The sequence below is a fragment of the Cibotium barometz genome, chromosome 43 (genome assembly GCF_041138505.1).
Source record: "Cibotium barometz isolate CiBa-2024 chromosome 43, ASM4113850v1, whole genome shotgun sequence".
Classification (NCBI taxonomy): Eukaryota; Viridiplantae; Streptophyta; class Polypodiopsida; order Cyatheales; family Cibotiaceae; genus Cibotium; species Cibotium barometz.
Window position 1 is genome coordinate 36,219,769 of NC_141088.1, and position 144,179 is coordinate 36,363,947.

The 144,179-nt window shown below is 40.8% G+C and overlaps 1 protein-coding gene across 3 annotated transcripts; it reads right to left on the bottom strand.

Annotated features, from left to right (window-relative positions):
- Nucleotides 1–41,466: 41,466 nt before the first annotated feature.
- On the bottom strand, nt 41,467–88,761 carry LSD1 (LSD1 zinc finger family protein). 3 transcript variants are annotated; one of them, XM_086781859.1, is made up of 8 exons: nt 88,293–88,758; nt 87,526–87,642; nt 68,294–68,407; nt 68,083–68,192; nt 67,482–67,562; nt 66,144–66,182; nt 41,978–42,043; nt 41,467–41,891 (listed from the first exon to the last, which is right to left on the bottom strand). In XM_086781859.1, exons 1-8 carry the CDS (start codon nt 88,309–88,311, stop codon nt 41,850–41,852), a joined length of 588 nt encoding a protein of 195 aa, XP_086637985.1. In that variant the 5' UTR covers nt 88,312–88,758; the 3' UTR covers nt 41,467–41,849. The 3 variants fall into 3 exon arrangements, with proteins under 3 accessions (XP_086637985.1, XP_086637987.1, XP_086637986.1); XM_086781861.1 differs by lacking the exon at nt 87,526–87,642 and having other exon boundaries at nt 88,293–88,761; XM_086781860.1 differs by lacking the exon at nt 66,144–66,182 and having other exon boundaries at nt 41,741–41,891; nt 88,293–88,751.
- Nucleotides 88,762–144,179: the final 55,418 nt, after the last annotated feature.

Genomic DNA, 144,179 nt, shown 5'->3' on the forward strand with positions numbered 1-144,179 from the left:
GCCATAATGCGTATGACACCATCTCAACCCAATGCTTATCAAATGATGATACAACCTATTGTAAGGGAGATCTATAATGTGCAAAATGTGTCATTACCTCCACCAATTTTGGGACCGTAACCTATTGTAAGGGGGATTTACAATGTGCAAAATGTATCGTTACCTCCACCAGTTTTGGGACCTAAACCTCCACCCTCAAGGATCATGCCTCTTAATCAAGTAAGCTTAGAGTAGTCTATTGATTACCAAGAATACAAGGTAGATGTCAAACCCACCCCCACCTCTTTGAGGACCCCACAGAGCGTCATCTGGACTATTATGTAGTGGATGGCAAAGGGGAGTCAAGCCAGTTTACCAACTTGCTGCCGATTGGATAAGGGCCAAAACATTAATGCCACAACTAGAAGAATGCCTCTTTAATATTACCATTGTCAAGGTCCCCATTGAGTTTCAAAACACCCTCTGAAGTTTCCTCATCTTAACCAAGCAGTGCCCTCAACCATGCCACTAACTACTTCTTGTAACCAAGCAGGTTTCCTCATACTCAACCCCAACAAGCAGTGCCATCAAACATGCCACTGACTACTTCTTCTAACCATTATGTCATAAATCATTAGATTAAAGATTGCCCCAACAAGATCATGGTGACAACCCCACAAATAGGACCCATTATCATGCCCCTAAACATGATTGGGGTAAGTGATCAAACTCAAAGGCATATCCTAAAAAAATTAGATCACACACCATTGAATGTTATCACCTAACCACAAGACCAAAACAAAGATGTTCTCAAGAAACAATCTGTGGCCTCGATAGTGGAATCTAATAATAAGAAGAAAAATAGGAGAAAAAAGTCGGTTAAGAATGGGAAAATAAAGGAAACCAAAAAGATAAATCTTGGGACACCTCAAGAGTCAGTCTTCATTAGGGACCTAGATGAGGACTCATATTCCTTGGACACAAGAGCTAATTCTGCATAGGGTAGGGAAATACTCTCCAAAACAAAGATCACGAGGAAGGAGACCACATGTGAAATGCGACTCTTGAAACTAGATCACACATGACAAAATTTGGCTCTTATCCTGACCCTCGAAGGAGATTGAGCAACTCCAAGATTTTGGTGATTTAGTTATGAAAACCTAAGAGGATCTTGAACCAAAAGCCAAGCAAGTGAGAGTCTTAGATACTGTACACCCTAGTACCTTAATGCCCTACTATTGAGATTCGCAAACCTATAGATGTGCCAAGTGTTATCATGGAAGAGATTGAGGCCTTCCACCTCCATAGTTTGCCCTGGTTCAAGGGACAACTACCATATGAAAACCCTAAGCCCATCTCGGAAATGGATTTTCCAGTCTTACCCCGGCACCTACTTGTGGGAAATGAGGTCATGAACACACCACAAAATATCCCCAAATTGTTAGACTTTATGGCCTCACAAACCAATACAACTATAACCTCTTGATTGTTAGAATTTCGTGGTGCTCATGCTAGATCAAAGATGTGGAGGAGAAAGACTCACAAAATACAAGAAAATATCTTGCTTATTAAGTTGCTCAAAATACAACTAGGCTTCTTACTCAATACAATGCCTTCTAGCTCCACCTTTAAATAGGTGAGCTAGTGGACCATAAGTCCATTCACACACACACACCCTTCTCCTCCCCTTTTACTAAACCTTAGTCTCTTAATATTGATTAACTGGAGATCCTAACTTGTTTGAAGCAATTAGAGCTCTCCTTAATGGGAAACTCAATGTCATATTACCACCATTTTCTGAAATTCATAAAGCGCATCCCCAATATACAATGGAGACACCTCGAGTTGTACCCGAATCAATAGTCCCATTGGAAGAAGAAAATACCAATTAAAATTTCACTTAACAAACTGGGTCAATATTTTGAAGGTGATGAGTCTAACACACTACTACCAGGCGGCCAAGGGCTCACAATAATGGGAGTCCTAGATGGCGAGAGTCAGTATAATCACCAAGAAATGCTGGGAGAAGATGGCCAAGCCACGTCTAGAAGTCTCGGACATTATTTCAAGATGGTTGACGGGACTGTTGCTACACCTATTGGGATGCTACAAGATTTAAAGATTAAGGTTCTTAAATATCGGGTTAAACATACCTTCATTGTTGTGATGGAATTTCCCAAACAACAAGAATCATGTGAAATGATCTTAGGATGCCCATTCATGAGAGAAGAAAAGATGGTACATGACTGGTCTAAGAACCATGTCTACCTCCAATTTGATGATTCTATCATCAGGGTTGATCTTGTGATTAGCTACGTACATTCTATGGGTAGTGGAGGACTTTTTATAAACCATTCAGACACCACCACTCATTCAACCCCATTGCAATATTGCTATACTTGTAGAGAAGAGACTAAGGCAGGGAAGGATCCAACCCACAAGGATGCTGTGACAAACAAGCTATTGAGCCTGAAGATGATCTATATACTAGATACATATGATGGCTACAATCAATAGCTAGGGAGCTAAAGGATCTACAATGGTTACACCTGATGGTAAGAAGATCCCTAAGGTCATGCTCCTATGATTCATGCTCAACCTTCTGATACCAAGGGGATAGGTTATAGTGAACTTGACTCCACATAGGATGACTTAAGCTCAACCAATAGTGATGAGGGGTCTAACATAGAGATTAAAAGTGACACCAACTCCTCAGTCACACACTCAACGAGAAAAACAAAGCCCACAACATTCATAGAAACTTCAGGGAGTAGCTTCAAATCTGATATGGATTCCCAATCTGAAGGAAGGGATGAAGTTTGTTAAGACGCTAAGAAGCATCTCTGAAAATGGTGGAGACGTAAATGCTATGCAGTGAATCATCATCATAAAAGGCTGCAAAGAAAGAGCCACTACCGCCCAATGGCTCTAGTACATGGGTGCAATTGACTTACATCAAAAGTTTATATAGACGATTGGGGAGAGGAGTTACAAAAGTTCAAGTACTATAGACCACCCCCAATTGATATAGCTAAGGTGGAAGTCTATGATGAACCAAAACCGAGTCACTTAGCTAGAAGGAAACAAAATCATGAACTTGCACAGAAGGAATGACAGGCTAAGGCTATAGTTAAAGAAGATGATGAAGGAAAGGAAATTGAGCCGAATTTGCGCCTAGAACCTGAGGAACGACAGGCTAAGGCTATAGTTAAAGAAGATGATGAAGGAAAGGAAATTGAGCCGGATTTGCGCCTAGAACCTGAGCATTACAAGTCATACACCATAGGGGAGTGCAAGTTAATGTTATATAATACCAAATGTAACCCCACAAGTGAAAGTGGAGGAGTCTATGATGATGGGCCTACAGAGGTCAAAGAAGTAGACTTGGCTGTGAACGAGGAGAAGATCCTAAGCCTATCTACATAGCCAAGGACTTAAATAAGGTCGAGGATCTTGTATCTCTCCTCAAGGAGTATAGGGATTTCTTTGCGTGGTCATACCATGATATGAAGGGAGTTCCCGTAGTAGTAGAAGTGGTACAACACACCATCCCCATGGTACCTGAAGTTAAACCAGTCCAACATTGACCCTATCCAGTGAATCCTAAATATGCAAGCATTGTTAAGAAAGAGATTAATAAACTCATTGAGTGTGGATTCATCTATGAGATTGAACACTTAGAATGGGTCTCACCCATTGTGGTTGTGCCCAAGAAGAATGGAAAACTTAGAGTCTGTGTTGATCTCAAGAAAGTGAATGGTGCCACATGCAAGGATCACTATCCCTTGCCATATTAAGAACATGTGCTCGAACAAGTTGCAGGAAAGGAGGCTTATAGATTTTTTAGATGGATACTCAGGATCTAATCAAATTTTGATCACACTTGACAAAACTTGTCATTGAGCATGGTGTATATGCTTATAGAGTTATGCTATTCGGTCTAACCAACGCACCAGCCATGTTCCAAAGGCTTATGAGAATACTGCTTTTAAGGACTTCTTAAAAAAGTTTCTCGAAGATTTCTTGGATTATTTTTGTATTCATTCGTCTTGGAAAGAGCATCTAGCGTGCCTAAAAAAGGTGTTTGAAAGGTGTTGATTTTATTGCATATCCTTAAACCCATACAAATGCCATTTTTTGGGTGAAACACGGAGTTATTCTTGGGCATATAGTGTTAAAAAATGGGATTTCCACTAATGAGAGAAAAATCAAGGTCATCTTGGAATTACTTCCACCAACAAACTACAAGGGACTCCAGAGATTCATGGGCCATGTCGGTTACTACCATCGGTTTATTCTTTTCTATGCAGAAATAGCTCATCCTTTGTATCCTTTGTACAAGCTATTGACTGTATTTATATGGACCAAAGAGTGTCAACAAGCTTATGATGCATTGAAGCAAGCCTTGGCCAAGTGCTCCAATCTTTTGAACATCTAACTGGGTTCTCATCTTCCATGTGCACATTGATGCCTTTAATTTTGCACTTGGATGTGTCTTAGCACAACTAGGGGAACACAAATTGGACTATTCTATTAGTTTTGCAAGTCGGCAACTAGATGAGGCTAAAATCAACTACACACTAAGTGTGAAGGGTTAGCAATGGTTCATGTTGTAAAGAAATTTCGGCATTACCTTCTTGCTAACAAATTTGTTTTCTATGTTGACCACCATCAGGACTTATTGTATCTAGTAAAAACAAACCATGCTCCATGGGGAAAGGATCACAAGGTGGTTGTTGATTTTTCTGGAGTTGGCAAGAAAAATGTCATGGCAGATCATCTACCTGCCATACCTAATGGGTGAAGCACCAATCGGGGGTGACAAGTTAGCTAAAGTATTCAAGGTTGTGGCTATTCCAGAATGGAGTGAGAAAATCGTTAACTTTTTAGCTACTAATGGTTTTCCAGAAGGAAAGGAACTAAGGAGATTTAGCAAGAAAGTTGCTAAAAGAGAGTTCACCTTACCAACTTATTGCCGGAACTCTTTATAGATGAGGTAAGGAGATGACATACTAAGGAGGATGAATACTTATACATCATCGAACAAGCACACCAAGGGCAGCTTGTGGACACTTCGCAGGTGACATTACAACAAGAAAAATACTCCAACCAGGGTATTAGTAGTGGTCCATGCTCTTCAAATATTTTTCACTATTTGTCAAGGGATATGACGAGTGCCAATGATGCGCAAAGGCATAGAAGAAGGACATGATGGGCCACTACATCTTGTCAGAGTCAACCAACCTTTGAAATATGGGGCTTAGATTTCATTGGTTCTATTAGTCATGTTGCACATGGCACACAAGCACACTTCATCATTGTTGCCATAGATTATGTAACCAAATGGGCTGAAGCAAGAGCTTCACGAAAAGCGGATGCCATGGAGATTGTTAAGTTTCTCTATGAGAACATCATTACATGCTTTGGATGTCCATTTGAGCTAGTAAGTGATCAAGGTAAGCATTTCATCAATGATGTAATTGAAAATCTCACTAAAACATTCATTATCGCTCATCGTAAGTCAACGTCATATTACCCAGAGGCAAATGGCCAAGTGTAGAGCACCAACAAGGTTCTTATATCAATACTAACAAAGACCGTTGAAGCTCGACGCATTGACTTCTGGGAGTCTAAGCTCACAGAAGCTTTATGGGCCTACCCCACATCATACAAAGTTGCAATTGGTTGCACGCCTTTTAAGATTGAATTGGCTGACCGGTTATTTTTTTTAGAACAACTCACCGAGGATAGACAAATTGCAGTGCAAAACATGCTACAGAGAAGGACTGAAAAGAAGTGGTTTAACAGAAGTCTTAAGGACAAGGAGATAGAGGTAGGAGATCTTGTACTTATGTATGGGATCTGCAGTGAGGAGATAGAGGTAGGAGATCTTGTACTTATGTATGGGGTCTGCAGTGAAGAGAAAAAGCTACCATTTAGAGTTTGTGAAGTTACTCCACGTGTTGAGACTTTTACAGAGTTGAAATTGTTGGTTTCCTTAATGGTGGTAAGTTTAAAAAATACTATGGATCTCTTACCAAAGAATCCTTACATGCTAATCATGACAAGAAAGCCACCAAGGATAGGCCCCCTCAAAAGAAGACCCAAGCCCAAGAGGAGGCAAGGGAAAGATAATCCAAATTGTAACAATGTCGTGAAGGAAACCTTAGACCTACTGCACAAGCCTTTATGGGAGAGGTTGAAGGGTACATAGAGGAACACATAGCACCTCTACAAACATCCATTCAATTGCCTAGCCCTTATGGTAATTTATAATGCATTACTTGATACAGGGGCTAGTAACAATCTAATTTCCTTCAATGCATGGAACCAGTTAGGAAAACCCCAACTCATAGATACTTGATGGTAATTTATAATGCATTACTTGATACAGGGGCTAGTAACAATCTAATTTCCTTCAATGCATGGAACCAGTTACGAAAACCCCAACTCATAGATACATCCTTAAAGGTGAAAGGTATCCTTGGTAGAAATACCAAGGTTCTTGGGATATTTCATGTACAACCAAGTAGTATTGGTTCAGGTAATGTTCTGGTAGGCACGACTAGGAAGTCTCCCACCAGTTGCACTGTTGACTTCCATCACAGTATATTTTTTTATATGGATGAAGGCTGCAGGATGTATGATTGACTGTTCAACATGGTTTCTCTATGGGTGAAACCACAACTAAACAATCTACTCTCATAAACCCCTGCCACCTATCAACAATTGCAAAGAGGAAAAAGCTTCAACATCCACAAAATCTATGGTGGGAACCCCCTCCACTTCAGCGTCCAATATTCAAAAAACTCTCGATTCTTCTACCTCCACATAGCAGCATATCAAAAGAACAAGCTACAAAGTGGCAACCCAAATATACCTTGAAATGGGTTCCCAAGTTTTCTCAATCCATACCACATCAATCAACCAATAAAGGAGAACCTTAACATAAGAATCAAGCAGGAAGTCCAAGTTACAAGCTACCCCAAAATGGTTACCCAAACTATTATTAAAAGCTCAAGGCTCTACGAGGGTAACCATTGTATTTGGATACCAAAACATAAAAGTATACTACTAGTCTCACTGTCACCACTTAAAAATTCCCAAACCTCCTCATCAATGATGGATAAATGCTTCAATAGCTCAAATGCCAACAAAGGAAAATCTATTGTAAAAGAACATTCACCACCAACGCGCCAAGAAAAGTCTGGATCCCAAAGAGAAACCCTATCACACGAGACATGGTGATTGATGGTGAAGCCTCTACATCACTAAAGGTTACAAAACCATTGTTGTCTATCCAAGCCCCAACCCCATTGGTCTCCCTAGAGTGCCCCACTATGCAAGTGTTAACTCCATTACTCATCTATAAGGATAAAACCATAAACTCCATCCGGTCCTATGAGAGATCTTTGTCACCATTAAAGCTGGAAGTTGACCTGCCACACAACAAGGAACAAAGAGCGCTCCTACACAATATAGCAACTATACACATACTAAAAATATGACTAACCATACGAATTTCAATTTTTTTTTTAAAAGATGATGAGAAGGAGCACATATGAAATAGAACAATGAAGTACGACTCTGCTATGACTACATGCCATGAGCATGGACTTTTCGTGGACCGACACGAGTTACCCTATCCTGGACCCAGATTGCTAAGAATGGTACTATCAAGGGCAGCTAGGTATTTCTCCTTTCTAGACCCGCTCATGCTATTTTTATGCACCATTAGCGGAGAGATGTTGTGGAGCCACCTTTGTTGACTTGTTCTACTTATAGTTTCATCCCTTTGCACCATGCCTTACTTGTTAGGCATCTCATGCTGTATGCCGCATCCTACTTATTTTGGCAATGTAGAACTTATTTTAAGCGCTATGGGACAAGACTATCACAGTCTATGGTAGGAGAGACACCACAACGACAAGATAAGCATCACCATGTGTGATCTAGGTAGGACTTTTGGCTCTTAGTGATGCAACCTTGGGACCGTAGCCTTGATCTCTAAAAACCTATCAATAAAGGGCTTCAAACAAAAAAAAAACAATCGATGTGGAGGTACTTGTGGCTAAAAACCTATCAATAAAGGGCTTCAAACAAAAAAAAAACCAATTGATGTGGAGGTACTTAGCAATTCTTAGATACTCTATGAGGTCTTTGGACCATTGCTTGGGTCTCTACAAGGTGGTTTCCTATTTTTATATTTTTAGAATCAAAATGAACACTTATAATAACCACTTAGCAGTTTCATTTATGAGGCTAGATAATAGCTAGAGATGGTTTCACCAGAAGATAGTGCGTCGAGACTAAGGTCATAACCCGAGGCATGTTTTTTTAACTTAATCTTAGTTTAGATTGAATTTGGACCAATCTTAATATTACCCTTGTCTTAACTAGAAAATTTGACCAATCATAAATATCTTTCTCATCACACTGCTTGATTGGTGTTTGCATTATGCTTAAATGCACCTTACTCATGGTACCATGTTGCCTTGTAGACATTTCAGGACCACCGACATTTCATGCATCCAGTAGCATTGAGACCAATCTTCATCGACATATCTGAGGACGGAATCTACATCAAGAGGGGGGCATGTTAACCCTCGTTGAAAACCTCTCCAGCGTCATTGTATATTTTACGTGTGCATTCGTCGCTTGTTTATGAAAGGCTTGCCATGGGATTAATTATGGAGATTGTTTGCGCAAGCCTTGGCGGTAGTGGATAGCCATGGACCTATTTTCTAAGTATGGTCGCCCAAGGTGTGAAGGCTAGGAGAGCCAAGATAAGGGTCATTTTGTAGTCTCACCACTCATTCTCTTATGCTAATTCAATAGAGTGCTCTTTTCTCTACTCTCCTATGCTATTGCTTTCTTGCTTGCCTCTTGCTTATTTGAGCTCTTGTGTGCTTGCTTGCATGTATGTGAGAGAGTGAGTGTGTGTGATTGAGTGAGAGGAGGGTCGAGCTTCCATTCGAGTGTGGCGGCGCATTGGACTGTGGTTTCATGACAACATTTTCTCCTACGAGAATCTGAGCACAAGCATTCACAACGTGAGTGATACATCTTGCTTATGCAATTTTGGGCTAGGTTATGGTAGATTAACTTTTCAGTTTGAGCTGTTTTATGCACCCAAGTGCGGTTAGGCAAAGCCCCATGACCTTGGCTAGTTCTGGCACTCTTTCTATGGTCAAAGGGCTTCCCACATGTACATCCCCTACATAAGCATTGGATATGATGGTCAAAGGGCTTCCCACATGTACATCCCCTACATAAGCATTGGATATGATGGTGTTAACCCCACCACCTATTGAAACTTTTAGAATATAACCAATATGGAAAAATGCATTGAAGAATATGGTTGAATTTACATGCATAATGAAATACTAGTGCTGAGGGTTGACCCTACATATATGCACATCAAAAAGAAGATACACTCTACTAGAGTTTCAAGGTAAGAAAGAAAGGGATTCAGCTCTTTGCTATATAATTTTCCATATTTTCAACCAGAATTTTTCAACACAGTAGAGAATCAGAGGTAACATATGCTATTATGGATTAGAGTAAGGATACCAGATTCAGTAGTAAGTGGTCACAACAATCATATAGTTAAGAGTTTTAGGCACCCAAGTGTGAATAATGAGGGCTAGTTGTAGTTGTATATAAGGCATTATCTCATAATGAGGACATTATCACCCTTTATGTTAAAGGATTTGCTTAAGATATCTACTTGCTCTTTTCCCTTATGTGTGTGTGTGTGTGTGTGTGTGTGTGTGTGTGTGTGTGTGAGAGAGAGAGAGAGAGAGAGAGAGCTGAGAGAAGAGGCTAGTTTGCTTCTTAGTACATGTTCTTAGTAAAGGAGTTGCCTAAGGTATCTACTTGCTCTTTTCTCTTATCTGTGTATGACAGTGAGAGAGAGATAGAGAGAGATAGAGAGAGGGCTAGTTTGCTTCTTAGTACATGTTCCTATCTATGATTTATGTGTGAGAGAGTAGACAAGGAGAGGAGAGTGAGTCTTTTTAGTATGTGAGTAAGGAAGAGACCTTGAAGGAGAGGAGCTAGAACCACTAGTCAAGCTTGGATGGTTTCAAGAGATCTGAGCTTGGAGGCAAGGTAAGTTCCCACGATAGCTATTGCTTGTTTTATGCTCTTTGTATGTGAATAAACAAGATCTAGAGAGAGTTGAAATGGGCGGTAAAATTTTTGGCTGCAAGAGACCCAAGCTTGGAGGCAAGGTAAGTTCCCCATGATGGTTGTTGTTTGTTTTGAGATCTTAAAACTATTTAAATGAAGGTAGTATATTGATATAGCCATTAACATTGCAACACTACTGTATTAATTATAAATCTCTTTATTGATGTGAAATTTGAGTACACCATCCAAATAGCTCTAAGCACATTGTAGGAGGAAAGTTATAACCTGCCACCACCTAAGGAAACATGAGATTAGAAATTCATAAAAACCTTAGGAAGGCATATGTCAATGTCTTCCTCTACTTGTTATTATGGTTTAAAGAGCTTAATATAGAACCTCGTACCAAGTGATAATGCTCAATATGAATCCATATTTGATTACCAAAATTTTTAAATTAAATATAGTTGATACTATTATTCAATCAACGTGCATTCATGTAATCTTGCATGTGCAAACTTATGCAATATATTAATGAATTTTATGAAAATTTGCACAACACTACAGATAGAAGTATTTGCACAAGCACAAGATATTCATAATCTATTATTAACTAGAAGAAAAATGTGGTTGTAAATAAAAAAATTCAATGTCTTAGCATACCAACCCACATTTAGGTTATCTAATACCCATGATTGGCCATATTAAGTATACCCCATAATTAATCATTATGAAACTTACCTTAGGGATATTGTAGTGATAAAATTAGAGGGATAAATTCATTACCTTAGGGATATTGTAGTGATAAAATTAGAGGGATAAATTCATTACCTTAGGGATATTGTAGTGATAAAATTAGAGGGATAAATTCATTAGCTCATTGATAAAAACTTAAATTTGATAATAGTAGTTAATGAAGCAAGTGTATGTATAAACTTGACTATGATAGTGATAAAGGTAGAGATAAACTCCATTGTCTCTAAAAAAAGCCATTAATAGCTTATTAGGTAAAAACTTAAATTTGAAAAATAGTTAATGAAGAAAGTACATGTATAATGGTAGGAGTAAGGGCTTGTAGTAGTCAAAAGTCATTAATAAGGGCTTATAGTCAAGAATATAAGGCTTCAAATATCATTGTGTATTATTATTTAGAAAAGTAAGTATAAATAGTTAGAGACTTAGCTTTATTATGATTCTCCAAGAGAAATTTTATAGGTGATTTAGGATAGGATTAGGTTAGGAAAAACCATAATTAATGGGATGTATAGACCTTACATGATGTCAATCCACCATTTCATGGATAGAAACATTTAGATGGGGGAAGAATTTTCTAGTTTGGTCACACTCGCTTCAGGCCTCATGAATTTCTTTATATCCATTGCTAAAGAAAGAAACTATCTATAAATATATCCTTTATAATGTTAAATTGTTTATGTGATTCTTGGATCTCCATAAATACCTTGGCCTTTGGAGACTGTAGAGCCCAAGGATGACAACAAAGAAGTCATCTACTTAATAAAAACCAATGTTGAGGAGCTTTATACAAAAAAGTAAGTGGACCTCCATAATAATGTCCGCTTAATAATTTGTACAAAGGATACTTTATTGGATGTCAATGCTCCATCCTCATATTTTATTTAGGAATTGTCTCTAATTCATGTTTGTATGGCTACCATCATGATGAGTAGCCATGGTTGAGTAGCCTAGGCACTCAACATCCTCATATTCACATGAAAAGGTGGCCTAGGAGGCCAAGTGGTATACATATATCTTGGATTAGATTTAGCACACTGCCAACTAGGCTACATGCTAGACTAGACCATTATCTCATAACGGTTCACACATGGAGTAGGTAGTTTTTACTCTTGGACACCATATCTTGACATTGTGGGGCCCAAATGGGGACCCAAGATGAGCATGGATGTATGTGGGAGGTGGGGAGATTGCTACATTTTCTAGTATATCTTTACAGGTCATGTGTCTACACTATAAATGGTGGCATTGGCTATGATTGCAAACCTACATGGTCATGCCATGGCCAGCCTATAAAGATACACATCACACAATTTAGGAGGAGACACTACAAGTTTACTCCCTAGATTCTACTCGCATATAACCTCCGTCTTAGCAGTTCTAGATTAGCCCATCAAATCTCCCTTCATCGGAACACATGAGTGTGGGGCTTTTCCTTCTATTGTATCCCTTCACAATAATACAATATTCTTCTCTATCTATGTTATTGTACAATTTAAGTTTTAAAGTTTTGTGTTGTGAAAGATCCTACTTCTTGTGAGTCTTCTCTTCTATATGTTGCATGTTGTATCCTCTTACATAATTCTCAAGGTTCTTCTTAATGTAACTTTTTAACTTATTTTTTTGGTACGAAGGTTGTGTTCATGATTCTTTAGGGACCTATTGTGCAAAAAACTTACTAGATGCCATAGGGAGCCTTCAACAACCAGGTTGGTGGATGAAGGCTAGAATTTGGAGACTCTTTTCAAAGAGATTCCAAATTCCAGCTGAATTTGGAGACTCTTTTCAAAGAGAACATGAGCCAAAAAGTGCTCCCCCTCCAGTTGGCTGCAAAGTTTTTACCCATAGCCTCTCTTTCTTGCTAGATCCTTGCACATTGAGTTTCAATTCATTTTGAGAATTTCATGTTTTCTTTTTCACGGCTTTTCAAAGATGGGCTATTTTGGTTGTTTCTTTGTCATGACACTTCAAAGACTTGCTATTTTATCTTCTTTAAAAGGGAGATGCATGTTTACTTGCATCATCCAATCATTTTCTTTGAAAAAGTAAAACTATTTTGTTAAAGGGTGTGCACATGTCATTGGACCCTACTAATTCATTAAGGAAAAAATGGTTGACTTGGTTAGGCAAGTTATTGGATGAATAGGTAGCCATGATATCCATGAAAAAGCTAAAGGTCATTAATTATGGAAGACAAAATGGTAATAAGAAATTTTTAAAGAGTATAGAAAGAAGAGGCATCCTAGCATCGAGATGAAATATAATTGAGTCACTTTACTGCATCCTAATATTTTTATTTTCTTTGATTGAAATACCAAAAGTTACAACACATCTCCAAAATGTTTGTAGAAAAATATAGAGAAGCACATAAAAGGTAAATCTTCGACGATAGATTTAGGGATACATTAAAAAAACACAAACAAGTACACTTTAAAAAGCATGAACAAAAGGTTAGTCTATTGAAACCGATGCTTGGGAGTAATCATTAATTAAGCCAACTAGGAGGCTTTAATTAAAAAAACTTAAGTAGAGTTCTAATTTCCACTCTATCTAAGATACTATTGTAAAACAATGCATGCTTGTAAATCAAAACATCCTTAAAACAAGGAAAAGGCATTGATGTCCATGTGCAATATTGATATATTAAATTCTTAATTGCTTAGGGTTTAAGTTTAAAGACCACCTTTATCTTATTTCTAGTATATAAGCTAAGCTTGTAGCCCCTATTCTGGAGGAGCATCATTTGGAGCTAGAAACTAGGAGCATGTAGGTGTAAGAACCTCCCCTTCTGATCTTATAATTATTCCCCTCTCTGAAATAAAAGAAAGATCCTATTTTATCCTATTTTGGCCTGCAAAGAGAAAATGTCTAGAGGGAGGTAATTCAAAATTTAGATATTTTTGGATATAAAAATCCTCCTAGTGTCTAAAATGGTTTCCCCTGAAACAAAAATTCAAAAAGAACTTTCCAATGTGCAGCAACAGTGGACAAAATTAAAAATAGGTATAAAGGACCTTAGCCTAAGGATCTAGATTTTTAGAAATTTTTAGATTATGGTCCAATTAAGGTTCCTATGGACCAATAAGATTAATGCAAATATAGGGAGGAGATAAATTGAAGAATAAAAGAAAAACCCCCCAAAAATGAGTAAAAGCTCACATAAGATGAAGAGTGGACTAAGGACCAAAGAGAAGAATTAAAAAACTAAATTTTGACACCTCAGTGTGGGGATCTCCCCTCATGAAGTAGGCGCCTTTTTCTCATCATTACCCCCAATTTTTAATCAATAAAATGAGATATTTTTATCTCTCCTCTCTCCTATTTCAACTAGATCCAAAAAGTAAGCTAAACTGACCCAAAAATGGTCAAAAATTGACCAAACTGATCTGGAAAATTCTAGAATCAGTTTGTTTCATTAGAAGCTCACTTTTTCCTATGAATAGAAGCCTCCCCCTTTGTAAAAGCTTAATGGTATTTATGCACTGTTACTCTGCTCCTGTCCTGAGCCATCTACATTGATTTTTTTAATAATTCAATTGTTTTTGGCCTAATTCTCTCCAAAGTGAATTGGTGGCCACTCTTGCCTCAAACAAGAGTAGAACCCTCAATTCCTCAAGCTAAAGGAGAGCTTACAAGCTCCATGTAAGCTAATTTTTGTTTAAGGAAGAATCTATGGTTTTTTTTATTTTATGTTTTGCAGATGTTGAACTAAATTCAAATGCTATGCCTTTGATAAAAAGGCCACCCCCTTCTCCTCTTTACATTCCAACCTTTCTCAATCCTAGAAAGATTAACTAAAGGATTAATTAAACTCTTCTTATTGTTTACTCTCTTGAATTTAGAAATTCGTGTAGATTAGAGTTCTATAGATCTAATTTGGGTTAATTTAAGTTAAATAAAGAATGATAAAAATGAGAAATGGTCAGCCATACAAAGGAGGTTATGGCAAAATTTTCTAGAATTTTAAGAAAAAGAAAGTTTGTTTTTATGTTATTCCAAAAGAGCAATTCCCACCATTTTTGCATCTAAAAGAAATATTCTAATTTCTCCATGTACATATTCACCTATGAATATGCATGGATATCACTGATATTAATCATTAAAATTGATTTCTATGCATAGAAAGATGCATAAAGAAATTTTTTATTACAAAAGTGTTATTCGTGTAGATTAGAGTTCTATAGATCTAATTTGGGTTAATTTAAGTTAAATAAAGAATGATAAAAATGAGAAATGGTCAGCCATACAAAGGAGGTTATGGCAAAATTTTCTAGAATTTTAAGAAAAAGAAAGTTTGTTTTTATGTTATTCCAAAAGAGCAATTCCCACCATTTTTGCATCTAAAAGAAATATTCTAATTTCTCCATGTACATATTCACCTATGAATATGCATGGATATCACTGATATTAATCATTAAAATTGATTTCTATGCATAGAAAGATGCATAAAGAAATTTTTTATTACAAAAGTGTTATTCTCATTAAAATTGATTTCTATGCATAGAAAGATGCATAAAGGAATTTTTTTCATAACAAAAGTGTTTTTCTCATTAAAATTAATTTCTATGCATAGAAAGATGCATAAAGGAATTTTTTTATTACAAAAGTGTTATTCTCATTAAATTTGATTTTTATGCATAGAAAGATGCATAAAGGATTTTTTTATTACAAAAGTGTTATTCTCATTAAATTTGATTTTTATGCATAGAAAGATGCATAAAGGATTTTTTTATTACAAAAGTGTCATTAAATTTGATTTTTATGCATAAAAAGATGCATAAAGGAAATTTTTTTATTACAAAAGTGTTATTCTCATTAAATTGATTTTTATGCATAGAAAGATGCATAAAGGTATTTTTTTATTACAAAAGTGTTATTCTTATTAAATTTGATTTTTATGCATAGAAAGATGCATAAAGAAAATTTTTTATTATAAAAGCCTTATTCTGATAAAAATTGATTTTTATGCATAAATAGATGCATAAAGAAATTCTTTTTCTTTTAAAAGTGTTATTCCTATTAAATTTGATTTTACGCATAAATAGATACATAAAAGGATTTTTTTATAAAAGAGTTATTCCCATTGAAGTTGATTTTTATGCATAAATAGATGCATAAAGAATTTTTATATCAAAATTAGAATTCTCTTAAATTCTATGTTTAAATTCTATGAGTATTTGATAAATGAATAATTAAATACTCTAAGAGATAAATTTCTATCGTTTTATTTTCACACGGATTGTAAAAAGAGAATTCAGGAAATCTATCGAGATCGAAATATGCACATAAATGATTAATCTACTCCTCATTGGAATTCATAACTAATTTAGAAATCAATTAAGTGAATATTCAAAGAAAGAAATTCAGTAAAATAGTAACTGAATTATCAAACCTTTTCGAGAAAGATAGATCAGGAAAAATCTTATCCGACTCGAACCTTGAATCAAACTATGACCAAGATTAAACTCTTTCGTCAGTTTTGAGGAAAGAAGGTGTGACCAGTTTAGAAAAATACACTCAAAACTCCTACCAAATCTGAAACTAAGTTTGAGACCCTTCGAATTGATCTGTGGATCAAGGTTATAGAATTCGAGGAATTCTGGTATGAAATTCAAAATTTTGATCAACATGTTTTGGGGATACTAAGTCAAGAAATACTCCTTGTATTCAAAAGAAAATCAAACTGAAAACTTACATAGAAATGAGATTGATGTGAATAGATGTGATGAGATGCGATGTGAATCAGATAGATGTGAATGAATGGATGGATGCAATGTGAAGTGAATAGATGTAATGAGATGTGAATTAATGAATGTGATGTGATGGATGTAAATGGATGTGATGTAAACGAATGTGATGGACGTGAATTAATGTGATGGATGTAAATGAATGTGATGGATGTAAATGTAAATGAATGTGATGTTAAATTAAATTCAAATGCTATGCCTTTGATAAAAAGGCCACCCCCTTCTCCTCTTTACATTCCAACCTTTCTCAATCCTAGAAAGATTAACTAAAGGATTAATTAAACTCTTCTTATTGTTTACTCTCTTGAATTTAGAAATTCGTGTAGATTAGAGTTCTATAAATCTAATTTGGGTTAATTTAAGTTAAATAAAGAATGATAAGAATGGGTTATTGTTTACTCTCTTGAATTTAGAAATTCGTGTATATTAGAGTTCTATAAATCTAATTTGGGTTAATTTAAGTTAAATAAAGAATGATAAAAATGAGAAATGGTCAACCAGACAAAGGAGGTTATGGCAAAATTTTCCAGAATTTTGTGAAAAAGAAAGTTTGTTTTTATGTTATTCCAAAAGAGTAATATCCACCATTTTTGCATCTAAAAGAAATATTCTAATTACTCCATGTACATATTCACCTATGAATATGCATGGATATCACTGATATTAATCATTAAAATTGATTTCTATGCATAGAAAGATGCATAAAGAAATTTTTTCTATTACAAAAGTGTTATTCTCATTAAAATTGATTTCTATGCATAGAAAGATGCATAAAGGATTTTTTTTATTACAAAAGTGTTATTCTCATTTAATTTGATTTTTATGCATAGAAAGATGCATAAAGGATTTTTTTTATTACAAAAGTGTTATTCTCATTAAATTTGATTTTTATGCATAGAAAGATGCATAAAGGAATCTTTTTTATTACAAAAGTGTTATTCTCATTAAATTTGATTTTTATGCATAGAAAGATGCATAAAGGAATCTTTTTTATTACAAAAGTGTTATTCTCATTAAATTTGATTTTTATGCATAGAAAGATGCATAAAGAAATTTTTTTATTACAAAAGTATTATTCTCATTAAATTGATTTTTATGTATAGAAAGATGCATAAAGGAATTTTTTTTATTACAAAAGTGTTATTCTTATTAAATTTGATTTTTATGCATAAAAAGATGCATAAAGAAAATTTTTTATTATAAAAGAGTTATTCTTATAAAAATTTTGATTTTTATGCATAAATAGATGCATAAAGAAATTCTTTTTATTTTAAATTTGTTATTCCTATTAAATTTAATTTTATGCATAAATAGATGCATAAAAGGATTTTTTTATAAAAGAGCTATTCCCACTGAAGTTGATTTTTATGCATAAATAGATGCATAAAGAATTTTTATATCAAAATTAGAATTCTCTTAAATTCTATGTTTAAATTCTATGAGTATTTGATAAATGAATAATTAAATACTCTAAGAGAGAAATTTCTATCGTTTTATATTCACACGGATTGTAAAAAGAGAATTCAGAAAATCTATCGAGATCAAAATATACAGATAAATGATTAATCTATTCCTCATTGGAATTTGTAACTAATTTAAAAATCAGTTAAGTGAATATTCAAAGAAAGAAATTCATTAAAATAGTAACTGAATTATCAAACCTTTTCGACAAAGATAGATCAGGAAAAATCTTATCCGGCTCGAACCTTAAATCAGACTATGACCAAGACCAAACTCTTTCGTCAGTTTTGAGGAAAGAAGGTGTGACCAGTTTAGAAACATACACTCAAAACTCCCGCCAAATCTAAAACTAAATTTGAGACCCTTCCAATTGATCTATGGATCAAGGTTATAGAATTCAAGGAACTCTGGTATGAAATTCAAAATTTCGATCAAGAAGTTTTGGGGATACCGACTCAAGAAATACTCCTTGTATTCAAAAGAAAATCAAACTAAAAACTTGCATAGAAATGAGATATGATGTGAATAGATGTGATGAGATGTGATGTGAATCAGATAGATGTGAATAAATGGATGGATGTAATGTGAAGTGGATAGATGTGATGAGATGTGATGTAAATAGATGTGATGAGAGGTGATGTGAATCAGATAGATGTGAATGAATGGATGGATGTGGATGTGTATGTGAAGAATGGATATGGATGTGTATGTGAAGAATGGATGTGGATGTGTATGTGAAGAATGGATGTGGATGTATGTGAAAGAATGAATGTGGATGTATGTGAAAGAATGGATGTGGATGTGTATGTGAAAGAAGATGATGTGACATGAATATATGTGGATGTGTATGTGAAAGAAGATGATGTGACATGAATATATGTGGATGTGAAGTGAAGATGATGTGACATGAATATATGTGGATGTGAAGTGATAGATATGAATCCCGGGGGGTTCACCATAGATGTTGTATGGTATCACGTGAGGGGGGTTTTTGGAAGGGGACACTTAAGCATATACATTAGAGGCTTAATTTCCTATATTGAACTTAAATTTAAGGAGGGGATAGAGGGAAGATGATGTGACATGAATATATGTGGATGTGAAGTGATAGATATGAATCCCGGGGGGTTCACCATAGATGTTGTATGGTATCACGTGCTTTCCTGCATAAGTAGGGTAGCAATAGGGCCAAAGAATCCATCTTGCATGATCTTCTCTCTTGCTTCATTATTCAATGGATTTGACACCACTATGATTGCAAGCAAGGAGGCTTTTCTGCTGAGGGCATCTGCTACCACATTTTCTTTTCCTCGGCAGTACTTGATTTCAAAATCAAATTCCTACACGGTCTGCATCCACCTTTCTTGGCGCATGTTGAGATCCTTTTGAGTGAAGATCCACTTTAAGCTCTGATGATATGTCATCAAAGTGAATCTTGACCCAGTAGGTAATGTCTCCACAACTTCAGGGCATAGACTACTGAAAGTAGCTCCAGGTCGGGGGACATTGAAACGGGGTATTCTTCTTGAGAAGATTAGTTAGGGGGGAAGCTATGAGAGCATACTTAGGTATAAAAATTCTATACCAACCAGTTAATCCCAAGAATCCCTTGACTTCTTTCACTATCTTTGGTTCATGCCAATCTATGACTGCTTGGACTTTTGCAGAATCTGGAGAAATTCCATCCGAGAACTGGCACTCCCCCCAAGGTGAAACACTGGGTCTTACAAACCCTTGTTCTAAACGGCTGCCTAAGCTATTCCTTGAGTTCAATGGCTTCAAGGACTGGCATTTTTTACATGCGCTAGGCTACTGGTGGCTAAGCTCCGAGGGTCAATTCTATCTCATGATCTACTTCCCGAATCATCGGAGGCATCTCAGTTAGCTTTGTTGGGAATAAATCATCATACTCACTTAACCATTCTGGTCCTTTAGCCTTTAACTTTGTGTCTACCGGGTTCATTTTGACAACATAAATGAGCTGCTTCTTTCTAAGTCCTTTCAATAACCTAGAAGCTTTTACTAATTGCAAATTTGGGGATCTGGAAATTCCACTTCCTTGAACTTTGCTCCCGTGAAGGTCACGGAAGGAAATGGTTCCATTGTGACAGTGAATGTCAGCTTGATTTTTGTGGAGCCAATCCATTCCAAGGATTCCGTCAAAAACTCCCAAAGGTAAGACTCTGAACTGGCAGTCAGTTATATTCCCATCTAGATTAAACTGAGTACGATCTGTCTCATGATGAGTGAAAAGAATCTTCCCACTGGCCAATTCAGCTTGCATAGGTTTCCCTTATTTCTATTCTAAGACTAGCTTACGCAAGCATCCTGGGGAAATAAATGAATGAGTATTGCTTGAACGGCTTACCCTTATACTCAGCTAGATCATGGATGAATGAGTATTGCTTGAATGGCTTACCCTTATACTCAGCTGGATCATGGATGACAATTGAGGGTACAGGCTTCGGCGGGACCTTAACAACAAATGCTTTGGCAAAGTCCTTTGCCATTCTGACAGGTTCTGCCATTGAGACTGGTTTGGCATTTTTCACTAAAGTGTCCAATGGCTCGTTCACCCTCGAATGAATCTGGCCATCATCTGCTCTTCATCCAAAGTAGAATCTAAATATGTGAGGTCCGACAAATTTGGAGTTCGTTTGCAAAAATTTTATCCAGTGCCCCTTTTTGGAGGGAATATTCCGGTCAAACTTCCTTACAGGGCCCCAAAATGAGCTCAAAAATTTCCTAATGATTTTTCAACCATACCGAGACTGGTCAAGACCTGGGCATGCTTTGCCGCGTGAGCTGTTCTTTGAACACTCCCCGCCAGCTGTTGCAACCGAACTTCCCTTAGAAAAACATATACCAAATGCTCCCTCTAGCATTCTGGCATAAGATAGTCCTTTAAGAAAACAGGGTTTCTAAGTAAGTTTTCAGTTTAATTTTCTTTTGAATACAAGGAGTATTTCTTGAATCAGTATCCCCAAAACTTCATGATCGGAATTTTGAATTTCATACCAGAATTCCTCGAATTCTATAACCTTGATCCACACATCAATTCGAAGGGTCTCAAACTTAGTTTCAGATTTGGCGAGAGTTTTGAGTGTATTTTTCTAAACTGGTCACTCTTTCTTTCCTCGAAACTGACAAAGGAGTTTGGTCTTGGTCATAGTCTGATTCAAGGTTCGAGTCGGATAAGATTTTTCCTAAACTATCTTTCTCAAAAAGGTTTAATAATTCAGTTACTTTCGATCTCGATAGATTTCCTGAATTTTCTTTTTACAATCCGTGTAAATATAAAATGATAAAAATTTCTCTCTTAGAGTATTTAATTATTCATTTATCAAATACTCATAGAATTTAAGAGAATTCTAATTTTGATATAAAATTTCTTTATGCATCTATTTATGCATACAAATCAACTTCAATGGGAATAACACTTTTATAATAAAAAATCCTTGTATGCATCTATTTATGCATAAAATCAAATTTAATAGGAATAACACTTTTGTAATCAAATAAATTCCTTTATGCATCTTTCTATGCATAGAAATCAAATTTAATAAGAATAACACTTTTATAATTTAAAAAAATTCTTTATTCATCTTTCTATGCATAGAAATCAAATTCAATAAGAATAACACTTTTGTAATAAAAAAATTCCTTTATGCATCTTTCTATGCATAGAAATCAAATTTAATAAGAATAACACTTTTATAATAATAAAAAATTACATTATACATCTTTCTATGCGTAGAAATCAAATTTAATAACAATAACTTTTATAAAAAAAATCCATTATGCATCTTTCTATGGATAGAAATCAAATTTAATAAGAATAACACTTTCATAATAAAAAAAGTCCTTTATGCATCTTTCTATGCATAGAAATCAAATTTCATTATACATCTTTCTATGCATAGAAATCAAATTTAATAAGAATAATATTTTTATAACAAAAATAATTCCTTTATGCATCTTTCTATGCATAGAAATCAAATTTAATGACAATAACACTTTTGTAATAATAAGAATTTCCTTTATGCATCTTTCTATGCATAGAAATCAAATTTAATAAGAATAACACTTTTGTAATAAAAAAATTCCTTTATGCATATTTCTATTTAATAGAAATCAAATTTAATAAGAATAACACTTTTATAATAAAAAAAATTCCATTATGCATCTTTCTACGCATAGAAATCAAATTTAATAAGAATAACACTTTTATAAAAAAATTCCTTTATGCATCTTTCTATGCATAGAAATCAAATTTAATAAGAATAACACTTTTATAATAAAAAAATTCCTTAATGCATCTTTCTATGCATAGAAATCAAATTTAATAAGAATAACACTTTTATAAAAAAATTCCATTATGCATCTTTCCTCTTCCTTGCATCTTAAGAGAGATTGAGAGAGATTAAGAGAGAGCATTCTAGCATTGTTCCTCTTCTATGCTTGTATGATTCATGCTTGTGTGGGAGAGTGAGAGAGAGTGATTGCCTTATGCGACGATGCGAGCGACTCTACGGTGACAGCGTGGAGGTGGAGCTTGGAGGTTGGAGCTTAACAAGTGAGCTTGGAGGCCTCAAGGGACTCAAGTTCCAAGCATTGGTAAGTGCCCTACAACAGTTGAATCGATTGCTCATCCTTTAGGTGAAGGCATTGAGTTCCCTCTTGGAGGTGTGGTAGCCTATAACAAGTGCCTATGTGTCTATTACATGTAGAGCCCATGGATATATTGTGCATGGGCATTGGGAAAAGGTGGGCCTATGTAGAAGTTTTCCCAGGGTTAAAACTCCAATACTCTGCTTTCTTTTACACTTTTCATTATGTATTCTTCCACTCTTACAGATTATTTGAGATATGGAATTTGTTGTTGATGTGTAATAGAATTTTTCATTGCTACGTAATGAGGTTGGCCAATAAGGCATGTGTAAATGAGGTTGGCCAATAAGGCATGTGTAAATAAGGTTGGCCAGTAAGGCGGTTGTGAATGAGGTTGGCCAATAAGGCGGGTGTGAATGAGGTTGCATTGTCCATGAGAATAGAAGAATTTAGGTCATCCAATTTGGCAAGTATACTGGTAAACCGTGAACTATGGGTTGTTTATTTTCTTGTTGAATCCCACCGAATGTTTTCATGTGTTTCTTGTGAAACGTTGGTGGCTATTCAACCTGCTTGCTTGAAGCGTGGTGATGTTAGTAGAAAGAAGGGAAGCATTACAGAGCTTCCATGGTTGGGGGTGAAATTTGGAATTGCCGAACCATGGTAACCTTGGCCATGTGGTGTTTATGTGTTCTACCTTGCCTGATTAGCGCATATGTATGCAAGTTTTGTGTCGTGGAGGGAGTGGTTGATTAAATCACCATATTATGTGAAGATCACCATTTGGCTACATGGATACGACGGCTCCATAGATTGTAATTGGGATGCCAATCTATTTGGGAAAGGTGTAGGATTCTCTGGTGGGCATCTTCACAAAGTCCAAGCGTGTCATGCATGGGTGAAAGGCTAGTAACCCTTGTGAGTGTGCAGACATTAGAATTTTGATTCATGGAAGGAAAGAGGGTGGGATTGAGCAAGACAACTAGATCAAAGGTAAGTATGCAAAGTGTTGGCAAGGGGCATGGATGATGTATACAAGAATGGGATTTGATGTTGGAGTGCCGTGATAAGGTGCAATCAAAACCATAGGGTGCGATCGGTGTGGAAGACATGGGTGCATGGATGTGTGACTACAAGGTAGGAAAGAATTCCTAGGTGATGTCCCTAAGTCTATGAGTATGAGTGAATGTGTTGGCATCAAATGTGTCAGTGCTTTGAATGTGCCAGAGGATATGGTTTGCTAATTGTAGGCTTCCCCGCCATGCTGGTGGCTTTCTCCTTCAAATCTTTGGTTTGGATTCCAAGTTGTTATTGAAGATGTTGGGGCTCAGTGATGGTGTTGAAGGGGTCAATTGGCTTGTTTTAGTATGTCGTTAGTGTTGCTGGTGTAGGGTTTGGTGAAGAGGTACCAAGTGTAGGGGTTGGTGTAGAGGTGTAGCCTTGCTTGCTCTCTCTCTCACTCACTTTCTCTCTCTCTCTCTCTCTCTCTCTCTCTCTCTCTCTCTCTCTCTCTCTCTCACACACACACACCTTCTCTCCTATTCTCTCAACATCTATTTCCCACTCACTTTCACACTCACACACACACACACACACACACCCCTACTCTCTCCTTCTCTCAACATATATTTCCCATGCAAGATCTGTGTCCCCTTCTCTCTCTCAATTTCTTTCAAGAGCTCTCTCTCTCTCTTAAAGCTCACTCACACTACAACAAAAGCTTTACCCACACCCCGAGCCTCATTGGATCCCCAACCATCAAAATGTTAGAAGCTCAAGGCTTCTACGATAGAAACCTTTCTATTTGGGTCTCAAAAAACTTACATAGCAGATCGCACCCCAATCTCCAAATCTAACGAGAGTCAAGGGAAAGCCTCAAACGTGCCAGTTTGAGCCCGGTAGAAATTTCATTGGATCCCAAATAGGCTATTATAAGCACAAGGATTTACAAAGGGAACACCTGTACAAGTCAAATAATACCTACACCACAAGCCTCTATAACAATGCTAGAACAAAGATGGAGTGGAGACAAAAAGCAATGCCTCCTGAGATGATAAGTGTAAAGCTTATGCAGGAATAGAGAGCAGTGGTTTTCACATCAACTCATGTGTGTTGACACCACCTTCAAAGAAGTTGAAAAAAGATATGGACTCCGAGCAGCAAGAGGTAACACCTAGGCCATGAGTAGTGGCCCTACCCGTCCCTAGCCCCATCAAAGACGAGCCACCCATGTCCCGAACCATGCACACACTTCTCTGGCACCACCGAGCAACCTCACGGCTCAAAAAGATCACCAAGATCCCATAACACGTGTGTACCACGCCAACTCACAAGCTAGAACTGAAAAGACAAAGCTCAATCAAGTGCGCTAGAAAAGCTGACCGTGGTGACATTCTGATTTGTAGGTGAACACACATTTTCACCACACATTCACATTTGCACGTACACACACCTTTGCACACTTACATTGCACGTACACACTTGCATACGTGTAAATGTATATGCACACTTGCATGTGCATACTCCTACCCATGCACACACACTCACATGCACTCACCTACTACATATGCATGCACGTGCACATGAATACCCATGCGCATGCACACCCACACAATACATACACTCGCTTGTGCATACATAGGTTCACACCTCGCCTACCCGTGTATGCACACACGTGCATGTGCATGCACCTATCCTCTGGAGTTAGCAAATCTAGAAGAGATATTTTATCTGCCAACAAGCCAACTTTTGAAAAAGAAAGACCTCATGGCGTAATCTCGGTTCCACATGTGCTCAAACTAGTCTATACACAGCCACAAGTTAGGTGCAATTATGAGAACATATTATAAAGTGAGTAATTGAAGAAGTAAGTGCAAATAATATCATACTCGTTTGTCGACTTCAATGCAAGTAGTAACACTTGACGCGTATATGTTGAGTTTCCATAATCTCATAACCTATAAATGCAAAAAGATTCACTCTCTAGGTACACAACACCAATAGATAACATAATAGACACATAATAGATACATGTAGTTTCTAAAAGCCTTACCCTCTCTAATTCTTGCAAAAACCTTGCCTTCAAGTGATGGTTTTCATCCCACACTAAGAACTTTTTCCCCTTCAAATCCTGCCACACTCCTCATTTAATTCGTTATCAAATTCGTCACTCTTTAAGTTCTAAATTGGCCCCCATTCTTGACGATCAAGGTCAATGACATATAAGAATTGGTCATTGCTTGGCCTCCACATTGAGACTAGGAAAGAAGGACTATTAGAATTATATCTCTTAGTATCAAATCTTTGGATCAACTAATTAACTTCAGAAGAGGCTGTGTGGACTTGGGACTAGCCTACAAAGTGGGATGGGAGGGGGCTCACTCCTCCTCTTCATGTGGAAACCATCACGCACCTCTTGTAGGCGGCAAATGGATATCTCTTTGCCAAGGACTCTTAGATGAGCTGCTTCCTTTTTCGTGCTCTTCTCCTTGCCTTTCATGGTAATGTTAGGGGCCTCACCCTGCTCCTCTCCTTGTTCTTCCTCTGTTTGACCATTATCATCATGCCCTTCATCCTTGTACCTCTATTTGTTCTTACACCGCTACTCTAAGATCATTCTCTTGAGTGACATTGGCCATTGTGTGTGTTTGTGTTTAGATGTGCTAACGTTACCTCCTCACTCATATCTAATACTGTTGTTCTTCCCCTTACAACCCATAGCTTTTAGTAAATACAAATGAAAATGATATCACATTTAGTCAACACATTACATCAAATTCTATGCCAAAATACTTTTAGATTACCTTTTAGACCACTAGCTCTAATGATATACCAACATATTTGAGTAAGTATATGAGATATCTCTCTCTCTCTCTCTCTCTCTCTCTCTCTCTCTCTCTCTCTCTCTCTCTCTCTCTCTCTCTCTCTCTCTCTCTCTCTGTTGAAAAGGGACTCTGTGCAAACCCAAAATGGTGGACAATGCCATGCTTTGGAGCACGGGCCCATAGTCCATCATCCATGTGGCCCATGATCCACCTGGGGAGCTGGAGCAAGCCATGTTAAGATTTATGAATCAAGCTCTCCTAATAATGAAAAGATATCTACCTAATCATAAACTAATCTTATACTAATGATAACACTAATCTAAGGTGGATATGTGTGAGTAGCATTCATCACATGACTATAGTGGTAACTAGCTAGATTCATGTTAATTAGGTTGCAAGATAGATTAACTTGCACTCATAAGAAACTTAGGAATGTCCTCCATATTACATTGCTTGAAATGTCCCTCTTTTACATGAGGGATGTACAACTTGCTTTGTTAGCCCACGATGCAGGATATTTCATACTTACTCATGTGGTTGTTGCTGGACTGACTCTCGCTTCCTACCTTCCGTATGCTCCATGGCACCATATTTCTCAACACCCCCCTTGGTGCCATTTTCTTTAGCCTACTGCAAGGTGGTCGGATGGGAGTTACAAAAGATCCATCACCCCTCCTTAGGGCAACATGCTACTTAAGGTGATCGAGTGTAGTATTACAACATGTCATCACCCCCCCCTTGTGCCAACATAGCTACTTAAGGTGATAAGGTGTGATTGAAACAACAACAACAATTTAGGTCTACTCATCTGTTGACCTTTGTTTATTACAATATTTAAGATAAACATTGGCTTGGGTAGTGGTAAGTGTTGCTATATATATATAGGCAGTGATGTGTGTGAACACACTTAGGACCGTCGGGGCACTTTTCCCCTCTTTAGGAGGTTTTTTCCCCCGGCTTGTATATACGCCCATCCTTCTAGGGCTAACTTATCTTTTGTACATTGACACAATCTAATACACTTTGTGTTGTGTGCATTCTTGCTTCTTCTTCTCCAAGCTTTGTGTGCTTTCCTGCAACCCTAATTCCAACAATTGGTATCAGAGCAGGCATCGGCTCCGAGGGCTACGCCGCCAGCACCCTCCGACTCACGTTTCGGGCTCCGTTTTTGCATTTCAAGTTCTGCACAGGTGTTTTCGTCATTTTCTGCAGAAATTTCGACAGTGCAGTTTTCTGCAAAACAGGCATACGTACTCTATTGTGGACCGTGCTACATAGCACGAGTTGTTTTCTGTTCAGTCTTTGCTTCATTACAGGTGGCTTTTGCATCAGTTTCAGTCAGTGGCCATAGCTGATAACAACAATGATGTATTTCGCATGTTATCTGCTGATGACAAATTGGATGGAGACAACAACTACCCACTTTGGGCATACATGATGCATGAAGGAGCAAGAAACCAAACGTGAAAGCCATATGGCCTCCTTGCAAGCCTCAGTGGTTGCGATATACTCTGCCTCCGTGGTGGTAGACAATGCTGTGCATCTCTGCAACCTGGATATCCATGAAATAGCACCACCTGTGAAAGTAAACACGTAGCCCGTGTGGTGGACTTACATGCCCTGCATAATCTGAATCTGTGTATCCATGTAGTTCTGCATCTTGCTTGCCAAAGCATATGCACACATCTTGAGACCCCTTAAGGTATCTCAATATACTCTTAATTGCCTCCCAATGCCTCTTACCGGGATTAGCCATATACCTACTGACCACTCCCACTGCAAAAGCAATATCTGGTCTAGTAGCAACCATAGCATACATCAGACTGCCACATGCAGAAGCATAAGGAATCTTGGCCATCTGAGCCCTTTCATCATCTGACTGAGGGCTGTCCTCTTGGCTGAGTTTCAAATATGGTGGCAAGGGTGTGCTCAAAGCCTTCCCCTTCTCCATATTGAACCTCTCCAGGACTTTGCCAATGTACTCTTTTTGTGAAAGATAGAGTAAACCCTTTGACCTGTTCCTCACAATCCGCATACCAAGAATGTGATTTGCATCACCAAGATCCTTCATGTCGAAGGTTTTGTGCAGTCCTGATTTCAATGCATTCATATCAATAGATGACTTCCCAGCAATAAGCATATCATCCACATAAAGAATGAGTATAAGAAGACTACCATCTCTTGCCTTCTTAGTGTAGAGACAATGATCATGATCAGACCGTCTGAATCCTTGTGCTTTCATGAAAGCATCAAACTTGTGATACCACTCTCTGGGTGCCTGCTTGAGCCCATAAAGACTCTTTTGCAATTTGCATACAAGTCTCTCTTTCCCCTTGACTTGATACCCCTCTGGTTGCTACATATAAATATCCTCGTGAAGGTCGCCATGAAGAAAAGCCGTCTTCACGTCCATCTGGACAAGATCCATGTCCTGACAAGCAACCAAAGCTAAAACAGTCCTCAATGTAGTCATCTTGACTACTACAGGAGAAAAGATTTCATCAAAATCAACTCCCTTTTCCTGCTTGAACCCCTTTGCAACTAATCTTGCTTTGTACTTGGGCTTAGCATCCCCTGGAGTGATCTTCAACCTATAAACCCACTTGCATGGTAGGACTTTCTGTCCTGCAGGCAACTGCACTAGATTCCATGTCTGATTCTTCTCAAGAGATTGCATCTCTGAAACCATGGCTTTCTGCCAATTCTTTGCGTCCTCCCTTTTCATGGCTTCTTTAAAGCACGAGGGTTCACCACAATCTGTCACCATGATGTAATCATCAAGTGCATTCACTCCTGGAACAAACCTGTCAGGCATCCCGGGACACCCTGGTGCTCCGCCTAACCAAAACATCTCGATTAGGTGGCTGATTTGCTTGCTGTTCCTGCATATTTTGGGGCTGTACAGCCTGCTCTGGAAGCACATCTTGCTGAATTTCAGGCTACATTTGTGGCTCTTCCTGTGGAGGATAATATGGGGCTTTAAAAGCCGGAGGTGGCTGCTGATTTTGACCATTTTGGACAGCATTTTGATTGGCATTTTGTGGCTGTCCTGGAGGTCCTTCCTCCTCAAAAATGACTCTTCTCACTCCAATGGTATTGATAGGCTATTTTTGCATCCTTTCTTCTCAAAAAATCACATCATTGCTCCTCACAATCTTGTGAGATTCAGGGTCCCACAACCTGTAACCCATCTCTCCATTGTCACCATACCCAAGAAAGATACACTTGCGTGACTTTGGGTCTAATTTGCTGTGTATTTCCCTTCTGACATGCATAAAGGCCTCGCAACCAAACCCCCTGAGATGTTTGTAAGAGGGTGGCTTTCCTGACCACACCTCCTCAGGCACCTTCAAATCCAAGGCCCTGTTGGGTGACCTATTGATGAGATGTACTGCTGTCTTAACAGCTTCTGCCCAAAAACCATGGGTCAATCCTGCTTGTGAGAGCATGCTAAGAGTCCTCTCCTGAATGGTCCTATTTGCCCTTTCAGCCACGCCATTTTGTGGAGGATTGTAGGGAGCGGGCAACTCCCTCTTTATCCCCTTCTCCTCACAAAATGTAGTAAATTCCCTTGAGAGGTATTCCCCTCCATTATCAGACCTGAGGCATTTAAGCTTCTTTCTTGTCTGATTCTCAACAAGTGCCAACCAAGTCTTGAAGACTTTGAACACATCACTCTTATGCTTAATGGGATAGACCCATATCTTCCTGGATGCATCATCAATAAAAGTGACAAAATAATTGGCACCGCCCAAAGAAAGGTTGGGCATTTCACACACATCTGTATGTACCAAAGTTAGGACTTCCTGCCTAACATTTCCAACCTTTTTATGGGCTGATTGCTTATGTTTGCCATAAATACAATGATCACATGCTGAAAAATCAGAAAAATTAAGTCTCGGCAAGTAACCCAAAGAAGACAGTACTTTCATTCCTTTCTGGCTCATATGGCCCAACCGGCTATGCCACAATGAAGTGTGTGGCTGCTCGGTCACATGGATTACATTAGCATCAACACCCTCAACATACAATGGATACAAGGTGCCTGATTTGCAGCCCTTGGCCACAACCATATTTCCCTTAAGCACCTTCCACATGGAATGACCAAATTGGGTGAGATACCCTGCATCATCAAGCTGCCCAGTGGATATCAAGCTCTTCCTGAGCTGTGGCACATGTCTCACATTGTGCAAGACAAATTCAGAACCATTTGGGAATTTTAGATGCACATCCCCAATGCCAACAATGTCACAGGCAGAATCATTCCCAAGTTTCACGCATCCTCTTTTTCCTGCATCATACGAAGCAAAACCACTGCTCATGAGGAGTAACATGATAGGATGCACCTGAGTCCAATAGCCAATCGTGTGCATACGAGCCATCATTGGCCACAAGAAAAGAACTATCACCAGAGGAGGCAACAAGTATGACATCGTCATTATCTTCATCACTGCTAATCACTGCATTGAGCTCCTCAATTTTAGCCTTGCCCTTGGTGTCTTTAGCATCTCTTTTAGCATCTTTGTCCTCTTCTTTTCCTTCCTTATCCTTGCATTTGTTTTTCAGCTGAAAACAGTCCTTTTTGATATGCCCCTTTTTATGGCAATAGTGGCATTCAAGGTCCTTCCTAGGACGTGACTTACTGCGAGATTTCCCTTTATGACTTTCCCCTCTATTTTGCTGCCTACCTCTGCCCACAGCCAATGCACTTGCATTCTTATTTTCACTGCTATTCTTACGCCTTACCTCTTCCTGCAGAAGAGCGCTCTCCACATCTTGGCATGACAATCCTGTGAAGGCAGGGGCTGAATTGCTTATGGCTGTAGCAAAAGTATCCCAACTGTCAGGGAGGGTACTCAAGAGGAAAATGGCCTTCACCTCATCATCAAAATTCATTTTCTGATTTGTGAGTTGGCTGAATATAGAGTGAAACTCATTGAGGTGAAGTGAGAGGGCTGTCCCCTCTTTCATGCTTAGTTTCATGAGCCTCTTCAACCAAAACACTTTACTAGCTGCACTCTGACTCTCGAAAAGGGACTCAAGTTTTTGCCATATGCTGTAAGCGGTGGCTTCATTCTCTACATTGAAGTAGATCTTCTTAGAGATGGTCAAAAGAATGGTACTCTTGGCCTTCTCATCCATGGTTTCCCACTGAAAGTCACTCACCTACTGTTCTTGATGCTTTACCTTAGACATCTCAGACTTTTGCTTCCACGTGGAGACTTCTTAATGAGGACAGACCTAATGCTGTCAAGTATGATACTTTAGTCAAAAAGCTCTTGCAACAAGAAGCGCAGCCAGGCAAAACAGGGCCAGGCAGCGTGCAGTTGATCAAGCATTTATTGCTGCCCAGCAGCAGAGAAGAAGTGGTAAGGCAGTCCCTTCCACTGTTTCTTCTCCTATTAGTAGGTCTGCAACTTCTTCTCCTTCCACAGGTAGCAACAATAAGTCTGAGAAGGCTCTTGATAAAGGCAAGAAAAAGACCAGGTGCAACTATTGTAAGGCAAATGATCATGTCATTAAGAATTGCCCTAAGCTAAAGGCTAAAGAGGCAAAGAAGAAAGAGTCAAATGCAACCACAATAGCGGATGCTTCTACAAATGCAGATTCTGCAAATGTTGTGCAGGATACAGAATGGGCATTTAGCGTGTATTGCCAGTATGACCCATCTGTACATGATGCATGTTTGGCAGTTTCTATTGACTCTCATGTATGGTATTTTGACAATGGTGCTACAAAGCACATTACCTCGCATCGTGATATGTTCACTTCTCTTGAGGCTGTCCCTAATGGGAATACTGTCACATGTGCCAATAATGCTTCTTACCCAATGAAGGGCATTGGTAAAATTATACTTACAACTGCAAATGGCAGCGCTTTCACACTTTCAGATGCTTTGTATGTGCCAGGGATAAAGAAGAATCTATTGTCTGTCTCTGCGCTTGCTAGACTTGGACTTGTAGTCAAATTTGTGGATGACAGATGTACTGTTCATGATTGGACTTCTAGTGATACGATTATTGTATCTGGCACCTTGTTTCGTGGGCTGTATAGGCTCAATTCTTATGACAAGTGTGTGGAAGATTCAGCAAATGCAGTTTCTGATGAAAAGGCAGTTTCAGATGCAAAACTATGGCCTGCTCGTTTTGGTCATCTGAACTTTGCTAGTTTGCTGCGTTTGCAGAAATTTGATATGGTTGCTTCATTGCCCCCTCTTGAGGCACCATTGAAACATGTTTGTGAAGGCTGTATTTTGGGCAAAATGCAGCGTTCTGCGTTTCCAAAGGATGGTTTTGTGCGGGCCACTCGCAAATTGCAACTAGTACATAGTGATGTATGTGGGCCTATGCAAACTCCGTCATTTGGTAAACACTTGTACTTCGTGACTTTCATTGATGATTACACAAGGCATGCATGGGTATATCCACTGAAGGCAAAGTCCGAAGTGTTTTTGTGCTTCAAACAGTTTTTTCTTATAGTTGAAAATGTATCCAATTGTACTGTGGGCACCCTCCGTTCTGATCGAGGGGGGAGTACATGTCTAAAGAGTTTGATGCATTTCTGGCTAGTCGTGGGATAAAACACCAATGTACAGTTCCGTATACCCCTCAGCAAAATGGTGTTGCTGAGAGGAAGAACATGTCACTTATGGAGATGGCACGATGTACGGTCAAGAGCCAAGCTTTGCCACATGCGTTTTGGCTTGAGGCTGTCATGTGTGCTGCATATGTACTCAACAGGTGTCCCACTAAGGCCTTGCAGTCTATTACTCCATACGAAGCTTAGCATGGTAGGAAGCCTTCTATTGGTCACTTGCGTGTCTTTGGTTGCTTGGCCTATGCTTTAGTGCCTGTGCAACAACGCAGAAAATTGGATGATAAAGCTGTCAAATGCATTTTTGTTGGTTACAGTGCTGAAAGCAAGGGTTATAGATTGTATCATCCGCAGTCAAAGCGTATCTTGATTAGTCAAGATGTTGTTTTTGTGGAAGATGCTGTGCAGCCCTTGTTATCATGTACCAAAGAGACAGGTGTAAGCTCACGGGATGTATTTGATACGCTGTTGCCTCTCTTTACAGGTGGGAATTCAAATGTAAGTCCTAATGAGGCAAATATTCAGCCTATGCAGATTTCAAACGACATCATAGGTCAGCCTATTTCTGATGCAGATTTACAGGATGTAATGCATGAGGATAGGGCTGAAAATGAGCAGGCTAGAGGTATGCCTAAATGGCTAGTGCAAACCTTACGTGATAGTAAGATTGATGCACCTATGACTAGTCGTACTCGTTCAGGTTTTCAGCATGCCTCTTATGCATCAGATTGTTATGTTTTGGCTGTGTCTAGTATGTGTGAAGAGGAAGAACCTCTTTCATTTGATGAGGCACAAAATTCAGAAAATTGGTTGGCTGCAATGCAAAGTGAATATGATGCTATAATGAAGAATGGTACATGGTCTTTGTGTGATTTACCTATTGGTAAAAAGGCCATTGGATGTAAGTGGGTTTTTTAAGTTGAAACGAAAGCCAGATGGCAGTGTTGATCGCTATAAGGCTAGACTTGTTGTAAAGGGTTATGCTCAAGAAAAGGGCATTGATTTTGATGAGACCTTTGCTCCCACTTGTCGTATGACTACCATTCGTAGCATTTGTGCATTGGCAGCTCATAATGGTTGGAATGTACATCAGTTGGACATAAAGACTGCATTCTTGAATGGAGATTTGCATGAGGAGGTGTATGTATCGCAGCCTCGTGGTTTTGTTCAAAGAGGGCAGGAAAACAAAGTGTGCAGGTTAAAAAAGGCTTTATATGGTTTAAAGCAAGCTCCACGAGCTTGGTATGAAAAGATACATGCATATTTGACTGCACATGGTTTTCAGAATAGTCCAATAGAAAGCACTTTGTATGTTAAACGTGTGGATGATGTACATCTAATCATTGCTCTCTATGTCGATGACATGCTGCTCACAGGACCAAATGAGAGTCATATTGCTGATTTTAAGGCTGACTTGAATGCCTCTTTTGAGATGTCAGATTTGGGGCATTTGCATCATTATTTGGGGATACAATTTAAGCAGTGTGATGGAGGTATTGCTTTGTGTCAGACAAAGTATATTGAGACATTGTTGCGGAGATTTGGCCTTGAAGACTGCAAGCCTATTGCTACTCCAATGGAGACAGGTTTGAAGTTGAGTCTTCATGATGCTGGAGATCACTTTGATGTCACACTCTATTAGACAGCTGTTGGTTGCCTCATTTATGTATGCATTACGAGGCCGGACATTCAGTTTGCAGTCTCACAGGTGAGCAGGTTTATGCATAGCCCAGGGTCTCAACATTGGAAGGCAGTTAAACGCATCTTTCGCTACTTGAGTGGCACCATACATCTTGGGTTGTTTTATCCCAAGGGGGGATCGTTGTCGCCAGATTTACATGCTTTTTTGGACTCAGATTGAGCTGGTTGCTATGATACGAGTGTCCACAAGTGGTTTTTGTTTCATGCTCGGTAGCTCATGCATATCTTGGTTGAGCAAGAAGCAACCTACTGTGGCCACTTCTAGTTGTGAAGCTGAGTACAGGGCAGCTTTCACATCTACGGTTGAGTGTGTGTGGCTCAGACGGCTTATGGGCTGACTTGGGTGTTGGACAGGAGTCTGCCACCTCTATCTTCACTGACAGTCAGAGTGCATTGACAGTTGCGAGAAACCCAGTTTTTCATGCTCGCACAAAGCACATTGAGGTGCATTATCACTATGTCAGGGAGAGACTCTCAGCAGGAGAGATCAGCTTGGCCTATGTGCCAACACAGGACAACCTCGCCGATCTTTTCACAAAGGCGCTTCCTCGTGAGAAGTTCGAAGCTTTCCGCAAAGCTTTGGGCTTGCTCCCCTTTGTGGACTGATCTTCTTCGGGCATGGCACTCCCCTATACATGAGTGCCAGCTCTCGTTCACACCATCACTCCCAGGGGGAATTTGTTGCTATATATATATAGGCAGTGATGTGTGTGAACACACTTAGGACCGCCGGGGCACTTTTTCCCTCTTTAGGAGGTTTTTTCCCCCGGCTTGTATATACGCCCATCCTTCTAGGGCTAACTTATCTTTTGTACATTGACACAATCTAATACACTTTGTGTTGTGTGCATTCTTGCTTCTTCATCTCCAAGCTTTGTGTGCTTTCCTGCAACCCTAATTCCAACAGTAAGTTTACATTACTTCTTTGCTTTAGTTATGTGAGTCACTAGATTCCCCTCTTTGCTCGATGAAGGCTCCTCAGTGCTAACTTCATGCTTCTTCCTACTTTGTTGATGGCATCCTAGCTTTGTGTCTCGTCCTTTATCTTTTTGGGTGCTTCTTTCTCAACACTTGATACTTGGTCTTTGGCTTGCCTCTTGATGGACTCTTTTTCAGCTCCTTTGATTCTCCTTATGTGTCTTTGATGCATTATGTGTGGATGCCAAGCTATGTGCTATGGTCATGCACTTGTGCTTTGAGCATGCATAGGAGGATAATGTTTTGTGCAATCATGCAATGCTTTGTGAGGTGCTTGATATGCCTAAGATATATCCCTTCCCTAATGAACTTTCCCTTAATGCTCAATTCGGGTCATAATGTGAGATGATGATAATATTAGAGATGTTTTTCAGAGGAAAACTGCACGCAAGACTACTTTGACTGAATGGTTTACTTGTAATCAACAACATCCCGAAGCAAATGATACATTGTGTGTTGATTTCCCTCAACAATGGGTTTGGAACTCCGAGTTGAAGAAATGGACCAAAAGAAAGTTTGGAAACACTATAGGACGCATGTACTTTGTAGCTCCTTCACCAGGTGAGGCATACTATGTTTGCCTACTTCTTACAATATACAAAGGATCTAAGTCATTTGAAGATTTTTTTTCGCTCAATGGTTACGTCTATCCTTTCTTCAAGGAAACTTGCATTGCCAAATGGATACTCGAAGATGAGGTTCCATATATGGAGGAAGCATCATCCATGAAAAATTTTCCTACAAGTAGGATCATTCCTCTGTCTCAAAATACACTCTGTATTGTAAGGTGGTGATCCGTCTCTCACTTGCTCTATTGTTGATGAATGAAAAGGACTAGCATAAACGATAAATAAAATATAAAAAAATCATATAATAGAAAAACATAATCAAGATTACCTCGTATAATAAAACATTGAGTCGATGGTACCTGAGGAGCTCTAATATGAAACTCATAATGAATACTAACGATGACAGTGGTGGATGTAAGAAACACCCAACTATTGGGTACTGAATATCCTTTAAAAGATACAAAGAATCTCTCCATCTCTCTCCAAAATAAATAAATGTCCCTATTTATTCGGAATACTAATTCCATATATCACTAGGTCCTCATTGACAACTCTCACAATAGAGGTATCAACATCAAGCAACTATTGGGTACTAAATATCCCTTAAAAGATACAAAGAATCTCTCCATCTCTCTCCAAAATAAATAAATGTCCCTATTTATTCGGAATACTAATTCCATATATCACTAGGTCCTCATTGACAACTCTCACAATAGAGGTATCAACATCAAGCAATACCCTAAAATCAAAGTATAACAACTAAGTTATACAATTATTTATACATAAGTTCAATAAATATTTATACAATGTCTCTCTTTCCTAATAATTACACTTATATTTATCCATCCATATAGGCATCAATCATAATCTCTCCTATGTGACCTGTAGTAATAGGAGTTGACCATAGAGGTGGCTTTGTAAAAAACATCATATAGTATAAATTGTCATGTTTCATATTTTGTAATCAAGAAAAGTTATGTAATAGAGAATGACTAATCTATTATCTTTGACGAAGGCATGTCCAATGTAAAGATAACCTCAGACATATTTGTCGAAACATGAACAATAAAAATAAGTACTTTTACCATGGACAGATACATATAAAAAAGCAATCACAACAAAATTAATCAAAACGCACAATAACCTAACTTGTCACTCTGAAGTCTTCAAGATCTTCTTATAGACAATGTTTTTTGTCGTAAGCGTATAACTTTAAAGATCATCAAATGATGACTTTACATCAACATTATTCTCAAAAAACACCTTCACAACATGAGGAGACCATGGTCGTGATAACACAACGTACAATTACCCATGAGTAAACACTGGAGTCACTAAATACAACCCCAAGACATTTAGAGTTTGTCCTTGTGATTTGTTTATTGACATGCCAAATGCCCTCATAGGAAACTGTCTCCGTCTCATTGTGAATGATAGTTGGGTCTCTATGCATATAAAGGTAATCTGTGAAAGAAATACTCTTTCACCACCAACTTTAGTACTAGTGATGATTTCAATCTCCAAGACTTTAGAGTGGAAGGACTTACATATCATCTGTGTACCGTTATAGAGCCCACATCTTGGATCCAAGTTATGAAGCAAAATAACAAGAGCTTCCAACATTATAACTAAGCAATGAGGTGGATATCCACCCCGAACATTGATTGAATTCAGTTTGCTGATTAAGGTCTAAGCATTAGAAAAATTATGGCATTGCTAACTTATATGGATATATATATTGTTGACTTAGATAATTTTATGTGATGCATTTTGAGAATCTATGATATTGGTTCTTTTTTACGTCTTTGTATGTTATATTACTATGATATTTATTCTTACTGCAAATCTATGTGCGACGTGGATGTAATTTTGAGATATGTATATGTCAGGTCACTTAACATTGTGTACCATGTTTGTTTAAAACATAGCCTAAAGTCTAGAGAAACCATGCATGTGTTTTTCTCCGGTTCTTGAAGGTGGTTCTATGTTGAAGCGAATTGGGTTTTTTTTAACCCTGGCCACCGTAGCAACACGCAAGTCCATTTCTAACAATGTAAGTGACTAAAGTGCTCTAAAAAATCTTTGTCAAAATTTAAAAATATATGTTATTATCTTTATTATTTATTTTTTTAGACAATCCCCTTTCAAGGGGATGTGGCCGAACTAGAAGCTACCCCACTCACACACAACCCTCTTATGTCAAGACTCGAACCATGACTTCTTGGTTAGAGTGGATCGTGATGATGAGCTGAGCCACTCAAGCAAGTGCTTTTGCTGACCTTGTCTTCATATTTTAGGAACATAAATTATATGTTTTAGTTATAATTTATGGCTAGTGCTAAGGCCTATTGATTGGTGAAAAATAAGTTTTTCGAACACTAGCTAGCATTGTACCATGATTTTAGGCATGTACGCTTAGTACTTCAAAGTTTGCTTATGTTAGTTATTATTATTATTATTAGCATTACCAAAAAAACCCAAGGTTTTAGTGTCGGATGAATTACAATTTCTAAATTTTCATTGAAAAATTAACACTAAAACATGATTTTCACGAATTACAAATTTCAAAGGTATACAAGTTTCTGATCGAGAATCAATAAAACCAAACATTTTTCAAAGTTGATGTTAGAAGGGTATAAACATTCTTTAAATTTTATAGACATTTTGTAATCTCTTGCAATAAGGTCAAGGGGTGTGTATAGAGTCATATACATGTGTATATGACTCTATACATGTATAGAGTCATATACATGTATAGAGTCATATACATGTATATATGACTCTATATATGTATAGTCATATGTAATGTATAGTCATATGTATACATATGAGGATTATAGATGGGGCTTAGGAATTATCATAGTGCCCACATGGCCACAACGCCCTAGTAATTGAGTTTCCTCTTCCAACTTATGGTTGAATTTTTTCATGTTCCTTCTTTTCATTCCCTTCTCCAATTCTCAAAATAAATAAAAGATTTTGTGGTGAATTATTGTTCTCTCTCCTTTCATTTTGTATTTTAGGTATTCAAACATTAAAAAGTGCACCTTAATTTTTGCTCCCTTTACCATTTGTTTCCTCAAGCTAAGAAATTTACTTGTGCCCAACCCTGAAGGTAGAGAGAGAGAGAGAGAGAGAGAGAGTATTGTCAAAAATTTTAAATATTTCATGCAAATTTTTTTTGTTGTGAGAAAAAAATTATCCAACAATGGAAGTACATACATCAATGAGTTCATATAAGCTCTAGTACTAAATAACCTTTTAAGAAATGGATAGTTCCATTATAAATACCCTACCCTTTTAAGAAAATGGACAATTCCAATATTAAATACACTATCTTCAATGACATCAACGCTCTAAAAGTGATACCTAAAAGTAGCCAAGATTTGGTATTGAAAACTAAAATTGTCAAGATTGTAAATAAAATGTACAAGTCTCGACTCGAGTAATAAACAATACCAAATTTCAACAAAAATTTTCAAATATTAGCTAGGAAAAATACACTACAAATTGGGTTTCAAGCACTAATCTCCATTGGATTCACAATGACCATGTCAAGAGTGAGCCATAGCCTTTCTATTGGTGCTTCCAAAAAACAATGTATTTACACAACCCACCAAACATGCTAAGGTAATCAAAGGTCTCTCCCACAAACTAAGAATTGAAGGTAAAAGAATAAGTTCACCTAAGAACCTAACTTTCTTTCACCCCAAACACTTTAGTAAAAGAATCAACAAGGTTAAGCAAGAACAAACTTTTCTTGACATATTACAGGAGAAAACTTGTGCACTATTATTATGAACTGATGGCCTACCATCTTCAAGCCTTTCTTTAGAGATGACGTTGGGTCCTCTTGCAATGTCATAATTTTCTCATCGATAATCCCATTGCTAGCCATTGCAATAAAAACGCTATATTCACTGTATATGAAATACGATGGTTAAAGATACTTCACTTGCAAGACCAACAAAAATTCCATAACTCAAAGTGAGCAGTTGTAAGTACTTACAAGTGTTTCAAATCATTTTTTGTATCTTATAAGTGACTACTCAATTGCAAGTACTTCCAAATGCTTTAAATCAATTTTTCCCATCTTAATTCAATATATATTCCAAAGTTGTCTTCCCAACAAATCTTGATTGTGCAAGTAATTAAGCAAACTACAAATCAGAGAGTGATGCAACTAAGTCGTCATGAGCATGCAAAACCACATCTTCAACTAACAAGTACAAGGCAACACCTGACAAAAATATTACCCAATTTCTACACTTATTTTCTTTAGTATCCATAACCCTATCCCCACAATTAATCAATCATATTTGTAGCAATATTCTTTTTATCAACTATGGCCATGAATCATCACGTCAACAAGTGCAATGCATCAATCTAGTGAAATTCAAGCACATGCAATTACAACCAAACTTTGGGGTTCAAGATTTTGTAGTTTTGGTCCATTTTTCTGAGCGTGATTTTGTAGGTTCATGCAAAATCACAATAACAACAATTTTAGTTCATGGGCATGTGAGGTTCCAAAGGAGTTTATGATGCATATTGTAGGGATCATTTATGGCTCCCCAAATGGATTTAGGCAAATATGGTGTAACATGATTCTGGGGCCAAGAATCACAGACAAACGAAAATAGAAATCCATTATGATGTCCCATGACAAGCCTTTCGAGAGAACATACTCGACTTGAAACAAGGATTAGTGTTGCTCAGGGCCACAATTAGTGTTGGTAAGGCGTAGATCGCTGCCTGTAGAAGGGTGAGGGAGAGTTGTGCTTGGAAGTGGGCATGTACCATAATTCATAAAATCTGGAAGAATATATTTATTTCTATGGGTTGCATATAAAAGTTTCTCACTGCATAACCTTCTAGAGATTATACTTCTGCATGCATTGACGCTCTCTGGTCTCTACACACATGAACCATTCGTGTATATCTTCATTATCTGAAGCTGTTTCTAAAGATTTATTTTCTTTGGCAGTACTTATGACTTTGTATTTTGAAAGTGAATCATTTTTGGGACGCTCTTTGTAGGCAGACTTATTTTGCAGATGCAGACAGCAACATGCAATGCCAACACACACCTTGTAGGCAGTCTTATTTTACCCCATATGGAACAAGGATTTACAATTATATAAATAAAAAATACACTGCCTTTCTGGAAGTGGTAGCAAAATGCATGATAGTAATGCCCATACTTGAGTGTGTTTCCCTGCCAGCTTTGAAGAGGATCTCAGGAGATACATAGAAGCCCCGATACTTACTTTTATATACATACAAATAATTGCATAAATAGAGATTACTTACCGAGGAGGTGAAAAACAAAGACCACCAGGCATGGAAAGGTACCCACCAGACATTGTAACATGAGACGGACACTATCATAGAAAGATAAGTGAATACATTTAGCTCTATGCTTCTAACCAGGCAGCTTCGTTTTCAAGTGCACTGACAGCAGCCAGCACTCTTCCACATATATTGCAACCACGAATTATTCATTTCTTCTCAGTGGTCACACCCACAGCCACATTGCTTACCTATTAACCAGAAAATTGTTAGTAACAGTCTCCTCAACCAACCCAGTCATCTTATGAAAATGCAATAACATCCAAAAATGCTTTACCAGCTTGCCGCTTTCATCAAGGGTCATTGGATTCTCTACTACGACAGTCTGAGTCTGGAGTGTTGGCTGCATGATGAGCAAGAAGAAACAAGTTTTTAGGCCTCAAAACTCCTAAACCTGACCCAAGCAGCCCCAAGTTCACTGACCTTCATCAGAAATTTGTCACTTAGTTCAAGTACTTGTAAACTTGTTATACTAACAAAGCCAATTTACAAAGCTCTCCTTTACATGAGCTCTAATCACATGAAGTGAGTGTAATGCATGAGGTAAGACATCAACTTATCAACTATATCTCTCACCATTGGTCCAATCTATTGTAACTTTTTCTCTTCAACAAGAGCTTTCTAGAGAACCACTAAGTGTTGTTCAGAAACTACAAGGAAGCAAGTGAAATTTCAGCTCTTCTCCCATCTATAACAATCTAAAAGCCGAGTATCTACCATCTCAGGACAGACTATTGGTAAACAAGTGTACATCTGTAACAAAAAAATATTAAGCCGTCCAGAGAGGAAAGGAAATACATGAGAAGAGGGAGATACTCTCTCATGGCTGGCCACCTCTTGGGGGGGGGGGGGGAGACTACATCAGAGATAGAGGAGGAAATGCATATGCCAGCTAATGCTGAGAAAATCTGGATACAGTGGAAGGCTACAAGTTGCCCTGCGGCAAATGTTGTTGACAAGTTTACACAGCTACTCAGTGGAAGTCAAGGAAGCATAGTTACCGCGGAACGGCGTTCCGCCTTCCTGGAACGCCGGAACGTGTGACTTGCCGGGGAACGTGGCGGAACGGCGATCCGAACGCCGGAACGTAGGGCGGAACACCCGTTCCAGGCGTTCCGACATGTGCGCATATGCGCGGCGGCGGCGGCAGGTTTTATCCTGCGTTCGGGTTTATTTCGCTGCTGCGCCTGTTTTGTTGGCTGCGCCTGCTGCTTGAGTGCTCTCCCTACCACTCCACCCTTCCTCTTGGCTGCCCCACACTCTCCATTCCACCTACTACCCCACCCTTCCTCTTGGCTGCCCCACACTCTCCCTACCTCGTTGAGGCTTGAGCCTTGGCTGCCCCACACTCTCCCTACCTCCTCTTGGCCCCTCCTCTTGGGCCTTGGCAAGTTGGCCCCTTCTTTTGCTCGGTTGGCACTCGAGTCTTGAGCAGGTAAAATTTAAAATTTGACGCAATGAACATTGGATTTTGGAGATTCTAGTTTGCTGCGTTTTTTTCCACTTTGTGGACACTTTACTTATGTCTCATGCAAGGGCATTTTGCATGTTTTTTTAATTTTCAGCCATTTATCAATTTCAATGGCACCTCCTCGTGGTATAGATGCAGAAAACAGATCCCCTTGGTGGAATGATGTGGATCTTGTGTCCAGATATGATAGTGCAAGAGGAGGAGGGTCACGCAAGTGGAAGTGCCACTTCTGTGGATCCATTAAGACTGGAGGCACGGATCGTGTGCGAGCCCATTTGTTGGGGGTTAGAGGCAAAGGCATTTCTGTTTGCCCTACAGTGTCAGGAGCAGATATCATACGATTGCAAGCACTTGCAGATAGACTTCATGCAACAGGGAGTCGACCCTCTGTTCTTGATCCTCGAGGTACATCATCATCAGCTACACCTGCAGGCGCGGCATCTTCAGCGAGTGCATCTACCCCATTATTTGGGGCTGCTCCACAGCCATCCGCACATGGAACAAATGCGTCCCGGACCCAGGCTCCACGAGGTCCAGTGCAGGCTAGTCTTGTGGCATCATGGCACCCTGGGAGGAGGGCACAAGTAGATGCAGCAGTGGCACGGTTTTTTTATGCTGCAGATGTTCCTTTGGTAAAGGCCCGCAACCCATACTTTGCAGATATGGTGAAGGAGATTGCTTCTTTCGGACCTGGCTATGCTCCACCCTCATCCGAGGCATTGCACACTACACTTCTAGCCACAAAGAGGACGGCCATAGAGGATGCCTTGGGACCCATTCAGAATGTATGGCGTAGATGTGGCGTCACTATCATGGGTGATGGTTGGAGTGACACTAGGAGCCGCTCCATCCAGGGTATCCTTGCGTACTCCAGAGGATGTAGCTTTTTTATTAAAGCTATTGACAATTCAGAGGCGGGCAAAACTGCAGAGAGATTGGCAAATATTTGGAGTGAAGCCATTGATTACGTGGGTCCCAATAATGTCATCCAGTTTGTTTCTGATGGAGAGAACTCAAACAGGGCAGCAGGGAGAATCAATGAGGATAGGTACCCACATATTTGCTTCACTCCTTGCATGTCACATGGGCTCAACAATCTCCTCAAAGATATTGGTAAGATGCAGTGGGTGGAGCCTTTTATTGAAATGGGCAATCACGTTGTTTCATTTATCACTCGCCACCACTACATTTTGGCTGTATTTCGACAGAGATCCCCAAAGGATCTCTTAAAGTATTCCGATACACGCTTTGGATATAATTTCCTTATGCTAAAGCGTCTTTTTGAAGTGAAGACTCATTTGAGGCAGCTTGTAGTTTGTGAGGAGTGGAGTGCATGGCGAGAGCGTACCTCAGTGGGGCAGGTATTCGATGCAGGTCCATAGTTCTTGATGACACTTTTTGGGACACTGTTGAGGTATTGTTGCAGGTTGTGCGGCCAATCATTCTTATGTTGAGGCTTCTTGATGGAGATGAGCCTTGCATTGGCAAGGTGTACGAGGGGATGGACAGGATGATTGAGAGAATCCTATCTCTACAGACTTTGGATGGGAGTAGGAGACAGGAGCTATCTCGTCTTGCGAGACAGGCAGGTGGACAGAGTATCACTCTGCATTAGAGGCTGCTGCATTTGTGGTGGATCCAGAATTTCAAGGCAAAGGACAAGAGACAGATGCAGAGGTTGTGCAGGGTTGGGAGGATATCTTGAGGAAGCTTGTACCCAGTGCAGATGATAGGAGGAGGGTTCGTGAAGACCTTTCCTTCTATCGACAAAAGAGAGGCCTCTTTGCTTTGCAGGATGCACAAAATGATAGGTTCAAGATATCCAGTGCACGGTGGTGGGAGGATTATGGGACAGATACACCATTGCTGCAAAGATTGGCCATTCGAGTGCTTAGCCAGGGTGTTAGCTCCTCGCCATGTGAGCGCTTATGGAGCAGTTTTGGCAACATTGCAAGCAAGAAGAGGAACAGGCTTGGTGTCCAGAAGGCAAATGACCTTGTATTTGTTAATGCGAACTTGCGTTTGCGTAACAAGTTCAGGGCTGAGTGTACTCCAGAGCCATTTATTGGATTTTGCCTTGATCTTGATGACAATGATGGTGAGGATCAGCCAAAGGGAGAGGATGATGTGGAGCAGCATGAGGATGAGCAGATTGAGGGACAGCCTGGACAGGAGGATGAGATCCCACTTGCTGATAACTAGTCTTTGACTCACCAGTTACCTTGGCCCTTGAGGCTAGTTTTGTACTTGTCATGCGATGTACTTTCTTTTTCAGTTTCTATATATCCTCATGCGATGTACTGTTTTTTCAGTTTCTATTTGGAGTCTGGACTCTTTAAATTTTTAATGTTGACTTTAAAGTTTAATCTTGGATATTTTAAATGTTTTGTCATTTTATGTCATATGCTGATATGTCATATGATGTGGCGTTCCCCGACGTTCCCGATCCGCTCCCGTTCCCGTTCCCGCTCCTGTTCCAGCATCCGACGTTCCCGGAACGTTCCTGTTCCCTGGTAACTATGCAAGGAAGTCCACATTGACACAAGGACCTACCTGGCTACTGTGGTGGCCAAATCCGATGACATGTCAACCAGAGGACTGTGGAAGGCTACAAGTTACCCTGGAGGTGCATCATGCATGCCAAAAGTGCCATGCAGCAATGTTGTTGACAAGTTTACACTGCTACTCAGTGGAAATCAAGGAAGTCCACAGTAACACAGGGACCTACCTGGCTACTGTGGTGGCCAAATCCAATGACATGTCAACCAGAGGGCTAGTCCCCACGTCATCGTCGTCAAAGTGGACCATGATGTACATCTCTATTACTTAGGCATGAGTCCTAGGTGAAGAGTCCAAAGATCCACCAGTAAAATTTCTGGGCCCTCAGACACATCCCAAAGGCCATGACCCTAGGTCTTTGCCTAAGCTCAGCCATATCACAACCTGAACAGTCTGGGTGAGAGGCCACGAGATAAAGCAAATAAAGTCCGGAGACAAGATGTCCAAAGAAAGACAAACTAAGTGGTTTGAATGGTAACTGACAAACTGTTGTGTGTGAGTCAAATATCTGAGAAAAGCTGCATCGCTCCAAGTGTTCACACACTACTGCCCATGACATAGATGTCTGCAAAACCCCCTTGAGTGATGATGTGAACATGTACAGCGATATGGCTGATCAATCCCCATGTCATGTGCACACATGGGCATAGCTGATCTCCAGGCTAATCCCTGATTTGGGCAGCAGATAAACATCAGTTTAGGGCATTAGCAAGGCTCAGGAGAATAGGCAGGACAGCAGTCGGCCATATGGACAACACCCTAATGATAAAGCTGGGATGATTATTTGGTTGGGTTGTTATCCTTGCTTCTGGCCGACAGCCGGTCCGAAAGTTCATGGGCATGGGAAGAGCATATAAAAAGATTAGGCAAAAATATAGAAAATCATCTGACCCCCTTTTTGGGGCAGGTCAAGAGTCAGGGCTTTATAGGTCTTAGATTTACCTTTTGTAAGGCCAAAGGCCACAAATTTGTACAGTCTTTTGTACTATATAATATACTGAAAATGTAGCTCTCTCTCTCTCCTCTCTCTGTCTTTGTTGGTGACTTGCATCAAGGTTCCTATTCAGTTAGTTAGTGCTGAAAGAAGACACACAAAACTTCTGCACATGTGACATTGGTATCAGAGCATCAGGCTCAGCAAAGCGAAGTGCTTGATGTTAGAATCCATGGTGGCTTAATCAAGATGCTAATCACAAAGATTAATCATGGTGAATGAAGATGTGAAGTAATTAGGGTTAACCACTCAATGAGGAAGACTATGATTGGGCTTTTTAAGCCCTCTTTCTTTTATATGTGTTGAGTCAGGGGTCCTCTGCTTGGGTCGTCCTCCTAAACAGATATGTAATAAATGTTTGTCATGTGTGTTTGTCCCGCCTTGTTATAAAAGGCTTTTTGATATTTCCATAAAACACTAGATAGGAGCCAGGGGGTGACAAAATGATGCCTTCACTCCGAAGCGTGGTTTGGTGGGCATTCGGAGCTTGTGTGTGTGAAACGATCCTTATTTGTGTGTGTGTGTGTGTGTGTGTGTGTGTGTGTGTGTGAGAGAGAACCACCTCTAGAGATATTATGTGTGTGAAATAAGCAGTGATGTCATTAGGTGTGCCATGTGTCACTGCAAGAGTCAAAGATAAGGTTCTCTTCAGCCTACAAAAAGGCATGTACTTGTGTGTTGGGGTAAAGGCGTTATGCCCACCCTTATAGTGTGTACAAGCCCATAAGTTATAGTACATAGTACACTTAGTACTTTTAATGTACTAAGTGCACTATGTGTACTAGTGCAATATACATGTGTGATAGGGGAGTCACACACTCATGCTTTTCATGAGTTGACTTATCCCCACAACTCTCTCTCTCTCTCTCCCTTGCTTCTCTGTGTATGTCTCCCATGAATGAACTCTAAACCCTAATTGACAGGTTTCTCCCCATCAACTGGTATCAGAGCTTGGTGTTTGTCCCTCCCTCTCCCCCTTCTGCTGGTCGTGCTCTCCTGCTGGCTGCCCTTCTGCTGGTCGCCTCTTTCTGCTGCTGGCTGCTTCCTTTTCTGTTGGCCGCCTCTTCTCAGCTGGTCGCCTTGCTCCTGGTAGCCTCTTGAGCTGGTCGCCTAGCTCCAGCCAGCTGCCCCAGCTGTTCAGCCAGCCCACAGGGCTGCCCAGCCAGCCAGCGCAGCCCCACAGGCTGCCCAGCCTGCTGTACGGCTGCCCTTGCTGCCCACCAGCTGACCACGACACCCCCCAGGTGCTGTCCAGTACACAGCAGCAGCATTCATCTAGGCAGCAGCATTCATCAACCCCACTTTTCCTGCAACAACAAAAACTCGCCTGCAAATCAGAAAATCAGAGGTATTTTTGCTTCAATTTTGCGAATTTCTTATCAATTCAAGCAATTGAGCAGGTACAGGTGCCCAATTGCTCAATTTTTGAGCAAAATTGGCAAAATTGGGTGACATTGGTCACAATCAGGATAAATTTGCAGGAAATTGGTCAAATCAGGATCAATTTGCAGGAAATTGGTCAAATCAGGATCAATTTGCAGGAAATTGGATGTCGAAATTTGGGGCTTTTGATGTAATTGTGCAATTAAGCACTCATACATGCTGTATGATGTGAAAAATTGCACATTTGGGCAAAATTGCAGCAAATTGCAGCAAATTGCAGTGCAAATCAAGGGGCTTTTGTGCCGATTTGGTTGATTTGCATGCAGGCAATCGCATTTGATGCTGTGGATAATGTGTTGATGCCTTACAAGCACTCAATGTGCCTGTAAATCAAGGGGCTTTCATGTATTTGATGTATATGTGGCCAGGGGGAAGCATCTTGAACACTCTGGATGCCTTCATGTGCGTCAATGTACCATGCATGATCAGAAATTGATCTCAAATCAAGGGGCTTTTCAAGTTTGTATGCTTGTTGAGCTTGGCAAAGCAGCAGGCGAGACTTTTATGCCTTGAATCCTCAAAAATCAGCTTGCAGTCAAGGGGCTTTTGCCCAATTTCTGTTCGGGACTGTTTTATGCAGTGTTCGTGACTGTAAAAATCTGATTTTCACTCAGTTGGACAGCCAGGAGAGCATTTATTGCTATTGTACCTGCTGGTACAGATTTGGCACAGCTTTGTGCATGTTTGGGCATGGCTGTACACTGTTTTGAGTGATCAAAAGGTTCAAATTCAGCTGCTGAAATTGCCGGTACAGGTTTGGTACATCATTGGAGAGCGCTTAGTACTGCTGTACAGTACTTTGGAAGGGCAAAAGAGCACATTCAAGGTGCTGTCCAAAATCTGCAGCAACCAGATTTTGGTGTTTTCATCACAAAAAGTGGGAGAAAAGTTGCATTCTTGCTTCCGCAGTGGGAGATAAAGTTTGGGAGAAAACTGTGAGCACTTTGTGTGCTTTTGGTGCAGTGTTTGCACATCTTGGGTGCAGTGTTTGCACATTTGCAGGGAGTCAGGCATTACAGGTTGTATTTTGCTATGGCAACCACAGGTGAGAGCTCTTCATTGCTTCACATCAAGAAGCTTGAAGGCTCGCAGAATTATGATATTTGGCAAACCCAGTGCTACAATGTGTTGCTCCAGAAAAAGCAGCACAAGCCTATCAAAGAAAGGGGTGTGATGCCCGCTTCTCTTACAGCTGAAGAGTGGGAAGATATGGATGAGCTGGCAAGATCTACTATCATGTTGTCTGTGTCAGACTCATTACTTTTCAGCATTCGTGAAGAGAAGACAGCTTGGGGAATGTGGCAGAGATTGCAGGACTTGTATGCCCAACAAAGTGCCTCAAGCAAAGTGTATTGGTTGAAGAAACTCATAGGCCTTCAGATGAAGGAAGGGGCATCTATGACAGCCCATCTCAATGAGTTTAATGGTATTGTCAGCCAGGTCATCAATCAAAAGTTGGCGATGGACGATGAGTTCAAAGCCACTTTTTTGTTATGCACTTTGCCAGAGAGTTGGGACACATTCAGGACAGCCACTAGCAATTCGAATGCTATGCTGTCATATGCAGATGTTGAGGGTGCTCTTCTTCAAGAAGAGATGAATAGGAAGAACAACTCTGTTGGCAAGTCTAATGCAATGAATGCACGTGGGAGATCCCAGCAAAGGGGGAAAAGCCAAGAAAGGGGAAGGAGCAAGTCTCGCTCCAAAAAGGATTTGGAATGCCATTATTGTGGCAAGAAGGGACACATTAAAAAGCAATGCTACAAATGGAAAAATGATCAGAAAGAAAAGGGAAAAGGCAAAGAAAAAGAGAAGGATGAAGCCAAAGCTGTAAAGCCGAAGGGCAAAAGTGGAGTCAAGATCGAAGAAATCAATGTGTCACATGCAGGTGGCAGTGAGGATGAGGTCCTATTTACTTCTTCACTTGATGCCCATTCACTTCTTACAGGTGGTCATGGTATGCACTCATGGATCATTGATTCAGGTGCCTCCTTTCATGTCACAGGTTGCAGAGACTTGTTTGTCAGGTACACTGCTGGCAATGAAGGAGTGGTTTATTTGGGTGATAACCATGCATGCAAAATTCTTGGCAGAGGTGACGTGAGGCTTGTATTTTCAGATGGCTCACAGCTTATGCTCCATGATGTCAGGCATGTGCCTGAGATCAAGAAGAATCTGCTTTCTACTGGACAGCTTGATGATGCTGATTATGTTACCACATTTGGTAGTGGAAAGTGGAAGATTAGTAAGGGCTCACTGGTTGTTGCCAGAGGCTCTAAGGTGGACACTCTTTATTTCATGCATGCAGGTGTTTGTCACCATGCTAATGTAAATGCAACCGAGCTGCCGGAAATTTCTATGTGGCATAGCCGGTTGGGACACATGAGTGTCAAGGGAATGGAGCAATTGTCTCGTTTGGGTTACTTGCCTTCTCTAAAGTTTTCAAGTTTTCAGTTTTGTGAGCATTGTATATATGGTAGGCAACTACAGTGCCCCCACAAGAAAGCTCTTGGACAGAAAGATGCTCAGTTAGAGCTTGTGCATACAGATGTATGTGAGATGCCTCAGCTTTCTTTGGGAGGGGCAAAATACTTTGTGTCTTTCATTGATGATGCCACACGCAAGGTGTGGGCTTATCCTCTTCGTTTGAAGAGCGATACATTCTCAGTGTTTCAGAAGTTTGTTGCTCTTGTTGAGAATCAAACTGGCAAAACACTGAAGGCTTTGCGTTCCGACAATGGTGGAGAGTATACGTCCAAACAGTTTCAGGACTTTTGTGATGCTAAAGGCATCAAGAGGGAGCTCTCTACTCCTTATGATCCTCCACAAAACGGGACAGCAGAGAGGATGAACAGGACCATACAGGAGAAGGTCCGTTCTATGTTGTCACATGCTGCATTACCTCATGGTTTTTGGGCTGAAGCTGTTATGACAGCCGTTCACCTTATAAACAGGTCACCTAACACGAGGCTTGGTGGAAAAGTGCCAGAAGAAGTATGGACAGGGAAGCCTCCGTCATACAAGCACTTGAGAGTATTTGGTTGCGTTGCGTACGTGCACATACGCAGGGAAATGCGCACCAAACTTGATCCTAAGTCTCACAAATGCATATTCCTAGGATATGGTGACAGAGGTGAAATGGGGTATAGACTTTGGGATCCCATGAATAGAAAGATCATACGCAGCAATGATGTCATTTTTGATGAAACATGCATGTATAAGGAGCCTGCAAGGCAACAGGAGCCTAGCAGAGTCATCTTTGATGATGATGGACATCATGGACAACAACAAAGGGCTGTAAATCAGCCATTACAGCAGGAAAACCAGCCCTTAAATGGTGCTGAAAATGGTCCAAATGGACAGCCAGAGATGGTAGAAGATATCCCTATGGATATACCACAGTTGGAGGACATACCGGGCATGATTTTTCAGCCTTATGGCATGGAACAGGAGCCACCAATGGGTGATATGCAGGCTGGACAGCAACCTGCAAATGATGGTCATTGGGTACGGAGGTCCACAAGACCCTCCAGAGCCCTAGACAGGTTTGTTCCAGGGGTTGACTATTTGATGCTCACTGACTGTGGGGAGCCCTCATGTTATAAGGAGGCTTTACAGAGGGCAGACAAAGCTCTATGGGAGCGTGCCATGAAGTCAGAGATGGATTCTCTGCATAAAAATGGAACATGGAAGTTGGTGCCTTTGCCTGCAGGCAAGAAGGTTTTGCCATGCAAGTGGGTATACAGGCTCAAAGTTGCATCAGATGCTAAGCCAAGATACAAAGCCAGGTTAGTGGCTAAGGGCTTCAAGCAGGAATATGGTGTGGACTTTGATGAGATCTTCTCTCCAGTGGTCAAAATGACCACACTTAGAGCTGTATTGGCTTTGGTTGCGCATGATGATCTGGACTTGATTCAGATGGATGTGAAGACTGCTTTTCTTCATGGTGATCTCCATGAGGAGATATATATGCAGCAGCCAGAGGGTTATGCAGTGAGTGGAAAAGAGAAGCTTGTATGCAAGCTGAAAAAGAGTCTTTATGGGCTCAAACAGGCACCAAGAGAATGGTATCATAAATTTGATACATTCATGAAATCTCAGAAATTCAGGAGAAGTGACATAGATCACTGCTTGTACACCAAGAAAGCTTTGGATGGCAGTCTCTTGATTCTCATTTTGTATGTTGATGATATGTTGATTGCCGGGAAATCTCGTAAAGAGATGGATGCATTGAAAAAGAGGCTGCATGAGACCTTTGACATGAAGGATCTGGGTGATGCAAATCACATTTTGGGTATGCGGATACTTCGGGACAGAAATCAGCATGTGTTGTATTTGTCTCAGAAAGAATACATTGGCAAAGTCTTGCAGAGGTTCAATATGGACGGGGGGAAGAAAGCTAGTACTCCTTTGCCTCCATATGTGAAACTCAGTGCTATGGACAGCCCACAGTCAGATAGTGACAGGGCTGATATGGCCAAGATTCCGTATGCTTCAGCTTGTGGCAGTCTCATGTATGCCATGGTTGCTACTAGGCCGGACATTGCATTTGCAGTGGGAGTGGTTTCTAGATACATGGCCAACCCTGGCAAGAAGCATTGGGAAGCAGTGAAAGGTGTCATGAGATACCTGAAGGGCACACAGGATTTGTGCATTTGCTTTGGCAAACAGGATGCATTAGTGCATGGTTACACGGATTCGGATTATGCCGGTCATCCAGATAACCGGAAGTCTACTACCGGTTATGTCTTTACATTCACAGGAGGTGCTGTGTCATGGATATCCAGGATGCAGAAGTGCACAGCCTTATCTACTACAGAGGCCGAGTATATTGCAGCCACAGAGGCTTGCAAGGAGGCATTATGGCTATCTCGGTTAGTGGTTGATTTGGGTTATACAGGGGATATTCCATTGTTGCATTGTGACAGTCAGAGTGCCATCCAGTTGGCAAAGAACCCTGTCTTTCATGCAAAGACGAAGCATGTGGATGTGAAGTATCACTTCATCAGAGAGGTGATAGAGAACAAGCAAATTCAGCTTGTTAAGATTCATACGGATGACAACCCGGCTGATCTGTTGACGAAGAGTTTGCCTCCGGAGCGGTTTGCTCATTGCAGACACTTGATGGGCATTGGATGAGGCCAGTTTCAGCCTTGATATGGCCTTGTATATTATCATGTACATGCTGATTTTTCTTTTCCTTTACTTAAGGGCACTTTGCCTTTAAGTGGGAGGTTGTTGGGGTAAAGGCGTTATGCCCACCCTTATAGTGTGTACAAGCCCATAAGTTATAGTACATAGTACACTTAGTACTTTTAATGTACTAAGTGCACTATGTGTACTAGTGCAATATACATGTGTGATAGGGGAGTCACACACTCATGCTTTTCATGAGTTGACTTATCCCCACAACTCTCTCTCTCTCTCTCCCTTGCTTCTCTGTGTATGTCTCCCATGAATGAACTCTAAACCCTAATTGACAGGTTTCTCCCCATCACTTGTGAAGTTGATAATGGATCAAATCTTGAGCATTGAGTCGTGGTCAACAAACTACCACAACTCAGGTCTCTTTCACACATCTGCTCATCCTGCATGATGGGCAAGCTTCATCGAGATGCATTTCTAGAGGAGGCCACTCATCGAGCAACCCGAAGACTAGAGCTTATACATGCAGATCTTGCTAGACCCATGGAGGTTGAGTCTCTAAGAGGGACTCAATATTTTCTTCTTCTTGTGGATGATTTCACTTGCAAATCTGAAATTTCAGAAATTTCAGAAATGGGCAATCAATTCAATTCCCATTTCTGAAATTTCTGAAATGGGCATTCAATTCGATGCCCAAATTTGGGAAATTTTAATTTTTGCAAGAACCCCCAAATTTGGGCATCGAATTGAATGCCCAAATTTCAGAAATGGGCATTCAATTCATGCCCAAATTTGGGGTTTTTCTCGTTTTTATCAATTTCTCCAAGAACCCCCAAATTTGGGCATCGAATTGAATGCCCATTTCTGAAATTTCAGAAATGGGCATTCAATTCAATGCCCAAATCTAGGGGTTTTGTCCAATTTGGGACAAAACCCTCTAATTGGTTACCCAATTTGAGCAATCTCAATTTGGACCCCCAAATTAATGCCTAAATTTTAGGCAAAATCCTGAAATTTCAGAGTTGGGCCCAAATTGGAAAAGGCCCGAATCAGATTTTGATTGATTGATTATTGAACTGTTGGTGTGTATACTTTCAGCTCTTTTGGCACCATGGTTCGGAGTGGAGCAACCTCGGGCTCAGCGAGAGGGACATCTTCAGCTGCAACAGACCCATGGCGCGATACAGTTGTCATCAACAAATACAACCGTTCAAGTTCTAGGAAGGCGGTCTACATTTATTGTGGGCAAGTGATGTCTGGTGGTGTGACACGTGTAAAGTCACACCTTGCATGGGGAGATGGCAGCAATGGCATCAAGGCATGTGTTGGAGTCCCTGAGCACATCTTCATAGTGCATGGTGGGGATCACAATCGGTATATGGAGATTATAGGTCGTCTTCAAGCCCCCATTGCACAGGCTACGCTTGATGCAATTGTTCAGAGAGAGAAGACGAGACTTCTAGACCCTACTTCACAGGAGGTTGACCATAATGTTGGAGCACCAGGAGAGCAGCGAGAGAAGGCGGCCAGCCAAAGTGTTGCCCCGTTGGGAGGTACAGGAGAGAATGGTGGTGCAGGCATGAGTTTACCATGTGCTAGCACCACTCATATTGATGCTCATGTTCATCTATGCATAGTGAGCCTTCTCGGGGAGAGGATCCCGCCACACAACAGGGTCTAGCACCACGGAAGAGGTCACGTGCAATATCACGTCCCAACACATTGCATGATAGTTGGGCTCCAAGTTTGAAAAATCACGCTGAGATTACTGAGGAGCGTCTGTTCTATCAATGCAACTTGGCATTCAACATTGCTCGTACAGGAGTATACAAACGCTTTGTGAATGCCGTGTCCGCCGCAGCAGCTGCAGCAGCACCCATTACTCCAGCAGGTTCAAAGGCACTTCGTACCACAAGGCTGACTAGTCAAATTGATATGGTGCATGATCAGTTAGAGGGACTTAGGTCTTCATGGGCCCTGTATGGATGTACCATAATTTCTTATGGCTGGAAAGATGTCCGTAAGCGGCATTTGTTGAACATCTTGGTCTCTTGTTGCACTGGCACGACCTTCTTGAGATCGATTGATGTCTCTGGCCGTGGAGTTCGGATCATAGGTACGTTGTAAGTTGTAACTTGTAAGTACTAGCAACAAGTAACAAGTTGCTTCTTTTATGAAAGTCACGACAATCACTCTCAACTCTCCAGACTCAAGATTCATGTAACTGGGATAATACTAATAATGTTTTTTTTCAACTATAGGAGAAACAATACGGAGACACATACATGAGGCCATCGAGGAGGTTGGGCCACAGAATGTCGTGCAAGTGGTCACAGATAATGCAAGCAATTGCAAGTCTATGGGTGTCATATTAGAGTCCACATATCCACACATTGTTTGGACACCATGTGTTGCACACTCCTTGGATTTGATGATGAAGGACATCGGCCGCATCCGGTCGGTTGCTTCCTTGGTAGACAAAGCCAAGGAGATAATAAGCTTTGTGACTCGGAAGTCATTTGCGCTTGGCTTATTCTGATCCCACTCCCAATGGGAGTTGGTGAAGCTAGCGAAAACCAAATTTTGCTACATCTTCCTTGTCTTGTGCCGGTAAGTCTATTTTGGATATCAATTCCTTGGTTTTCTTAGGGCTTAGAGTTAAGTATGATCTTAATCAAGTCTTTTACATACCGCTAAGTGCAGGCTAGTGAAGTGCAAGGATGCACTGCGGCGTATGGTAGTTGACCAGGAGTGGATCGAGTGGCCCGAGTCTACCATGCCTGCTCCCATAAGCATCCAGAACACTATCGTCGACTGAAACTCGCGGCGGGTGCCCGGGGGACTAGGGCCTTTGACACACTTGTTGATACCATCAATGCATATTAAAACATTTAAACATGGCCACAGCCTTAACACATATCCATCATCACTTTGCATAAAACATAAAGCTGGACAAAACATCCACAAATGCTGAAAATGGAGCTTGCACGTGTGACACCGCATAGAGGCCGGAATGGGCCGACCCCCCCCCTTGGAGTATTTTATTACCCAAGGAGAATAATATCATGTACAAGCTTTGAGGGCCTTACTCTCCCCACGGGAGATGCCGGATTATCCATATACAAATGCCATAACACAACCCAACACGAGGCAACCAAGTCGGAACATAGGCTGTAGAAATACCGAGCCAACAATATAATCCATATACCTCCGTGTGGGTACTGATTCTTCCCCAAAAACCACGGGTCTTCATGCAATAGAGAGCGTACAGCAAGTACAACTCTCCATTCAGCCAGTACAGCAGGTACAATGGCTGGTACAGCTGGTACAGTGGCTGGAACAGCTGGTACAGTGGCTGGTACAACCGGTATGGTGGCTGGTACAGCAAGTACAACAAGTACAAAAGCTGGTACAGCCGGTACAATAGGTGGTACAGCAAGTACAAAAGCTGGTACAACCAGTACAAGGACTGGTACAACCGGTACAATGGTTGGTACAACCGGTACACGATGGCTGGTATAGCAAGTACAGCAAGTACAAAAGCTGGTACAGTCGATACAATGGGTGGTATAGCAAGTACAGAAGCTTTAGTATTTCTTCGCGATGGAAGCCTCCAAAACAGTCCCCAACAGCCGGTGTTCTTCATGGGCAGCCTTCAAGTGAGAGAGAAAGAGAGTAGCCATCATTAGGGCAACCTGTAACGGTGGTAGAGGCTAGTGTGGAGCAAGAAAGCCTCCATTAATGAAGAGAGAGGGCTCCAATTTATAGATTTGGGCCTCCCATGAGCTAAAATGGCAAGAGAAGGTTACGATGACAAGTGGAGAGCCACACAATAGCTGAAGTGACAAGTGTGAGGCCACTTGTCTCACTTTGATCCTTTTTCTAACAAGTGTCAGGCCACCTGTCTCACTTTGGTCCACTTTCTTGCCACATGTCCCAATCTAAGAGATGGGTCCTTCCATAATCTTTACCTCTAAAAATATCCCAATTGGTAGACATTCTGTCATAGGCACTTTGCCAACTCTTGGTATCTGCTCAATTCCGGATGTAATGACGCGAACATAATTTCCATCGGAGTCGGGCCAAAAATAGCAACTCTCCTAAATTTTAGGAGTGTGGTCCTTTGTATTCTAGGATAATCCCCCATTCCCAAAGCTTGTACTTTCCAAATATTTAAACATCCTGGAGTACACCAGACCCCTTTCAGACTGGGAAATGTCCAGGCTGGTGACATCCTCCCCAGCTTCTTAAAAGTTGTCCGCAACTTTAAGCTTCAAGCCATATATTCAAGATATAATCATGTCCCATCGATTGGGCAAGACGAGACAGTCTCAAAAATCCAATATAACTGAAGCATCCATGTCCCAAAGAAATGGGCGAGACTAAATAAGTCTCCATAATACCAATATCATAATCATGTCCCAAGATAAATGGGCGCGTCAAATCAGTCCCATAAGTCCAAATATCATAATCCATGTCCCAAGTAAATGGGCGAGACAAAACAGTCCCATAAGTCCAGATATCAATAATCCATGTCCCAAGTAAATGGGCAAGACAAAACAGTCCCATAAGTCCAGATATCATAATCCATGTCCCAAGTAAATGGGCAAGACAAAACACTCCCATAAGTCCACATATCATAATCCATGTCCCAAGTAAATGGGAGAGACAAAATAAGTCTCCTGCCAACAAGACACCGGTCCACATGACCCTTGGCATAGACATAAGTCCCGTCATGTCCACTTTACCACTTGCACTCCGTATTGGTACTCTGACCACACACCTTGGATGAGAGGTGGACTTACAAGAGACACACAATGAGCCGGAACGGCCGACCCCTGCCTTGACTAAATTGTATTACTACCGGAGAAATTCAATACATAGCTTCACGGGCATCCATTGCCAAATCCTCCATGCCAATGCATATGAAATTCAGTATTTAGAAAACAATGGTATGTCGATGTAGATCACCAAGGAGCTGCCTTGACGCCCGGCCCGACTTAGTGCCCATATTCTCTACCATTGGCTCTATGTTCTACCAAGCATGGTAGCAACATCTTGAAGAGCACTTAGGTCAAGAGAAATACTACACAGGGCGGCTAAACAAGGAGTCCTGAAAACAATCACTCGCAGGCATAGATAACCTGGTGTTCCATACGCATTTCTGCTACACATAGTTTATAGGCATTTCGGCCACCAACTCACACTACCCTCTCAAGTGCCCATGTTCCCTTCCATCTGCTCTCTATTGTTCCACCCACACATGGTAGAAACAATCTTCAAGAGAGCACGTAGGACAAGAGAACACTACACAGGGTATGTTGTGCTTGTCACTACCCTTTGAAGTGCCCATGGTTCCCTTCCATCTGCTCTCTATTGTTCCACCCTCACATGGTAGAAACAATCTTCAAGAGAGCATGTAGGACAAGGGAACGCTACACAGGGTATGTGAATCATGAGTTCCATAAGTCCAATGCATCCCAAATAAAGGGAGCCGAAAAGAATAATCCAGCCCAGTAAAAGGGAGCCATAAACATAATCCATAAACCTGAGGATGGATCCAAATTCCTAGAAAAGAAGTCCAGGAATCCATACACCTGTATACCATAATCCTTGTATACCATAACTCTTACCACATACTCCGTGCTAACCACACACCTTGGAGTAGAGATGGACTTTATCCATAAAAGCATCATATCCATGAGATAACCAAAGATTTCTTCTCTATAAACTCGGACAGATTCGTCCATAGAAATTGCCTTGTTAAGCCCAATATCTATATAAATCTCGTCCAAGAAAGAAATCTCCATAGATATATTCCATCCCAATAAAGGGAGCCATGAAAAGAATTCATCCCATTAAAGGGAGCCATAAACAATGTTTCCCTGAAACCATCTCAAGGCAAACAACAACACCTTTCTCCTTGCATAGCTATACAAGGGTTAGTGAACATCAAAAACACTTCATAGCAAAAGCACTAACTTTGCAAACTCACAGTATACTTACCTTTTCTTTGCCAGGTTGGTCATGAAGCCAGAAGAAATATCTCGTCACCATATCCTTAAGATATCCTAAGATATATCTCCATATAGCTTGCCTGTAAGCTTGATAATATAATCCACAATATCCATATGGAAAGAGTGCTAAACGTGTGCACATAAAGCCAACTCCATACTTCCAAGATAAATTTTGTGAATTCATAAATCCTTAGACCAAGCTGTCTATTGCTCATGCTCTTGCTTCATAGGCTCTGAAGTGGCTGGCCATGCTTAATAGCAATGATGGTAAGTGTGGTCCCCACTCCAGATCTTTTCTCTTCCTTATTGATAGAAGGAAGCCTCCGCTTCCAAGAAAGCCTATTTGAACACAAGTCAACTTGATAAGTTGGCTTATGTCAATGCAAAACTCTGGGTGTTGGAGAGAGCTGGAGGTTTGGACACTATGGGAGCAGTGAGCTGGACAGTGAAGCAAGTGGATTATAGAAAGATTGATGTGAGACTTGCTGAGGTGTCACAACTACAGCCCAGGATAGCCGAGGATGATGTCTACGACTTCATCTGCGAGAACATGATGAGATTTACACGTCAGACACGCTCCTCCACACGCCGTGCAGCCCGTGCTCATGAGGAGGCACCCATTGGAGAGACATTTGCAACAGAAGCCCGCCGAGAGCTGGATCCTTTACCCTCCAGACTTACTCCCACTCCCTCTGAGTGTGAGAGTGATGATAGTGACTAGGCTAGGAGAGCCTAGGACTCTATTTGTGTCATGGTCTTTTTTGATGTAATATGTATTGCACTTTCTTTTTTGGACTCCAGTAATGCCGAGTTAACTATTACATTTCTTATTTAATCGTGCATGCCCATTGCCACTAAATGATGTTAAAGCTTTAAGTTATTAGAAATCTTGATCTTGTGACTTGTCAATGATTCAATGGATTATGGTCATGTGACATGACCTCATGAGGCATGCTTTTTTTCAATGTTACATGTATGACTAAGTATGAGGAAATCACTGTCCACTTGTAGTTTTTAAATTTTGTTTGGTAATTACCAATTGGTTATATGATTTTGGTACTTTTGTTTTCTTGATTGTACGCTATTATAGTAATTAATTTTGAAAGCCCAAATCTGAAATTTCAGATTTGGACCCCCACATTGGAGGCGAAAATTGCACTTCCTCTCTCCAATTGAAAGCCCAAATCTGAAATTTCAGATTTGGTCCCCCAACCTTCAGATTTTATGTATACAAGCATTTCGATCCATCGTTTCACTAGCCACCTCCCGGTGTTGAAACATTTCATTCCAAAATGAATCGTTTCAGCAATGTTTCATTTCAACAGTGAAATGTTTCGCGGTGACCTTGCTTCAGACTCGTAATGGTGGCAAGTTTGTACCGTTTGATGACTTCCTTGCGTCAAAGGGCATTCACCGACAGAACACAATTCCTTACCTCCTCAGCAGAATGGAGTTATGGAACGAAAGAACTGGACCCTAAAAGAGATGGCTCGTACTTTGTTGCATCATGCACATCTCCCAAGGTGAAGCTATGGCTACCTCAGTTTATCTCATTAACCACTCTCTCACAAAAATGGTTGAGGGGATGACTCCGGAGAAGGCTTTTACAGGGCACAAGCCTTATGTTTCTTACCTACGTGTTTTCGGTTGTGTTGCTTATGTGCATGTCCCAGATCAGAAGAGGACCACACTCGCACCGAAGTCAAAGAGGATGATCTTCACAAGCTACAATCTAAGATCCAAAGGGTACCGCTTCTGGGATCCAGAGGTTGATGACATCATCATTTCTCATGATGCTCAGTTTGATGAGAGCTTATTTGGCATCGACTCCTCTCCACCTAATGCATCTTCCAAGTTTCTGGATCCATTCCCGACAAATGTTAGTGATCTTATACCTCTTCCACATCCAACTCCTCCTCCTCCTCCTCCTGCAACTGCTACTTTACAGCCACCAATTCCTATTGCACCAACTTCTGCAGCTCCCAATCCCTCTACGAGTCCTGCTTTGACTCCGGGATTACCCCCACCAATGTTTACTTCATCACCTCTCCCAGCAGCATCGGATGTGTCCTCTACTGCAGCTGGATCTTCTTCTTCTTCACGCTTTGAGAGAAAGGTTGGCCTACCTTGGTGGGTTCAACAACTCTTTAGAGATTCAGGTCTCACTGATGCACAGCTCTATAACCAAATCTCTACCACCATTCCTGGACCTCGCCGTTCATCTTGGGCTTCCACATCTCATCACATAGTGAATTATGCTCTCATGAGTTCTCTACAAGAGATCGATGAGCCTGAGAGTCCAGAGGAGACTCTTTCACAGCCACAGTGGCAACAAGCCATGGAAGTAGAGATGTCCTCTATTGAGAGGAATCACACTTGGTATTTGGTGCCAAGGCCTTTACATCGTCATGTGATTGGTGTGAAATGGATTTTCAAAGTCAAGTTTCATGCAGATGGTACTTTGGACAAGTACAAAACCCGCCTTGTTGCTCGAGGATATGCTCAGAAAGCACGTGAAGACTTTGATGAGACATTTGTTCCTATAGCCAAGTATACCACCATCAGGATTGTTTTGGCTCTGGCTCCACACTTCAGATGACCCGTGTTCCAAATGGATGTCAAATCCGCTTTTTTGGATGGAGATTTAGAGGAGGAAGTTTTATGTTGAGCAGCCTCCTCGTTTTGTGATTCAAGGACATGACACCCATGTGTATCTTCTGAAGAAGAATCTTTATGGTCTCAAACAGGCACCCCGTGCCTGGTATCAAAAGATTGATGCCTTCTTGTTATCTGTTGGCTTTGAGAGGGCATATGCAGATAGCAATCTCTATGTGCTTCTTTCTAATGGGGATATTTGTGTCATTGTTTTGTATGTTGATGACCTCATCCTTTATGGCTCAGATACTGAGTTGGTCACACAAGTTCACTCCAAGCTTTCAGAGACATTTGAGATGACTGATCTTGGCCTTCTTCATTATTTTCTTGGACTAGAGGTTTGGCAGAAAGATGATTGTATCTTCATTTCTCACCAGAAGTATGTGAAGAAGCTGCTCACACTTTACGGGTTGTCAGACTATACACCTCTCTCGTCCCATGGATCCCAATGCCAAGTTATCCAAGGAGAATGATACACCCTCAGTGGATTTCACAGAGTACCGGTAGATTGTTGGCTCATTGCTTTACCTTGCCAACACCCGTCCAAATATCTCCTATGCTATGAGTGTTCTCAGCCAGTTCTCATTAGCCGCTTCAAGGTCTCATTGGCAAGCAGCCAATGAGAGTTCTTCATTACCTTCAAGGTACTTCAGATTATGGCATCACCTATTCCAATGGTGCTGATTTGGTTGGTTTCACACGTTTTGATTGGGCAGGCTGCATTGATACTCGAAGGTCTACATCTGGAAATTGCTTCATGCTTGGTATAGGATTGGTTTCTTAGAAGTCTCAAAAGCAAAGGACTATTGCTGCTTCTTCCACCGAGGCTAAGTACAAATCCTACCTTCTCTCCTCCACTGAGGCACTTTGGATTCATTACATTATGGAGCATTTGTGCTGTGCCAACACTTCCTCGGTTACCATCTTCTCGGATTCTTAGAGTGCTATTCCTCTAGCTCAAAATCTTGTGATACAGGGACGATCCAAGCATATTGAGGTGCATTATCATTTTGTACATGACTGGATAGAGCTTGGACTTCTTCGGTTGGCCTACTGTTCTACCAAGGACAATGTGGCTGATCTCTTCACCAAACCACTTCCGAGAGCTACTTTGGAGGGGTTACTTCAGTGTGCTGGTATTGGACCGCCCCTTTGGTGCTGAAGAGGAGGTGCTGGAACATATATCATCTCTAGAGGGTCTACATGTACCTTTGCATGCTTGTATTGGTCATTTCTATAAGGCCCTGCATTGCAGACATCACCTAGGATTTTTCTACTATTTTTTAGGTTTTTTATAGCATATTTATGCTACACGAGTGCTGTCAGCCTGCTACAGCTAGCCGACTAGCTCATATGAGGGATATATAAGGGAGCACACCCTTCTCCTCATATCTCATCTCATTCTTGCATATTTGTTGGAGGTCATTGGCTGTTGCAACAGTCTCTTTGTAAGCCCAGCGGGGAGTGCCATGACAGACTCAACCACGTTTCCAAGAGATAAAGATATAGAAAGTGAGGAAAGAGAGAGAAGGGAATCGGGATCTTGCACACGATCTCGATGGGGCCTCTCCCTTGACGACAAGAGGCCGGTGGTGGCCAGCAGGCGATGGCGACGTCCAAAACCCTCCACCAGCCAAGGTGGCCAGAGGGGGCTTTTGGCAGCTATGGTTATGGGAGAGCCGCCCAATCACACACCTTAAGTGGGACCCAAGAGAGTGGACATGGCACAATCCCTTTGCCAGAGAGGAGGCTCCTGGCACCCCCTTCTGTGAGTACACTGCACAGCTCGGCCGTAGGATTCAAATGCCTAAGATTGAGGGCACCCCAACAGCAATAGGACAACGAGAGTCCGAAGGAATCCCTCAGTTTCTTTTAGAATTCTCGAAGAGGTTGTGGGACAATTTTCGGGCACGGAAGATTACACTCTTTCTATGGCAAGTAGCCCATCAGAGCTTAGTAGTTGGCACTTGGTTGGCCATCAGAGGTAGATCTGCAGTCTATTGGCATCCACAAAAGTCCCATGCGGAAGTGATTATGGCAAAGCCCTGATATGATTAACGTAATGCATTGAGGATAGAAGTGACAAGAGAGTTGTCCTGAATGTTCTCATCAATGTTGGCAAGCTACTCTCGAAGGTCTTTAACCTTAGTCAAGTACTCATCCATAAAGTCACCCTCATCCATATGCAACACATCCAACTACTTCAAATAGGCCACTCCTGCCTCATTGCACACTTGGTAGGGTGTTGCAAGTGCATCCAAACCAACTTAGCAGTGACACGAGAACGGATATTAGGACTAATGCTCCTTCACTGAGAGGGCAATGAGTGCATGTGCTTGTGCATCCTTGGCATCCCACCTTCGTCGATCCGCAATAGGAGTGTGGCTGCCTCCTAAGTCACAGAAGATCCCATAGTGCCAAATGCAGCTTAGCTTTGGCTACCTGTACGAGCAGGAGCACCTGGTTGTTGCAAAACTGGCAAGGAAGGTTGGCCCTCCTCACCTACAACCATAGCCCATAGGCCCTTGGCAACCGACAAGTGCCTCATCATGTATGCCCACAACAATGGGTAGTTAGTCCCATCCAATTTGTCCAAAGCTATAAACATGCCGAATAACCTACACAAAATATCTAGCTCAAACACTGCAAGTGTCCAAACACACTGTTAATGCAATATCCACTGAATGCAACATGCATGGTTGTGGAGTGGCCCATTGCTTGCTGTAAACCTGAAAATGTATTGAAATTTCAAGTGTAGGGATAGAAATTACTAATTTCGGAGCCGTTCGGAGTCAACTTTGCGAAAATTGGTACCAATGGTGGTCCAATTTGTCGATTTTGGACTCAATTTCAAAAAACACCCGAAGTATAATGCTGCAAGATGTCCATTTTCGCAAAAGCCCCAAAAAATTTCCCTCTTGAAGAAAAGCTATGACTAGAGAACGAGTGGCAGGTGTACGGATGCTGACGTGGACATGTACGGGTGCCATAACCACTAACATGTACAGCTTTGCATGTGCGTACAATCGCGTACAACTTCGTGCGTGTACAATCGAGTACAGGCTGACGCATGTGTGCAGATGGACGAAAAAAATGGGCTTTGATACCAAATGTTGGGATTAGGGTTAGGGTTTGCACCAATGCACAACACAAACACAGAATGTGAAGTAGTCGTGAGCAAGGAGGAGGCACAACTCTATGTGCTAGTACAAAAGATAAGTGAGATTGACCTAAAGTACAAAGGTCCCTTCACACACATAATCCCAATAGTGAGATAGAGTGGGTTCCTGTGCATGCAGGGAGAAACCTCTTAGAGAGGGAAAAAGTGCCCCAGCTACCCCTGTCCATGACATAGATGCCTATAGAGAGAATCGAGATCTACCTCAAGTTAAGGTTCGCGTTCTTGTTCGGACTTTGGTTCATCAAGCAACGGTGCCTCTACTGGAATCTCCTCTTCCATGAGAGCGTCCTCGATAAGTTCCGAGGTTCTTACTTTCGAGAGACCATGCCCTCGGTCTTGGGTGCACCTCAACCCTAGGTGGGTCCTTCCTGGTACGTTGTACGCGAAAATCCATGCAAAGCATTTCTCCCAATCTTGCCAGAGCTCATTATCACTAACAATCTCCTGCATCAATACAACCATCATCTCGATGTCTCTTTCTGCAACCTCCAAACGCGAATACGGGTTGGTCTTCCATATACTTATCAATCTTGTGTTGTCCAATGAATCGGTGCCCATGGCTGACTCTCTCTACCTAGGTTTGAACTAATGCAAACCTATGCTATATGCAAAAATGTGTTGAGACTTGAAACCCTAAAAACGCAAACCCTAATTTGCTTTTTCTGCTTTGTATACTGAAACATTGTTGCAAGGACTGAACTCATGCAAAACCCTAATTTTGATCTTCGGTTATGGCTCTTACAACAGTCGAGGCATTAGGAGAGCTGGTACCCCTTGTTGATTAGTGAGTTACAACTCAAAGCAGCGTTGCCAAGATTGCTGCCACTTCTTTTCAGGCATGATCGCAAGAAGGAAAAGACAGCAAAGAATGTCACAAATCTGTTTATCGTATTTTGGTATCCATTCAAAGACCTGCGTTTTAGATCGGACAACAAGTTTTGGAGAGCTTTATTTGATAAATTTGGGACAAATCCAGACCTCCAATGTCTTCCATCCACAGTTTCTCATTCCACCCTCCTACAGTCACACAAAAATACAATCAGCTTGGGCTTGGTACTCCGAAGCGTTGAGTTTTTGCCATGGGTACAAGCCATGTCACATAATTTCCGTTTCTTCAGCCATCAAAAGGACTCTTATGAAGCTACTGTTTACTACTATCGATGATATATTGACTTAGGCCTATGAGCAAATACCACAGGCATTTAATAAGAGAATCACGATGCACACACATTTACAAGCACCATGCAAATAAGCATGGGAAAGATGTGACGTATCAACATGATCATTAGGCAAAGGCTAAAGCAGGTAGAAAAAAATGTTCAAAGCTTGCCTTCAAGAATTTGGTCCATCTCTCATCACAAAGGTAATTAAGTGATGTGGACATAGAACTGGAGCAGTTGGGCATCATATAACAGGTTTCATATGTCTTTTGAATGCACAATGACCCTCCACCTATGGCCATGCAAGAAGAGAACAGCCAGATCTAGTGGACAATGAGGATCTCTTGATCCCAAAAGCAAGGCAAGAGAGCCAAAGAGTACTTGACGTAGTTCATGTACAAAGGCCTCAATAAAGGAGTATGGCTGGAGGAGTCGTTCTTTGGCTCCCTAGTCTTGAGAGCAACGCAGTTGTCTACTAACCCACTAACAGCTGGAGATATTGCACACATATTATTATTTTGTTTGCAAAGCTTTTTCTGAAGGTCACATTGTAAAAAAGGACAACACCAGACTTGACAAGCAAATTAGCAAAATTGGAAGATAAAGACATGAAGAACCTCATGCAGATTTGATCCATCAAGATCAAAAGGATTGATTCCCATGCCAAATCAAAGACTTGAGAACGTACTAAATCTACACAAAGCATCTGGAATGAAACTCGTTCCCACAGATGACTCGACAAGCAAAAGAGATGGTACATGATTCAGCTCCAGAGAGGCTCAAATGCATGTGCACGACTATGGGGCTACGGACTCCCACAAAGCCAAGCAGTTTGAGGGCCCTAATAATAAGGGGACAGGCCACAAGCAATAAATTGGAGATTGGAAGCACACGCTTGTGATGGGGAATAACAAAATCATAAGGCATGGCTTATGAGAGCAAGAGGCAGGGAAATGCAGGCAACAAGCATGGAACCACACCAGCCAAGAAGACACAGCTTAAGGACCAAAAACCAAAATAATTTGATGTTTCTTCGTTCAGTTTGCAACTTATAGCTGTGGCAAGACAGATCACGAAACTGCCCCTTGAATGAGAAACAAAATCATGTACTATCACCAAACTCCACCAGATCTTCACCCAAAAAAAAAACATGAACCTGAAAAGCTGGAGCCGGTTGCACAGGTGCCACATTTGAGGATGGCCATTGTGCTGGAAGTGGCATCCTTGCATTGCTCATCTAAAGCACCAACAAATAAACATGTCAGACAGCACCAACCACAATGTTCTTTGCTTCTCAAAAAAAGAAATAACAAAGCCTTCCAATAACAGAAAATGATTTACCACATCAATAACTCCCAAACACAAAAAAAAAAAAGATAAAGCCCCTTCCAATGTGCATTCAAAGAAAGGTAAGAGGCTGGACCCTGAGTGTGTACCCCTCACATCTAAAGAAGTGACAAAAAATCAATATCCACGAAGGTTTGTTCACATAAAGAGTAGGTGGAGGCATAAAGATCATATCTTTAAGCCTCCGCCTACACTTGGGCACGGGCACCGATGACATTATCGTAGCACGAAGATAAATAAACCCTTATGGAGTTAATTTTAGTTTTTGTTAGGTTTGGGAAAGATCCCCAAAGTTGCAGAATCATAACAAGACTTGCCAAGGAAAATCCCCATAAACATCATGCTGTGATTTGCATATCAAAAATACATCACAACACTTTTCCAACAGCAAAAGAATTAAGGAGACGTACCCCAATGGATGTGACGAACTGGCAAAGAGCACATTTTACCGATTGGGCTCCATATGGATACATTAGCATAGTCCCACATCCTCCACAACTAACATGGGCAACTTGGTTGGCTGCAAAGGGAGAGAGACAACAATACTAGTACATTAAGCATATTAACCTGCTTAATTAACCATCCAGTAAACTTTCCAAGAAAAACAAAACTTGTGCCAACCTTCCATTGCAAGGTTGATAGTATGACAACACGAGCAATGCACACTTGTTGCACCACGAGCGTACATCAGCAATGTTCGGCAGCCGCCACAAATCAGTTGGGCCATCTCCGTCCCTGGATCATAATAACAAGCAACCTCACACATGCATACAAAGCATATCACAAAAGTAGCTATCACGTTAGCTGCATAAATTGAACTTCCATATGCATGCACATCAAAAATTGTTTTGTTGGAATGAATTCTTGCCCTCCACTTCTCATGCTGCCATGTGGCAAACTATTATCCCACATAGTGGGTTGGGGTCAACTTAACCCCTCTATATAGAGCAAAATGCCCCTTGGTCTCCCCTCATCCCCCACCTTTATTGGTGGTCTCATGGGATGTTTGGGTGGGGGGGACCCAGCCGGTTGATGGCCGTCTTCTGCGTGTTGTGCCTCTGTTCGCTTCATGCTCCGCATTCAGCGTTCTTTCATGGTATCAGAGCTAGCTTGGCTCCTACTATGTCATGTGCATCATAGATGCCATGGACATTTTCAGGGCTAAATCCAAAAGAGGCAGCCAGATAAAGAGTAGAACCAAGATGATAGAGCACAGAGCACCTTTGGCAGTGTAGACTGGAGACAGGCGTGGATCAGATGGCTGTCGGCTGCAGGACAGGTGGTGCTGGCTGCACACAAGGCTGTCGGCTGCTCATGGACGTGGTCGGCTGAACCAGAGGACAGGGGCAGCAGCATGCGCATCATGAACAAGGAAAAGACCAGTCGGCTGCGTTAAAAGGAGCATTAAATGCATTTAGGACTGGCCGACCAGCAGTCGGCCAGTCTACCATTTGTCCAAGGAATCAAGTGCTCATAGATGGAGTCATTCATTCCACTAGGGAGTGGATCAAGATCTAGGACAGGATTTTGGTGAGTTACCACCTTTTTATGTAAGGCAGCCTATGGCTGTAGTAGGAGTACCTTTTGTACCATATCAATATACTGAATTTCCAGCACTTCTCTCTCCCTCTACTCTCTCTCTATATCTGCATTTTTGCATCAGATGGTTTCTAAGAGTGTTTTGGGCTGAAAGAAGACTACCCAGAGCTTCCGCGTGTTACATACTGCTCAGCTTCGGGCATCGCATCAAGGAGGGGTGTTGGAATGAATTCTTGCACTCCACTCCTCACATTGCCATGTGGCAGTCTATTATCCCACATAGTGGGTTGGGGTCAACTTAATCCCTCCCCTCATCCCCCACTTTTATTGGTAGTCTCATGGGATGTTTGGGTGGGACGGACCCGGCCGGTTGATGGCCGTCTTCTGTGTGTTGTGCCTCTGTTCGCTTGGTGCTCCGCGTTCCGCGTTCTTTCATGTTTAAGCAATATCATAGGTTGTCTGTCACACATGGTGTTACAGCAAAAAATGCATGGCATGCATTACCAAACTCGCAATGAAGCAAGTCACCCATCTGAAGAGGCAGCTAGATATATTGGAGATGAATGAGGGTGACTCCATGAATGAGCACCCAACAAAATTCAAGGATTTGAGAGAGCAGCTCATTGGTACTGATGAGGTAACTCTAGACAACCAGATATTGATGAGGTAATTCCAGACAGCCGACTTGTCACTACTCTTCACTCTTTGCACGACTCTTATGGTAATTTTCACATCACTCTCAACCTGACGATGAGGGGCAATCCCAACTCCATCACATTTGCAGAGTTAGTGCTATTACTCTTACAAGAAGAGCAAACTAGGACCAATAAGTCAGGCATGCGTGGTCGGGATCAGGCACTTGCAGCCGCAAGTAAGGGAAAAGGGACGGCATCTTCACGTGGTGATTTTCAGCAAAAAGCTGATTTTGGACAGCCATCGGGAAAGTAAGGTGCAAACAAAAGTGATGCTCCAGAAGCCAAGAAGGCAGGCAAATGTAATTGTTGTCAAAAGCCCAGTCAATACATTAATGAGTGAAAAAAGAGATTGGTAAAGGAAAAGAAGAAAGATGCTAGTATGTCTGTTGATGACAAATCAGCCCCTACTGCCAAGAAGGAAGACCAATCTGCAAACCTTGTGCAAGAAGAGTGGGCCTTTGTTGTTACATGCAGTTATGATCCCTCTCAAGAAAACGCATGCTTTTCAACACAAGAGGATGGTGTGGTACTTTGACAATGGTACCTCTCAGCACATTACGTCGAGGAAACACTTGTTTACTTCTCTTGGGCTTGCACCCAAGGCAAAAGTGTTTCAGATGCTAACAACTCTTCATATCCTAGGAAGGGTGTTGGCCAGATAGTGCTCAGTGCCACCAAAGGTGGAACTTTTGCTCTATCAGGAATGTTATGTGTACCTGGCATTAAGAAAAACTTGCTTTCAATGTACCATTACAAGAGCAAGTCTTGTGGTAGAATTCATTGATGACAAATGTACAATTCATGATAGGAATGATGGTGATATCATTGTGGCATCTAGTACGTTATGCCATGGGTTATACATGTTAGACAAATATGACATAGTTGCTTATGTTGCACATGCAATGACTCCCACATTTGATATGGCTGATGCAAAAGGGCATGCACGTTTTGGGCATGCAAACTTTGGCAGTTGGATGCTTTTACAAAGGCATGTACCCTTTAGGATGATATTTGTCGTACGCCGTGACCTCATTGTATTCCTCAGCCCAGGATAAGTCAAGCACAAGCTACGTAGATCGTTCCTCGGCCATAGTGAGTCAATCAGTCAGTCAGTCAAGTCTCTTAACCCACTTGAAGAGATTCATTCATGCATGTAGAGTCAATAGAAGCCTTAGGGTTTGCATCGGCTCGTGGTTGCATTTTGCATATCATCCATCCCATAGGCACATAAGACCACATAGACCTTGGCAAAAGCATCAGAATATTATTCAATATTATTCCAGTATTTTTTTCCATATTTTAGAGCATCTAACTGGCATTTTTACCATATTTATTCATTTAGACAAGACATGATGCAGTCGACCAGCTCTATAGCCAGCCAACCAGCATCAAAAGTGCATATAAATAGTTCAGCATTGCATCATTCCATCATTCATATCATAATTCAGCAATCAAGCCTTCAACGATTGGGCCTTCAGCACAAGGAGCATAAGCAATTGAAGCAATCAGCACCTCAGCCCTCAGCGTTTCATCCATCAGCACCTAGGAGCATCAACGCATAAGCATTCAGCCTTCATCACCCTAAACACATCACCATACAGCATTCAGCCTTCAGATCACTTTACGTTTTCTGCATAGGAGCAGTTTTCAACATTCTTATCTTCATCGTTTTGCTACAGCACTTTGGTGAAGGTAAAATTCAGCATTCATTCACAGCCTAGAAACAGTCCCAATCAGCCCTACCTCAGCCTCAGATTTGCAGCCTTCCCTCATTCCATTGGGAAGAGTGCATAGGCTCGAGATTGGTCATCATTGGTGCTTCTACAACCGTGTACAGTTCAACCCAACTCTTGGTCCTTCGAGATCTTGCGTTTGGCTTATCGTCAGTCCAAAGTTAGTCTCTTCAAAGTAATAAAGCAAATACTATTCCGATAACGGGATAGGGGGGCCTTCAGTGGGTAATTCGGGACCCATACGGTCTCTTAAAGTTTGAAGTCATAAAAGTGGATTGCTAAACTCGCAAAACTTAGGATACAAAAGGCGGTGTGAGACTTGTGTGATAGGATCCTTAATTACGAGTACTTCCGCTGCATGTTACATTGGTATCAAATTTAGCTTGTCCACACACACCCCATCCTAGCATGACGGCATCCTTGGATGGTCAGATTGCGTTCTGGAACGACCACCAGCTTCAGCATGATGTCTACAGAGGAGAGTACACATCAACCGGAAGAAGTCTCCCCCGAAGGAGACCTTGCTCTTCTAACTACCGCCGCAGACACCATAGCTCTACTCAGAGCTCAGAACCAGCTTCTCATGGAGCGTCTCCAACTCTTGGAGACGAGGCAACAACAGTACGACCTCCTCTGCCTCTAGCAACCCCCGACTACATCTCCCTCTTTTTTCAAATGAAACAACAAAGAAGAGAAGACGAGGTTCGACGGAGAGAAGAAAAAGCTGAAGCAAGAAATCAACAAGAAAAAGCAGATAGACGGGACTATGAGGAAGCCCAACGCAGGATCGAAGAAGACTAGCGTCAAGCTGAACACACCACTCGGGACCACCAACGAAAGCTCGATCGAGAACGTATGTTACTCGAGCACCAAAGGGAAAAGGAGGTCATGCATCTTGAAAGAGTGCACAGAGCGAAAGCAAAGGGGCACTAGAGTGTGCTGAATAGAGAGTGCCAGAGAGAGAGAGATATGGAGCAACTATGCTAAATATACTGAAGCAAAACAGTCCCAAGCAAACGACACAAATAGTCTCATAAGTGAGGGAGCAAAATATGTACAAGACTGAATGAGAAATGAGAGGCCAGCCCCACCTATTTATAGATGGGTAGTGCTGGCCAATTAGGGCTGAATATGCGCCGACTGGAGCATATGAGCTGGCCGACTGGTAAAATACCAAATAGGCTACGAAAAATCCCAAAAAATATGGAAAAAAGGGGTGGCCAGCCCATAATCAAGGGCCATACAAAAGGGGCCAAAAGGACACCAAAAATGGGCAGAAACTGGGGATGAATGTGCTAACACCCCCTCTCAGCACCAGATGCTGAACAAACTCCGAGAAGCCGAAGAAGTCAACCTCTGTCAAAGACAAAAGAATGCAGCAACAACAGGTAAAAAGAAATCTCCAAAAGTAATCTCCACAGCAACTCAGCTACAAAAGCAACAGAACAAGCTGCCAGGTACACTGCTCCTCTAAAAGAAAACAACCATGTAGGCTGAGCCGTGCTCTTCCAAATATCGGTGCCAAACCCAAATGTAAACACAGTGTCACAGGAATCCCTAGAAGCCTGTAGCTCCAAGAAGATAATACCCTCAAAAGAAATAGAGTCCATCTGCTCCAACAGTGTACCAAGAGTAGCCAAATGCTATATAATAGCATCCTCCTCGAAGGTCGGCATCGCAAGATGTAAGCTCAACTGCCCCCTCTGAAAACTGATGTCGGGGCTCCACAAGCCCAACCAAATCCAAATCCCAATCCTTCAAGCCCTGGAAGTACCAGGGTGGCCCAAGCACGGTCACAAACACACCTGATCACAATCCAAAATCCTCACACAGAGTAAGGAAAATAGGAACATTCACAGTAGTGGTAACTAAAGTAGTAGTAGCCTCCTCAATAGCATCACATAGCGTAGAAGCAGGCTCCTCCATAGAAGGCAAAGGAACGAGCAGCACATCCTGGTCACTGGTTGACGAAAAAAGAATCGGAGGCGAAGCAATAGAAGATAAATCACCCTCAGAAGCTGTGAGCAAAGATAGCCCACTGTCTTCCACAAAAACATTACCAGAGAAATCATCCTCGCAAGGAGAAGTATGCACAAAAACTGAAGGAGCAGGAGAAACAAACTCCTCAAACATGAGAAACAAACTCCTCAGATGCAGTGAGCAAAACTGGCTCGCTATCCTTCGCTGCAAGAACATCTCCAAAAGAAGTATCCACAAGATCACTGGCTGCATAGTGTCAGAATACGCAACAGAGATGATGACCAAATCTGGGAACACGAGCAAACACAGTGCAGAAAAACAGCAATGGAGAGAGAGAGGCGTATAACTCTACTACATATACACAAGAAGAATCCCGAATAATGATACAACAATGGCAAGGGGCTGTGGGGCCATTTTATATGGCCCCAATGATGCAGTCGACCTCTAGAAGGATAGCCGACACGCCCTGAACCTCCACGACCAGCCAAGACAACCAGTCGGCCAGCTGTCAACAGTCGGCAGCACATGTGAGAGGTCGTGGACTTGAAGCATCAGTCAGCCAGCTCATGGGCCCTCCTGCCAACACTGGGCATCCACCCAAGCCAAGAAAAATGGAAAAAATATGGGAAAAAATACGAGGAGTGAGGAAAAATGAGAAAAGCACCTACAAGGGCGGGCAAACCCACAACAAAGGCCCTGGTGTCTCAGTAAAGATGGGAGATGACTTCTAACACATAGCACCCAGAAGTAGAAACCATCTGTCGATCACTGGCATCACCATAGAGGTCACAAAGCAACTGCCACACATAGAAAGTAGAAGCATCATCAAGAGCATAGATGAAGTGTCGAAGAACCGAATCCTGATAATTCGAGAGCAGAAAGCCATAGATCTGTCTATCAGTCTTCCTCCACCGACACACATCCTCCATAGAGGCAAGGTCCGGCAAGCACCGATTCTTGTACGAGAGAAACTCCATCAAACCATACTCCCTGAGAATAGAAGTAACCTGCAACTTCCATGACTGAAAGTTACCACCATCCAACTTGTCTGCCTCATCAAGGAAATAACAAGAGAGTGGTACGGGAGCCAAATCTGAAGTTGTCATCATTGATCCAATCAATAGGACCAACCCTCATAAGATAAAACTGTCCAAATCAGAAAACGCTGATATAGGACCCTTCCTCCCACCAAAACGCAGCCCTAAGAGGCTGGACAGCACCCCAAAATCCTCCTGTAGCAAAAAACGAAGAAGCTTCTGTCGACTGTACCTCCAACCTTGAGGTCACCAGAAGAGGGAAGCAAAAAAATGCAGATTTGATATAGAGAGGAAAGGCAGTCACACAGGGCCTGGGAATATGCTGTAAGAGGGTGCAAGAGGGAAAGGCATCAACTAGGACTGTAGCTTGGGCTCTCCTCAAGAAAACGCACAATCTCAAAAGAATAAGTGTCCTCCGCAGGTACCAAGGGTGCCACCAAAGCCCGAAACACCACAAACCCCCTCTGCAAAAGGGAACGACCACCGGAGAGGAAAACGCAGCCAGAAAAGGGCTGCTGTCCTGAAAAAAACAGGCCGCCTCTATCCAAACTCCACATGGAATGAAACACTGATCACAAAATTACCTGATGGCTGCAAGCGGTGAAGCCAATCTGAAGAGGAGGTGATCAGCAGATGCTGTCCAGAAAACGCAGCAACAAATAGGCTGCAAATCTGAGAAAAACGCAGAGGAGAGGGTGCTGAAAATAGGGCTGAATCTGGGGCAGCAAAGGAGTCGCTGAACCGGAGCGATGATACCATGAAAGAGTGCACAGAGCGGAAGCAAAGGGCCACTAGAGTGTGCTGAATAGAGAGTGCCAGGGAGAGAGAGATATGGAGCAACTATGCTGAATATACTGAAGCAAAACAGTCCCAAGCAAGAGACACACATAGTCTCACAAGTGAGGGAGCAAAATATGTACAAGCCTGAATGAGAAATGAGAGGCCAGCCCCACCTATTTATAGGTGGGTAGTGCTGGCCGACTGGGGCTGAATATGTTTGCCGACTGGAGCATATGAGCTGGCCGACTGGAGAAAAATATGGAAAAAAGGGGTGGCCGGCCCACAATCAAGGGCCATACAAAAGGGGCCAAAAGGGCACCAGAAATGGGTAGAAAGTGGGGATGAATGTGCTAACACATCTGTGATATCAGCACCTCTCTTCAATTTCCCCAGCCATAGGTGCCACTAGCCAACAACCCGCGACATCAACTACCATCATTCGAACTCAACCAAATTTTAGTAAGTATGATGGTAATTGTGATTACAGATCCGCAGGATAGAGTCCACGTAGCGGCTCCCCACCCTTATGGGTGAGGCAATCACTTGGTGGCAGCATTGGTCTAGTCTTCATACAGACCAGACAACAAGTGTCACAGCTTTTAGCTAGGATACATTTGTTCATAACCTAAAGACGAGATTTCTCCCTCCCCAGTATATGACCAGCCTAGCAGATGAGTTCTATGGACTCAAATAGAACGGGTCACCAGTGCTTTAGATTTCCGGAAAGGTTATAACTTTAGCACAACAATTAGGGTTATCTAAGCAGGCCAAAATGGATCAATTCATTCGTGGATTAGATCCTAATATCCGGTTCACAGTTCGTAACTTTGAACCCAGTACCTATGACCGGGCTTTGACTCTGGCTCAAAATGAAGAAATGAAGATGAACGGAGACAAGCCTAAGTAGTCGTCACAATCTATTACCAAACCCCAGCAACAGCAATCTGCTGCGCAACCAGGGAAAGGTAATGTATCTTCTAAAGATGCTAAGAAGGACGACAGTAATAGCTCTAGTTCAGAGGGAGCCTAAGAAAACCTACGAGGAAAAGGCTAAAGCAGGCATTACTGGAGGTTATCTTCCTCCAGAGGAGCAACGGAAATACCAGTCAAAAAACATATGTTTTTTCTGTCATACCATCGACAAATGGCAAGCGGAGCAAGCCTCCAAAGCTCCTTCTGCCCCAGTTGCCACAGCATCTCCAGCTCCTCAAGCCCCGCCTACTACCACAAATGCAATTCAACTTTTACCTCTATGCATCCTATGCCATCCGTGGTATTTGATGCTAAGCAGGAGGGTGAGAGCGATGATGCACAGAAAAGCCTCATCCGAGCTTACGGCTCTGCCAAGGGCCGACGGTTTGTAGTTCTATTCGACATGGGCAGTTCTGAGGACACCATCTCTCCCCAATTGGCTAACAAGATGAGCTACACATTAGTGCCATATCATTTGGATGTGGACGGGTTCACACCTGGTCTCCACACCCACATATCTCAAAACGGCACAGCAGTTTGCCTTTGAAGTCCAAAAGGCCTCATTCAACGAGATTTCATTGTCTTGCCTCTTCTGGGGTGTGACATGATCTTAGGAATCCAGTGGTTTCGTCAATATGAGCCTATTCCCCATCGGGAGCATGACACTTTTACTATCTGTAAAGGTTTTCCTGAGCCCATCATCATTCATGGGGATAGAAGCATTCTTGGCATCCCATTGATTTCTCATCTCCAAGCCCGACGAGCTATCCGCGAGGGAGCAAAAGGGACACTACTTTATGTTCGTGCTCAAACAGCCTCTACCTCACCGGTAGCAGCAACTATCTCATCTTCAGTCCCACAGTTAGCAGACCTCCTCTCTAGACATCAGGACATTATGCTTAGGGACGATCTCCCACCCAGTCTCCCCCCGTCACATCCTTAGGACCATCATATCGATTCGGTCCCTGGATCAGAACCTCCTAGCAGGTTCCCTTATTGCCTTTCCAAGACTTTAGAGGGCGAGCTAGAAAGACAGTTATCTGAGCTCCTCCGAGCCGGATTCGTTCGGTCTTCTTCCTCACCATTCGCTACACCCATCCTATTTGTCCAAAAGAAGGACAAGTATGCACGCCTTTGTGTAGACTACAAGGCATTGAATAAACTCACCATTAAGAATAAGTTTCCTATGCCAAGGATTGAGTACATTTTGGAGCGTTTAGACAGTGCAAAATTTTTCACTAAGATCGACTTCAAGAGTGGTTACAATCAGGTCCGCATTTTCAAAGCTGACATTCCAAAAACAGCTTTCCAAACAGAGTGTGGTCACTACGAGTTCCTAGTCGTGCCTTTTGGGCTTACCAATGCACCCGCAATCAATAAAATGATGTCTAGGATTTTCGCAATCCTCATTGGTAAGTGTGTCTTCATCTTTCTTGATGACATACTTGTATTCTCAGCCACTGCGGAGCAGCATGAGAAAGATGTGGAGAAAGTCTTGCAACTTTTGCGAGATAATGGGCTCTACATAAGCGCCAAAAAGTCTATCTTCGGCGTTAAAGACACATAGAAACTCTCTCTCTCTCTCTCTCTCTCTCTCTCTCTCTCACACACACACACACACACACACACTTAAGTAGATTTACACACATATATATAATTTTAATTAATTAAATTTTAGATTAAATTTTAATGGTAGGGATGAGTGGTGAGGTGTGCTCACTCTCAAATAAATGCATCTTACATGTAATCTCTCTCTCTCTCTCTCTCTCTCTCTCTCTCTCTCTCTTACACACACACATGCACACTCTCTTTCTCTCACATACAACACACACTCTCAAATGTCGAAACTCTCTCTCTCTCTCTCACACACACACACACATGTACACATGCACATGTACTAATGCAAGCACACACTCTTTCCCCCTACACACTCTCACACATAGACTTCCATGTCTCTGTCTCTCTGTGTGTGTCTCTCTCTCCCCTCCACACACACACACACACACACATGTACACACATGCACATGTACTAATGCAAACACACACTCTTTCCCCCTACACACTCTCACGCACATACACTAATGAAAACACACCTTATCTCCTCCCACACAAACTATCTCCTACATAGAAATTCTCAGGCTCTCTCTCTCTCTCTCATGCACACACACACTCACATAGAAACTCTCTCTCTCTCTCTCTCTCTCTCTCTCTCTCTCACACACACACACACACACACACAAATATATTTACATACATATATATAATTTTAATTAAATTTTAGATTAAATTTTAATGGTAAGGATGAGTGGTGAGGTGTGCTCACTCTCAAATAAATGCATCTTACATGTAATCTCTCTCTCTCTCTCTCTCTCTCTCTCTCTCTCTCTCACACACACATGCACATGCACATGTACACTATTTATATATACATGCTTACATACCTATAGATACACATACATACATAATATATATAAGTGTGTGTATCTATAGGTATGTAAGCATGTATACAAAGATTTCATTGAAAGGTGTGAGATGAGATCTTCTTAGATTCAAATTCAAAATTGCATTGGAAGATGTGAGATTTGGCTCCTCCTCACGCTTGCAAGAGGAGTGGTTATTTTGAATTAGCCCCACCTCCTTTGCCCACGTGGAGGGAGGTGGGGTTGTGGTTAATCTTGTATAGATAAAGCAAATACTATTTCGGTAATGGGATAGGGGGCCCTTCAGTGGGTAATTCGGGACCCCATACGGTGTCTAGTTTCTCTCTCTCTCTCTCTCTCTCTCTCTCTCTCTCTCTCTCTCTCTCTCTCTCAAATCTCTTAAAGTTTGAAGTCATAAAAGTGGATTGCTAAACTCACGAAACTCGGGCTACAGAAGGCGGTGTAAGACTTGTGCGACAGGATCCTTAATTACGAATACTTCCGCTGCATGTTACATCCTGGGATCTTTATCCCCTACAATAGACTCTGTTGAAATGGATTCTTGTCCTCCACTTCTCACGCTGCCATGTGGCAGTCTATTTCTCCCACATAGTGGGTTGGGGTCAACTTAGCCCCTCTATATAGGGCAAAATGCCCCTTAGTCTCCTCGGATATCTCACCTTTATTGGTGGTCTCATGGGATGCCAGTGGGGGGGGGGGGGACTAGGCCGGTTGATGGCCGTCTTCCGTGTGTTGCGCCTTTGTTTTGCTTGGTGCTCCGCGGTCCGCATTCTTTCATGGTATCAGAGTAAGGTCGGCTCTTGCTCGGCCTCGTGTTTCGCATCAGGAGGGGGGGTGTTGGATCGATTCTTACCCTCCACTTCTCATGCTTCCATGCGGTAGTCTATTAATCCCACATAGTGGTTTGGGATCAACTTAACTCCTCTATATAGGGCAAAATGCCCCTTGGTCTCCCATGATCCCCCACCTTTAATGGTGGTCTCATGGGATGTTCAGGTGGGGGGGGGGGGGGACCTGGCCGGTTGATGGCCGTCTTCCGCGTGCTGCGCCTCTATTTCCCTTGGTGCTCCGCACTCCGCGTTCTTTTAGACTCGAGCATTCCATGATGCTTGAACACTCGTGCAAGATATATCTTAACCATATGCTCAGCTTTGATGGTCTTCTTGACCAGCAAGAAGTGAGCATGCTTGCCAAACCTGTCCACAATTATCCAAATAGCATCATTAGTCTGTGGCAAGTCCATAATGAAATCCATTGTAATACTTTCCCATTGTTGCGTGGGAATAGACAATGGCTGAAGCAACCATGGTGCCTTTTGCCTACATGCACGTACATGTGTCTCTATGTTCTTCAACATACCTAGCCAAAAGAAATACTGCTCAATCATGTGCGTAGTAGGTATTATTCCTCTATGACTAGCATATGGAGGAGCATGGCACTCATCCTAAACCTTCAGACACCACACCGACAATTATCCTTCAAAAGATACCCCTCTTTGATCACATATGAGGCATGTGCATGACCAGCCAAAAAATCAACCCAAATAGTGGCAAGATTAGCATCCAAATCACGTATGGTAGACAAGTCTCCATGAGAGGCAACTGAGATAGCTGCTACATACGGCTTTGGTGACAATGCATCTGCCACTACATTCTTCTTTCCAGGAGTATGCAACATGTGAAAATGAAACATAGAGAGGAAATTGGCCATCCTCATATGCTTCTCCGACAATTTAGTTTGGGTAAAAAAATACCTCAAACTCTGATGATCTGTCTTCACGGTGAAATCAACCCCAAGAAGGTAATGTTTCCATATGGTTAGTGCATGAATTACAACCAAGAGATCTTTCTCATAAATGCCAAGAGAGAGCTCTACATCATGCAATCTACGGCCATAGCATGTCTCTTTTTACTTAAGACAACTCTTATGCAATTTCAAGATGCATCACATTCGACACTTAATGGCTTTTGTAAATCCGGAATAATCAACACTGGACCACGTGTAGTTGCATCTTTCAATTTGAGAAATGCATCTCTCTCTATATCAATCTATTTGAATATAGCTACCTTCTTTATCAAGTCATGCAAAGGAGAAGCAATCCATGCAAAGTATCGAATGAACCCGTGGTAGTAAGCGCATAATCCAAGAAAACTACGGATCTCATGCACCGATCTCAATTCAGGCCAATTCTGAATTCTGAATTGTATCAATCTTTGCAAGATCCATCCACGCTCCATCTTTGGACACAGTATGCCCAAGATAGAGTATCTCTGACAAGAAGAACTCACTCTTCTATGAATTTATGAAGAGTTTACGCTTATGAAATTCTTTAAAAACAATAGTCTAAGTGAGTTCTATGCTCTCCTACGGTCTTCGAGAAGACTAGGATGTCATCAAAGAAGACACATGTAGATTTCATGTGCCCACGAAACACCATCATTCTATTGAATGTGGTCGAGGCATTCGTAAGACCAAAAGTCATAACAAGATAGATACTCATAAAGTCCAAATGCTCTCCTGAAAGCAGTTTTAGGTAAATCCTCAGGCACCAGACACACTTGATGATACCCACTCTTCAGATCAATTCAGCTAAAACATGCCGATCCATCCAAGTTGTCAAGGATTTTGTCTATACATGGAATCGAAAACCGATTCTTGATGGTGAACTTATTCAAAGCTCTATAATTCACACACATACGAAAAGATCCATCCTTCTTTTCATCCAAGGGGACGGATGAACAATATGGGAAAGAGTTTGGCTGAACCAAACTCTTCTAAGAAGCTCATTTACCTGCTTCATGATCTTCTCTCTTTCGGATGCACTCACAATAGGTTGGCCTATTAGGTGGTGAGATACCCGGCACAAGATCAATGCGATGATCTTCCGATCGTATAGGTGGTAATTCATTTTGTAACTCATCAGCAAAACAATCATTGTACTCTTGCAAGAATTTCAACCTATCATTACTAAGAGTGATTACATGCACATTAGTTTCTTCAACATGATCCCGTACAAAAAATCAAGTACACAAAAACACTCTTTTTTTTTACTTTCTTAATTTGTACACGAGATACTGTCATGTGCAGGCTGATCCTCCAAGGGTAACAAATAAAGACAAGGTTTTGGAACCAGACTTTGGAGCTACAACAGCTAGGCATGGGCAGGAACACTGTGGAATCACCCAGGAAGTTGTCAGCCAGCTTTTATGAAGGCATCTCTATGTCGGCCTACAGCAAGAACGGGGATTTGCCCAGGGGACCTAGCCGACAGTAGGTAGGCCATGCCACAAATTGTTTTCAAGGCCTATAAATAAGCTTGACTAGCATTGCTCCGGGAAGAGACAAACTGTGCCTGTATCGATGGAGTCATGCAATGGATGATGATAAGATGAGCCCGAGCATCCAATATGCTTCTCATAGCAGGGTCCACCAAGTGAGGTGTGGAGATAGCCATCCACACACCGGCTCCTTCCAGCAACAACTGAGTGTAGAAAGACCAAGTATGATAGTTGGTTGCTGTAAGCTTCATGGAGTCACTGACTTGGGGAGAATTGTAGGATGGTATGTGGGTAGGGGTGGGAGTAAGACCTGGATGAGAGAAACTCAAAGAGGAAAGATTGGGAATAGGAATCACCTGTGGAGTGGTGGAAGCAGGGGATCCAAGCCGTGATGGTGCTGGAGAATCAACAGGAGAAGGAGCAGCGGTAGAGAAATCTCATGAAGCCATGTCCTCTGACAAGAAACCTTCTCTGAAGAAAGGGGCTGAAAAAAATCCTGCTCCAAAACAGAAAACGCAGCTTTCTTCTCCTCAGGTCAGCGTTTTTCTCTGATACCATGAAAGAAAGTGAAGCAAATATAAAACACAAATGTAGGCCCAAGTACAAGACTTGTAAATGCTGGAAACTAATGTTTGTTGCTGAAATCTGAGCACGAGGGAAGCCCGTAGGTGCTGTACAATGGTGAGAAGCAGTAGCAGCTGCTAATGACCTCAACTGAATGCTAAAAAATGAGATGAATTGAGGGAAAGGAAGCCAGCCCTTGTACACTCCCTCAGGATGTTGGTCAGCCAGCTGTAGCAAGCCGACAGCATGAATGCTACATAAAATGCCTAAAAATATCAAAAAATGGTAGAAAAATACTAAATAATCTCTCCTAAGATATGCCAATGCAGGGCCTCATAAATGGCCAATACAAGCATGAAAAAAAAGGTGATGTAGACCCTCTGGAGATGATATAATCCAACAGTCCCCTGAAACTGGACCTTCTAAACTGTGAAGGCAAATTGTTAGGCAAATTGTTGAGCTTTCTGAGAAATATAAGTACGTAGGCCGGGAGTGAACCCGTCCACGTCCAAATGATATGGCACAAGGACACATTTCATCTTGGTCGCCAACTGCGGAGAGATGGCATCTTCTAAACTACCCATGTCAAAGAGAACGACAAATTGTTGCCCCTTCCCTCTGCCATAAGCTTTGACAAGACCTTTCTGACGCTCCTCAACTCCACCCTCCTGCTTATCATTGAATACCACTGCAGGTACCGCATTCAAAGCGGGCAAAAGCAGGCAAAAGCAGAACAACATTGGTGGTTGAGGGTGGGGGTGGAGGGGGTGGTACAGCTGTGGCGGTAGCCCGTGGAGAGGTTACTTGTTTGCTCTTTTCCACTGTCATTTGTACAACCCCTCTTGGCATGTCCCGTGTGATGGCAAAAAAAACAACAGTTCTCTTTGAAGCATCGTTCTTCTCATCTAACTGCAGGAATCCTCCAATAAGGCCCTCCTTGATCTTTTCTTCAGGGGTCTTCTTAGGTTCATCTTGTCGCTCCTTCTCGGAGCTATTCTGGCCCTTCTTCTTTTGATCCTTGTTGTTGTTGTTATTGTTGGGAGCCCCCTTACCTGACTGCTGGGTAGACGCCTGGTTCTGTTGATTGGTCTACGTCTGCTGAGGTTTGGGAGTGACTGGAGCAGTCTTAGGCTTGCCTCCATTGAGCATCATCTCATGATTCTGTGCAAGAGTCAAAGCCCTGTCATATGTCTGAGGTTCAAAATTTTGAACGAGGAACCAAATGTCTGGATCCAATCCCCAAATGAACTGCTTGAGCTTCTCCTCCTCGAACTTTCCCAATTGTTGAGCTAATGTGATCACCTTGTTGGAGTAAGTGAGCGTAAGGGAACCGTTCTAAGTGAGTTTGTAGAACTCATCTTCTAGATTTGTCATGTACTGCGGAGGGAGAAACCTGGTCTTCAAATCAGACACAAAGGTGTCCCCATCATAGTCCAATAAGCCAGTGTAAGGCTCTATATGCAAATGGGACCAATGTTGCCACCAAGTGACTGCATCACCAGTGAGGTGTGGAACCGCCGCCAGATGGACTTTGTCTTGGGTTTCTGTGATTTTTGAAAGAGGAAAGTGGGCAACAAAGTTGTGAATAAACTGAGTCACAACTGAATGGTCGTACTTGGTGAAGTTCGGTGAGGCACGGATAACTGTTGTCGAGGCTATGTCTGGGGTTGTGGAGGATTGAATAGGATGGAAAGAAGTTACCAGAGTCTAGAGTGCCTGTTGGAACTGGTCCCTCAAGTCTTCTCGGGCCTGTTGCTCGTGGTATGCCTTCGCATGGAGCTCCGCCCGCAATCGCTCCTCTTTGGCCTTGCGTTTGGCTTTCTCTGCCACCACAAGGTGGTTCCAAACGTAGTGAACGATATGTTTAAAACGTTTGGAAAACGTGCTGAAAAGACTCCAAACGTAGTGAACGCTGTCCCCGATATATAAATATACAAAATTTATAGTTTACTTATAAAATTTTAAAATATAAAGTTTGAAGATTCATCAATGAACATTAGAGCACTTACTAATACTATACAACCTTTAGTTTCAATTTTGCGAGATGGAGAGAGAGAGAGAGAGAGAGAGAGACTTAAGCGCTGCATAGAGACACCCGCAGGAGAAGACTTGAGCGCCGCACAGAGGCTGCCACATGCACGTAAGGAAAAGCCCAAAAAAAAAAAGACGTTGACTTGTGTCCATTTTTTTAACCTATAAAATCAAAAGTGCACATTCACTACGTTTCCAAACGTTTGGAACGTTTGGATTACATCCAAACGTAGTTTGGATGCAACTATGCTCTGCCAGCTGTTTGGCTAGTCTTACTTCACGGTCTCACTCTTCCTTTTCAGTCATCCATCGACATCATTGTTCCATTGAGGAACTTTGCTCTTTAGGTGTCTCCTGTTGGGCCAAGGTTGCCTGTAATTCTGCCAGTTTTTTTTCCATCTGCACTCTTTCAAGTCTAATCTGGAGTTGCCTTATCTGCTCCTTTAGCTTCTAGGTATCTTCGTCTTCTTTTTGCGGAAGCATTTCTTCGACTAGTTTTTCTTCTTTAGTGGTGTCTTCAATGGTTTTTCCTGATCTCAGCTCAGCTTTACCATCCAACAGATGCCCTCACCCTAGGTTGCCTGGTTGAATCACGTCCCAAGCTCTGATACCAATGTAGCATGCATTGAGCTAGGACCGTGTGAAACAACAAGCCTTTCTTTAAACATGAGTTTAGTGAGTCTTTAGCAATCCTTTAAAACACCATACATGAATCTGAAAGTAGAGACGACACCAGATGGGGTCCCGAATCACCCACAAAAGGGCCCCCCTTGCAAGCAAGAGTATTTCCTTTATTTCTTCTTCTGGAGAACTGTAAACAAGCTAAATTGTGTCCACAAGACAGAGCAAACAAACTGACGGACCAACTGCCACAAACGCAAGGACAAAGCGACCAAACGCTCGTCGCTGGGCAAAACTGTGCATAAGCTTTAGGCGACTTTGAAGCTATCTTCGAGAGAAATACACTGGCCCGACTCCGAGGAAAGGTGTGCTGAAAACTCTTGAAGAGACTGAGCTTCTTTGCCTTGGGCTGAGAGCACAAGTAGGGCTGTAATTATGCACAGACACAAGCCTAAGCATACATGCTTGACTTCTGATGTTAATCTCTGATTTCTGACTGATGTTTTTGGGACTGAATATGCCTTGCCTATTTATATGACTCTAGGGTGCAGGTCAGCTGCCCCTACAACCTGTCGGCTAGTAGAAATTGGCCACAACTGGCACTAAATGCCAGTCGACTGCAGTATTATGCTCATGACTAGCATTAATTGAACTGAGTCGGATGGCTGGTTGGCTCATCGGCTGGCTGCCTGACCTGGCCGACAGAGCCCCAAGTCTACATGGACTTGGCCGACAGCCTGCACAAGCCATAAGGCCTCTTGCATTGTCTTCAAAGGTGGCTAGGGAGTTGGCTTACTCCCTTACAAGGCTATCCCACCTTGGGGCTGGCCTTAACGCTGGCCCCCTTTCAATGTGCAATGTACTATATGTCCTACATGCATCTACTGCTATGGTTGACATTTACATGCTCCTGAATGATGAACACTTGCTGAATTCTCCACAATGGGTTAAGAGGACTAACCTGACACCCTAAGGCTAGGAGACTCACCTATGTAGCTCGTGCTTGACATGTCCTGGACTTGGACTAGGCTCACAAAGGGGTCACGGCATGCAACAAATAAATCCTAAAAGGTACTACTTCTGTACATGATTCTTGCACTGTTGATGAGCTAGTGTGTCACCATGTACCACAGTGCATGGGTGCACATGACATGGACTAGGGCTCACAAGGGACCAGTTACCACTCCAGGACCTGCACCTGCTGTACAAATATGTCCACGTGGCATCCAAGTGCGGGCGTGACACGGTAGAGGAGGTCCTTTGAGCGATTCATCGTCAAATGTCCCAGACAAAGTTGGATGCACCCATTGGTTCAAAGGATTAGGGTTCGGAAATTATCAAAAGACTATGTAACTGTGCTACTCTTTGATGGATGATAGATTTCCTCATCGCATATGAGACTTGAGTTATTCTAGGGCCTTTTCCAATTTGGACCATACTTAATGTGCACTGGTAAGAGCTTGGATGGCTGGTGAGACCTCCTTTGTAATGGTCCGTCCAAGCCTTGAATGCGCCTTCGAATTACAATCCTCCGAGTCTTGTAATGGGAGGGTATCTTCCAGCAAGAGATTGGGTCCTGGGACTAACTATTAGTGGTCGCCACTTGTAGATGGTCACAGTTGTTGCCGCCATGAAGGACACCATTGATCAAACTCTTAAGAGAGTAAGGTCCCTACATCTTAATTACTTTAACCTTAAAGAAAAAAATGTTTCGCTGTTTTCTGGCAGGAGATGAAATATGGATGCCCTGAAAATAGTGTAGGCATCAGCAGCCTATCTAGTCCCTTAACAAGCAATGGGGCAATTTGTGGTCAGACAAATACAATCCATAACAAAACTGTAAGCAGCACAAGCCAAACATGAGAGTGTATCAATGTGCCTACCATGCTCTGAGACTGTGGTCTACAACTAACTGAAAGGGTTGACTTATAGCATAGCATGCACATTCATCACTGTGTCCAACTATTTAGGAAGCTAAAATTGCAAATAGTAAACCAGTGTTGGTAAACTTCAAATGGCTTTTACAGATTGCTTTACAATTAGATTTAGAGAAAATACTCATACAAGAGCCTTTATAGCAGCTTGAGCACAGAAGGACTATTATGTGGCACATCGAAACAATCTCCTTATTATCAACCTAGAAAAAGTATCCTTCATATGTGAAGAAGAAGTTAGAAATGACCTGGGGCAGGGACCGCAGTTACAGTGCTACACAACGCGCAGCGTACATTAGCAGCTCCTTGAGGAAAGACAAGAAGTGTTCTGCAGCCATTGCATACAAGCTGTCCTGGTGTTCCTCCTGAATGAACTAACGACTCTTTAGACAATGATTGATGCAAGTAAGCAACATGACAGGACAGACAAAGTAAGTGGACAAACAAAAACACCTAGAGAAGGGTACTCAGCAAACACTCAACTACTCCACCTCAAGCATGCACACCAAATCCACTTCAATTAGAGTTACCCCATTTCTTTTACTATCTACATTCATGCAGATCTAAACCTTAAGGGTGTGTTTCCATACTACCCTTTTATCTTTATGGGAATCTTGCAGCCTGTACAGCTTAAACAGGCAATCTCGCCCATCAAAGCCCATGCCCGACCAACAGGCAAAGGATTGTTTGTAAAGACCCAAATGTCCAGAGTATTTATGCAATGCCGGTCCTTATAGTATTGAGATGTGTCTGCCGGCATATGGGAGACAGTGTCAACTACAGTGTGATGTTATGATGTCGTCAACTACGTTATGGGGGTCCCAGACCTTACACAAAAGGGGAGTTTCACTAAACAAACAGCGAGCACACCGCGTAGTTAACCCAGATGATGTTACAATTGTGATAGGCCTGTCAAGTTGTGATAGGGGGGAAGGTCAGAAATGTAGCTGAGGCAAAGTAAACTAATTTATTACAGCAATAAAACACCAACAGACATAAAATTTTCCGTCCTTACCAGGGGGGGGAGGTGCCATTTGGGGCTGAGAGGCCAACAACGCTGCTGATCGACACGCTGCTCTCCTTCTGCAGTTTCCCAAAAGAGACCTTAGCTTCCCGCAGGCCTTGATGAAACCCTAGATTAGTCCTTTCTGAAACGCTAACTTCCACAGGCAATCCCGGCTTATTGTTTTAAAACAATTGAGCAAGCAATCAGCCACGGCGATGGCGACGGCGACGGCGACGGTTAAGGAACAGCAAATGAGAAGTCGCAGCGTACTAATATGGCTGTAGCTATGGAGAGCAAGAGTGCTCCTGACGTTCTGTAATCGAGAAAAGCGATGTGGCTCTATGGAAGAGTGCTCCTGACGTTCTGTAATAGAGAAGATTGCTAACCATGGTTACATAAACCCTCACGCTACCGCGGTCAGTACGACCTATGACTGCTCTCCGTGACCGCGGTTAGTATGAGAGAGAGAGAGAGAGAGAGAGAGAGAGAGAGAGCCACAATGTATGCAAGAGAGGTATGTGTGTGTGGAGAGAGAGAAAAGTGTCACGAGACATGTCTATTTGCATGAGAGAGAGAGAGAGAGAGAGCGCAAGGGGGGTTGGGAAGAAAGGGTCACAAGCGCGCTCTCCACAAGAGACCGATAATTTATCATCAATATATAGATAGAAAATATTAATAGGGACGGAAGGAGAAAGGGTCACAAGACTCTGTAATCTCTCTCTCTCTCTCTCTCTATATATATATATATATGGGTTCAAAGAGTAGGTAGACCAATTAGAGTAGCAAGTGGAAACTATGCTTTGTGCATACAAATTAGGCACCACTCTTGAGCTATTCTATTTGCACTCCCAAAAAGCCTCATTTGTAAAGAATATACTTAATTTATCCATTTTTAAATGTAAAGGCATACAATATATCCTCACAAGGAGTTGCTTTTAATCATGATAGAGAGATAGAGAGAGACTCTGTGTGTGTGTGTGTGTGTGTGTGTGTGTGTTGATGAGACCATTCTCCTCTCCAAGACTGGATGACATCAAAGCCATTACAATTTAAATAAAAGGTAGATATGATTTTAGCTAATATTAGAGAGACAGAGAGAGACTCTATGTGTGTGTGTGTGTGTGTGTGTGTGTGTGTGTGTGTGTGTTGATGAGACCATTCTCCTCTCCAAGACTGGATGACATCAAAGCCATTTTAGCTAATATTATTATGGCACCAAAATGATGGTTTACTATTAATTAATTAGTTACAAAGGAGCAAAGTGATGGGACCTTCGGCAAAAGACTTTAGATAAAAGATTTAAAAATTTTTGATGGGACCTTAGACAAAAAGACGCTTTTAGAGTATTCGCGCAAATAATTTTATTTTCTTTTTCTTTTGTTCTTCCCAGTCTACTAGACAGCTTGCGCCAACGAGGAGAGAGAGAGAATAGAGGGGCCATGGGGGGGGTGGGGCTATGTGCAAAGAGTGAGGGAGGGTGTGGTGCTAAGCAGAGAGCGAGGGAGGGTGTGGGGCAAAGTAGATAGAAACATGGAGAGAGGGAGGGAGGGAGTGGGGTAGCATAGAGAGCAGCCTTAGTACTATTAAGGTTTAACCTCAATACTATTAATTGGGCACTAATTAATTGATATCTCCAGTAGTCTGAATAGGGGTAGTAATTGTAATCCCTTTATATCTCTAGAGCTATAAAGGGATTGCAATGAAGAATCGCCCTTATAGAGAATTAATGTTAACCGTAAAGGGATTCCAATGAAGAGAATTATAATGACATGTTTTGATGGAGTGTAGACCTTATCCTTATTTTTGAAACCTTATGCATTTGAGATAAAGGGCCCTATCTTTATGGCATGGCATTCTCTAGCATTGCCCCTTTTCATGAAATGCTTATAAGAACTAGAATTCACTTTCAAAGTTTACAACAATCCACAACAAAAATTCATAATGTTTAGAATAGCGCGTTTTTGGGATCTTTAAAAGATTTCTAGTAGTTATCCACAACTTCTGAAGCTATGATATTTTTCCAAGAAATAGGAGTAATAAGAAACAATGTAGCTAATATGCTAGTGGGAAATATTACTATGAGCACCTTGTTCAAAATCTCTTCGTCTACTCCACTCGGCTCCAAAATAATTAAAAAATAGCATAATACAAGGGTTTGAACAAATTAAGATTAAAACTTTGACGTACTCACCAAGTAAAGTTCATTCAATGTGATCGTTCCATGCTTGTTTATAAAACACCCACACACATGTGCAAATATGCAATACACTTGAGAACCTACACACATCCATAAACACCCACACACATGTGCAAATACGCAATACACTTAAAAACCTACACACGCACACATCACGGGACCCATAAACACATGCACATACATCTACAATTTCTTGTCACTCATGCACGAGAGAGAGAGAGAGAGAGAGAGAGAGAGAGAGAGAGGGGGGAGGGGTATGGGAAGGCCTTAGCAAACTCATTAAAAAGCTCTATTAAGGTTGGAGCAAGGGTTGTGTAGCCATGATTAGTTGCATTTAGAAGTGTGTCTATGTAGGGTTACCATATTAATGAGAGGGAGCATGCTAATTTCCTTTTTAGGAAGCAAAGTTAAAATTCTTCAAAGTTTAGAATTTTTTGTTTTCTTTTTGCAATTCTTACAACTAATGAGATGCATGTGGTCCTTCTTTGTTTGTTTAGCTTATGAGAAATGAAAGTTGAAGTCTTCATAGCCGATATAATGTTTTATATTCCTCATCATACAATTCATTTTGGCTTCTAGACCTGTCTTGATGGACTTGATTACACATAGAAAGTTCTGTTGAGTTATAGTGAGAAGTGCATGGCTAAGAAGCAAGGCTTTCTCTATTACTGTAGAAAGAGTATCTATTGGGGCTATAGCTAATTAGACAAGCTAAAGCTATAGAGTGGGTCAGGGTGAGAGAAAGAGGTCATGTAGGTGTGAACACACCCCAAATAAAGTGGGTATGTAGGTGGAAAAGGGATCTAGGGTTGGCCCAACCCTAGCCCTTAGTGAACCCTATATAAAGGGTAGGAGGCTTCACTTTTTGTAACACAAGTAACACAACACTTGAAGGTGAAGGTTAAGCCAACTTTGGAGTGGCTGAAATAGAAGGTAATATAGAAGCTTTCTATAGTGGCTGAAATAGAAGGTAATATAGAAGCTTTCTATAGATCTTGTGTTCTTGCTCTCTCGCATATATGTTGCTCTATCTTGCCATCAACTATTGCTTTCGTTGTGCATACTCCCCATAATTTTGACATGGTATCAGAGCCTTGCAAAGGCTAAGTTCCCCTTCAATCCCCTTTTCTTTTTCTCTCTCACTATCATAAGCCATTCACATCCTCATCAAGAAGGATGGTGGTACAAGAAGGTGAGCAGCAAAAAGGCATCAAGAAGTGTGAGATCCCACTGCCCCCTCAGCGCACCGGATTCCCGGATGGTGGCAGCGGAAGTAGCTTCCTCTTGCGCGAGGCAGGGTTTCTCACTCGGGGCCTCGCCCTCGAATGTCCAGGGACTAAGCTGGTGGTCATTCCGAAAACCAAAACTGGGAAAAATTCCCATGCCCGGAAAGCGGGGACGATTCCACCATTTTGAATTTCTTAACGAATTTTTCTAACGAAGTCAAGACTGATCTAACCTTCATCTGAATAAACCAGATAGAAGGGAAACTATAATAGACTTAACTTGAAGGAATCAACGCTTTTTTCCTAGTTGAATTAGGCACAGCCATTGATCTATTCATTTGAGAAGTCTTCAGGTTATTATTTAACTATTCGAGTTCTAAGCATAATCTTATTAATCAATTTTATTATTAAAACTCTACTGATTCTAGCCTAACCCCATCCGGCCCATGGGTTAGCCACCGCCCAACCACTGGAATAGTAGAACCAGACAAGTACTCACCCACCCATAATTGAAAGCCTTTCTTAACTTTTGCTTTAGAATGCAGATACTCACACACTCCTCTTTAAACTTTAATTTATAAAACAATCCATTGACAAACAATTACTGGGTACAGATATCACAACTCAAAATTTCCATTCAATCCTTGTTTCTCACAAAACAGTATCTCTAGACTCTCCGTTGAGACCAACAGGTCAGCCAACGAGATCTAGTAAAACAGATTACATTAAGTTTCTCGTCATCTTACATATATATCTTCCATGACATACGCATGGGTGTCCTCGACACCGTGAGCCCGTGCATCGCCTGGTCAGAACCCTCCAGGATCCTCCTTAGGTGTCCTGGCACTTCACTCAGGGACCGCTTCGTCGGCTCTCGCCCATCGTACCGGAAGCACACCATTTTACACCATACTCAGGCTGGTCAAGACCTAGGCACGTTTTTGCCGCGTGAGCCGTCCTTTGAACACTCCCCGCCAGCTGTTGCAACCGAACTTCCCTTAGAAAACACATATACCAAATGCTCCCTCCAGCATTCTGGCGTAAGACAGTCCTGTAAGAAAACAGGTTTTCTATGCAAGTTTTCAATTTTGATTTTCTTTTGAATGCAATGAGTATATCTTAATTTCGTATCCCAAGACTTCTAGATCACAGGTCTGAATTCCCAAGCAGAATTCCTCGAATTCTGAATTCTTGATCCTCAGATCTAAATCAAAGGTCTCAACTTAGTTTCAGATTCAATGGGTGATTTGAGTGTAGATTATTGAACTGGTCACATCGTCTATTCTTGAAACTGACAAAGGAGTTAAGTCTTGGTCATAGTTTGATTCAGGGTTTGAGTCTGGAAAGGTTCTCCTTGATCTATCTTTCTCGAAAGTAATAATTCAATTACTACTTTGCTGAATTCAAAACTAAACACGAATTCCTATGAGGAATAAATTAGTCATTTATCTAAAATTTCGACTTCGATAGTTTTTCTGAATTTTCTCATTACCATCCTAGAGAATATGAAACGGTAAAATTTTTTTTCACATAGTATTTACTTAATTTATTTACCCATATTCATGGGATTTAAACAAGGATTAAAGAGAACTCTTATTTTGATATAAAAATGCTGTATGCATCTATTTATGCATAAAAATCCATTTTGATGAAAGTAACACTTTTATAATAAAAAAATTCTTTTATGTATCATTTTATGCATAAAAATCAATAATGATAAAAGTAACACTTTTATAATAAAAAATATTCTTTTATGCATCTATTTATGCATAAAAATATATTTTGATGAAAGTAACACTTTTATAATAAAAAAATATATTCTTTTATGCATCTATTTATGCATAAAAATCAATAATGATGAAAGTAACACTTTTCTAATAAAAAATATTCTTTTATGCATCTACTTATGCATAAAAATCCATTTTGATGAAAGTAACACTTTTATAATTAAAAAAATATTCTTTTATGCATCTATTTATGCATAAAAATCAATATTGATGAAAGTAACACTTTTATAATAAAAAATATTCTTTTATGCATCTATTTATGCATAAAAATCAATATTGATCAAAGTAGCACTTTTGTAATTAAAAAGAATAACCAATATGCATCTTTCTATGCATAGAATTTATATCTAATGAAAATCACTCTTTTATAATAAAAAAATAACCAATATGCATCTTTCTATGCATAGAATTTATATCTTATGAAAATCACTCTTTTATTTAAAAAAAACCCAATATGCATCTTTCTATGCATAGAATTTATATCTAATGGAAATAACACTTAGAATAAATATATTTCTACTATGCATTTTTCTATGCATAGAATGAAAATGACACTTTTAGAATACACAAACGATAGGGATTATTCTTTTAGAATAATAAAAGATGAAACTTATTTCACAAAATTTTAGAAAATTTCACCATAACCTCCTTTGTATGGCTGACCATTTTTTAAATTTTTCTATCTTAAAATTACTTAAAAATTATCCCCAAATGGTTTTAAGCACTCACTCTAAACTAATCAATTTTCACTTTTTAATAAAGAAACAATATGAAAAGTTTAATTCCAATAATTAGATTACTTAACTAGGATAGAGAAGGGCTGATTTTAAGAATGAGAGAGGGGGAAAGCCTTTCCAACAAGGCATAGCATCCATTTATCGTTTCAAACAAAACAAAAATTAGAAAACCATTAAAATAATAAAGAAAAATATAAGATTTCTAACTTACATGAATTCTAAGAGCTTTCCTTTGGCTTGATGGTTTGAGGGATCTACTCTTGTTTGCAACAAGAGTGGCCACCAAATCTTTAGAAGAGGGAAAGGTAAAAAACTAGTGAATTATTAAGAAATTCACTATTCTTGGCTCTTGGGAGGAGTAGAGTAACAGTGCATAAAGCACTATTAAGCTTCAACAAAGGGGGAGACTTCTATTTATAGGAAAAAGTGAGCTTCTAACCAAGCAAACTGATTCTAGAATTTTATAGATCAGTTTGGTCAATTTTTGACCATTTTTAGGTCAGTTTAGCTTACTTTTTGGAACTAGACTTGAATTAGGAGAGAGGAGAGATGAAATATCTCAATTTTTGATAATTTCAAACTCCACCACACATGTGAAATAGGCGCCTCCTTCATGGGGGGAGGGGGGGAACTCCCATTGTGAGGTGTCAAAAATCCATTTTTTTAGTATTTCCTTTTGGTCCTTAGTCCACTCTTCATCTTGTGTGAGTATTTACTCATTTTTGGGGGGATTTTCTTTATTTCTTCTATTTATCTTCTCCACACATTTGGATGAATTTGATTGGTCCCTCAAAACCTTAACTTACAATTTTCAGAAAATCTGGACCCCTAGGATAAGGCCTCTTGAACAGATTATACTTGATTTCTAATGCACCTTCTGAAAATCTTTTTAAGCTTCTATTTCGGGGAAACTTATTTTAATAAGAAGAGATATTTTTCCATCCAAAAATATTAAAAATCTCAATAATCTCTCTCTAGAACATTTTCTCTCTCTAGGCCAAAACAGGTAGAAACAAGATCTTTTATATTTCTGAAGAGGGATTTGATTACAGGGGAAGATGCTGGATATCTTGAGAGGCTGGGGAGGAATCTTACATTCTCTCCCACTTGAAAAATGCGAGATGTTCTCAAGGGGTGATCTCGTAAACAATTCGGCTTCTTTCTCCCAGGTGGCATCTTCAAAAGGATAGAACTTCCATTTGACCAATAATTCTCTCAGAATTCTATTCCTGAGAACCTTTTCTTCAACATCAAGGATTTCTTCAGGTTGGAGTTCCATCTGCCCTTGGGTTGAAGAAGTTAAGATTTCGTCATCAAACACATGATTCAGGCTTGGTATATACTTTTTAAGAAGGCTGACATGAAATACATTATGTACTTTGAGAGATGAGGAGGCAGAAGAAGCTCGTAGGCTAAGTCACCTACTTTCTTTGTAATCAGATATGGCCCACAATATCTGGGGGATAACTTCTTGTACTTCCCAAGAGATAGAGAACTTCTTTTGGGACGTACTCGAATGAAGACCATATCTGCTTCTTCGAATTCTCTGTCTGTCCTTTTCTTATCTGCATACTGCTTCTGTCTATCCTGGGCAGCTTTTATATCTTTGCGAATTGACTGCATATGCTACTTCATGTCATCAAGCATCTGTCTGGATATCTCGACCCTAATCAATGGGTCGGACTAAGTTAATGAAGTTAAGCAATCTTATCCATACAAAGCTTTGAAAGGGCTCATCCTAATACTTCTGTGATGATAAGAAGCATTGTAGGCTAACTCGACTAGGTGCAGATAGCTTAGCCACTTCTTGGGTTTCCTGCCCAAGCACGACCGAAGTATATCTTCGATTACTTGGTTCACCCTTTTAGTTTGACCATCGGTCTTGGGGTGGCAAGCTGTGCTGAGATCCAAGACAGTTCCTACTGCTTCCAAAAATGCAGTCCAGAATCTTGATGTGAATTTGGGATCTCGATCACTTACTATTCTTCTGGGTAGGCCATGCAATCTAAAGATTTCTTTGAGGAACACTGTGGCCACATCCACTGCAGTGTAGGTTTCTTTTACTCTGGAATCAGATGGGCAACTTTGGTTAGTCTATCAACTACCACGAAGATGGAGTTGTAACCTGATTGCACTGAAGGTAATCCAGTAATAAAATCCATACTGATGCATTTCCACGTCATCTGGGGGATGTCTAATGGATGTAACTTCCCAGGCATTTTTACTCTCTCAGCCTTGACTTTCTGACAAGTCAGACATTGACGTACATGATTAAGCACATCCTTTTTTAGACCAGGCCAAAAGAAGCTTTTCTTCACAGACATGTAGGTTTTGATGAAACCTGGATGTCCTCCAATAAGGCTGTCATGGGCTTCATTCAGAATTTGACCCTTAGTTCCCTCATCATTGGGAATGCATAGCCTTCGATTATAATACATAATTCCATCATCCAGGCTGTACCCTAAAACTCGGTTCAACTCCTGTGGAGTTTTGCTTTCCTGCATAAGTAGGGTAGCAATAGGGCCAAAGAATCTATCCTACATGATCTTCTCTCTTACTTTAATAATCAAAGGATTTGACAATATAGTAATTGCAAGCAAGGAGGCTTTTCTGCTGAGGGCATTTGCTACCACATTTTCTTTACCTGGGCGGTACTTGATTTTAAAATCAAACTCCTGCAGGGTCTACATCCACCTTCTTTGGTGCAAGTTCAGATCCTTTTGAGTGAAGATCCACTTTAAGCTCTGATGATCTGTCATCAAAGTGAATCTTGGTAATGTCTCCACAACTTCAGGGCATATACTACTGAAAGTAGTTCTAGGTCGTGGACAACATAATTCCTCTCATGCGTTCTGAGTTTTCGGGATTCATAGGCCACTGCATGAGTGCACCTCCCAGGGCAAAACCACTGGCATCAATTTTACTACCTCAAAGGGTAGAGAGAAATCTGGCAGCTTCAGAACGGGTTACCAAGGCGGTGTTCAGCTTATCTCAAAAGAACTCTGGCACCTGGTAGACCATTGAAACGGGATATTCTTCTTGAGAAGATTAATCACCAGGGGGGAAGCTATGAGAGCATACTTTGGTATAAAAATTCTATACCAACTAGTCAATCCCAAGAATCCTCTGACTTCTTTCACTGTCTTGGGTTCAGGCCAATCTATGACTGCTTGGACTTTTGCGAAAATGGGAGAAATTCCATCTTTGGATACCAGAAAGCCCAAGTATTCAACATGGTTGGCAGAGAAAGTGCATTTGCTCTTTTTTGCAAAGAGTTGGTGCTTCCTTAGAATCTCAAGAACTTTTCTGACATCAGCTTCACGGTCAGCTGCATTCTTTGAGTAAATCAGAATAGCATCAAAGAAAACAAGAATAAAATCATCCAAGTATTCTTTGAGAATGTCTTGCATTAATCGATTGAATGTAGCTGGGGCATTTGTCAATCCAAACGGCATGACAGTGAATTCATAATGCCCATACTGAGTATTGATGGGCTGTCTTCGGGATATCTTGCTCATTAATCCTGATCTGATAATACCCTGATTTGAGATCTATCTTTGTGAAGATCTGGGCTCCACTTAGCCTGTCTAGAAGCTCATCAATTCTAGGGATAGGATACTTATTCTACTGATTGAGACCTCTATAGTCCACACAGAGTCTTAGCGTTCCATCTTTCTTTTTCTGAAAGAGAAGTGGCGCACCCCAAGGTGAAACATTGGGTCTTACAAACCCTTGTTCCAACAGCTGTGTAAGCTGTTCCTTGAGTTCGATGGCTTCAGGAACTGGCATTTTGTACGTGCGCAAGGCTACTGGTTGAGCTCCGGGGGTCAATTCTATCACATGATCTACTTCCCGAATTGGGGGCATCTCTGTTAGCTCTGTTGGGAATAAATCATCATAATCACTTAACCATTCAGGTTCTTTAGCTTTTAACTTTGAGTCTACCGGATTCATTTTGACAAGATAAATGCGCTGCTTCTTTCTAAGCCCTTTTAGTAACTTAGAAGCCTTTACTAACTCTCCAGGCTTGGGGATCCTGAAATTCCGGTTCCTCGAACTTTGTTTTTGTGAAGGTCACAGAAGGAAATGGTTCCATTATGACAGTGAATGTCAGCTTGATTTTTATGGAGCCAATCCATTCCAAGGATCCCGTCAAAAACTCCCGAAGGTATAACTCTGAACTGGCAGTCAGTTAAATTTCCATCTAGATTGAACTGAATACGATCCGTCTCAACGTGAGTGAAAAGGATCTTCCCACAACTTGCATAGGTTTCCCTGATTTCTGCTAGCTTACGCAAGCATCCAGGGGAAATGAAAGAATGAGTACTGCCCGAATCAATCAAAAGCTTAAAAGGCTTACCCTGATACTTAGCTGGAGTATGAATGATGCGAAATTGGCGATTTGGCCCTTGGTTTTCAATTGCAGCATAAATCTGTCTTCTTTCCTCTTCCACTACTTTTGCAATTGTGACTGCTCTGGCTGCTGTAGTCTGAGGCGGAACTCTTTCTCTTTGGTTGCCCCAGTTCTGGGAAGGAGTTCTGAGGCTACTCTGGACAGAGGCAGATGGCTCAGCTGGAGTTCTCCTGGGATTTTCCTGATTTGGGCGAGATGGATCTTGATTTGACTGATAGGAAGGGGTTGGTTTGTGCACTCTAGGTCCTTGACTTCCCTGTCCCCTTGACATGGCAGGAGTCGGGCAGTCTTTTAGCTGGTGACCAAAACCCTGACATCCAAAACACCGGTTCTCACTTCTGAGCTCATCCCTCTGAATCCTTGAAATAGGTGGGGCTCCCGAGAAAGTACTTCTGAGCTCATCCCTCTGAATCCTTGAAATAGGTGGGGCTCCCGAGAAAGTATTATGAATTAATTATTCTAACCAATGTGATTAATGCTTATGAGAGTAATGGGTGTTGAGCAGTGCAAGGGTCTTCCTTCACTTTTGAATCTTCTCGCATCCTGATTCTGAATTGGGCCTTGCTGCCTCTTTGGGGAAGGAAAGTTTGAAGTACTTCTCGGGGTTTGGAATCTTTTAGAGTTAGAGGGTGCAGGCTTTGGTGGGACCTTAACAACAAAGGCTTTGGCAAAGTCCTTTGCCATTCTTACTGCTTTGACCATTGAGACAGGTTTGGCATTCTTTACTAGAGTTGTTGCAAGATCAGGGTATCCAGTTTTATTCAGTTTATGCTGGACTGGGACAATGCTTGGAGAGCAAATTTTGGGGGGCAAGGTACTTAAAATGAGATCAAGCAAATAATAGAAAATACGCTTGCCCTTAAATTAACCCAATATAACTTAAATTAATATAAATTAGTCTAATTAATTAAAATTAATCAAAAATATGATGAAATGATAAACAAATGATCTTTCCATACTTAGAGTGATCCAATTTATTTTTCCATAGATGCGCCATTATAAGTACAATAGTCCCATTAGGTTTTAGATGATTCACATCAAAAATATAATTTTACTAATTAGATTATTGATATTTGCAGGCCTTCTGATAGTCTGGAAGAATTTTGAAAAAGAGATCATTAAAAATCCAACCACTGGATTTGCAATTTTTACTAACCACCACATTCTACTAATGTCTCAGTAGCTACCCACTCTTTTGATCTACAAGATTGAGGATTTTAAGTGGTAGCTATTGTGGGTACAAAAAGTGGCATATATTATAACACTTTAAAGACCTTGAAACATTTAAAGAAAATAGATAGATATCTTAAAATTTTCTCAAAAAATCAAGTTAAGCTCCATATTATGTGAAGATCTAAGGTACAAAGTGGGAATCTCATATGAGTTTATATGTAAAAGATATTAGCATTTTATGGAATCAGTTCAAATTTGGGACAGGGTGTATTGACTCTGTACCTAAGAAAATGAGGACTTTTGAATATCTAATGCTTAATCAAATTATGCAACTATATTACCAACTTTGAATATGATGTTCCAGCAAAAGAACTTGAAACGAAATTCCTTCATTTACTAGGAGAGTGTTAACCTATGACGGACATTGAGACGTACTATGTTTTACGTCATTAATTTAAATATTCTGAGTCATGGGCCGGGCTTGTCGGCACCATATGTTAAGGATGAAGAGATTGGGTGATCGCCGATGAGAGGCGCACCTTGAATATTAGTAGGATAAGGGTTAGGATTGGTCGGCCATGTATGGGCGCCCAAGTGTGAACGGCCAAGTCACCTATAAGAGTCAAATGTAACCCTAAAATCCTCATTCTCATGTGTTGTGAATACAAGAGTGCTCTTGCCTTATCTCCTTGGTTTCCTTCTCTTGCGTGTGTGTGAGAGAGAGAGAGAGAGAGAGAGTGAGAGAGCGATCGAGCACTGTGTAGCGGCACGGTGGCGGAGAGGCGGTAGAGCGGCGATGGCGGCTCCTCCTTCACTGCTGCGACGCGGGAATCCTTCACGGCGGCGGTTAGAGCGGTGAGTGACACACCCCTGCATTCTGTTTGAGCTTTCTTCCCTGGTTGTATGCTTGCAGCCATTCGTGACTCGCATACGGTGTCCGGCAAGTCCCCAGCTATGACCTGTGCGACAAAAGCACACATTTTTGGCGCCGCTGCCGGGGAGTTGCCCTGCACCAAGCTCCAGTTTGCAGCTCGGGCTGCTGCGTGAAGCTTAATTTACACTGTAGGAAAGGCGTCTGTGTCTGCTGCGTGAAGCTTAATTTACACTGTAGGAAAGGCGTCTGTGTGTTTGTTGTTGAGGTGTTTCTGTGTTTTGCAATCTGTTTCTGCAATTTGTCTTCTGCATCTCTGTTTCTTTTGTTATTTTTCCGCGCCGCGTATGGGCGTACGTTCTGTTCTCTAGTTTCCTGCGTGTGAGGGGGGATTTCTAAATCCCCAAACCAGCGCTGTGTGCGAACTGCGCCGCGGCAAAGTCTGAACCCGAGAAAGAAACCCTAGAAAACTTATCCCAAATAAAAAAAAGGAAAAAGAAAAAATTAATTTTGAAAAAAAATAAAAAAAAATAATTTTTTTAAAAACGAAAAAAACCAAACGTGTGGAGAGGAAAGATTTTTTATTTGGAGAAAAAATTTTTTGAAAAGAAAAACCCCCGGCCTCGGTCTTTTGATATATATATATAGGAGAGTGAGCCTCCATAACTTTCTTTCAAGTGAGAGCTTATGGGAAGTCGTGCCCTATATGTAGCCCACTCCCCAAGGAGTAAAGTGAGCATGTGGGATAAAGCCCTCACCCTTTCCTCCACAAGCAAATAGGCTTTTGCCCCTTCCCCTATAGGGAAACGGACTGTTTTGAGGACCACAAGAGCTCTGGATAGGCGAACACGGTGCTGTAAAGCACGCTAGGACCCTTTAAATGATACGCTCGTTTCGAGCTATCACACGCCCTAGTCCAAGTTCGACCGTAAGTAAGGGGGTCAAAAACGAGTTAAAAACGGGTTAAAAACAATCTAAAAACAAGTAAAAACGGGGTGCGAAATACCCAAGAAACCACTTGTGTGGGCTTCAAGGGTAGTCACCAACGCCCGTAGGGTAACCACGTCACATGCATCTACGTTCTGGTCGGGTGCTAGAGCTTGAGCCACTAGAAAGCGTTTCAGTTTATGCAGGCTCACACCATCCCTCCACGTTGGCATCTTGGCCTTCGGCTGGAACCCAAGGGAGTGCAACCCAAGATCCACGAATAGTGGATAGTGACTCGTCCTCTGACTCAGAAGCCATGGAAGGGCACCTTACCAAGAACCCTGAGGAGACAAGCCAAAACATGCCAGGTTGGGTCCCACAACCCAGATCTAGCATGTTTAGTCGTCTAATAGAGACCTTTAGTAGAGCTACACGCTCTGAGCATGCGACAAGCGAAGTAAATGAAGAAGGAGGGGTAGTAGATTCACCATTCACATCTTATGTAGACCCTACCTTCCCAAAGAGTGTCCATGTGGATATTCTACCCACTTCGTTTAATGAGGGCCCTACTGAGCTACTAACTTCCGATGCTCTTCCTAAAATAGAGGTCCCTAGAAGCCAATCCATAAGAAGTGACATTGCGTCCACTTCAAGAGAACCGTTTGGCACACCAAGTCTGGATGGGATATTTCTCAATGAAAATTGGGAATATGATCTACACACAGAGACTCTAACTGACCTATACACGGGTTACACATACCATGTAGGTTGGTTAGAAGTCTTACGATCTACATCTAGCGCCACTAATCTAGAAGAGCAACAGCAAATGATATGTGAGGTTATTCATAGAATTATCCAAATTGAGAGGCAAAATAGGGGAGTGAACCTAGTTTCCACTGGCCCTATGAGGTTTTTGGATACGGGCAAGGCCAAACAACCAACCCTATCATAATTGGAGACTCCCTCAGTGAGTCCCATAGACCCCTCATATGTTGTTTCGCCTGGAGTCTCAATGCAGGTTGAGCCCACGAGCAGTAACTTTAGCTTCCCAACCTTGGCTCAACTTTCCATCAGGGAATCCATAATGCCTACCCCAATGATGAGCATGACAGAAAGCGCACCTGTTACCACTGTAGTTAGTACGACACCGCTACCTAGTGGAACAGTACCTACAACAGTGCGTGCTAATGCCTATCAACCCTATGTACCTATCGCTACTCATGCTCATGTAGCTCCTACGCCTCTTAGTATGCCAATGGCGTATACTCCACGACCGCCTTATCACAACCCTTATCCAAGAGGAGCCAGGCCTACTCACATATCATATCCTACGTCATTTGCCAACATACTCAGACCAACGCCAACTCCTATCAGACAGGCTATCCCAGAAGTGCCTCCACCAGCTATGCCTGCTCACCTAGGTGATCTCGCAACATTTGCTCAGACGATCGGACGATCTATTGCGGAAAACATGCGGGGCATGCCTGAGAGAGAACCCAGAAGTAAGGCGGTACAAGTGGTCAAGCTCACTCAAAACTTCAGTGGTGGTAACGAGGATGTCAGGAAGCACATGGAAGTCTTTGAACACGTGTGTGATTCCTTGGAAGAGCACAATGAGCTGCATAAGTGTAAAGCCTTAGGCTTAACCTTGAGTGGGAAGACCGGAGATTGGAATCGAACCTTAAGGGTTGAAGAGCGCACTCACTACCCCACTCTCAAGAGATTGTTCTTGAAAGAATACATACGTGAGGGTGTGCTTTGGGGAGTAGCATCTCAACTCCAAAAAGCTGAACACGAGGAAGGGGAGTAAGTGAGAGACTTTATAAGTCGATTGAAGCATCTAAATTCTCGCTGCACTCTCGATGAGCGCTTCAATAATAACCAACTGCTCGATAGATTCATTCGAGGATTGCGCCACGAGGACATATACAATGGCCTAGTCATTAGAGGTCTTACAACGTGGGAAGCAGTCACTGCCAATGCAATCCAGTTAGAAGACAACTTGATGATTGCAGGTAAAAAGGTGTCTTCGGAGACAAAATCTGTTAGTTCGCAAGTATCTGGGCACGAGCCAATGACAGTAAAACCTATTGCCAAGGAGCCCAAGATATCCGAAATGTCTGTGACCAACCTTACTAAGGCTCTCCAAGAATACTTTAAGGGTAATCGAGCTCCTCAAAATAGCCATATATACCCAAGAAGAGAGCAACAATGGTGTTCGGTTTGCTTAGGACCACATAGCACGAGTGAATGTCCCACATTCAGAGTCAAATTCAATGGGAATTGCAATGCATGTGGTAAGTATGGCCATCAATCTAAAGATTGCCTAGTACTTAAGCGAATGTTGGCGAATCAGGCACCACTAGCCTGGTCAAACACACCTCAAGTACCCGCGCTAATGCCTGCACAACCTGTCGAGCAACCGTCACAACACATAGTTCCAAGGAATCCGAATGTAGTCCAGTCTGTGCCGTTACCACGGCCAGTGCTAGGACCACAATCTCCACATCCAGGATTACCCCAATAAACCAGATGGGTTGTGAGTCACATAGTGCGTGTGGGGATTATGAAGAGGAGATAGATCCCATTGCTCCATATGGGATTGATACGTTTGAAATGATTCCCCAGTACTACATGGAGGATCATTTCGGGCAAGTCAAGCCTGTATATCAAGCGGCTGCTCTTGCCACAAGAGGGCAAAACCTTAATACCTTGGCGAGGAGACCACCTCTTCAACGCTACGAGTGTGGTGGACCGCATCATGTAGCGGAGTGCCCTAATAGGCTACAGAAGATCGCTACTCAGATGCAACCAAATCAGGGGAGCACATCGGGAATGCCGTTCTCATGTAATCGTTGTGGCATAGATCATTTGATTGCTCAATGTCCACATAATCCTAATGCACCCAAGATTACGCCATTGAATTTGGTTGAGGTCACCAATGAGGCACGAGGAACCATACTTGCTGTACCCGCGAATGTAGTTACACGATCGATGCTTCAAAATCAAAACTACATTCTCGAAGAGAGGGATACTGCATCAATTGCTCGAGCAAAGAAAAAGAAAACACGGCGAAAGAGATCACTTAATGCCACGAGCTCCAAGCCCAGTTCAAAGACTAACATAGGGACAGGAGACGACCCCGTGTATATGAATGATCCTGAAGATGATTCTGATTTAATAGAAACCATGGGGACCAAAGCCACTACCTTAAGGGAGGAACCCACTTGGGAGCTCAACGAAGGAGAATCAAGCGAATACATAAATAAGGGGAAACAAAAGGAAACTTCCTCGGCCCCACAACCAAGTCAGTTAATGCCCTCTTGACCACCCAAACTGACTGAGACTCCCCAAGACAAGCCACGTGGGCCAAAAACCCTCAAGAAAAAGATTGGAACTTACCCAAACCCAGTTGAGGAGATTGAACAAGTGCAACACTTAAAGGGTTTGGTGGAAGAAACACAAAGAGAACTGGAGCCAAACACGAGAAAAATCAAAATTCCAGACATAGTGTTTCCTACGCAAGTTCAGCCTCATAGGAACCATAAACCGTTAGCTATACCGAGTATCATTCGGGAAGAAAGTGAAGATAGGACATCAGGAAGTGGGCAAACACCCTTCTTGCTGGAAAGAATATTTAGTGAAGGAATGCCTGACCCTATCGAAGAGGAAGTGATTCCATCTTCACCAGTCCCTAGTCAAGGGGCGATATCTCGAAAAGTACCATTGAATGTGTCCAAGCTAATGGATTTCATGTCCTCTGAAATCAGAACCACGATCATATCCAAATTATACGGAGATCTTGAGCTACTCTTAGCTCTTCGGGCATTTCTCAATGGAGAACTAAAGGCGGGGCTACCACAATTTGCAAATATGGATAGACTCGACACGCTTCAAGATGAAGGAAAACATTGGGATCTACAACCCAACCCAGATGAAGACTCGGTCGTTGAAATACCTGTGAACAAGTTGGGACAGTACTTTGAAGGTGACGAATCTAATGCAACCCTCCCCATTACTACCAAGGGATCAACTCTAAAGGGAATCCTTGATGGTGGTGCTGGCATGAGCATTGTGACTAAAAACTGTTGGGAATCTATGGAAAGACCTCACCTCGACGTCACAAACATAGTGGTTAAGATGGCAAACGGAACCATAGCTAAACCTATTGGAATGTTAAGGGACCTTAAGATCAAGGTCTTGGGATACAAGGTAAAACATACCTTCATTGTAATGGATTTCTCCAAGCATCCTATGTCATATCAAATGATCTTAGGACGTCCTTTCATGAGGGAAGCACAAATGGTACATGACTGGTCGAAAAACCATGTCTACCTACAATTCCAGGACGCTGTCATTCGAGTTGATCTTGAGAATGGTCGTGCGCACCCTTTAGGAAGCAAGGTTATCATCGATAATCGATCAGATACCACTATTCACTCTGCCCCATTAAGATATTGCTATACATGCAAAAAAGAGACTGATGATGGGAAAGATTCTCCTTATATGGATGTCCTACCGGGTATGACTGAGTCGGATAACGTGGATTGGGTACACCTAGCGGCAACCATAGACACATGGGGGAATAGAGGCACAAGTTGGGTAACACCTGAGGGGCAAGATATGCCACCGTTAGTATCAATAAACATGATAGGTGTTATGCACTTGACTCCTGATGGCAAGAAAGTGCCAAACTCCCCCAACACTGAAAGTAGCGAAGACTCTGACCAATGTAACTCTGAGTATGAATCTCAAGAAGAAACTGACCCTGAGCCTGATGGGGGAAATGAATCAAATATTCACCCAAATGTGGAAGCAAGGTGCTCAAGGCCTAGGACAGTGACCTCCTGCAGTTCATTCAAAAGTGAGGGGGACACAAGTGAAGATCGACCAAGTGAGTCCGAATCTGATAGAAACAAAAATCAAAAACTTGGTAAGAAGAAAACAAGACATAAGCGCCAACGCTATCGAGCTAATGTACGAACTGCAATAAACAAAGAAAGATCCACTGCAGAATGGCTTAGTTATGTAGGAGCCATTGATGCTCATCGGAAGATAGCAGATAATTGGGGACAATACCTCCAAAGTGTCATGTGGTATATTCCGCAACCTCATGACGTCGCCCAATTAGAAATCGAAGAGAAGCCGAAACTAAGTCGTACTGCAAGGAGGCGGCAAAACCAAGAGTTGGCTCAGCAGCAAAAGGAAGCGGAATTGAAAGAAAAAAGCCTGGCACAACAAGAACCAGTAGACTTACACCCCGCACCCGAGCATTTCAAATCATTCAGCACAGGGGAACGTAAAGTGGTCTACACAAAAGCCCAACGAATGCCTACCAATGGGACTAGCGGTGCCTACGATGGCCCTGCGGTAGTTAAGGAGATAGACTTAGCAGATCCGGTGAGGAGTCTAAACCAGTTTTTATTGCTCAAGACCTCACCAAGGCGGAAGAAGCTGCACTTACGAAGCTTCTTAAGGAATTCAAGGACATATTTGCTTGGACATATCATGATATGAAGGGTGTTCCACCCTCGGTGGTGTAACACACGATTCCAATGATTAGCACTGCTAAACCAGTCCAGCAACGTCCCTACCCAATGAATCCTAAGTACGCAAAGATTGTACAAGAGGAAATTGAAAAGCTTGTAAAATGTGGATTCATATATCCTATTGAGCACTCAGAATGGGTTTCTCCGATAGTCATCGTACCAAAGAAGAATGGGAAACTCAGAGTGTGCGTTGATCTCAAAAAGGTTAATGCAGCCACCAGAAGGGATCATTACCCCCTGCCATATTCTGAACATGTGCTTGAAAGAGTGGCAGGCAAGGAGGCATATAGCTTTTTAGATGGGTACTCGGGTTACAATCAGATCACAATTGCAGTCGAGGACCAAGCTAAAACAGCATTTATCACGGAGTTTGGAGTGTTTGCCTTTCGCGTCATGGCTTTTGGCTTGAGCAATGCACCTGCAACATTCCAACGATTGATAAACATGGCCTTTAAGGAATATCTAAGGGACTTCTGTGAAGCTTTCTTAGATGATCTTTGTGTTCATTCCTCTTGAGACGAGCACTTGATGTGTTTACGAAAAATATTTGAAAGGTGTAGATTATATCGCATCTCATTGAACCCTTTCAAATGCCAATTCTGGGTTAAACACGGAGTTATCTTAGGGCATATAGTGTCCAAAAATGGGATTTCCACTGACGAGAGTAAAATCAAGGTCATTCTGGAATTGCCCCCACCCACCAACTATAAGGGAGTCCAACGCTTTATGGGCCATGTTGGTTATTATCAAAGGTTTATTCTATTCTTTGTCGAGATAGCTCGACCATTGTATAAGCTTCTCATTGAGTTTATTTGGACCGAAGAATGTGACCGTGCCTATGAGCTATTAAAGAAGGCCTTGGCAAGTGCTCCAATCTTGAGAATGCCTAACTGGGATTTACTCTTCCATGTGCATATTGATGCATCAAACTTTGCTATTGGGTGTGTGTTAACTCAACCTGGAGAACACAAGCTAGACTACCCCATTAGCTTTGCCAGTCGCCAGTTGAACGATGCTGAGATGAACTACACCACTACGGAGCGAGAAGGGTTGGCAATGATATATGCAGTAAGGAAATTTCGTTATTACCTCCTTGCCACCAAGTTTGTTTTCTATGTGGATCATCAAGCATTGTTGTATCTGGTAAACAAACCATGCTCTACAGGAAGAATCACATGATGGCTATTGATTCTTCTTGAGTTTGATTTCACTGTTGTTGTGAGACCTGGCAAAAACCATGTTATGGCTGATCATCTGTCTCGCATACCTAATGGTGAGGCTCCTACGGGGGTTGATGATGACTTACCTGACACTTCCCTGTTCATGGTGGAGACAATGCCTGAATGGAGTGAGAAGATTGTTAACTTTTTGGTTAATGGCTTTCCACCCAAGGAGCTTCGTAAAGATCTAGCTCGAAAGCTAATCAAAGAATGCGAACCCTATTGCCTGATAGCCGAGACTCTTTATAAAAGAGGAAAGGATGACGTTCTTAGGCGTTGTGCCCGAGAGGATGAGTATCTATACATTTTGCAAGAGGCACATATGGACGTAGCCGGTGGTCACTCCTCAGGAGACTTAACTGTGCGAAAGATCTTACAATCAGGGTATTGGTGGCCCATTATGTTCCAAGATGCATCACTCTTTGTGAAGGGTTGCGATGAATGCCAACGATACAAGAAACCCCAACGGAAAGATCAGATGCCCCTACATCCAATCAAAGTAAACCAACCATTTGAAAAGTGGGGTTTAGACTTTGTAGGTCCAATTAGCCAGCGGCCCGAAACACACAATCTCGCTATATTATTGTGGCCACTGACTATATGACCAAATGGGCTGAAGCGAAAGCGACACGTAAGGCATATGCGAGGACAACAGCCAAGTTCCTCTTTGAAAATATAATCACACGCTTCGGTTGTCCTTTTGAACTTGTGAGCGACAATGGGACGCATTTTATAAATGACGTGATTAAGGAGCTCACAACAAATTTCATGATATCCCATCATAAATCTACTCCTTATTATCCGCAAGCGAATGGCCAAGCTGAGAGTACTAACAAGACATTAATCTCTGTTTTGACAAAGACAGTTGAAGCTCATCGCACGGATTGGGATCTAAAGCTTACGACAGCTTTATGGGCCTATCGTACTGCGTAAAAAGTGGCTATTAATTGCACACCATTCAAAATGGTATATGGCCAAGAAGCAGTCATGTCGTGGAAATTTGTCATTCCTAGTCTTCGTGTTGCTACTCAAGAGGGTTGGGATGGTAATCCCTTAGTAGAGCGACTATATATCCTTGAGCGACTAAACGAAGAAAGACAATTGGCTGTATACAATGCCCTTGTGGAGAAGGATAGAAGGAAAAAATGGTTTGATCGCCACCTAAAGGACAAGGACATCAAGGTTGGGGATAAAGTTCTGATGTATGGAGTGCATAACGAAAAGAAGAAGCTCAAGTATGCTGGTAAGGGACCGTATAGAGTATGTGAAATTACCCCGCAAGGTACCATCAGAGTGGAGACTCTCGACGGAGTTGAAACCATTGGATTCCTTAATGGGAGTAAATTCAAAAGATACTATGACTCCCTGAGCCAAGAGGAGTTACATGCAATCCATCAAAAGAAGGCAGCTAAAGAACAAGCTGAGCTTAAAAAGATACAAGCAAGAGTTGAAGCCAAAGAACGTCAACAGCGTGCTAGGCGATAATGAGAAGCCAACTTGGGAATTACGCAAGCATTTTTCGAGGAAGCAGAGGAGGATTCACTGGAATCCGACCCGCCTCTAAGATACCCAATTGAGTTACAGAGTCCTTACGGGGAGGTGTTGTATAATGCATTATTGGATACAGGAGCTCAACACAATTTGCTATCATATGGCGTGTGGTGTCAACTGGGAAAACCACCTTTATCCAAGAGTTCTATCCAAGTTCAAGGAATCAACAAGAAGAAAACCCCTGTCTCAGGAATTCTGCACACTCCGGTTGCTTATGACAAGGGAACCATAATTCAAAGCTTTTTGGTTATGCCTGCTGGTACAATGGAAGGGACTGTAAACTTAGGGTGCAAATGGATGATGGCCACCAAGTGCAATATCGATTGGGTAACTAGACGAGTCACAACGCAAGAACCAACACTAGGTGTGACCGCTCAAAATCCCGCTCCTAAGCCATCGACTCTGGACAAAATGCTGTGGATAACAAAAAATCACAAAGTCCAGTGGCAAAACCATATTTGATTGTTTGCCACCCCTCTAACGCTTCAACGCCAAGAGTGGAAACATGCAGGGTGGTCTCTAAAGCTCCGCTTACTATGCCAAAAAACACATACAAATGGGTCCCAAAAGCTTCGTTAATAGCTACTTCCCCTGCTCAATCTTGTTCAGACAAGAAGCCTCATAAAAGGAAAGTAGCTACCCACCCGAGAAAGGGCAATGTAACATCGCGATGGATCTCTAAAAAATTATTAGTAGCCCAAGGGTACTATGAGGGGAATGACCAGATTTGGGTCCCTAAACATAAGCTGAATCCCTCTACATCACCTGTAAAACCTTGCAAACTAATTGTTGCCACCCCAACGACAATTCAAGACTGTGGTAAGGGAAAGGTAACAGAGTGCTCCGCACCACTTCTTCCAGAGCTAGTTTGGATTCCCAAACGATATCGATCAATACTACCTAGCTCAGGAAGGGGGGAGTCACATGAAGCTTCTAGCTCTTCATGCCAAACACACATTGATATAGAAGTTTCTTCATGCTCTACACCTACTCTTGTCAACACCCAACAAGAGACCAATGAATCTATGTCTCCCTTTGTAAAAGTATCGTTGGAAACCATTTCCTCCATTCGTCAATGGGAGCGTACACTACCATCTCTGCAATTAGATGTGGCCACAAGGGTCATAAAAAGCTATCTGTCCACATCACAACCTATGACCCGCTGGACAAATTGGTTCCAAGAGGCTGCAACATCATTGCAGAAAATATGATCTACCCAAGGAAAGGGGGAGCATGTACTCACGCTTGACATTCTAATGCTTCCTCCTTAACCTTCTCCCCTAACCATGTAATTGCCAAATTCAAGGGGATGTATATATATAGCTTCATACATTTTAAAAAAAACAAAGAAAAGAAAATAAAAAAAGTAAAAAGAGCAAGAGCACAAAAAGAGGAGAAATATCCGTATCTAATCAAGAACTAGATTGACCTGTCATAAACCTACTGATGCTATATCTGTGTTTGCAGATATGGCAGATGCACGATCATCATACACTTCATCCACTCCCACCTTTGGTGAGAGGTATCATCTATACCTTTCTCAGATATTTCACATGTGCTATCCTGTAATTGAAACTGAATGGGATCATATAGATGTATTAGCCAGAGAGGAAAATGTTGAGGAATTAGAATGGCTAATTCGCCTATTGACCATGACTGACCCCTACTCCGTAGAGGAAATATCCCCGATAGCCCAATGCTTTCCTTTTCCACAAGATGACTATCCTCGCATGGTTACATTCTTGATGAGTTTATGTGGATGGGAAAATGAAAAGGAAATATCTGACAATGATGAATGGACGGATGAAACTCATGGCACTACTGAGGTTGACTTTATTTATTTGGATGATGCGGATAGAGGCTTAGCCTTAGGGCTAGAGCCAGGACTCTACAACATCCTCTTACCATATCCTCAGTAGTAGTGTGGTGACTGGTAGGTAGGTTAGTGTTTTCAAGTTTTTTTTAGTTTGGATTCCTTAAACGAGTCTTTAATTTTTCACACTGATGTGCCTCTCAAGGTATAGTGCTTGTTAGTTGATTGTACAGGTTGAAAAGTTTGAGGTGGGTTCGCTTTCAAGTCCTGAGATAGCTGCAACGCTCATACATAAATATCTCATCAAATTGCGGGCATTTCTCTCATCGAATCAAGGAGATCTCCAAAATACAGGTGTAATTCTTCCATACCCACTCTCTTTCGTTTTTTCTGTTCAATTAATTGCATGAACTATAATGCATGACCACATGGAAATTGTCAATATACTACTTAGTTTTTGAAGTTGCTTGACGTGCTAGTGTAAATCATTAATGAGCTTAACCTTATTGGATATATTCCTGAGAATGCATGACGTCTTTAGTTAACCTTGGAATACGATTGTCTTAGGTCTAGGGTCAAACCATCTTAATGTTTGATACCTGGCCATGTGTGTGTTGACCTCTAGGACATAGCTTTTACCCCTTTGTCGAAAGGATGCAAGACAAATTATAGTTCAGGAGCGAAGATCAAAAGAAATAGATTTATTTAAAAAAAGAGAGCCTACAATAAATGGCAATACAAGTCTATGATGTGCTTTAATGTTGGCCTATCGCCTTATTGATACTTGGTAGGCGAGGAGTATTCTACTCTAGACCGATGCCTTGGTTGGTAGGGGGTAGCCTTGCCTAAGGTGAACTAATAGATTCTTGGAGAATGCTTTGTGTTAAACATGGTACCAGGATCGATGTTAGTTTTACCTTAGGAAGGTCGCCATTGTGTGTAAAAATTGTCACGTGCAAAAAAAAAAGGCAAAAGGCTCCTGTAACTCTAATGTTTCTTGTGTCCCTAGGCTCGTGGTATTAACTTGTTCTTAGAGTAGACATAGTGTGGTCATCTGTTTATTTATTAAGCTTGGTTATTTTCCTTGACTTAGGCCAGTTATAAACCTTGATTAACCTTTGACACCTTGCTAACTCTTGATTTACTTTCAATAATTTTAAACTCCTGTAAATTTGCTACACTAGCTCATTCATGTGACCCCTTAAACTAAGTTCTCATAGCAGCATCCATTGTGGTCTAACATGCTTGAATTTATACACTTTATATCTTTTGAATTCCAGCATACTTTCACTCTACTTCCCTGTTTTGCAGACGGTCTACCACAACAACCCTCTCGAGCTTACCATACCATAGCTTCCGAGGACGGAATCTACATCAGGAAGGGGGGCATGTTAACCTATGATGGACATTGAGACGTACTATGTTTTACGTCATTAATTTAAATATTTTGAGTCATGGACTGGGCTTGTCGGCACCATATGTTAAGGATGAAGGGATTGGGTAATCGCCGATGAGAGGCGCACCTTGAATATCAGTAGGATAAGGGTTAGGATCGGCCGGCCATGTATGGGCGCCCAAGTGTGAATGGCCAAGTCACCTATAAGAGTCAAATGTAACCCTAAAATCCTCATTCTCATGTGTTCTGAATACAAGAGTGCTCTTGCCTTATCTCCTTGGTTTCCTTCTCCTGCGTGTGTGAGAGAGAGAGAGAGAGAGAGAGAGAGAGAGAGTGAGAGAGCGATCGAGCACTGTGTAGCGGCACGGCAGCGGAGAGGCGGTAGAGCGGCGACGGCGGCTCCTCCTTCACTGCTGCGACGCGGGAATCCTTCACGGCGGCGGTTAGAGCGGTGAGTGACACACCCCTGCATTTTCTTTGAGCTTCCTTCCCTGGTTGTATGCTTGCAGCCATTCGTGGCTCACATACAGTGTTCGGCAAGTCCCCAGCTACGACCTGTGCGGCAAAAGCGCACAGAGAGATTAGCTACTAAAGGCAAACAAATCCCTGTTTTTTTACTCTTTACAGGGTGCCTGAGTGGACAAAACTGGGCACCCTGATCTTGCAACCACCCACTAAGGTGTCCAATGGCTCATTCATTCCTCGAATGAACCTGGCCATCAGCTGCTCTTCATCCAATTGCGGGGAATATTTGAGAAGAAGGGCAAAAGCTTGATGGTACTCTTCAATTGTCTGGCTATCTCGCTTTAGTTCCAAGAACTCATTCATTTTAGTTTCAAGGAAGCCCGGAGGACAAAACCTCTTTTTGAGGTAAGCTTTAAGATCGGTCCAGGTCTGGGTATTCTGGTCGAGACGGTTAGCCTCACAGTGATTCCTCCAAGTGACCCTGGCCGTTTCTACAATCTTTAAGCTGGCAAGAGCCATCTTGCTTCTCTCATTGTAGCCATTTACATCAAAGTATTCCTCCATTGCCTCAATCCACTTTTCCACTACTTCACCTAACTGTTCCCCTTCACCTTTCAAGGGACCAGGCTGGGATTTGTGCAGGGCTTTTCGAACATTCGGATCTAACTCTTCGTCATTGGTTAGAGGATCCGGTTGCCTTGCACGGGCCGCGCGCCTCATGACTCTGATAAAACGAGATTTTCGTCAACTTAACTTTGACAACAGATTTATGATTATTTAATTTTTACGATTTATTCTTTAAATAGATAATTATTTCATCATACATCATGAAACAAGATTTACTCTGATAATTTTATTAACCATATTCACAATCATGAAAATAATTTAGAATTTTTTTGTAAAACATCGTTTATTATCAAAAGTTTTTGATATATACATAGAGCATCACGGCTCCCAAAAGCCTCAATCGTATATGTATAAAGAAGCGAAATTGCGAAGAAGACATGCCATGGTACACACGATTCATTACAGAAAGAGGTGCTGTAATTCTATCTCTAGGGATAAAGTGGCTAAGAAGCCTAAAAACTCAGTATGAAGTTCTGAAGTTCCTGGGTGAATGATCAAAGAGTTGCACATGCTGAACACCAAGCCCTAGCCTTATCAGAATCATGGCCAAGGAAATATTTTGCCTGAGCCTCTAACGTTGACTGGTACTGACATTAATACATCGTCCTCCACAAAACCACATATACCGACGTCGCTCAAGAGGATCAGGAAAGTAAAGACTCTCAAAATGACGTGCGAGTCTCACTCTACTTACTCGGGTAGTAGCAGAGTTGATGAGGTGATCGAATGCAAAGGCTATCATATCCTGACTCTGGGAGAGTTCAGGAATGCCAGATAGATTCGGGGTATCCATCTATAAATTTCCAAATCAATTTATGAGTTTTCAATTTTTGAAGTTCCTTCAACATAATATTAACAAGCGAAAATATTATTTCCCAAATTTACTTTAAAATTTTTAAGCAATTTCTGTTGCTTTTACGTAAATTTACAACAGCGCTCTGATACCAATTGTGAGATCCCACTGCCCCCTCTGTGCATCGGATTCCCAGATGATATCAAGCGGACGTAGCTTCCTCTTGGGCGGGGTAGGGTTTCTCACTTGGGGCCTCGCCCTTGAATGTTCAGGCACGAGACTAAGCTGGTGGTTATTCCGAAAACCGAAACCGGGAAAAATTTCCATGCTCGGAAAGCGGGGACGATTCCACCATTTTGAATTTCTTAGCAAATTTTTCTAACGAAGTCAAGACTGATCTAACCTTCATCTGAATAAACCAGATAGAAGGGAAACTATAATAGACTTAACTTAAAGGAATCAACACTTTTTTCCTAATTGAATTAGGCACAGCTGTTGATCTATTCATTTGAGAAGTCTTCAGGTTATTATTTAACTATTCGAGTTCTAAGCGTAATCTTATTAATCAATTTTATTATTAAAACTCTACTGATTCTAGCCTAACCCCAGCCAGCGCCCAATCACTGGAGGAATAGTAGAACCAGACAAGTACTCACCCACCCATAATTGAAAGCCTTCCTTAACTTTTTCTTTAGAATACAGATACTCACACACTTCTCTTTAAACTTTAATTTATAAAACAATCCATTGACAAACAATTACTGGGTACAGATATCACAACTCAAAATTTCCATAGTATCACTCTGGACTCTCCGTTGGAGACTAGCAGGTCAGCAACAACGAGATCTAGTAACAGATTACAATAAGTTTCTCTTCGTCATCTTATATATATATCTTCCACGACATATGCATGGGTGTCCTTGGCACCGCGAGCTCGTGCATCGCCTGGTCAGAACCCTCTAGGATCCTCCTTAGGTGTCCTGGCACTTCACTCAGGGACCGCTTCATCGGCCCTCGCCCATCGTACCGAAAGCACACCATTTTACACCATACTAGTTGGTCAAGACCTGGGTAGGTTTTTGCCGCGTGAGCCGTCCTTTGAGAACACTCCCCGCCAGCTGTTGCAACCAAACTTCCCTTAGAAAACACATACACCAAATGCTCCCTCCAGCATTCTGGCGTAAGACAGTCCTTTAAGAAAATAGGGTTTCTATGCAAGTTTTTAGTTTTGATTTTCTTTTGAATATAATGAGTATATCTTTATTCCGTATCCCAAGACTTCTAGATCACAGGTCTGGATTCCCAAGCAGAATTTCTCGAATTCTGAATTCTTGACCCTCAAATCAAAATCAAAGGTCTCAACTTAGTTTCAGATTCGGTGGGTGATTTGAGTGTAGATTATTGAACTGGTCATATCATCTATTCTTGAAATTGACGAAAGAGTTACGTCTTGGTCATAGTTTAATTCAGGGTTTGAGTCTGGAAAGGTTCTCCTTGATCTATCTTTCTCGAAGGTAATAATTTAGTTACTACTTTACTGAATTCAAAACTAAACACGAATTCCTAACACTTTTAGAATAAATATATTTCTACTATGCATTTTTCTATGCATAGAATGAAAATGACACTTTTAGAATACACAAACGATAGGGATTATTCTTTTAGAATAATAAAAGATGAAACTTATTTCACAAAATTTTAGAAAATTTTGCCATAGCTTCCTTTGTATGGCTGATCATTTTTAAAATTTTTCTATCTTAAAATTACTTAAAAATTATCCCCAAATAGTTTTAAGCACTCTAAACTAATCAATTTTTACTTTTAAAAAAATAATATAAAAAGTTTAATTCCAACAATTAGATTACTTAACTAGGATAAAGAAGGGCTGATTTTAAGAATGAGAGAGGGGGAAAGCCTTTCCAACAAGGCATAGCATCCATTTATCATTTCAAACAAAACAAAAATTAAAAAACTATTAAAAGAATAAAGAAAAATATAAGATTTCTAACTTACATGAATTCTGAGAGCTTTCCTTTGGCTTGATGGTTCTACTCTTGTTTGCAACAAGAGTGGCCACCAAATCTTTAGAAGAGGGAAAGGTCAAAAACTAGTGAATTATTAAAAAATTCACAGTTGTTGGCTCTTGGAACGAGGAGTAGAGTAATAGTGCATAAAACACTATTAAGCTTCAACAAAGGGAGAGGCTTCTATTTATAGGAAAAAGTGAGCTTCTAACCAAGCAAACTGATTCTAAAATTTTTTAGATCAATTTGGTCAATTTTTGACCATTTTTAGGTCAATTTAGCTTACTTTTTGAAACTAGACTTGAATTAGGAGAGAGGAGAGATGAAATATCTCAATTTTTAATAATTTAAAACTCCACCACACATGTGAAATAGGTGCCTTCTTCATGAGGGGAGAATTCCCATTGTGAGGTGTCAAAAATCTATTTTTTTAGTATTTCCTTTGGTCCTTAGTCCACTCTTCATCTTATGTGAGTATTTACTCATTTTTGGGAGGATTTTCTTTATTTCTTCTATTTATCTTCTCCACACATTTGGATGAATCTAATTGGCCCCTCAAAACCTTAATTTAAAATTTGCAGAAAATCTGGACCCCTAGGATAATGCCTCTTGAACAGATTATACTTGATTTCTAATGCACCTTCTGAAAATCTTTTTGAGCTTTTGTTTCGGGGAAACTTATTTTAATAAGAAGAGATATTTTTCCATCCAAAAATATTCAAAATCTGAATAACCTCTCTCTCTATAACATTTTCTCTGTCTAAGTCAAAACAGGTAAAAACAAGATCTTTTATATTTCTAAAGAAGGATTTGATTACAGGGGAAGATGCTGGACATCTTGAGAGGATGGGAAAGAATCTTACAAGAAGGAAGGCAACAAAAGGGCTTCAACAAAGAGAAGAAGAAGAAGAAGAAAAAAAAAGAAAAAAACGCGAATTTATGTCCTCCGTCAATGATCTCCTTGAGGCTTTGGAGTCGTGAAGAAGAGGTATGAGAGTCTTTTTTCACAAACAAGAAGGTTGAAGACAAAGGAAAGAGGGGGGAAAAACGCAGCCGTGCGTTTTCTCGTCACTGCAATTCGTCCGTCGACATCCATTCTGCCGTTTCAGTCACCGTTGTCCGTCCGATGCTACAAGGTGCAGTCGTGTGCTAGGAGCTCTTTTTTGAGTGTGTGTGTGTTGCAAGTGTTATAACACAGCCTAAACAAAGCAAAGAGCAAGAAGCTTGAGGGAGCAGCGCATCTAACACTGCAACCGATGTCCGTCTCGAAAGCAGCCGACGTCCGTCTCTCCAGCCGACGTCGTGGCAGCCGACAGGACTGGTTAGTCCTTCTGCTTTTGGCTACTGCAACTCGTCATATGCATTAGTGAACATCACTTCTCTGTTACTTGAGCAAGTGTAAACAAGGCAGCAAATCGAACCTGTAGATCGTCAAGGTAGCAGCACGGCGCATAACGTAGCAACGTCCGTTTTAAAAAAAAACGTCATTTGCAAAGGTTAAAAAACCTTTGTGTTTTTTTTTTCATGAAGGTTTTTTTTTAAGAAAAAAAAGGTTAAAGAACCTTTTTTATAGGGTTCTTTCTAAACTTTTTATCTCAAAGGTTTTCAACCCTTGCTCATCCCAAGGATGTTAATCATCCTTGCTCATCCAAGGGCATGGTAACTTTTTCATGGAAACCAATCCTCAAATTTTTTTTTGATGAACTCATATGCATGGAAGTCATCTACCGTATTGTAATGGAGTTAGACACTGCCCTTGTGTTGATAAACAAGTGGTAAGACCTCTCCTAAATCAATGTTCACATTGGTGTATGTATTTATGCATCATGATACAGTGGAAGGTGGAACCAAGAAGCATATTAAGAAGCACATCTAAAAATTTGCCATGGGATACATCAAATCTATGGCTAATGTCCTCATAGCCCGTGGCTTCATCTAATAAGCCTCCACACACATGCACAATTCCTATACAAAGTACCAGATCAGCACACCATCCCACCACCATCACATCCACGTCCCAGCACATCCACCTTCTTCACATCCGACATGGTAGCCCAAGCCATCCGGAGACTCAAAAATGGTAGATCACACAACCACAAGGGCCTCTTGGCAGAGCACATCTCCCATGCGCGGGAGACTCTGGCGCCCCTCCTGGCCCATATGTTCAACCGAGCTCTTTCGGAAAGCTTCCCACCCACCTGGAAAGCCCATATCATCACACCCATCCATAAAGCCGGAGATCCCATGGACCCCACATGCATAAGCTATTGAAACATGGGTGGCAGCTTTATGTTAGTCTATGTGGCAGCTAGACTAAGGAAGCTAGCATGATTGGAAGGAGACATATAAGCATGATTGGAAGGAGACATATAAGCATGAAGTGTGTCTACCATGAGAAAGGATTGGAGAAGCACGAAGATGCAACCAATGAAGCCAATGTAATGAAGAATGGTACATCCAAATCCCACTTGAAGATTATCTTTTGCAAGAAGATGGTTTCATCAAAGCGAAGGAGTAACAAGGGTGGTGCACGAAACCACTATGGAAGAGATGGTACCAAAGATGTTACTAAGGTTGAAGTGAATTATGTAAATTCCTCAAATGTTCTCAATGAGCAACTCTTCTAGTTGAGGAGTGAAGCATGTTTGCTAGAATTGGGAGTGAACCACATTACTCTATAACTCATCACTTTTGTAAAAGCCTAATTTATAAAGGCTACCTACCTTGTCATCTATCCTATGGATGAGAGGGGTCATTTTGTTCTTGTATATCGAATGCTCACCTTGCTCCATGTTTGGCATTGTCCCACGATGGCATTGAGAGGGGGTGTTGAAATATATGATGTACAAGTGATAAAGGGTGAGAGAAAGAGGTCATATAGGTGTGAACACACCCCAAATAAAGTGGGCATGTGGGTGGAAAAGGGATCTAGGGTTGGCCCAACCCTAGCCCTTGGTGAACCTATATAAAGGGCAGGAGGCTTCACTTTTTGTAACACGAGTAACACAACACTTGAAGGTGAAGGTTAAGCCAACTTTGGAGTGGTTGAAATAGAAGGTAATATAGAAGCTTTCTATAAATCTTTTGTTCTTGCTCTCTTTCATATATGTTGCTCTATCTTGCCATCAACTATTGCTAAATTCAATCTCGAGGTATTTGAATGTCTACCACACTCCTAGGATATCCATGAGATGTTGTGCTATGTCCTCTATTAGTTCTTCCAATTGATCAACATAAACCCAAAAGAGGGTCTAGGAAAGAGGGCATACTTGCTTTTCCCCCATTTGTGTTATGTCCTCTATTAGCTCTTCCAATTGATCAATGCAAGCCCAAAAGAGGGTTAATAAACAAGGGCATCCTTGCTTTGCCCCCATGGTGCCAAGAAAATATGTTACAACAACCATGTATGTGTCAAGTTAGAATTGACCCTTCTCATAAAGGTGTGCCCTATACTCCCTAGAACACCCAAGTGCTCCATTATTTCCCAAAGGTTGGTTTAAGGAACAGTATCACTGCTTTTCTAAAATATACAAAGCAACATTAAAGTGGTTTTCCCTATCCTCCATTAGTATTTACATAGTGATAAGGTGGTGGCGCTATGTTTGGGCAATAGAGACATTGGTTTCACCAAGGAAGGAGGAACTAAAAACACGAAAAAATTCTTCTGATGAACCAAAAATTGTATCAATCAGAGGCTTTAGTGTGAGTCTTGCATCAAATAGCTCCTCTAAATGAAAAGAGCAAAGATAAAGAAGGGGAAGTGTTGCCTAAACACACCATGCCCTTCTCAAAGAATTCCTCAAAAAGAGAGAAGCTCTATATAAAAGAGCTAAGAAACCAACCAAAATTAGAGCTAGAGTCCCCCAAAGCCTCAACAAGGGTGACGAACATTACTTGCAATATTTGGAAGCCTTAAAGGCAGCGGAGGAGTTATGTTCTAGCTATGCTAGAAGGATCTAATGAAAATACTTAGTGTAAACACCATGAAAATAGATCTTGAGATAGATGAAGTGCTAGCCCATGACTACTCCTATGATAAAATTTTAATGAACTCCAAAAGACTTCCAAGTCTCGAAGGAGAAGACAAAAGAAAGAAGAGTGAAGAAGGAGTCAAAGCCTTCAATCTAGACAACCAGTGATACACCGGGAAGAGGACTCTAAATAAATCCCTTCTTGATTCAAGAACTACAAGGTGGAAAACATAGAGGTGTGTGCCCAATCACCAAAAAGGGAAAAACATAAGGACCCAAGAGTGTCTTATGACGAACCATAAGATGCAAAACAAGTGGATTTAGTGCTACCTAAAAAGGAACCCAAATTGCTTTGGACAGCCCCACTGACTTAACCCAAGAGGAGGAGAGAAAACTTACAGTGCTCAAGGAATATAGAGATGTGTTCCCTTGGAGTGTAGATTTGAAAGGAGTCCCTCTAGATGTTTGCAAACACATCATTCCTTTAGTGGATAATGGTAGGCCAGTAAAAAAAGACCATACACATATAATGAGACCTATGCCAAGGCAATTAAAGATGAAGTCGACAAACTTATCTATAAGATTGAGCACACAAATTGAGTGTCACAATCATGATTATGCCTTAGAAGAATGGCAAGATCCACGTGTGTGTAAACTTGAAGAAGGTGAACATAGCCAACGATAAGAAATCATTACCCACCACCACTGCCCCATAGACTGAACATGTGCTAGAAAGAGTGGCAGGAAAAGAAACCTACAACTTCTTGGATGGATTTTTTTGGGTACAACCAAGTATCCATAGACCCAAAGGATTAGCATAAGACAACATTTTCTACTACATAATATGGAACCTTCACATAGATAAAGTAATGTCCTTTGGTTTGACCAATGTGCCAGCTACATTCTAGGGACTTATGTGCATAACATACAAGGACTTCCTATCATGGAAGTACTTAGAGATCTTCATTGAAGATATGTATGTGAACTCAAAGTTAAGATGAGAGCACATACCCCATCTGTAGCTAGTGTCGGAAAGGTGCCGATGTTACAGACTGTACCTGAATCCAAAAAAATACAAATTCATAGTTAGATAGGGTATAATCCTAGGACGCATGGTGTCTAAAAATAGAATAGTCACGCGAGGAAAAGATTTGAGTGATCGTAGAACCCAAAAGACTTGAAACACCAAAGCAATCCAAATATTCATGTGTCACATGGAAAAAGACACTTCATATTCATGTATGCAAAAATTACTAGACCACTATATGCCCTTTTGATATGTTTTGTATAGACTAAGGAGTGTGAAGAGTCATTCCTTAAGGAGGCCTTCGTAATAGCTCCGACTCTTAGAGAACCAAGGTGGAAAATCATCTTCCACGTACACATAGATGCATTAGCTTACATTATAGGATGCATATTGACTCAAGTTGGTAAAAAGAACATGGATTTCCCTATTTATTATGGTAGTAGATAACTAAATGAGACAAAGAAGAATTATTCAGCCATAGGGAGGAAAGGCTTAGTGATGGTTTATGCGGTAAAGAAGTTTCGCCATTATCTTTTGGTGCACAAGTTTATATTTTTTGTGAACCATTAGGCTTTTCTTTACCTTGTAAACAAATAATGCACCATAGGGCAAATTATGAGGTGGTTATTACTTCTTCTTTAATTTGATTTCATGGTGTCAATTTACAAGGGAACGTCACATGTTAGAACTAATCACATATTGAGAATTTCCAATAGAGGACGACTCTACTAGAGAGGAATAGATGATGTCTTAAGACTCTACGTATGCATAGATGAGTATGTTAATATTCTTGAATAAGCTCATGCAAGACTCATTGGAGGACACTTCAGGGGAGACATCACAACAAGAAAAGTTCTCTATGTAGAGCTATGGTGGCCGAAACTCTTCGATGATGCAATGGAATATGACAAACATTATGATGAATACCAATACTTTACCATCCCCCACAACAAAAGGATAAGAGGCCACTATAGCCAATCATATCCATTAGACCCTTCTCCAAATGAGGCATGAGCTTTGCAAGACTGCTAAAAGCACTCAAGCACGATCCATTATCGTGGCAATTGACTATGTGACTAAGTGGGCTGAGGGCTAAGGCCATAATAAAAGCTAATGTGAAAAGGAGTAGAGCTGTAGGGTGCTTGAGTGCGAGCAGATCCTCTATGTGTCACGCACGCGAGGTGTGAGTGGGTGAGTGGTGATTTTAATCGACTCGTGCAATTGCATGACTTGTGTACGTCGACAGGTGGTCGGTGTATCGGGTCCTGCATGGCGGTTGCTTCTAGTGGTTGGCTCCTTCGTGAGGATGAAGGGGTGATTGGATGGGGAGATTGGGACCCAGAGGCTAAGGAGGAGATGAAGTGAAGAGGTGAGGAGGCTAAGGCGGTCTGCATCAAAAGAAAATGTGTCCCTGATTGGCTTAACAAACGTCTTTGTAATCACGTTAAAGACAAGGTATGCTTGAAGCTGAGCCAAGAGTTCATCAGAAGCTAGGTAGGACTATTCTCTATGTGTAGTGTGTTCTTGTTCTGTCCAGGTAAACCCCTGTCGAAGGGAGAACTAGGTAGGTGGCTGTAGGAATCTATCTTACATGATAGTGTTGTTTCTAAGATCCTCTATCTTGGTAAGGGATTTTTTAATGTTTTGTTTATCAAAGGGAAATCTATGATTGAATTGTTTGCCAAGGGTCCTTTGTTCTTTGGTCAGAGGCTAATTCATGTCTTTCCCTTCAACCCTCTTTTTGATGTTAAAAAAAGTCTGCAAAACGCATGTCTTGTTTGGGTGTTGAGGTGATAGGATTGCCCCCTTGGCTGAGACTAGCTTTGTGTGTGACATTGCTCAATCTCTTGGCCCGGTGTTGTTTGTCCCCGGTGATGAGGTAGGAGGAAAACAAGGGAGCAATGTATGTATTACATGGAATCCATCTATCGAGACTCCTAAATCTGTTGAAGATGACTTGGAACTGAGCCTTAAATTTGGTGCATTCCTTGGAGCTTGTTTCAGGTGTAGGGCTTTTGGGCATATTGCCAAAGACTGTCCGACAGTGGACACCTCAAGCAAGAGAGGATCTTAAAGAGGAGTATAGGGGAGGAAATGATAAGGAGAAGAGTCTGTTGGAGTCTCAAAAAGTTGATCCAAAGGGGAAGGAAGTGATGCTAGATACTGGGGAGAATGAGAAGGAAAGAGGATGGGATAAAGTCAAGACTAGAGCCAATGTAAGGCAGAGTAAAGTTGAAGCTAGGAAATCTCTGAAAAGTAGAAGCTATGAGAGTAAGTGGGAGGTGGGAGAACCATAACTCTATTATCTTTTCTAACCCTTTTAGTCCACTCCTTGAGAGAGATAAGTCCTTGTTCGTAGAATAATGTCTTGATAAAGCTCTTAGTGAAGCTAGAAAAGGAGGTTAATCTAGCTCAGAGTAGTCAGAAGGATTGTGTGGAAGTGGAAATGGTTCTGGAAACTCCATTATCATGATGAATCTTAAAGAGTTCAAAGGATATACTTGGAATGTGAAAGGGATCAAAGACAAAAAGAAATGTAACATTTTTTGGGATCTAGTGAAGTCTTGGGACTTATCTGTTTTAGTTGTTCAGGAACATAACCTTTTTGGTAACATTTCGAGGATGAATTGCTTTAGGGCATGGGATATATTTTATAGTGGCATCAAGTTAGGCTTTACTGGGGTTATGATTATTGTTAAGAGGGATCTTAGCCCTAGCTTTATAGCTAATCATCCAAAGGGAAGGATTTTGATAGTAGAGATCATTGTTAATGGTGAGAGAATATGGATCATTAATATCTATGGGGCTCATAATCACAAGGTTAGGAGTTGCAAGTGGGATTGGATTGCTGGGGTAAATGTTCAAGTACCTGTGTTCTCTTAGGAGACTTTAATATGGTAGAAATAGTGGTGGACATATGTGATGGTAGCACTATATTACTAGGGAAGGAAAAAGGGAAGTGGGAAGATCTTAGAAGGGGCCTGAGACTTCTTAAGGATAGCTGATATTTTGGGGACTAGAGAGATAAGCTAGGGCATACATATTTCAGTCTCCAATATCTTTCCTCCTCAACAAGAATTGATAGAGTTTTCTTTAGTCAACAGGCTTCTTGGGTGCCTCACACTTTGAGGGTGACTGTGGACTACAGCTCTACTTTATCTGACCATGTCCCTTTGAAGTGGGGTTGGTCTCTTTGTGATGGGTTTGGTATGGACTTATCTCGTTATCCCACTAGGAAATTGAGAGTTAATAATTTACTTTTGAAAGATCCTCTCTTTGTGGAATCTACTGAAGCAGCCACCATCAATAACTTAAAAAGGAGAAAGGGAGCCAGGGTTCTTAGAAACAATTTACCAATGAGATGCAAGGTGTCATTAGGGCTGTGGGTAGACTGAGAGCTGAGGAAAGGAGAGGTGAGAAAAAAAAATGGTCTACTCTTCTAGAAGATTTGCTGTTTTGAAAAGACAAACTGTTGGGCTGGATTTTGGTGACACTGAGCTGTACTTTAAGTGTCAAGCTAATATCAAAATGGAGGAAGATAAATGCTTTATAGAACATGAATATTGGACCAGAAAGAGTCTCTTCAGCAATAAAAAGAAACTTGACAACAATAAGTTTTTTAAACTATCCAACAATAAAAGTGACAAGAGTGATGGGGGGGGTGCATTCTAGATGAGGATGGCACTCCTTTACATGACTCCAAATTGCTTGCTCTGAAATGGGTCAATTTTTTGGGATCTACATTGAGTCAGAAAGAAGATTTTTCTTTGAGGAGGTTCCAAGCTGAAAACAAGTTGCTTGGGCTTCTTAAAGCTAAATGGTTAGAAAGGGATATTGAGATGGATGTGTTGGTGTGCTCTACTAAAGTTGGGTAGGGAGAAGGCTCCTAGGTGGGATGGTCTTTCAACTGAGTTCTTTATATCCTTTTGGCCCTCATTAAAAGGGGTGGTGACTGACATTTGTAAGAAAGCCCTTAAATTTGGTGACTGGGATAAGGCCTTTAAAGAAGGATTGGTGAAACTTATTCCTAAACAGACTGCTTGCAACAAGTTTGGGCATTGGAGACCTATCACCTTATTGACTGTGATGTATAAAATTTTAGCTAAGGTGCTTGCTATCAGAATTACCCCTGTGTGCAAGAGATCATTTCCAAAAGACAACATGGCTTTATTAAAGGTAGATCCATATATGACAACATCTTTGCTGCTTTACTGGGTAGAGATGTGGCCATTAAACCTCAACAGAAATGTATCATGATGCAATTAGATCTTGAGAAAGCATATGATAGGATACGATGGTCATTTATTGCAAGAGTGATGGAAAGAATGGGGTTTGGTACCAGAATGGCTACTTGCATCTATTCTCTTTTCTTAGGTGGTTACTCTAAAGTTCTTAATGGAAGAATAGTAGGGGGCTTTCAAATCAAAAGGTCAGTTAGACAGGGGTGCCCTTTAGCCCCCCTACTGTTTGCTATTGCTTCTCATCCTCTAATCATATCACTTGAGCTGGCGTGTAGAGAAGGCAAGATTACTGGCTTAAAACTCAAACATAGTGAGCAATTAGTCATTCAGTGCTTTGCTGATTTTTTAAAAGCTGAGAGCAGCAATGTGAGAATGGCCTTTAATATTGTTCAGGATTTTGCTGATGCCTCAGGTTCTAAATGCAATATTCAAAAGTCTAGGAACATAAGCTTGACAGAGGATAATGATTTTGATCTTCAGAGATGGGGATGTGAGGTAGTACAAAAGGGTCACATTGTGAGACTGCTTGGAGTTCCATTTGGGGTGGGTCTTACTAATAAACAAGTGGTCACGTGGGCCATAAACAGGTTTGTTGAGAAATTAAAGAAGTGGGAAGGTTTGAGAGTACCCTTTCATATCAAAATTGATTTATGCAACTCAGTGTTGAATGCCTATGTTATGTTTCTAAGTCCAGTGCTTAAATTTGGGAAGTGTCACTGGAAGGAGATTATTGGTCCTATCAAGGATTTCTTATGGAGAAATGATGTAGGTAAGAAAAGAGTCCCTGCATGGTTGGCTTGGGAGAAGCTCGCAGTGCCCAAAAATGAAGGAGGCATTGGTATCATACATTTGCCACCCATTGTGATGCTAGAAGGATCTTGATGTTACCTAGGATGCTGTCTCAAATCCCCACTTGGACCTTGATAATAAGGGAGATGGTGGAACTGACTGAGGTTTTGGCCAGAGGGAGATGGGGGAACTTAGCTTGGATAGACAAATTGTTCTCAGTTGCTCTTTTGAAAATTACATACTCTGATTTTTGCAAAATGCTTTGCAACAGCTGGAAAGATAATCTAAGCCTTATGGTTTGGGATGGTGAAGGGAGAGTATCTGGGAATTCCATGTCACTTGGGTTATGGTGGACTCACAAGTTTGACTCTCCTCTTGTTGCATTGGATATTGAGGTGGCTAAGTGTCTTAATAACAAAGGTATTAGACACCTGACTGACTGTTGGGATAGTAATGCTGCTGGATGGAAAGAGCTAAATCTATTATCCCTAGAGTTTCAGCTAACCAGAAAAGAGAGAGACTTGATGATGCAGGTGTTGGAGCTTTTGCATAGTGAGTTATGTTTCACAACCACATATATTTCAGTATGGATGAAGGATTGGGCCTGGTCCAATGGGGTCAAACTGAAGGATGGTAAAACTAAAGACATTTATGCACTCATGAAGGAAGGGAGATGGTAATGCTTTGTACTATAACAAAATATGGAATGTAAAGTTGGAGTGTTGCAAGTTGGAAAAAGAGACGGCATGTGATATGGAACTCTTAGATGCCCATGAAATTCTAGGTTTTTTTGTGGAAGGTTTGTATGTGGGCACTTTGCATTGGGTATAAGCTCCAAAAAAGAAACATGGCTAGTGGTGTATGCCCTAGATGCAGGTCTTCTTTGGAAAGTGGTAAGCATCTGTTTTGGGACTGCCCTTGCCCTAAGGAGCACTTGTGGTAAAATGACCAGGTGGATACAGAAGGGTAAAATGACCAGGTGGATACAGAAGGGCTTAAATATGTAAATTTATTGGGAGGATTGGCTTCTTGGGAAATGGGCAATTAGTGAGATGACTGCAGTGGATTGGTTTTTAACATTATTAGAGCTTAAACTTTATGGAAAATTTGGACCAACAGAAATGACATTGTGTTTTTGAAGACACTTGTACAGGACTACAGGATACTTAGTTGATGTATAAATGTATTTGCATGTGTTGGTCTATCTGTAATGTAAATAAAATATGGTCTGTGGATCTGGAGGTGTTGATTATAATTATATCCCCATTATCTTGGTTGAGCTTCATGCATACTAGGGGTTGCTCCCTAATGTGGTTTTGTTGGTGAGATGCTGGATTGAGAAGAAAAGGCCCCCCCAGATTAGGGCCCAAAACACAGAGATGGTATCGTAAGGAAAAGCAAGTGGATCATATTTTCGTGGCCTTTATTGAGAACCCGATTGGCACAAGACCTATTGTTAAGGTGTGGTCAAAATACGAAGGGCTGTTGGAAAAACAATCTCCCTGGGGCCGTACTACTGAGGCTATGATGGAGGCTTGTTTACTACTAGGATATCAGATTTCTTGGGATCAATCCAAGTTTTTATGTGAAGATGAAAGATGGGATTTCCTTTGTAAAATTCTAAACGAGATAAAAAAGGAGTATAGTGTGGATGTGGGGTAATAGAGGTTGTGAGAAAGTCGGGTGTGGGTGTGATGTATGTTGATGGCATGACTTTGAATAGTTAATATATATACTTTATTGTTCAAAAAAAAAAGCTAATGTGAAAACCACTACCAAGTTCATTTATGCTTGAACTTTGGTAGTTTGCTGCATTTGCGTAAGCATGACATGGTGTCTGAGCTACCACATCTTAAAGCCCCTATTAAACATGTTTGTGGCTGTCCAAAAATTACAACTTATACACAATGATGTATGTGGCCCTATGAGGATACCATCTATTGGGGGCTACCTCTATTTTATCACATTCATTGATGATTATTCCATACATACCTAGGAATATCCGTTGAAATAGAAATCAGAGCTTTTTATGTGCTTTAGGAACTTTGCTGCTATGGCTGAAAATGTTCATGTAAGATTAGTACCCTATGTAATAACTGATTGAGGGGGGGAGTATATGTTAAAGGAGTTTTAGGCATACATGGCTAATCATGGGATAAAACACCAATGTATTGTGCCCTATACACCTCAGTAAAACGATGTAGCTGAATGCAAAAATAGGTCTCTCATGGAGATGGCATGTTGTATGGTTGAAAGTCAGGAGTTACCTCATGGTTTCTGGCTAGAAGCAGTCATGTGTGCAATATATGCATAACGGTAGAAAGATATTTGTGTCTCACTTACACATTTTTGGTTGTCTTGCTTATGCGCTTGTGGTGGCTAAGCAAATTTGTAGTAAGCTTGACGATAAGGCTATTAAATGTTTGACAACTTAAAGACTATATTCATGATTAATCCTATTCAGGAGGGAACCCAATAAAACCTAGTTGGTCAACTCTACCATGTCAGCAAAGCAGTAAGAGAAAGAATCAATTAGAGACTATATCAGTAAAGTAAAATACCTCCACTCTCGATATTATGACAATGATAAATGCTCGATGAATAGCTAACTAGGAGATTCCTTGAAGGAATCCTTAATTCAACCTTACATAATGCCTTATACTTGGAGAAAATAAAAACTTTGAGCCATGCTATAGGAGTTGCGTAGATTTTGACCATAACCTCATGGGAATTTCTTCAAGGAATCCCCCTAAAGGAACCCCATTAAAATTACCTTTTGGCATAGTACCTCAAAGATCAACGATAAAGGGAAAGATCCACTCACAGAAGATGATGTGGGTGGCCATGTTCTTTAGCGTGCTTGCTTCAGCCACAAATAGCATTGGCAAAGTTTTGTAAGCTGCACTAGCCCCATAGAAGGCCTAGTGGCTGACTAAGCAATGGAAAATTGGGTCAACATACGATAACCACATCTATACCCTCTAGATGTGAGTTGGTCTATTGTTCGATATGTCGTTAACCACACAAGCACGGAATGCCCCCCCCACCTAAGACCTACATAAGGAGGGATTTTGTGCATATTGTATGAGGATAGGAAACCATGATACTATTACCAAAATAATATTCAAGCCACCACAGTAAACCACCCATAGTAACTCCCATAACCCTGACATTTGGAAATACTTGAAGGAGAGGAAGAGGGAATAGGAGGGAACACTATTTACCAGACCTCCTAAAGGCTTATACTCCCCCAAGTCAGATCCTAAGTCACTACATTCAAGATGGTGATAGTGTCTATCCTATCTATATAGTTGATGCTGTCATAGTGTAATCCAATAGGGGGAGAGGCATCAATGCCTTAGGATCTCGTATGCCACTTCACTGCTATCACTCCAAGAGACCTCATTGGGTGGCAAAGTCTCCCATCAAGAAGGCTATAGTAGTAGAGCTGCACACCAACCAACCTACCCGTAGCCCAGTAGTACCACTTTGCATTGGTTGTGGTATATTGACCACATGTACAAGGATTTCCCACTGAGAGCATCCATTCTAGGTACATCTCAAGAGCATGAACCAAGTACGAGCATTAACTTGCTTAGTGTAAGGGATTTACAGATACAAATGGTTCCTCTTCATACTATAACCAGAATGCAAAATAGGAGGAAAGTCACCATGCTCATGAAGTTGGACAATCTTGAGCTTCCCGTACTACAAAGGGTGCAGAGACCAGCATGAGTTCTACCCAGCACTGATAAAGTCTCAAAACATGCTAGGGTTACCCCTAGAATCAAAAGATGAAGGTCCAAGAAGATAAAATAAGGGGAAGACTACGTAATAGTTAAAGAGGATTTAGGAGAGGATATAGCTAACATCTCTTTATCCTCTTCGAATTGAATTCTTAGCCTACCATAGACCAAGAAGAGCCAGTCATATAAACCCTAGCAACAACTTGCCCGATAAGCTAGCAAAATACCCCAATCCTATTAAATAAAAAACAAGCTAGAAGTAGCCCAAGAACTAGTAAGGGCATGCCAAGCACAAATGGATGTTGAGTCTCCAATGGTCCTCCCCACTACTATTGGAGTGGATGCCAATGCAGAGGCTGGTTTCACATTGCTTAAGAGAAGATCAGGAAAATAACCAATCCATTCCATGACCCAAGGAAACTCAAAACAAGGATTAGGAGATGAGGATAAAATATTTAAAGTTATTGCCTCTTGCGGCTCAAGTGTTCTAAAGTTTCTTTTAGAAGAATTGATGGTGATAGTCTTCCCCATATTATCCACAAATAAACGAGTAGACTAAAATCACAAACAAGGCCTTATGCACTATGCTTACAAAGATAGTAGAAGCATCAAGAATAAACTAGGAGTAGAAGCTCTCATCAACACTATGGACTTACAGACTGCCTACAAAACCTCAATTAGAACTACGTCATACAACCAATCTTTAGACTTGATGCTATACTCCCTATTGAATTCATGACCCCAACCTTCAGAGTACCAAATTAATTGGAATGGATGGGCAGTCTAAATGACTTATAAAGCTCGAGAAGAAACAAGATGAAACAAGGCTACACTCCGGTGGGCATGTATATAGTGAAAAAGAGAAGGAAAAGGTGGTTTGATGCCAATGTCAAAACCAAGAGGTTTAAGGAAGGGGACCTAGTCCTACTCTACAACCTGAAGAAAAATAAAAGAAAACTAAAACTGAGAGAGACGGGTCCTTTCAAGATCTATGAACTCATGACTTGAGGAGCAGCATGCCTGGAAACCCTTGTGATGGAGTGCAAATGAAAGGATTTCTCAATGGGAGAGCAAACTAAAAAAATACTACGGGTAGTTGTCCTATGAACATCTTGAAGCCATTCACTCACAAGGTTAAAGAAAAGAGAAAACAAAAGGCTGAGGTGAAGAGATGAGACCGATTGGAATGTAAATCCCATGCTCAAAAAGAAAAGCAAAGGAGAGGTATTATCCTTGTCCACATGGTAGAGATGCATAATGACCATGAGGAGGAAGACGTTAAGCCCACAAGGCTTTGCCTAACTTCTCCATGAATAATCAAACGATAGCCAAACTTGCTTTAACAGATATAGAAGTATGTAGAAACTTAATGTCATATAACATTTGGGTCTCATTAGTAAAACCTACCCTCAATCCAACAAAAGTTTTTGTACAAATAGTCTCTAATGAATGTGAAGGGATGGATATTAAAGCTTATTCCACATCAATTCTTACCCCATGTGGATGGTAGTTTTTATGTTATGACTATAAGAACTAGGCTAGAAGAGATCGTTCTTGGAAAGCTTAAGTTCCACATCAATTCTTACCCCGTGTGGACGGTAGTTTTTTTGTTATGACTACAATAAGTAGGCTAGAAGAGATCATTCTTGGAAAGGGATGGATTGCCAAACATGAGTGCAACATAGCTTGGACCATGAGGACGACCACTATGTCAAGCCAACATAATATATGGTGAATTCTCTTCTGTGAAAGGAGAGCCAAGACAAATGTCTACCGAGACCAGGAAGTTACTGACATTACTATGAGATATTTCATCTCTCCTCTCTCCTATTTCAAAACTAGATCCAAAAAGTAAGCTGACCTGACCCAAAAATGGTCAAAAATTGACCAAATTGATCTGAAAAATTCTAGAATCAGTTTGCTTGGTTAGAGGCTCACTTTTTCCTATAAATAGAAGCCTCCCCCTTTGTAAAAGCTTAATGGTGTTTATGCAATGTTACTCTACTCCTGTGTCGTCCTGAGAGCCATCTACATTGAATTTCTTAATAATTCAATTGTTTTTGGCCTAATCCTCTCCAAAGTGAATTGGTGACCACTCTTGCTTCAAACAAGAGTAGAACCCTCAATCCCTCAAGCCAAAGGAAAGCTTACAAGCTCCATGTAAGCTAATTCTCATACTTTGTTTAATGAAAAATCTATGGTTTTCTTATTTTTTATGTTTTGTAAATGTTTGAATTAAATTCAAATGCTATGCCTTTGATAAAAAGGCCACCCCTTCTCTTCTTTACATTCCAACCTTCTCAATCCTAGAAAGATTAATCAAGGGATTAATTAAACTCTTCTTATTGTTTTACTCTCTTGAATTTAGAAAATTACGTAGATTAGAGTTCTATAAATCTAATTTGGGTCAATTTAAGTTGAATGAAGAAGATAAAAATGAGAAATGGTCAGCCATACAAAGGAGGTTATGGCAAAATTTTCAAGAATTCAGTGAAAAAGAAAGTTTGTTTTTATGTTATTCCAAAAGAGTAATTCCCACTATTTTTGCATCTAAAAGAAATATTTTAATTACTCCATGTACATATTTGCCTATGAATATGCATGGATATCACTGATATTAATTATTAAATTTGATTTTTATACATAGAAAGATGCATAAAGGAAATTTTTTTATTATAAAAGTGTTATTCTCATTAAATTTGATTTTTATGCATAGAAAGATGCATAAAGGAATTTTTTTAATTACAAAAGATAAATTTAATTTCTATGCATAGAAAGATGCATAATGAAAATTTTTATTATTATAAAAGTGTTATTCGCATTAAATTTAATTTCTACGTATAGAAAGATGCATAATGGAAATTTTTTTATTATTAAATTTGATTTTTATGCATAGAAAGATGCATAAAAGAAAATTTTTATTATAAAAGTGTTCTTCTCATTAAATTTGATTTTTATGCATAGAAAGATGCATAAAGGAATTTTGTTTTAATTATAAAAATGTTATTCTTATTAAATTTGATTTTTATGCATAGAAAGATGCATAAAGGATTTTTATGCATAGAAACATGTATAAAAGAAATTCTTTTAACACCATTAACTTGGTCCGACCCATTGATTAGGGTGGTCGAGATGTCCAGACAGATGCTTGATGACATGGAGCAGCAGATGTAGTCAATCCGCAAGGATATAAAAGCTACCCAGGATAGACAGAAGCAGTATGCAGATAAGAAGAGGTCAGATAGAAAATTCAAAGAAGCAGATATGGTCTTCATTCGAGTACGCGTCCCAAAAGAAGTTCTCTATCTCTTGGGAAGTACAAGAAGTTATCCCCCAGATACTGTGTACCATATCTCATTACAAAGAAAGTAGGTGACTTAGCCTATGAACTTCTTCTACCTCCTCATCTCAAAGTACATAATGTATTTCATGTCAGCCTACTTAAGAAGTATGTACCGAGCCCGAATCATGTGCTTTATGATGAACTCTTAACTTCTTCAACCCAAGGGCAGATGGAACTCCAACTGAAGAAATCCTTGATGTTCGAGAGAAGATTCTCAGGAACAGAATTTTGAGAGAATTATTAGTCAAATGGAAGTTAGTTTTTCAAGTGGGAGAGGATGTAAGATTCCTCCCCAGCCCTCAAGATGTCCAGTTTCTTCCCTTGTAATCAATCCCCTTTTCAGAATAATAAAAGATCTTGTTTCTACCTGTTTTGGCCTAGAGAGAGAAAATATTCTAGAGAGAGATAATTCAATTTTTAGATATCTTTGGATGGAAAAATATCCCTTCTTATTAAAATAAATTCCCTTGAAACAGAAATCTTAAAAGAAATTCCTAAGGTGCATTAGAAATAAATTATAATGTGCACAAAACACCTTAACCCAAGGGTCCTGATTTTCTAAAAATTTTGGATTAAGGTACTTATGGACCAATAAGATTAATCCAAATGTAGGGAGGAGACAAATTGAAGAATAAAAGAAAAACCTCCCAAAAATGAGTAAATGCTCACATAAGATGAAGAGTGGACTAAGGATCAAAGAAAAGAAAAAAATTGAATTTTGACACCTCAGAGTGGGGATCTCCCCTCATGAAGTAGGGGATCTCCCCTCATGAATTTTGACACCTCAGAGTGGGGATCTCCCCTCATGAAGTAGGTGCCTTTTTTCTCATCATTATTTCCAATTTTAAATTAATAAAATGAGATATTTTATCTCTCCTCTCTCCCAATTTTAAATCAATAAAATGAGATATTTTATCTCTCCTATTTCAAAACTAGATCCAAAAAGTAAGCTGAACTAACCCAAAAATGGTAAAAAATTGACCAAACTGATCTAAAAAATTCTAGAATCAGTTTGCTTGGTTAGAGACTCACTTTTTCCTATAAATAGAAGCCTCCCCCTTTGTAAAAGCTTAATAGTGTTTATGCACTGTTACTCTACTCCTGTGTCCTGAGAGCCATCTACATTGAATTTCTTAATAATTCAATTGTTTTTGGCCTAATCCTCTCCAAAGTGAATTGGTGGCCACTCTTGCTTCAAACAAGAGTAGAACCCTCAATCCCTCAAGCCAAAGGAAAGCTTACAAGCTCCATGTAAGCTAATTCTCTTACTTTGTTTAATTAAAAATCTGTGATTTTCTTAATTTTTATGTTTTGTAAATGTTTGAATTAAATTCAAATGCTATGCCTTTGATAAAAAGGTCACCCCTTATCTTCTTTACATTCCAACCTTTCTCAATCCTAGAAAGATTAATTAAGGAATAATTTAAACCTTCTTATTATTTTACTCTCTTGATTTTAAAAAATTATGTAGATTAGAGTTCTATAAATCTGATTTGGGTTAATTTAAGTTAAATGAAGAAGATAAAAATGAGAAATGGTCAGCCATACAAAGGAGGTTATGGCAATATTTTTAAGAATTCAGTGAAAAAGAAAGTTTGTTTTTATGTTATTCTAAAAGAGTAATTCCCACCATTTTTGCATTTAAAAGAAATATTCTAATCTCCATGTACATATTCACCTATGAATATGCATGGATATCACTGATATTAATTATTAAATTTGATTTTTTTACATAGAAAGACGCATAAAGAAATTTTTTTAATTATAAAACTGTTATTCTCATTAAATTTGATTTTTATGCATAGAAAGATGCATAAAGGAATTTTTTTTAAATTACAAAAGTGTTATTCTCATTAAGTTTGATTTTTATGCATAAGAAAATTTTTTTAATTACAAAAGTGTTATTCTCATTAAATTTAATTTCTATGCATAGAAAGATGCATAATGAAAATTTTTATTATTATAAAAGTGTTATTCGCATTAAATTTAATTTCTACGTATAGAAAGATGCATAATGAAAATTTTTTAATCATAAAAGTGTTATTCTCATTAAATTTGATTTTTATGAATAGAAAGATGCATAAAAGAAATTTTTTATTATAAAAGTGTTCTTCTCATTAAATTTGATTTTTATGCATAGAAAGATGCATAAACGAATTTTGCTTTAATTATAAAAGTGTTATTCTTGTTAAATTTGATTTTTATGCATAGAAAGATGCATAAAGGATTTTTATGCATAGAAACATGTATAAAAGAAATTCTTTTTATTTTAAAAGTGTTATTCCTATTAAATTTGATTTTATGCATAAATAGATGCATAAAAGGATTTTCTTTTATATAAAAGTGTTATTCCCATTGAAGTTGATTTTATGCATAAATAGATGCATAAAGAAAATTTTATATCAAAATTAGAATTCTCTTAAATTCTATGTTTAAATTCTATGAGAAATTGATAAATGAATAATTAAATACTCTAAGGGAGAAATTTCTATCGTTTTATATTCACACGGTTTGTAAAAAGAAAATTTAGGAAAGCTATCGAGATCGAAATATTCAGATAAATGATTAATTTATTTCTCATTGGAATTTGTAACCAATTTAGAAATCAGTCAAGTGTATATTCAAAGAAAGAATTTCGGTAAAATAGTAACTGAATTATCAAACCTTTTCGAGAAAGATAGTTAAGAAAGGCATTCAATTATGGGTGGGTGAGTGATTGTCTGGTTCTGCCGATTCCAGTGGTTGGGTGGTGGCTAACCCATGGGCCGGATGGGGACTGGAATCAGTGGAGTTTTAATAATTAAATTGAAATAATGGGAATACGCTTAGAATTGGAGTAGTTAAATAAAACCCTGAAGAATTTCTTAAATGAGTAGATCAACGGCTATGCCTAATTTCGGTTAGGAAAAAAGCGTTGATTTTCTCAAATTAGATCAACGGCTGTGCCTGATTTCGGTTAGGAAAAAGCATTGATTTCTTCAAATTCAGTCAGTGATAGTTTTCCTTCTATCTGGTTTAATCAAGTGAAGGATAGTTTAATCTCTTGAGCCCGTTAGAAAATTCGTTAAGAAAATAAAAAAGGTGGAATCGTTCCCGTTTTTCGGGCAAGGAAAATTTTCCCGGTTTTGGTTTCGGAATGACCACTAGATTAGTCTCGTGTCCGAACATTCGAGGGCGAGGCCCCGAGTGGGAAACCCTGCCCCGCGCAAGAGGAAGCTACTTTCGCTCTGCTGCTGCTAGCAACCAAGAATCCGGTGTGCTGAGGGGGCAGAGGGGTCTCACACAAAGGCAGAAAAGTGCACCTTTGTTGGATATGCACAAGATCATAAAGCATACAAATGTTATAATCCAAATATTAGGCAAGTGCTCATTTCATGAGATGTGGTGTTTGATGAGCTTGCTAGTTGGTACAAAGAAAAAGATGAGGATGCCAGTGATTCCGGTGATGATGATGTGCATGTAGACTTGCCACAAGTAAGTTCTACTTCTATGTCTGGGCAACAAGAGTCAAGTGGTAGCAGTGTATATCCATGGTTAGGGCGTTTGAGGCATGATAGTGGAAGCACTAGTAGTAGTGTTGTGGATAAAGGAAAGAAGAAAGTTGAAGGTATTAGCATTACAGGATATGAGTCATCTAGTTCGAAGAGTTTGGATTAAGAACTTGGCATACCAGTCTTACACACACCAAGTGTGAAGCAAGAGAGATATGTACCTCCACATGTTAGAGTGACAGGTGTACAGAGAGTGATCCTCCATAGGCTTTGCGGAGATCATAGAGAGTCATGTATCCAGTTGACAGGTTGCTACCTTATTATCAAGCTTACTACGTTGTTTTGAGGCACAAGAGCATAAGTAAGACAACCAAAAACACGCAAATGAGCCACAGAAGACTTCCTACCATGCCAAGCTTCATAAAGGAGTTTTAGACTGCAAGGACTATGCATATATGACATCTTTGGTAAAGCATGTGGAACCTACGTGCTATGCAGAAGCTATTAGAAAGCATGTATGGGAAAAGGCATTGGATGAGGAGATGGACGCATTGGTTCATAATGATACTTGGGATTTGGTTGCCTTACCACAAGGCAAGAATGTCATTGGTTGTAAATGGGTTTATAAGGTGAATGCAAGTCAGATGGCTTGATTGAGCATCATACAGACCCAAGGCTTGGATTATGATGAGACATTTTAGTCCAGTAACAAAGATGGAAACTGTGAGGTCAATTATTGCCATGGTTGTCCAGCAAATGGTTAGGAAATGCATCAAATAGATGTCAAGAATGCATTTCTAAATGGTGATTTGTAAGAGGAAATTTTTATGGAGTAGCCAGAGGGTTATGTACACCCAAGGTACCCCACTCATGTATGCAGGTTGAAGAAAGCACTTTATGGGCTGAAATAAGCACCTCGTGCTTGGAGTGATAAGATATGCTGATATCTTATCTCTATTGGTTTTCAGGTTTCTATGGCAGATTCTTCACTATATGTGAAGAAGACATGTGGATGACTTGATTCTGACAGGTGATCATGCTATAGATATTATGCATGTCAAGAAGGCATTGAGTGGGCAGTTTGATATGAAAGACTTGGGTGATTTGAGGTATTTTCTTGGCATTGAAGTGGCCAACGATCATGGAGGAATATGGCTAGTCCACCATCAGTATGCATTGGATATGTTGGCTAGATATGGGATGACTGGCTGTAAACCCATGAATACACCATTGGAGCAAAATGTGAAGTTGAGGGCTGATTTTGGTGGAGTTAGAAGATCCATCTATGTACAGGAAGATGGTTGGCAGCCTCATTTACATGACTATTACACGGCCAGACTTGAGTTAGGATGTGGGGCTAGTGAGTCAGTTTATGTAAAGCCCTAGGAAGCCTCATTTGGATGCAATGAGACGATCATGCATTATGTAAAGACCACTGCACATTATGGTCTTCTTTATGAGCATGATGGGAAAGGCTTGGATGTATATGGCTACAAAGATGCAGATTGGGCAGGTAGCTCTTATGACAGGAGATCTACTACTGGTTATGCCTTTACATTTGGAAGTGTTGTGTGGTGAGTTGGAGTAGCAAGAAGCAACCCACTGTTGCTTTATCCAGTACACAGGCTGAGGAGAAGCCATAGCTGCATGTGAAGGAGTATGGCTAAAGAGAAACTCCTAGCTGATTTGGGTGAGCCTATTGAGGGCAAGGTTGTCATACACTGTGACAACATGAGCAGCATACAGTTGGCCAATAATCCAGTTTTTTCATGAGTGGACCAAACATATAGAGGTCCACTATCATTTTGTCAGGGAGAAAGTGTTAGATGGGACAGTGGACTTGAAGTATGTGAAGATTGAAGAGCAGGTTGCCAACATATTTACGAAGCCACTTGGGAGAGAGAAGTTTGAGTACTTCCATACCATGTTGGGAGCACATGCAATGAACTTGAGGGGGAGTGTTGATAGCCCAAGTTCATCTTCATCTATGGCTGTACATCATGAGCTTGAGAGGAGTTGTTGAGATTACAAGCTCGATGACAACTGGAGCTAGGTACGATATGTGCTGGCCTTGTAGATAGTAGCATGTGTGTGAGAATAAATGGCCATGTCTAGCTGGACATTAGATAGGGTTATTTGGTATGTCAACATAGCACATGTAATGTGTGGTGTCTAGTCTTTTTCTATTATGCATTGTGTGAGAGTGGATATGGCTTCCCTCTATGGCTAGGGTTACATTAATCTATTAGGGTTTGCTCTCATGTGTGTGTGCTCTCTCATTATGAGTCTTTTATCATTAATTATGCATTGTGTGAGAGTGGATATGGCTTCCCACTATGGCTAGGGTTACATTAATCTATTAGGGTTTGCTCTCATGTGTGTGTGCTCTCTCATTATCAGTCTTTTATCATTAATTAATATATATAAATGACTTATAGCCTCCACACTTTCCAAAGCTAACTAGCCTTGTACTTATACTAGGAAGTTAATATTTGCAAATGTTATTATTTTAAGAATATTCTTCTTCACACACACATGTACACATATGCACATAGGTGTATACATACACCTATGCTTCTTCACACACACATGTACACACATGCACATAGGTGTATGCATATATGTATACATGTAGAGAGAGAGGCTAGAGACCAAATGAAACCCTCATATGACTTAAAGAATATGCTAACAGCATTGCTACTATATGATGTAGATTCTTTCCTTATTATAGTAGTGAAGCCCCCAACCAATCAATTGGCTAGCAAGAGGAGAAGAGAACTCTAAGAGTTGTTGAAGAGAGAGAGAAGCTCCAGGCTCCCCAAAAGTAGAGGAAAACTAAGGGATAATAGGATTATTTTAATATAGTACTGGCATGGTATAGCTCAAAGATGAGAATACAAAGGAATGAGGGTCTATTTATAGGTGAGGGAGACCACTAACCAAGTCCAACTGGGTTCTAGAATTTTCTAGCTTCAATTTAACTCAATTTGGACAAGATTTAGACCAGTTTGGCTCCCTTTTTGATCTAGTTTGGTCTAGGAGAGAGGAAAGAGAAAAATATCCCATTTTTTGGATTAAAAAACTTAAGTAATCATGGAGAAAAAGGTACCTTCTTGATGTGGCATTCCCTCCTGAGGTGTCAAAAATGCATCATTTCCTCTAAATATCACATTTTTTTACTAATATCTCTTAATTTTTAACTAATAAACCTTGTACTCAGCCAACTCTTCATCGTATGTGAGCATGTAATCATTTTTGGGTATTTTCTTTTATTCTTTAGATTTATCTCATCCTAACACTTGGATTAATCCTATTGGCCCATAGGAACCTTAATTGGACCATAATCCATTTTTTTTGAAAATCTGGACCCTTAGGCTGTGGTCTTTAATACACATTTTTAATTGATTCCTAATGCACATTAGAGAATTTATTTTGTACTTCTATTTCAAGGAATTATATTTTAGATATTAGGAGAATTTTTATATCCAAAAATATCTCACTATTGAATTACCTCTCTCTAGACAAAAACAAGGAAAAATAATATTCTCTTGCATTCTGAAATAGGGAATGATTACAGGGGATTGAGGTAAAAGCTTATTCATTATTCAGGCTGAGGAGGAATCTTACAAAGAGGATTAAAAACTTTCAAGAGTAAGATTTGAAAGATTACCACCTTAGAGAGTTTTGGAAGTATGGTCTTGATTAAGACTACAATTGCGTCTTTCTCATCCACGGGTGCCTTGATACCTCCAAGTTACATCATAATGCTCTTTATATTACCTACATGCTCCACAAATGAGTCTTGAACTCCATATCAAGCCCATAGAACTGTATTTTCAGATTTATTTCTGAATTCTTTGCCCTAGCTTCTTCAAATACTTTATCTAGCTTATTCGAAGCTTGTTTGGCATGATCCTTATTGTTTGCTGATATGAAGAGTGATGCCATTCTCAAGACTTAACCCAATGATGGCCATCGATTTTCTATTCTTTTTTATCCATTTTTTGACTTCATCATCACTCCCTTCCTCAAGCTCATCTCCATTTACTACCCCCCAAAGTTCCTTTCGCATGAGTAGATACATGATCTTTGTTTGCCATGTATGAAATCCTTCATCATCACTAAATTTATCCACTAGGATTTGAGTAGCCATGACTCAATGAGAAAGGTCTTATCGAGAAATCTTAGTAGATACATGATCTTTGTTTGCCATGTATGAAATCCTTCATCATCACTAAATTTATCCACTAGGATTTGAGTAGCCATGACTCAATGAGAAAGGTCTTATCGAGAAATTGTAGTAATGTCTAATCCTCTTACAATGATTTAAACCAATTTTGGCTCAGATTTGGATGCTAAACAAGATTAAGATCACTAATCACTCACTAGTATCAAAAATAAAAAATTAGGTAACTTTGACTGATCAATTGGGATAGTTGTACTCCCATTTAACCCAAATTCTTTGAGAGGGTGAAATAGTAACAAGTGAAGATGAACTAATGATACTTGGAATTAATCATTTTTAAATCAAGGATTAGTGAGCCTAACAAAACCTTAATGCGAAAAGAGGTGTAGGTCTAGATCTCAACTTCTACTACACCATTTGCAATCCAACGCCACCAGCGCATTTGATATCATTGAAAACCCTTGGGACTCAGTGGGTTCCACCCAATTTTGCACGAGCTCGCCACCACTGACATTGCATTTTTTCCCAAAATGGGCATCCATGGGCATCCATTGTAGCGATGAAATCCCACATTTCTTTACATAATTGCTTGATTCCTCCGGTGCACGGACTCGCCCTCAGGCCCTCTACAATCTCCTTGAAGGGCTTTCCCAATGGTGGAGAGAATAGGCAATGAGAAGCCCTCTACCCACAGGGTGGTTTTCTGCCATAAGTTTTTTATGGATAAGATCAGATAATAACTCACTAATATGAATTTAATCTTGCTAATTATGATATTGTGGAATGTCAATGAGATGAGAGGGATGACATTGGCTCTGATACCATGTTAATTGAGGTGGATTTGAGGAGAATATGAGTGCATAACTAAGGAATGTGTGAGCTATGGTGGATGAAAGATGGAAGAAGACATGCTTAGAGTATAATATTAACCCACTAATGAAGATAAATAAGATATGGATTAGGACTAATCACATAATCACATTTTTAAATTAAGAGAATGAGTTTGTTACATCCATTTATAGCTCTCATAGATCTCTCATCCACATGATCCATGCACCCTTATACCATCCATGTGTTCATAAATGCCCACATGCATGTGCTACATCCTTGCACTTTCCATGTGCCTATTTTTGACCATTGACTCCCTTTTACTTTCATCCATTCACATCCTCTAATAACCTTGGCCTTCATCCATTCTAATTTCATGACATCCTAAGCTCCATCCGCCTTGCTCCCATATACATGTGCCTCATACATGTACTCCCTTTTACTTTCATCCATTCACATCCTCTAATAACCTTGGCCTTCATCCATTCTAATTTCATGACATCCTAAGCTCCATCCGCCTTGCTCCCATATACATGTGCCTCATACATGACATGATGAGCACCATATTTAAACAATGTGGTTAGAGGCTTTCGAATCCACATACCATAAATCATCACCATTTTTGGATACATCTGCAGTCACACTGAATTCAACATGTGCTACATAACAAACAAATGCTCACATCTATCTTCAAAACCTCACCAAGTTTTGCCATGCAACTGCTGCTGGAGTATTGGCATCTTGTATATGCCCTCTCATAGTATATATCACACTGATTGAAAGCCAATACATGACTTTCCTTGCACCCTGGTTCCAAACTCTTATCTCTATTGGAGTAGCATTCTCTTCAAGCGCTTCCGGAGGCTCCTCATTGTCTCCTTGAACATCCTTTTCCCATCAGGAATTCTGTCATTCTAAACTTCCATGCATGGAAGTAATTCTTGTCAAGCTTCTCACTCACAATCTGGTTGATGTTATCAAGCATCTTTGCTTACAATAACAACCAAAAATATGCAAATAGATAATTTTTTTATTCAACTTGCAACATTGCAATATTGTATGTCACAACACGTGACCAGAGTACATGTACATACAACCCCAATTAGTAATACATGTGTTAAGAATAAAAACCACCCACAAACCCCAAATAAGATCTCGCTACCACCAAACCCAAATCAACTTCCACTTATAATCAAACTCTGGCAAGTTTTAGGTGTGGAGTCAACCCTCTTCACTCACAACCATTCACCATCGGCACTAAGGAACTTTGACCCACCCGCAATTCTTCCTACCTTATGGTCCATCCGGAACCCATTCATGCACTCATGCCTTTTGTTGATCATATCCACAATCTCCACTGCACCTTATTACAGCATTCCGACATCAGATCCCATTCTTGCACACAACATCCAAGCCCCATGCCAACACTTTGCATGGATGCCTTTGATCCTCTTGTCTTGAATTTCTCATTGATTCTCATTCTAGCTCAGTCCAACCCTCTTTC

Coding starts and splice junctions, on each gene's coding strand:
- LSD1 (XM_086781859.1), bottom strand. Junction 67,563..68,082: donor AGTTCGTCACATCCATTGGG/GTACGTCTCCTT, acceptor TTGGTGCTTTAG/ATGAGCAATGCAAGGATGCC. Junction 66,183..67,481: donor AACCGGCTCCAGCTTTTCAG/GTTCATGTTTTT, acceptor GTGTGACTGTAG/GAGGGTGGAATGAGAAACTG.